The 139899-nt window shown below is 42.3% G+C and overlaps 2 protein-coding genes across 4 annotated transcripts in view; one reads left to right on the forward strand and one right to left on the reverse strand.

Moving 5' to 3' along the window:
• Nucleotides 1-1333: 1333 nt before the first annotated feature.
• Nucleotides 1334-111361, forward strand: LOC137883660 (inactive dipeptidyl peptidase 10-like). Its single transcript, XM_068725230.1, has 26 exons — nucleotides 1334-1488; nucleotides 65213-65324; nucleotides 65628-65723; nucleotides 71856-71950; nucleotides 72359-72433; nucleotides 89160-89212; nucleotides 89544-89625; nucleotides 91062-91182; nucleotides 92418-92572; nucleotides 95236-95333; nucleotides 95419-95542; nucleotides 95631-95669; nucleotides 96409-96516; nucleotides 97722-97813; nucleotides 97919-97966; nucleotides 98892-99013; nucleotides 99725-99772; nucleotides 100218-100316; nucleotides 102308-102377; nucleotides 102556-102750; nucleotides 103556-103610; nucleotides 103711-103810; nucleotides 104310-104368; nucleotides 106775-106847; nucleotides 107404-107477; nucleotides 109188-111361. The coding sequence occupies exons 1-26, from the start codon at nucleotides 1432-1434 to the stop codon at nucleotides 109323-109325; spliced, it is 2388 nt and encodes a 795-aa protein (XP_068581331.1). The 5' UTR covers nucleotides 1334-1431; the 3' UTR covers nucleotides 109326-111361.
• Nucleotides 111362-114196: 2835 nt separating this feature from the next.
• LOC137883609 (inactive dipeptidyl peptidase 10-like) overlaps nucleotides 114197-139899 on the reverse strand; it is a 183253-nt gene continuing 157550 nt past the window's right edge. For all 3 annotated transcript variants that reach the window (XM_068725155.1, XM_068725157.1, XM_068725156.1), the window contains 19 exons: nucleotides 136788-136908; nucleotides 135308-135462; nucleotides 134529-134626; nucleotides 133354-133477; nucleotides 130665-130703; nucleotides 128944-129051; nucleotides 126785-126876; nucleotides 126470-126517; nucleotides 124839-124960; nucleotides 123146-123190; nucleotides 120575-120673; nucleotides 120421-120490; nucleotides 119998-120192; nucleotides 118670-118724; nucleotides 118369-118468; nucleotides 117708-117766; nucleotides 116902-116974; nucleotides 116489-116562; nucleotides 114197-114979 (listed from right to left, as the gene is read on the reverse strand). In XM_068725155.1, the coding sequence (XP_068581256.1) occupies nucleotides 114842-114979; nucleotides 116489-116562; nucleotides 116902-116974; nucleotides 117708-117766; nucleotides 118369-118468; nucleotides 118670-118724; nucleotides 119998-120192; nucleotides 120421-120490; nucleotides 120575-120673; nucleotides 123146-123190; nucleotides 124839-124960; nucleotides 126470-126517; nucleotides 126785-126876; nucleotides 128944-129051; nucleotides 130665-130703; nucleotides 133354-133477; nucleotides 134529-134626; nucleotides 135308-135462; nucleotides 136788-136908 (1815 nt within the window). In that variant the 3' untranslated portion in view covers nucleotides 114197-114841. The remainder of the gene's footprint in view (nucleotides 114980-116488; nucleotides 116563-116901; nucleotides 116975-117707; nucleotides 117767-118368; nucleotides 118469-118669; nucleotides 118725-119997; nucleotides 120193-120420; nucleotides 120491-120574; nucleotides 120674-123145; nucleotides 123191-124838; nucleotides 124961-126469; nucleotides 126518-126784; nucleotides 126877-128943; nucleotides 129052-130664; nucleotides 130704-133353; nucleotides 133478-134528; nucleotides 134627-135307; nucleotides 135463-136787; nucleotides 136909-139899) is intronic.

Here is a 139899-nt window from a genome sequence, read left to right on the forward strand (position 1 = left end):
GGACTCATTGTTGTAAACTTCATTTGATTTCCTTATTGGCTGTAATGAACCAACGTACGAGAAGAACGCCAAGGTTATCGCATAGTTGAATCTACTTTGGACTGACGAAGTCACTGTGAAAGTGTTCTGTGATTTTGAGTCATAACGCTGCAGTGACCATGTGATCAGTACATAGGAAACTCGTTAACATCCATGACGTCTTACTGTGGGCTAATGTTCTGATTCACAGTTCAACTGAAAAAAAAGTTCCAGCTCTCTAGCTGGATTTAAAGGACTCGTGTATCTGCAGGACTTAGAGAAAATGTGTTCATGTCTTTTGTTTTTAGTAGACTTGATTATTGTAACGGTGTCTTTAAAAGGTCTTCATAAAAACAACAATCAGACAACTGCAGTTTCTTCAGAACGCTGCCGCCCTGCTCCTCAAACCAAATAAGTGGACCACATCTCCCCGGTTGTCAGAGATTTCTCCTGGCCTCCTATGCGTCAAATTATTGATTTCAAAAATATTATCATTGACCCATAAAGCTAAGACAGCCTTGCTCACTGTCCCCAGGGTCAGAACCAAACATACAGAAGAAGCTTCCAGTTGTATGCCACTGCTTTTCCTGAGGTCATTTAAATATGCTACATTCTTCATGTATTTAATGTATACACACTATATATATATACACACACACACACACACACACACACACACACACACACACACACACACACACACACACACACACATATATATACATATACACCTTACCTTGTTGTACAGTAAAAGTGCTTTCTGTCGAATAAAATCACATAATATAGCACATTCCTCGCTATTTGCAATCACAGAAAAGTAACTTAATTGAGAAACAAGGGTGATGTTGATGTTAACAGCAGATAACAGTGTAAGAAACGTAGCTCTGTAAACATGCAGCAAGCTGCTGTCATCAGTTGTATCATGTTATGCAACCCGGTCTACTGGGAATAATAGCTTTTACTTCAGTAAGAAAAAAAGCTTAATTCCTGTGCCAGCAACCGTCCCCACGAGTCGAGCGATGATGTTAGGATTCATGGGAGGGGGGGGGCACATATATTTTTGGATGGATTATAAACCTTCACAGTTGTTGTTTTTTTGTCATTGCCGCATTGTTCACAGCCTGTCTCTGGGTGAGAGAGAGGTCTAACTTGGCTGGAGCGTTACTGTCAGATGAATGAACCGCAAAGCTCGCGCTCACAGCTGGCGCAGCACCAGTCTTTACGCGCGCGGCATCATTGGCTGAGAACGCGTGCGTGTCACCGAGAAGACACAGACGAACCAGTAAACCGCTTATAACGAACCCCAGTATTTCGGCCGGTTTGGCTCCCTGTGATCGCTCTCGGCAGCAGCTTTTTTGTTGTTGTTGTTGTTCTTCCCTTTCTCCCGACCGGAGCTGTCCGCGGTGCTGAAACATGAACCAAAGCGCGGGAGCGGCGCAGCACAGCCGGCGGTACTCAAGTGAAGAAAAGGTAAGAAGAGTGGCGCTTTTGTCGCGGAATGTCCACCCTGCATGCATCATCACGTAACCCGTCGGCTGGATTGTGTCTCATTTCAACCGAGTGGAGCTGTTTTGCTGTTTAACTTCCAGAAAAGTCTCGTCTTGTGTGTGACACGGAACTCTCAGTGGGGCATAAAGTTGGCGGCAGCTCGGATAAGTTGCGGTGGATGCAAAACTACACCACGCGGAGGAAGTTGTGAAATGTCATAAGATACTTGTGGATGGAGTGTGAACATCTGATCTGTTGGTTTTTTCTTTTAGAAGGCACGATGATGGATTAAAGATTTAACAGGCAGGAAGGACAAACGGTGTTCCCGTTGGATCTCTCTCTCTCTCTCTCTCTCTCTCTCTCTCTCTCTCTCTCTCTCTCTCTCTCTCTCTCTCTCTCTCTCTCTCTCTCTCTCTCTCTCTCTCTCTCTCTCTCTCTCTCTCTCTCTCTCTCTCTCTCTCTCCTACTTGATTTAATGATTTATGGGCTTTTGAATACTACTGAGGACGAATATGGAAGGGCAAATACAACAATATCAATATGAAATGTATTTCATTCAGTGAAACGGGTGGCAGTGACTTTGTTGCCTGGCTAAACGTGTGTAAATGTTGAACATATTTTGAGAGTAAAAGTAAAGATGCTCCGGGGAGGTTTTATTTCCCATTACACTACCAGGAAACTCAGTTGTTGGATGAGTGAGAAGGACAGCGGGGTTTTATGAACAGGAAAGTTTGGCCTGTGGGTGGCGCTACATTGTTCACAAGGGTTCAGTGGTCATCAGTATTTCTTTGACAGACTTATCGTTCATGTGCTCAGTGATAGAGCAGTCGTCCTTCTTTCAGAGGGTCAGCATGAACTCTACTCAGTCTTAGCTCTTCTTTGTGGCATCATTCTTACCAACAAGCCAATGTTAATAAATATTCTTTTCTGCAAATAAAATGCATTGAGCATCAGCATTTACAGTTGGTCAAATCAAGCTACCCTTACAAACACTCTACAGGTGTGCATCTATAACGTGGGATGCTGTTTTCTTTTACTTAGCCAAGGCTACATCTAGGCTCTTAATCATCATGTTCTTTTTCCATTTTCAGTGTAAATGAGAATCAATAAAACCTCCATCATCCATAAATCATCATTACAAGACAAAAACATTATTTAAGTCATCATTAACGAAAATGGCAACCGGAAAGGACTAATTTACTTTAACATACAGTAATATGTCTGGCACTCAGAACTGAATCAAATCAATACCCTCAGAAAAGCATGCTGTCATAAACAGTCATTTTAAAGGTTGCAATCCTCAACAATGTAACTATGAACTGATTACACTTTTTAAAAATGTTTGGATTTATTACAGTCATTTATTTTTTGTAATCTGATTACATAATCCTGATTACAAAAATAAGATATAGGATAGAAGTGAAATAAAGTGGATGAAAATGATTAAAAATAATCTTTCTGTATCAATATAAATCGCACTAGGTTACTATGTAACGTAATAGAAGGAAAAAAATGAAACAGAAACGAGCATTAGTGCGAGACAAGTTTATTTGTACGGCACCTTTCAACAACAAAGCAACTCAAAGCTCTTTACATAAAGCATAACAAGAGCTATAAAAGAAGATATCAAATAAACCCGAGGCAATAGACGGGGGAACATAGAGACAAAAAGAATGATAGAAAGTACAAGGAAAATGAGCTAAAATGGAATAAAACGGAATAAACAAAAGAGTGAAAAATCACGGTGCAGCTCTCAAATGTGATTTAATATAAAGCAGTGGCAAACATAAACCTTGATTTGAAAAGGAACTAAAGGCTGGAGGTTTCCTTCCAGATACATGGTGCATTGGAAAATAAAACGGTATGATCTGTGCAGTGAAACGGAGGTCAGAGCGTCTCTAGCTTCTGCACTGCGACGCATTTCACAGTGAAACGGAATAAAGAAGCGGTGTACAGTTACAGAAGGGGTTTAAATCAAATCCTTCGCTTTTGATTGGACCACTAAAAAGTGGGCAGGCTTACAGTTTAGCACGGTACGGAGCTACAAAGGACTGTTGACGCCACGTTAACACCTCCATCCCCTGTTTATGGAGGAGGACGAGAGCAACTTTCCCGAACTTTGCTTGTTCCACCCGTGCTGCAGTAACACAGTAACTCTGCAAAGTTTCCCTTAAATGAATTAAACCACAGCCTACCAAACCTTTTTGCTCACTGATATCCAAACACATATTCTCCATATTGATCCGTTACCTTCTACAATCCACAGACAGTGAAGTGCGTTGTGGCTGGCTCCATGGTGCACAACGTTCAAGTCAAAGTACAGCTGAGGCTTCTTGGAGTTTGCTTAGCCATATGATGCTGAACAAGAGGTGAAGTAGGCAGTCGGTGGAAAGTCAGTGGATCAATGTCACCAGTCCCCTAGGTCCACGTCTAGGACTGAGACGTGACTAGATGTGTTGGATTGACAGACTAATGGACCAACGGACAGCATTAGCAACTGACATTGCTATTTCTAGAGACACGCTAATAGTGTGAAATGATAGGTTCTCTCTGAGGAATATAATTCATTTCAATAATCTTGGCTATATGCTAGACTCCATGCGTTTTTGTCTCATTACATCCAGCATTGTGTATCCATTAAAACCAGCTGCAGAAAATGGAAAATGGGGACAATTATGACATTTCCCCCGTGGGCTTTGAGAGAGAAATAAATGTGCATGCTTTGCTGGGGGCTACCCAGTCGTTCGTTGTCATGCCTCCTCCAGTTAATTCATTAAACTGAGGTTGTGAGCGGTAACATTTTTTTCTTTTTAGACAGAACGACACATTCTGAACAATCTAAATACTATAAACAGTTTATGAGTTTCTTACTTCCTCACTGCCATCTGTCTGAGGCACTCATTTTGTTTCAGGATTACCCTGCAAGACGGTTTTTTTTTCTTCCTAAAACTGGATTATTTGTTTCAGTGTTGCAAGATAACTAGAGTTAAGACCTTGACACATTGGTGGTCTTTTTTCTTGCGATTAATTCACACGTCAATACATTTATTGTAATATAGACTGTTGTGTTTGTCATAAGTAAAAGCAATATGCTTTTTTGGAAGGAGGCCAATTTTCCTGTGCTTTTGCAATACAAGTAAAGGCAGCAACCAATGAGACTGTGCAGAACTCCGTATTCTGAACCAAGACGGCAAACTTTATTACTCCTTTTAACCTTGACAAAGGCAGCGGGGCCCAGATCCACTCCTTTCATTCTTACCTTTCAAATTTGTAATGCATGCAAAGTCCATAGGCCTTTGGGTTATTTTAGAAAAAAGTAGAATAATCTTATTATTTCAACATAACTTCTTTGAAAGAACTGATATGATATACTGCTGTACACACACACACACACACACACACACACACACACACACACACACACACACACACATATATCACCATAGGTCACCATCTCTCTGATCTCTGGAGGAGGCCAGAGATCCGCTGCACTGCCGCTGCTTTCTGAGACGCTGGATTAATGACATCGGCCTATTTGCGTCGTTGCGGTCAGCTAGCTTCGTGTAGCCCGTGACGTCCGGCCGTCTGTTGTCAGAGCAACAGCGGGAGCTTCGGACATTTGATTCTCTGTTTGGGCTTTTGTTTTCTTTTACAAAGCGGGAATTATGGTCTGGAGAAATGGGCTCGTGAAGGAGTAGTGTCACGGGGCTCAATAGTATTAAGCATGTTAGCATAGCCTGGTTTTCTACTCCAGAGTAGGGTCTCATATCCGCGGCTATAGATATAACAATCACCGTGTCGATTGCTTGAGCCCTGTTTGAATCAGTGGGGAGCAGCTAAACGCTGCGGGGACAGTTTGTAGCTTGTGTGCTGCTGTTCCTGCTAAGCTAGTTTAGCGTAGCTTAGCTCCTAGAACACATGTGCCTCACCAGTGTAGAATGCTTTTCTTCCGTTGTGTCTGTTACGTCAGGTGGTTTGCCATGTTGAGTGCATCATATTTCCCACAATTTAAGCTTCTATACTTTCTAAATGCAATAGTATTATTCAAAGGTATTGTTTGATTCGTAATGCGTACGAACTGTGAGCCTCGTACCGAACGGTTCAATACGAATATGTGTATTGTTACACCCCTAATATATATATATACACAGGTTTGTGCAAGTACAGTGTCATTGTCACTAATTAGGAAGAATGTGTTCAATTGGTACACTTTCATTCAGTTCCAATTATTGTTGTACTTGACTAGATTCTATTGAAAGGTGTTTCTAATATTCTGCATTTGCGTGGAGTTCAATTTACCAAACTATGATTTCCTTTAAGGACATCTGAAAGATAAATGGTAACCATCTGTTTTTGCAGTGCTCAAGGAAAAGTGACTTTTCAATTTGCGTATCAAACTAAATTGGTTAGTTTTGTTTACCAGTCACAATATTGTTTATCTCTACATAGAAGCTACAACTTAAAGGATTTAGTTCCTCAAGAGACATGAACCAAGAACAGACTGGTGTAAGAAGAGACAAAGAAAACCAGTGGGTCATTGCTTTAGTGAGTGCTACCCTCATAGTGGGCTAAGAATGTGTCCCTGTGCACTGCTAACCACAGTTATGGTCACACAGCTTTTACTGATTTGCCACTATCCCACTTTGCTCGGTTTCCGCAGCAGGAATGTTGTTGTCAAAAGCAATATGTCACCAGGATGTAACGGTGCTTTGGGGCTGGAATGCATCTGCTTGTGCGGAACAGTACAGATAAAAAGCCACACGTGGTTTTTTACCACAGTGGGTTAACCTTGTGCTCACAGCAGGGTTGGTAAAGGTTTGGCTTGGCGCTTTTGGTAAGTTTTGTCACCTGCTCTTTGCCTGTCCTATTGCTCTGCACTGTCCAGGTTAGACAGTGAAGGAACATCCTCTTAAATCCTGTTACACTTAGTCACTTCAGGTGTCAAAAAAAGACAAAAAGGCATTCGAGAAATCACTTCCCGATGGTGGTTACATGCAACATCTTAACACCTCCCAACGGTAACTACGTCTGTGAGAGAAGCCTCTACAGGGCATGTTCCCGTGCATCCGTGTCCAAAGCAGTGCAGTACGGCTTTCGTGGACTGTTTTGGCCACCAAAACCCAGACCGGTTCTACCCAAACCTAGAATCCTTAAAGTTAGCAACTTCAGGAGTAGCAGGTTGACACACCTTGGTACTGGGCTCTGCCTGTGCTTATGGTGGGATAACAGCAGACAAACAGGTGCTCTAAGCATCTCAATGTAGGTGTTTGTTCAGAGATACCTGACCCGCCAGATGCTTTGTTACATAGACACAGAAAAGTTTGGTAAAAGGGCAGGCAATTTAAAAAAAAAAATACTTGGCAGCTGGTTAGATGAAACATCTGTTAATAGTCGGGAGAAGAGCGAAAACATCTTTCAACGAAAAAAATACTCCCTAGTTCTGATAGAACTGATGCCACACCCGTCTCTGCCAGTAGCTCCTTATTAAAGGACGCCGACTGGTCCGTACATTGTCTTGCCTGACAGAAACACATTACTGACAAGATGGATTCTCGCGTGCTCTTGTACCATTGCGAGAATCACAGTTGCTATGCAAGGTAATGCCATAACATGCACATGGCACTCCCTTTCTCCGGCGTGGGACAGATGATCGTATCCCGGACTTCAAGGAACATCTCATGTTTTGCTGTGCAAATGGAACATCAGACAGGACAAAGCACACAGAGGAGGGACAGCTCAGAGTGTAATTTAAGGGAAATTCACTTGGCACATAAGGGCTCACCAGAGAGAGAGACCCAGGCACCAGAGGGAGCTCCCACTGCGGGACAGATGGGAGAACAGTCGGGCCTCTTGTCGCCTAACTCCCTGCAGAGTCTTTTAAGGCGAATGGGACTAAACAAGAACCAAAAGCAACATACGGAAAGAAATCTGTGACGCCGTTCCAAGTTCTCCAGAGGGCGCTCAGACACTCAATCGAGTGTGAAAACTCTCTCGCGCTTGATTAACGCTTGCTAACAAGCATTAATCAAGCAAGAGAGATCATTCGTGCAGGTATTCTGGAGAATGTAGGACATCGCACATGACAGTCTTGTTAACTAGCTCCTGGAACATGTTGAGCATCAGTTACTTTATGGCTGTAGAAATAAAGCCGAAGCCAACGAGGAACTTTCTGGCTTTCTGCATGTAATTAACGAGAGAGCAAGACGGTCTGAAACTGAAGCGCTATCCACTGGATAAGCCATCGTCCCCGATGGACAACACCTCCCACCCCATGCGGGACGCCCCGGCAGCTCTGTGCAGCTCCTTCAGCCGCTGTGCAATATAAATACACTGTGCAACACAACAATTACTCTGCCTGTATATATCATATTTTAGTTATTGATGATTTTTTACTTTTTTACTTATTTAATACTGTTTTATTACTTATTTTAAATACTTGTTTTTTTACTATGCCTCTTGTTTGCACTATCCACTTTGCTGCTGTAATCTTGTAAATGTCCCCACTGCGGGACTAATAAAGGATTATCTTATCTTAGCTTTCACATTTAGAGATACCGAAGGTCTATAATTTTGCTAGTGCTTTGTAGTTTTTGACGAGTGGCGGTGCTTCTTCATTTTAAATATATGTTTTGCCAGAAAGTCCACAACGGAATGCAATTGCTATTGTAAGACGACTGCTTACAGACAGCAGGTGGAATCCAGCTGTCAGCGTTTCTTCATGATGTTCGCTGTCCTCCACATGATGAAGTCATGAGAAAAACCCTTGAAATTGGTTCAACTCTGACTTAACCCCTGCCAGCTGTACCATTGGTTTGTTGCATATAAGCTTCTTAGGTTTCATGGAGCCATTGTAATTGGACAACAACCAACAAAGACAGTATACGAGTGCAGCTCTTGTCATCAGATGAATCTGAACAGTGACTTTACATCATTTTTTATCCTTTGCCATTACCAGAGAAACGGAGGACTACTTCTAAAAAAAACACCTTTTCATAATTTCTACTCTGATGACGATCATGGGGCGCTTTTGAATGAAGCGTCAAAGCAAATTATATCAGCGTTCGTTTTGATATTGCTCGGGTCTTTTGGTGTCGGTGCCCGATGAAAGAGGGCGAAACAGCTGGAGAGCCAATCTGGGTCTGAAAGGAGATGATTGCAGTTTCCCAGCAGCTCCACCTGCTTGGCTCTGAGGCGTATGGGGTGCATAGTTAAGAAAGACAGGTGAAAGGCAGATATGCAATGCTGATAGATCGCATCATTGCCAAGAGTGCAGGTGTGGCGTGTTCACCTCATTGCATGTTGATTACATGTTGTCCACAGGATTTGAATGCATACTGTTGGCTTGACTGTGGTAGTATATGTTTTGATAATTACATGTTTTAGCGGAGCTGTGTAATATAGGGTGTTGACTGAAACTAAATGAGTCTTTAACCAACGTTCTAAGAACGTTATGGTTCTTAGAATTACAGGCCTGATTATGTGGTCCCAAAACTGTACAGCCTGCCATAAACAGGGTTAAAATGGGGTTAAAAATTATGGAATTCCCTGAATATCAATTTGGCTCTTAGCCTAAAATACATTTTTTTTTGGTCAATTGGAGGCCGTGGAAACCAGTTGAGGGCACAACATTGACATAATCATCACCATTTAAGGTGATATGGTAACGTTGTTAGCAACAGTTAGCAACGTTCTCCAGTCACCAGTATTCCACAAGCTGATAGATCGATGGTTGTGAGTACTAACGATATCCATGTTTGTTGTTTATGTTCGTAATGATTATTTTTGGGGGAGTGGCTTTTGGAGGGAGGTCTGGCGAGACGGGCTGCCAGTGTTGCTGACTTGCCGTCTTTCTTGCTAGATTAATTGACTTTTAGAGCTATAGTGCTGCTAGCTACTTCCTTTGGAAAAGAGATGGCAGCTCTGGGGTGGGTTTGAACGATAGATACGGTAGATTTTTACCGACCCTGAGGGAAATATCTTCTTTCAATGAAATTGCTGCTCCAACGATAAACTTTGGACTTTATTAAAAAGACAAAAAAAAAGAAAAGTAAAATCCACAAGTCCTTGCTTCTTAAAATCTCCATTATGATTAAACCATCGTGTTCTGACTGCATTCTAAGCGGCTTTCCAAGAAAGGACATCAACGGATCAGCGAAAGCTGAGTTATTTGCCTACACTGATCCATTCCAATATCTCTTGCTAGCTTGGCACCGTATTTCCTGACCAAACAATTCTGTTTTACAGAATGTTATGTCTAAGTTAGCTGCTACACACAGCACTTTGACATCCACGCTGTGGCGGTCACACAGAAGCGATATGTTACCGTTACATTTTCCCAAAACCAGATCATAACTAATTCGAGACTTAGATTCACACAGACCTCCTTCCTGTGTCGGTGGATCTCTACCTCCAGCATCAGTGTAAATGTGTTCAGTTCTACTCAGCTCCTTCAGTGATGCAACACATAATCAGCCACCGGATTTGACCATAAAGCTTTTATTTACGCTGGTTGTCGTTAAAGTCTGTTGGATCCTTTTTCCTTCTCAAAATTCTTTGCTTTTTTTTTTTTTTTACCTCAAAAGGTGATTGAATTAAATAAAGAAAAGCTTAAAGCTGCCAATCCCCCATATCCATCAGTATTTTCTGCTCTTTTAAAGCAGTCAGTGAGGCGTGCAAACATAATTGAGCGCTTTGCAGTTGCCCCTCTCTGGAAATCCTGTGAGCCAAACTCAGCAATCATGCAAGCGTTCAACAAAAGGACAGCACCTCTTCCTGTCAATCACAAGGTGTGCTTCTTTTCATGCAACGGAGACGCAGTTTAGGAAGATTCTCTGATGAATGGCGATGGAGGAGATTATGTTGAAATGGAGTAGGAACTCTGGGGGACAAGAGTAGACATAACTTAGATATGCATTGCATATAGGCAAATATTCAACGGCAGATGATTTTTTCCCACAGATAGGCTCTCTGTAACTTCTTACTTTACAAACGGAGATCAAGACTCACCCTGTTTTTGTTTGTAACCATATTTCTGCCTTTAACGCGACATATCCACTGACATGGGACATTTTGAACTTGTCACTGACCTTTGTCTCCCAGGCCCTCTGCGGGTGTGAGATGGTGTTAAAATGTGGTAAACCCACACTGACGTGGAACACTTTCATGTCAATCGGGATTGCTGGCAGGCCCTGACATACAAGCGTCACGGGAAAGAAAGCAGGGGTGCAATGAGCCTTCTGGTCTTGGGATATTGAATTTAAATTGAATTGTTCAACCTCTCACATCTGGCTATGGCAGCTTGGAATATATGGTTTCAATTATAGTTCCAGGTTTCCTCTCGGCAGCAAAAAAAAACAACAACCAGTTGTGTGATATGGAGAGTAAATGCATCTCAAATGTAGTTTATCCATATTGAGGCGATATGGCATATTGGTCAGTGGCCCTAAGCTTCAAACTATGACGCTCTCGTTTCCCCTCTAGCGTCAGGTTTGGACGTGTCAGGGATGGTGTGTCAGTTTACACTGGGCTCATCCAGCATTCCTAGCGATACCTACAAAACAATAACGCACTGTAACTCGTAGATATATGCCACAAAATCATTTTATATGTTATCCACGTAATCATCCCCATGTTAAACGAGAGGTCAACTTTGATAACTTGCGTACTTACGACGCTTCCGTAGTTATTTTAACGACAATCTTTTCCTTAACTTAACCAAGAAATGTTGTTACCCAAACATGACTAATTTGTTCCCTGTGAAGACGGAGGTTTATTTTTGAATACTATATGTATTCGTTTCACATATACAAACTGTTGTATGCGGATATGTTGACTGGATACATGCATCGTGTCTTTTCAAAATTCACTTGCCTAAACAAGGTACTTTTAGGCAACAAAACCAATTAAGTTTTGGAGAAGAGCGTGGTTGACGATAACTTGTCCGACAAACGAATCGCTGTCCTTCCGAGTGACTAACCACACATTTGACGAGCGAATGAAAAACGAGTCACAAGACTAGTGACTGACGTGAAAAAGTGTCTTTACTTTTTGTCAGCAGAAGATCAACTTCAAACCTTTCGTTTACCTGTGTCCATCTCAACAAATGACCGAGCAGGCTTGCCATAAACCCCAGCGTTTTGGTTCATCTCCTGCAATTGGGTCAGATTATGTTCTTACTGCGATCGAACCACACTGGGGTTCGCTCCGATGAGGACCTAAAACAAGGTTTGATCCACACCAGATAGATTTAAACTGACTAAATATTTGGCATGTGAAAGTGCCCTGAAAAGCGTGTTGAGTGACCAGTTTAGGATAACGTGATCTTCCACAGAACAATCCAGAAGGTCTTTTGTGACCGCACCAACGGGAGATTCTGGAGCAACGTAGTCTCCACCACCATTGAAACACCAATCGAGGGAATATCTTTTGGAAGAATGATGTTCATCCCTCGAGTACGGTTCAGAATCTATGCCAAAGGAGTGTCCTGGTAGCCTAGTTACCACACAATACACCGCACAATTGCCACAAGACCTTTATTGTGTGTCATCTCTCTCTCTCTCTCTCTCTCTACTTGCTTCTCATTATGTAAATCCAATTTTTTTTGTCAATCTTAGACTTAAAATGATCAGACAAATGACAGAGGCTTATTTGCTGTTCCAGTTTCCATTTTACCTTATGACCCCCCCCCCCAGATCAGAAAGTAGTGTCGGTAGTAAGAATGTATACCAGCTCAGGCAGTTCTCATTCACTGTTCGTAGCTGTACCTAGACACAATCAATTTGTATGTAATCCATGTAATCGTGAGCCAGGATGTATAAAGAGCAGCAAACTCCATGTAGGGAGGAAGTTGGGGTCCCAAAACACTAGACAGTCCCCCAAGAGACTGCTGTTCTAGTCCCGTGTGAATCCAGAAGGCAACTTTGATTTATTTGTCACCTAACCTCCATACTAAGGTAACCCCACTTCCATCATTTTTTTTTAACCCAAACCACGATCTTTTCCGAAACCTATAAGTACTTTTGTTGTTACAAGTAACAAGTTGTTTCCTGTTATGCATGGAAATTGAGGGATTCATTTTTGGGAAAACACTATTGCATGAAGATACATCTAGGTGTGGTGCAGGGGTAGAGCAAAGACTCAAGCTCAGACACGGAACACGAAGCACACTCGGGGAAGGACAAATGCTGGAACATGGACCTCACACGGGGAAGCAACAAAAGCGATCCGGCAACCAGAACAGGGAAGCAGGGGAGTTTATATGAGAGGGGTTGGCAGAGGGAGAACCAAGGGGCAGGTGATTGGGCACAGGTGTAGTGAATGAGGGCAATCAGGAAACACACTCAGACACAGGAGGGAGCCGGGAGGAGACCAGGGGCGGAGCTACACAGACACGGGAACAACAGGGGCCAAAACCCAATCCTGACACATCTGCTGAGCTACATGACTGAAAATGCATGATAATGAAATATTCTTACAGAGCACTGCTAAAGCGTTTTTATTCATGTATTTATTTATACTCACAGTATTCAAACAAAATTAACATTTTCAAGCAGTCACTTTTTCATCAATTGATTTTGATTTGCTGGAAATGAGGACGCTCTCAAGGGCCTCATGTCAAACCTCAGAATATGATTACCCTGCTCATTTTATTTTAATTGCACTTTGTCTCTCATTTATTTGAAAATGGTCACGGCCAACATCCTTCTCTTGAGATTAGGTAAAAGCATCACAATAACGAGTACAATAATGATGTTGGGTTTTTTTTTAAACGTATCGAGCACTTTTTTTAAGCCATAAGCCCAAAGTGCTTTCCAAGGTGAGGAAATTCAAAACACAAGCAGCATTAGGGACCACAATACAAGCGTGCGTCCTTGCTAATCCAGACTCTTACATTTGTCGGAGTGAAAAGGATGAGATCTCTTGGGTCTTTATTTATGAGCAAGTAATTGACCTTTCTCACTCCTCGTTCAAATTGGTGAAAACTGATGCACTCTGTGAAGCACGGGCGTTAGTTGAAAGTCCCTTGGAATGAATTTTTCAGAAGTGGCGCATCGTTCGCACAGACAACATCCTTGAGAAACCAGACAACTTTCAAAACTGGGTCACTAACAGTTTCCCCAAAACAAATTAATTATTCTCAGCTGTCATTAAATTTCGTGCTCTGCAGATTCAAAATGCAATTATGATAATGTCAGGTATTTATACAAGTTGTGGGCTCAATACAACATACATTTGCATTTCTAAAGAAATGCTGTATAATTCCTGATTGAGTGTATGTGAGTGAGACTAATCCTGAATAACATACTTGCAGCTCTGATGTTTATGGCAATCCTTAGTACTTTATTTATACCTTCTGTGTACTGGAAAACAGTGTATCAATGGTATGTAATACACTGTACATAGAAAACAAAGTATTTGTGAAGTGTGAGGAATGCCATGGGTAAATTTATATTTGTTTTACTTGTCTACTACCATTCCATAAATAGTTGCTGCTAATGAGCTAATAAAGCAGGAGGACAAAGTTCATATTTAAAACGTGTCAGTGAGCTTTTAGATGGTGGTGAGAAGAGGAAAAACAACGACACTAGAGACACATTAAAAGGGAACTTTTCAAATGTAGAAATGGAGAGCATCAAAATAGAACAAAGCTGTGTTTGCAAGCAGTCAATTTCAGATCTCCGGAGGGAACGGAGCTCCAGAGGCTCTCGGAGGCAGAGAGTGGGCCGAATCCAAATTTTACCCGGGGGATGGGATCAGAATCGGGGGAGCTGAGCTCCAGAGCTCCAGAGCCATATATCTCAATCCTAATGTAGAGGCGCTCGCTCTGAAAGCACAAACTGCATTACTAGTTTTACAGTTCTTAGCTGGCAGAAATATCACCTATTAATGGGTGTGAATCTGGGTCAGGAAGAGTGGTGACAGCAGCAGAATGATTTGTTAGGGAAGGAGTGTGGACTGTGTAATGAGCTGACAAACCCGCCTCGCACCTCTATTAAATCTTGATCAAGGAATCATATTCAGGTTAGGAAATACCAATATGATCTCGCTCCAACTTATTAACGCTTTGTCAGATTCCTGAAAAACACTTGCTTAGGTTTAGGCGCCAAAACCAGTTAGGTTAGGTTTAGGAAAAACATCATCAGAATCAGAATCAGAACCGTTTAATTGCCAAAATATGTTGCACATACAAGGAATTTGACATGGTGGAAGGTGTGTAACATTAAACAACCAACACAGTGCAAAATACAAGACATGACTTAAAAATAGAAACATATTGAAATTTACAATAAATATAAAAATATGGTAAGTAAATAGACAAATAAGAGTATATTAAAACAGGTATATTATTAAAGTGCCACGTGTATATTAATAGGAGAAGGAGTGAAAGGAGTGCAAGGAAGACATTGTCCTGGGGATGTGAATGTGTGAGTCAGTGGGGGGGGGCTTTGTTTATGAGTCCAACTGAAGACGGGAAGAAACTGTTCTTCTGGCGTGAGGTCTTGGTCCTGATGGACCTCAGCCTCCTGCCAGATGGAAGGGGCTCGGACAGTTTATGTCCAGAGTGAGAGAGGTCGGCTACAATCTTTCTTGCTCGCGTCAGGGTCCTTGAAGCGAACAAGTCCTGGAGGGACGGCAGATTGCAGCCAATCACCCTCTCAGCAGAGCGAATGATGCGCTGCAGTCTGCCCTTGTCCTCGGCTATGGCTGCAGCGTACCAGACCGTGATGGAGGAGCAGAGGATGGACTCAATGATGGCAGTGTAGAAGTGCACCATCATCGTCTTTGGCAGGTTGAATTTCTTCAGCTGCCTCAGGAAGTACATCCTCTGCTGAGCCTTCTTGGTGATGGAGCTGATGTTAAGCTCCCACTTGAGGTCCTGGGTTATGGTGGAGCCAAGGAAGCAGAAGGACTCCACAGTGTCGACGGGGGAGTCGCACAGGGTGATGGGGGCAGGTATGGCTGCATCCATAACCATCCATAACCATCTCCACTGTCTTTAGAGTGTTGAGCTCTAAGTGGTTCAGACCGCACCAGGTTACCAGATGGTCAGTCTCCCACCTGTAGGCGGACTCATCTCCTCCAGAGATGAGTCCAATGAGGGTGGTGTCATCTGCAAACTCCAGGAGCTTGACGGACTGGTGACTGGAGGTGCAGCTGTTGGTGTACAGGGAGAAGAGCAGAGGGGAAAGAACGCAGCCTTGGGGGGAACCGGTGCTGATGGTCCGGGAGGCTGAGACGTGTTTTCCCAGCTTCACGTGCTGCTTCCTGTCAGACAGGAAGTCTGTGATCCACGTCCAGGTGGAGTCGGGCATGTGCAGCTGGGAGAGCTTGTCATGCAGCAGAGACGGGATGATGGTTTTGAAAGCAGAGCTGAAGTCCACAAACAGGATCCTGGCGTAGGTCCCTGAGGAGACCAGATGCTGGAGGATGAAGTGCATGGGGTCCAGGAGTGGGTCAGATGGTTGGGCTTAATGTAAGAACTTAAACTATGTAAAACCTAACATAAATACTGACTATTGCTAATGTAACTTCAAAATAAATCAACAACACTTTGGGACATAAATAAGTTTGACCCATCCTCCAATAAACTAGAGCCTCTAACCAAGACCCTTTAGATTCCACCTAGTCGTCCCAGTTGTAGCTGTAAGTTAAAATATAGCTAAAATGTTCCCCAATTCAAAATAACTCCCTATTCTAATTCAAATAAATCCAAAACAAGTCCCAATCCAGTATTTATACAACTTAGATGTTGTTGCAGAATGTTTTGGTCAGCATTTAGATGAGGTGCAGCTTATTTTGAACTGTGAAAGTGGGGCTGTGCCACATAAAAGCCATTTTAGTCAATGTTCCAAATGAATTCACTGCAAACAGCAAGCAAGGTATCAAAAGCACACAGATGAAGTTCAAAGAACTATTTACAATCTTTTATTTTGAAAGGATCCATTCTTCCATGGTAGGATAATGCCCTCTGTTGACCAGCTGATTTAGTTCAGCCAGGCTTCATCCCCAACATGTACAAAACACATTAAGTTCAATCGTAATTCTGTAATGTATTGTTATATCGATATATACACGATGTCATGTCATGTTATGCTGTATCATGTCATGTTAACACACAACGTTACATTACGTTCAACCCTGTCTCCTAGAAATGATATGCTATGCATTTGGAACAGTAAATAAACGTTTTGAAATAAATGTTTGTAGTCAGAAAGTAGTGAGGTCAGAATTTCACATTACAAAGTAAACGTTAGACCTCGAAAATAATATAAGAGAATTATAAATACCTTTGTGTTCGCTGTATTCCATTATATAATGTACTAGATGTCTTTGTGTCATTCACAACTTTATACTGTGATGACAGTTACGCAATATAGTCAGTGTTTTTATGAAAACAGTAGCAGTACTTTAATTGTCAATATCAGTTTTGGAATATCCAGGAGCTGCAGACTTTTTGCAAACTGTAAATATTGTTACATGAGCTCTGTCTTCTCAAAACCATTCAAGAGAATAAATACAGCAGGTAATGAGTCATCATACACTCATTAGAAGCACCAGATGGTGACTAAATTGCTGGATTGGAAGGAAATGAAAATTACTTTTCAACTGTGTAATTTTAGCTTCAAACCAGAAGAACTGACGCGTCAAGATCCTTATTTGCACCAAGTGATTTAACACATTAAATAAAGTTACAAAGCAGGCCAAGATGATGTTACCTCAGCCCTATTTTTCCTCTGCCCTATGTTCCCTCGGCCCAATGTTTCCTTTGTATATGTTCCCTCGGCCCAGTGTTCCCTCGGCCCTATGTTACCTTGGCCCTATTTTTCCTCTGCCCTATGTTCCCTCGGCCCTATGGTCCCTCGGCCCAAGGTTTCCTCTGTATATGTTCCTAGGCCCAGTGTTCCCTCTGCCCTATGTTCCCTCGACCCCTGTTCCCTCGACCCAATGTTACCTTGGCCCTATTTTTCCTCTGCCCTATGTTCCCTCGGCCCAATGTTTCCTGTGTATATTTTCCCTCGGCCCAGTGTACCCTCGGCCCTATGTTTCCTTTGCCCAATGTTCCCTCGGCCCAATGTTTCCTCAGCCCATGTTCCCTCTGCCCAATGTTCTCTTATCCCAATGTTCTTTTGGCCCAATGTTTCCTCTGCCCTATGGTCCCCCGGCCAAAAGTTCCTACTGCCCAATGTTCTCTCGGCCCTAAGATTCCTCTGCCCTATGTTTCCTCAATCAATGTTCCGTCTGCTTAATGTTCCCTCTGCCCTATTATTTCTTGGCCCTATGTTTCCTCTGCCCTATGTTTCCTCGGCCCAGGTTCCATCAGCCCTATTGTCCCTCAGCCCTATGTTTCCTCAGCCCTATTTTCCCTCAGATCAGTACCTCTGCCGCCAATGAAGCAATGTTTTCACCTCTCTCTATCTGTTTGTTTGTTCTTTTGTCTGTCGGTCTGTTTTGGAGTATTTTGAGTACAGTATCTCAAAATATTTTAGACAGATTTTAACGGGGGCTAAGAATGATGTTCAGGGAACATGGGGCTGGGCCCCTCTTCTGTCTTGGGATCCACTCTTGGGAGAAATAGTACTAAAAATAGTTCACAATATAATCTCAATGCTAACAACTTCACAGGCAGTTGTGAGGCCACATTGTTCCATTACTCCGTGTCATGATTCCAATCACAGGGTAATGTATAGAGTGTTGAGATTAGAGGACAAGATGTTCAAATCAATTTTTACAGTCTGTTTTTTGGGCTTAGACTGCTAAGCAGTAAATAACTAACGCAATGTGGGCTTGCTGAAAAATGGAGAAAAACGTTTTGAAGGCTTCATGGCTATGATGTGCTCCAGTCAGTAGCACACCAAGGAAGCTGACAGCGCATCCAGTTAACAACACTCAAATGTCACTCAATCAATGTCACATGTCTGCGGGATGCTTGAATCCTAGACTTTCCACAAATATGTCCCCGGACTGTTTCATCCTCTTTTGAAAAATGGAAATATATGCACACTAGCTGCACTGTCATTATATATCATTCGTTTTTTTACATTAAAGTGGAGGAGAATTTCCATTTCTGTTCAACTTTAAAGGGTTTTGATTGTAATTTTCTGTCGTGTTGTCGTGAGAAATGGCATATTTCCTTATTTTTTTTTTTTTTTTTGTCTCTTCTGGTTCACAAATAGTCAGGCACACAAGCCCCATGCAGCTGCACTGCACCGCTGTCTTCAGATTATATTTACTCCTTACACTTCCTTTCCAGCTGGCTGAGCCCAACAAACCAGAAGAGACACTGATATCTGTGAATGTTGCGCACATAAACCCACGTGCACAAAATCCGATTTTGGATACCTGTCAATTATAATCACACATAATAAGATACGGCTGCTTTGTTATCATTGTAGTTGTTCCAAGAGGGAGTGATTTGAATAAGTCAGCCGCTGGAACGGAGGTGCCTCCCCCCCCCCCCCCCCCCCCGCTTGTTAATAGCAATTGTCAGCCTATGAAAGATTTTCCAGAATGCGGCTGTTGTGTTGGAGCCGACGGGGGAAATGTGTGGATGGCTTCCATAGCAACTTGGAAATGGAAGGGGCTAATGCATGTGAAATGTGCTGAAGAAACAAACAATGCCTGTAAACATATGAAAAAAAAGCAAGGGGGGGGGGGCATGACATGAAAAGAAAATATGAAAAAGATCAGCCTTAGCCTTCTCTCCTGTTTGCAATTTAAATTTTTATTTTTGATGCAGCTCTTGGGAGAGAACACGGAAAATGATGTTACAACTGAAGGATTGTTTAACCGAAAAATATAATATGACAACTGGAAAAAAAACTAAAAAAATAATTTTTTTGAATGTAGTGCAAATTTGGAAGGCACAACTTGAACTTGTAGAATTAAAAACAAACAGCATACATCCTTTTGAGAGGTTGTTTGTATATTTTGATGCAAATTGATACAAAAGAACCTGTAAACTATAACATGTAGGTGTGTGCTCTTTCTACACTAGAATACAGATTGTGCCTTAAAGCCTACTCTAACCAGAGTGAGATTTCTGAACATATCTGTATGGAGAGGCATGATTTAAAACTTAATTTTGCCATGTTCTTCACCTCCAGGTACACTGCAGATAATCAGTGACCTATGTTGTGCTTATGTTCTGCACACTTTCCTTATCTTCCTTACACACACACACACACACACACACACACACACACACCCTCTCATAAACAATATTGATTGCGCTAAGCCTTCGTTTGCGGCTCTGCACCGCTCCACATACCATCCGTGTTCTCCTTTTTACTATCTACCATTTTGTCCTTCATTGCACCTCCATTTAGACACCCTTAATCCTTGCAGCTTCTCTGTCTCTACGTCCGATTACACTGTGGTTTACAAGCCCTCCGTCAGAACCAAACCCCGCTACCTTTTTTTTTGCCGTGTTATCTTCTGTTGGATGTCCCGCAGAGTGTGACGACGGAGGGCGGTCATCCGGCCTGCGAGTGAAAGAGAAGATCTGAGGTGCATGTGAAGAAAGGGCCGGAGAAGCAGCTGTTTAATGTGCCGCAGTGCTGCCTCATTATGCTAATCCTACTAAAGAGAGCCTCCATAGGATGCAGATATGCATGAGTCTGAATTGGCTTTGAAGAAGAGAACTTGCTCAAGGAATGAAACCACAGGGGGGTGGGGGGCTGTGTTTCCCCTTCTGTCTAAATGGGTGTGCATGGAATGAAGTGTACTGTATATGCATGCAGTGTGCCCCTCTTTCACTATCTCGCTCTCTTTTGAAGTGGAAGAGTGCGCAACCATAGGGCAAAACTAAGGAAAGTTGGACATGGCAGCATATGTTTTAGAACATTGCACTGTGTGTGGCACATCCTCCACGCTATATGTCACAAGAGAAATACGTGTGAGTGTTGTAGACATTGTTTTTGTCCTGTCAATCATTTGTAAAGGACTTTGGATTGCATTTGATTTGTTTGAAAGGTGCGACATGAATGCAACTTGATTGCTATTTTGTAGCAGCGTAGCACCGGTTATTATAGAGATCCCTTGCGACTGAAATTAACTGACCATACCTGCTGTTAACATGCAACACACAGCCGCGTTAGTAACGTTCTTCAAAGAAGAGCAAACTGCTCTATACGGAGATCTTTATCTTTTTTTTGGGGGAACAATAAAGTAAAGTGTGAAGTTGCTGTTAGCGAAGTGAGTCCGGCACAAAAGACTTATGCTTTTCTGGGTCGCAGCGGGCTGGCTGTACCTCACATTGGGCAAGTCGTTTGGAGAGTGAATGATGGATGGAAGAATTGATGGAGTAAGCCGGACTGTGACGGAGGCAGGGGTGGCACAGGTATACTCATGAAAGTGCGAGTAGAGCTGTCATCTTCATCTATATAAATCTTAGCAGCTAGTGCGTCTCACTTGTATTGGCTGATTGTAGCCTGATCCCCTTAAGAATGACGTTCCCATTCAACAACACTGCATTGTCAATTACATTTCCAGGGAAAAGTATTTTCTTCCAGATTAAGTTGGTCTTTGACGTGTCACAAATTCAAAGTCCTGGGAAGTCTGCAGAAGGAGAAGGTCGGGATGGCTGGCTGGGTCAAACAAGCACAGGACTTTCACCTGGGAGACAGGAGTGTGTGTCTCAGGTGAAAGCAAAAGTCAAAATGTATTTAAACACAACAAACATACTTATTTTAAGCCATGATGTTTTATAAACCTAACCAAGTAGTTATGTTGCCTAAACATTTTTTTTTGTTTTATAATTTACAATGCCAACCACATGTTTAAACCTGAAACCGAAATGTAATTGAGAAGGCAGTTTAGTTGTATGAGAAGGCATTTTTGCAGGAGACAGGGTTTCTGATTGGCATCAGTCGTATCGCTCATGCTTCAAAATCAGTGGCTTACTAGCTGCTTGGTTACCAGCTGACTAATAACATCCAATCATCCCTTGTAACGTGGCTCATTGCGACGCCATTTGCTGCAACCATGCAATGTATCCTCATACATACGTTTTGTATGATGTCTCGTGAAAAGTGACTTTTTCGTGCCTCCGCTTGTGTTTAGGGCAAAACTTGGTTAAGAAAAGATCGACAGAAGTGACGTTACTTGCCGTACGCAAGAAAAAAATAGTAAACGTTGACTCCTGTTTCACACAGACATGAACAGCGGTCACCTGGGTGAAAGTCCATTCATTTTGTAGACCACCCAAGACTTCATCGATTACATGGATTATATACATTGATTATGTGGGTGATATTCAAATTATTGTGCATTACTTTTTGTTGGTATAGTTGCAAACAGTGTTTGGGAACAGCCTGAACCTGATCTTTCCGTAGTCAAACACACACCCCCACATCCACACACACACACACACACACACACACACACACACACACACACACACACACATATATGCTTGCAATTTAATGCGTCTACATACATATACACTGTGAAACCTATACTTTTGGACGGAAGTAGTGCTTAAAGTTTTAACTTAAAATTAAAGTTTAATTTAATAAGCAAGAAAAAAACACATTTTAATGAGCACAAGCAGATCTAAACACCTTGGCTTGGAGCTAGAAGAAGGAAACGGGTGTCCTTTGCTGTACATGCCTGTTTGTCAGGCATCCAGCAACACTTCCATGAGTCATAAACAAAGGAGCGCTATGAAAACCTTCGGGTGGTTTCATTTTTGAACATTCCTTGTATCACTTGCCCTGGGGTGCCTCTGGAAAGCAGCTGAACCGCTGCACTCATCTCTACATCAGTGTGCTCTCCCTGGTGAATGAGCCCCAGAGGAAGAGGTTTTTTTTTTCCCCTGCTGGCATCTCAATTAGCTGACTTTCACCTGAAACTCTTTCCCATGAATTGTCCCTCATGTGCCCTTCTGCTCTACGGCAGTGTCTGTCAAGATTTAGACAGCGCACAGTCAATTTGTATGCATCGTCCGTGGCTACGTGTGCTAACAGCGGCGGAAGTGCCGACAGACCTAACAGTGTTTACCTGAGGGGGGGGGGGGACCGGTCACTGGGAGGCTACGGTTCCGCGGCAACGCTGTCGGTCGGGACGGCGTTATCAGCTGTGACCGCCGTATGAGAGGAGTGCAAATTAGTGGTGGTGGTGGGGGGGGGGGGGCTCTGATAACACACAGAGAGAGAGGGAGACTTCATTCTCTGCTCGGGTGGACATTACTCCACTACATCTTTACATAGCTGACAGTAGTTTGCTGTGACATCGGGGGGTCAAGAATGTTAAATACAGCTCCTTCAACAAACCATATAGGGGAAGTGTGCGGTTGCTTTAAACAAGTGCACCAGGACAAAGCCAGAGTGAGCGCTTTCTTGAATATTTATAAATCACACATGGCTTAATGAGGGGTCATTTCACACCTGAAGGATCTGTGATGTCATTTGTGGACTGTCACATAAAAGCAGTGCCTTGGGGGCGTATTCACTCAAGGCTGCTTAATTGATCCTGACCTTTGTGCGACGGGAGCTCTGCGGCAGGACAGACGGACAGTGGGGAACGCCTGTTTGAACCATTAACAATCATTAACAGTGACGGGGCGGGGGGGGGGGGGGGGGGGGGGGGGGGGGGGGGGGACCGCAATCCAATACTTTCACATAGGCTTGAATTGAGTTGTAGGTTCAATGGCACACGCTGGTCTATTTCACACATATATTAAATGCAAAGGCATGTTTTATTCATACGCAATGAAGTACTGTCCCTGTCTGTGTTCAAATTGGCTCGCGGGGTGGCCATGTTCAGTTGTTTATAGGGTTCTAGAAGAGAACCCTTTTTGATTACTGCCAAGAACCGTCTCTGGAGGTTCTATCCAGAACCTTTCCACATTCTAAGGGTGTTAACAAGAACCCACCGAAGTGGTTTACAAAGAAACCTTTTATGTTATGGGTTTCCGGTGGAGCTTTCCTCATGCGGTTAAAAAGGTGTGAGCTGGAAGGATTTTTTAACACCCATGCTTTCAATAATCCTTAAAGAATTCTTCCAGAAAATGAGGGTATATGACTTTCATGTTGGTAAGAAACTTCTTCTTGTGTCTTTTTATCAGTTGCAGTGCAGTGCTGTCTCTACCATGCTTGTCTGTGTCCACCAGTCTCAATGGTGCGGTCGCGGTCACTCAGTCTGTATTTATTCTACTTTATCTGACGCAACATGTTCATTCTTGACCTTTATGAAGCAGCAGTAGACAGAACATTCTCAGCCAGGTTCTGTTCTGGAGCTTTCGATCACATCACATGATCGCCATCATTAGACCTTGCCCAATTGGAATGGAATCGCAGATATTCAAATTCATATTTTTTCTTCTCATCTATGGTGGCTTAACATGTTGAGGGTCCTATTCTACGATCTGATTTACTGCGAGTTATTGTTAGAATAATTCATCATCCAATGACCTCAGTCCTGCACTCACGCAATCTTCCACTGATTACTTTAAATGATGCAAGACTGCATTCATTATAGCATATCTATCCTATGCCACCACTGCAGTAGCGTGTGGGGGTATTTATAAACCGAAGACTTGGTGACGGTTGAACTGAAGCACTTGTGTCGCTCTCTTCCCTTTATACCCATAGATGATTCACTTCATGCATGAGGTTATTACATTGTTGATTGTTTTATGTTATGCACCACTCGTATGTGCAACATACATTGGCAATAAACGGTTTGTTTGTGGAGGCTATTTTTTAAATGCTGTAAGATTGCAAGACTATTCATACCATAAAATATAGAGAAAATATTCGTATTATTAATACATTTTTGTTCTATTTTCCTTGGGATAGTCAGTCAGATCAGTGAGGTCATGTTCAGGTCAAACCCAGTCCGAAGCCTCGTCCACATGATGCATTGTGATTCAGCGTCCCGCCCTTTGTGACACTGCCGTAACAGTTGAACTTCACTCACACGTGCGCAGCTGTACTCAACCCTCAGACGAGCCTTTTTGAATCACAGCGTCCGGCTCACTGCAGCAACAGAGGCGGACATTGCTCATTGCGATTCAGAGCTGCAGGGGAAATTGTTGTAATGTCTCGTTACAACCAGTGGGGAGCAGTCTCGCACTGAGCAAACGCTTGCTCGCTACAATGGAGAAGTGAATACCCGCGCAACAAACAAGGAGATAAAGGGGGAAAAAAAGACAATGTGAACTGTGTGGCTCCAGTGGTGCATGTGGGATTTGTAGCAGGAGTGAAGATCTGCAAAATGGGCACATATCATTATAATAAATCAGTTGTGAACAAATAATCACGGATAAAGCTCCTCTCCATATGCCATCTAGTCTGTGTCCTTGAGTACACGGAGCTATTTTCATTCTCACAATGTGCCCAACATGCAGTTTCAGCCGTGAGAAGTCCCACCGCATTGTTGCTTTATCGCCGTACTGGCTGACACGTCTGTTGTGGTGTCTCTCTTTGTCAAAGAAGTTGACTGTCGCTCCTTTCAAGCATCAGCCGTTTGGAGACGGAGACGTGATAACGCGCCGCGGAGAAGGGACTGAGTTGGACACTTCCGCACTCAAACGGCGACGAGCTCCCACATGAAGCACGTCATGCTGGGAAAAGGATATCAGCGTCTTGTCACTGGGAGAATGAGTTGTTGAGCTTGGGTCTAGATTACCCTTCGCTCCAACCGCTCTCTCTCTCTCTCTCTCTCTCTCTCTCTCTCTCTCTCTCTCTCTCTCTCTCTCTCTCTCTCTCTCTCTCTCTCTCTCTCTCTCTCTCTCTCTCTCTCTCTCTCTCTCACATCTCTTCCTGGAGAGCTTCAATTAATTGCCAGAGATATCAAAGGCTGCATTCAGGAGATATATAGCTGATGCCCGCCCCCCCCCCCGACCCCCCGAGAGGAGCTCGATCACACTGGCTTCATGCATATCACATTAATGAAAATCCTGATACTGAATAGGAAACTAAAGGGAAGACGGCGTTAACAGGCAGGGAGAGGTTGACCCGGCTGTGCTTTTGTTTTTCTTCTTCATCTGTGGCAGGATTAGGGACTATGCGTATAAGAATAGACATGTGTCCACCGATGGTGTTCATGGCTGTGAAAATACATCCAGGGATTGTAGGAACATCCCCTCCATTTTTGTCTCTCCCTCCCCTTTTATGTAAAATCAAATCCTTAATGGGAACAGGACCCCGATGGAGAACATTAGGTATGGTGCTCGCTAATTTATGTTAATAGCCTCAGCCCCGGCAATTAGGAAATCCTGATTAATAGTCATAATGGGGGATTGTCGATTTGCCATAAGCAAGCTTAATTACATATTAGGTTATTAGTCTTTAAAGTGTAGTGAAAACATATAGGGTCCATTATGAATGCCTCTTTACTGTATATACTAGAGCAATGGAACTCCTGGTGCAACAAAATAACACGTCACAAACGGCACAGGTTGACTGAAACGACTGTGACAGGATCAATAGCATCAATCACCTCAGCTCTTTGCAGCTTTCAGTGCACTTTCTGCTCCATTGTCTTGGTTCACTGGTCTGTGTGGTTGTTGAGTCCCAAGCAGCTGTCACTGACTCCTCAGCTCTCAAGCTCGCACACACCGATTATACACCGCTGCAAATAAAGAAAGAAATAGAAAATCGCCAGGCGGCGGCTGGTGAAGAAATATGAACTCATAACAAGCCAAAGGGGGGGGGGGGGGTTCAATATTTTGTCTCAGGAGTTCGTGGACAAAACCCGGGGAACGAAAACAAGCGCATGTTGGACTTTCACCTGTCAGGAGGTGAGAAAAGAGACTCTGACGGGATGCTCATGCTACTCTGGTTGTTTTAAATCTGTACAGTGAGTAAGCAACGGTGAAGAAGATGAAGTACACAAAGAGCTGGTGTTCGATCTTGCGTTGATTTATCTTTTTGGCTGCTTGGGGTCAGCAGAAACAAGCTGTAAACATAACATTGATATATCATAACCTAAAGACACTAACATGCTCTGTAGAACCATGGGCTGTATATAACAAGTGGACATAGGAACCGTGACGTCACCAATTCATTTGTGGTTTGAAGCCTTGAGTTTGGCATTTTGGTCGTCGCCATCTTTGTTTTTAGAAGTATTCATCTCGTTTCTTTTGGCAAATAGAAGTGACCCAAGAGGGTGGAGCTAAGTACAACCGAACACTGGATCAGTTCATTTAGGCGATCAAATTCAGCAAACTTGAAACACATACTTCTCTTTATGGTTGACTCTAAATGGACCATCATTTACTAAACGAACATCTTGCTGTATTGAAGAAGACTTAAAACTGGCAATTGAAACTTTACAATGTTTACTGAGGTAATAAATCAAGACACGGTCAACTAATGAGACAAACAGAGAAGTGCAGAGCATTGGAAAAATACTTCTTTTTTATTAACTGGAAGAAAACATTGTCTCTCTGCAGCATCCATGAACTAACCCAGACATTGCCCTACCCTCTAAGGGTCTTAATGCTATCCTGACGGAGAGGTATTGATTTATAAAACCCCTCTCAGACATCCTTTATGAAAAGTTCACTAATAGAAAAAAGTAGACTGCTGTTTTCCAGAGGAATACCACGGAATGTCTTTGCATCCCGTCTAGCCTTTCACGGACCGGCGTGTTTCTGAGCACATCTCTGACACTTGGAGGCTCGTCCATGCTCCATTTATTTATCTATTTACTGTGCTCCTCAGACAGGTTTGGCCATCCATGTCTATAGCGTGTCGGGGGGGGGGCGCTATCACCAAGCCAGGCTGATGACTGTGTGTGTTACGCTCCTCCAGCGCTGAGCCATGGTATTTCAAATTTTCAAAAGCGGTGCAAAAAAATGAACGGGGGTGCTGCTACCGTCCACATCCGCTTTACCTCGCCATCAGACAGTGAAGTGAAGACATCGCTCGCTTCAATGCCACCAGATTCACAAAAAACAGTTATTTTACCTCACAGAACATGGAAGTAGAGCAGACAACACCGCTTCAAAATACTAACTTTTTCAGTTGTTTCCAAACTCAGCATAGCTAACGTTGACTCAGCGAGTGCTAGCTTTCACATTATTCATCCTCATTGACTATGTTGACCACCACGTTGCTTTTTGCTAACGGCTGAGTGGGCTTTTCCATTGGACTTTTCATATGTTTGGTACATTAGCCACTCTTACCATTGCAAACTGCTGTGTATCATGTAGCAATAGGGAGCTAAGCAGCGAGGGGGATGCTGCTCAGCACATGTTCAGTTGCTACAATTTAATTCATTCACATAATGTATTGCATTCTAGTTTATAGTAGACATGGAACACACCTGGAACACACCTGGGCATGCAACCTTATATTTAGAGAGTCCATCAGATGAGAATCACTTGTATCACATGCAGTTTTACCTCTTGGGTGAATGCTTTTTGAGGATATTTTTGAAGCAGGTGGATTTGCTTTTGGAAAAAAACGAAAAAAAAACAGCGAGGGTCATAATGTGTTGTAGAGCGAGGTTAAGTAGTTATTTGATTAAAAAAAAAAGTCTAAATAAAATGCCACAGGTTTGCCAACTGATCCTGCGTCGTGACATTGGGCAGCACTTCTTCTTCGGACCTACTTTAACTAAGAGCAAAAGGACTCAACTTAACAAACTGTAATGGAGAGCTTCTTCAGGTGGACCGCTGAGGCAGTCGCTCCTCTTTGATCTTGAGCTGGTGATGGAAAGCAATACAGCTCACGCAGCACCTCAAAGGAGCGCCACAGAGGCCAGTTGTTTCCATGTGTCTCTCTGATGATTATTTGCCCTTTTTTTTTACTTCACCAGTCTATTATGGCGACCTCATCTGGATGATCCCCCGCATATCTATTCTCAGCCACGAGGTCAGTCATATGCTGCCTATAATTGAATCCTCGGCTGGAAAAAGCATATTTACTGGGGCTGCTACTCCTTCGGGTACACCGTCTCTAACCTTATAAAAATCAAATGGGCAGAGAAATATTCTGTCAAATATCATAGGCACCACCGGGGCTTTGTCTCATATCTATGGAAATGTGTGTTTTCTGCAGTCAAGGTTTCTGCCTGGCAGTCACTTCCTCCTCTGTCTTCTTCGCCTGGACAGCCACAGTGTCAGTGAGACAGGAACCTTTCGCTTCCATTCAAACCACATAGGATCAAGACATTTAATGTAAGACAAACATTCAGTCGGTCTGAGCTTGTTTTCGGTCTCCACAGAAGTAGTGTTACTCACGTGCACCGCGGTCGCAGCGGCGATGCTGTATGTGTTACACAGCTACGACCGTCTCCTGCCTGTTTACTTATTCTAACAGCAGGGTTGTGCTGCAAAAGCGCTGCATGTCTGATTTTAAATTCATGTTAGCTCACAGAGCCGTTTTACTGCTGTGGAGCAGCTCAGAATAACGTGTATTATTTAAGAAAAATACAGGGGACACATGGCAACAGAGCAGGTCTCCTTCAGCACGTCCTTCAGATGGCAAGCTGCTGTCAATGCAGACCTGGATGTCAACAATGTGGGGTATCAAATGAATCAGAAAATATCCTTGGCAAATGTTTTATGAGGACGGAAACGCGTTAAACCATGCTGAGTGTAAAAATGGCGGTCGGGTCGGATGGTTGGACCAGACAAACTGAGTGAAACCAAAAGTCAAGGCTCGCAATAACAAACTTCATTATAATACACAACCAAGTAGTTTTCATGCATTAGTCACATGTTTAAGACTGCAACTGTACTCCGGGAGAAAATGTGTTTCCCCCGAAACATAGTTGACGATGCAGTTTAGTTGCATGGGAACGCAATTTCGTAGGAGATAGTGTTGACGTGCCAACACCAACATGTCTATGAAGACGAGAAGAGCAAGGAACCCGGTAGGAAACTACCATGTAGCGATGGCATTTCAATAATATTGATACCACATCATATGTTTTGGCTATCACTTGAGGGAAAGAAAGTTGCGCAGGTGTGCCGTCGACGAATGGCTGTGATCCAAGATATGATGGTACCCATGCATACACGTTTCATGCAGTGTATGAGAATCATGGTGAGGATGTTGTCATATGCAACACTTGTCGACAGGAGTTCAATATTGTAGACTGTAAGAAAGAAGATTATCCTGCCATAGCAATATGTCTATGGGTCATTATAGTTCATTGATCACTGAAACCATCAGACCGGAGCCTTTATGGATCGCACACCTGTGCTACACTCCATATTCTTCTCCTCAAAGGACTTTGGGGAATGCTTTGCTGTAGGTCCGCATTCATGTTTCTAGAGTTGAGTTGCAGTTATAGAAGTTTTTTTTTTTCTCTCTATATCCTACATTTTTCATCTTGTTTAAGTTTTTAGGGTTCAGGCTATAGCCAACCAGTAGAGAGTGGATCCTGTCTAAAATACCCTCTGGGTTGTGGCTGCAGCGCCGTGTTCTTTCTTTTGAGAAACACACTGCACAGCAAAAATAACAGCCACACCTGTCTGTCAGCGATGAGTTCTATCATCGCAGAAAGCAGCCACCATGCTTTTGTTGTTCTTCCTCTCTTGGTTCCACCGTTCTCCTCGCCAATCTGAAGTGGTTTTCACCGTCTTTCGCTCCGCGTATCTGTCATCTTCCTGGTCTAATTAGACGTTCTCACAGGCCTTAGCGGTGGTCATGGCTCCCTGTGGGTTCAACTACCTTCTATCACCTTAGCTGTTACTGTTAAATCCTCATTAAGCAACATGATATTATTGAATCAAATAATGCCCTGCAAAGCGAAAGTACTGCCGGCCCCACTGGGAATCAACACTGCACTCTGCAGCTCTCTTCAGCTTTAAGCCGCTCTCTGCTCATTGTTTTGGTTTGCTGCTCGCTATGATTAAGTCCCAAAGGCTCTCGCTGACTCCGTCTGCCCACTCACACACTCCTCGAAAACGGGCGGACAGCAGCACACACGCTCGCGTGAGCCAATTGTTCTGGTTTTTCTAACCATGCCCTGTATGAAATAGCAGAGAGCCAAAGTAAACAAGCGAGTGATGAAGAGTCAAACATGTAGCAACTCGGATATTTTGCTCTGGAGTTGGTCGACAGACCAACACTAAAACAAGTACTGCATTTAACAGGTGGATTCCAGGAAATTACCAAAATGCTCAGTTTGTCCCAGATAGAACTTGAGGCAAATGTCGGCTAACGTGGTTGTTATGGGTTTAGTCTTCATGTGTGTGGCATTGTAAATAGAGCCACAGTGCTTGATGGCACGGAGAGAAAAACTGAGAGGGGAAACTGCATACATACTAAAAATGACAATTTGTTGGTCTGCTTTATACTGCAAGGCAATTTTGAAACCTCCTTTGAGTTTTCTGAGTTTGCAAACAAATGACCTGGAGTTTCTAATGCAGCATTTTCTGGGAACCAGTTTCATAACTTACAACAGTAACAGTATATGCTCATACTTAGCCTCTATCAACAGACTGGATTAATCAGGAGTAGGCAACTTTAATGACAGACTTCATTCTACATCTATATATATATATATATATATATATATATATATATATAGATGTATATATACACACACAGTATATATATTCTATGAAAATCAAGGCAAATGATCATCATTAATATGATTGCATTAACCAAGCAAAGCTAAGGGGGAGATGATGATCAGGAGCTCAATGTCTTTTCTCCAAAATATTAGTCTTTCTAAAGAAGTACCTTGATTTTTGTTGGGTCATGTGGGGGTGTAAGCCGCAAACACACCATTGACTTATCATCACCCAATACAAAAATGGCCTGTTTACACATCCAGCAGACTTGTCTGAGGTTGTGTTTATGGTCACTTGATGAGTGCGAGTTCAATAATCACTCTTTTTTTAGCTCTTCTTTGGCCTCCACCAACTCCTGAAGCAAACATCCGGCACTTTGTAAGTGCAATTTGGTGCTGGGCAGTTAGCAATCAGTGGGTTTTATCAGAGCCTTTTTTCAATGAAAAAAGCGTCATCTGGTAATGTGGTTGATGAGCCAAACCAGTGAAGTTACTGTCCATGAAACCAAAACAATGAGCTGAAAAATGTTTAAACCACATTCACACCAAATCAGGGGGTGCGCCAATTGCCGCAAGGGTTGTACGATGGTGTGGCAGTGTCACTTATTACCAAGCGATTTACACCAAGCGAATGCACGACCATTGACGTCTTTTGTTCCCTCACGGCTGCGTTCAACCACACACACACACACACACACACACACACACACACACACCCACACACACACACACACACACATCTTTGCTTTTGGTCGAGGGTGGGACTTTGCCGGTCAAAGTTCACCAAAGTTAATTTGAGTGCAATGCAAATTTACAAATTTGTTTTTTTCGCCTTTTCACTGAAATTAAATGGAAGTGAAAGGCTCAGGTGGGGTTGTCGCTACAAGCGACCTCTTTCACGTTATACATAGTCATTTCAATCATTGACAATATGATTGATGTTGATTATAAGAGCAGCTTTAAAAATGGTTTATCCTCTTCAAATAGTAGTGCTTTCCTATCACTGGGGAAATCTGGTCACAGGCATGCACTTTTTGGCAACCAGAAACCTGTGACTCATTTCCAGTCACTCTGAAGTGTGTCCCTGTGAGTGATGTGACATAATGTGGATTCAGTCCGGGACTCAGACATTTGGAATTGGCAGTTTTGCACTTCAGATACTGGCCAATGTGAGCTGGAGGAAAGAGAAAACAGACACGGCTCATTTTCACTACCCTTTGAGGAGTTTCTGTTGAGGGCAATAATACATAATTACTAAATCTTAAACTTGTGCAGAAAGAGTGTAGAGTGTATTGTGCAAAATGGTATATGCTCCTGCAAATGGACCCATGTCGGCGTAGACAGGCTAGTAAATACAACACATAGATGTGAATGTGCCAGCCAGAAGTCAAATCTTCATCTACATGCATCATATGTCTGTGCCTTATAAAACATTCATGCAGACACACACACACACACACACACACACACACACACTCACAGCGTCTCTTGGGATGGACAGTGCTGACAGCAAATAGACCAGAAGGGGTTGAGAGCCTTGGATGGTCAAAGCTGAGATGGGGAAAATGTGCAGGACTGGTGTACTCAAGCCCTGGGCATTGAGAAGCTGCAGAGAGACTCCCCTCTTTGATGTGGGGATCTATTAGTGGGCCCACAGAAGTATGTATGAGGGAGAGCGAGAGGCACTAGTGCTGGCAGTGCATTGTTCCGCCTCTTCCCTTCATTTTTCCTAATGAGCAAGGAGTAGCAAGGCCTGGCGACTCACTTCTTCCTCCTCAAGGTCTCTGCCTCTACATGAACGCAGTCTGGATACTAATTTAATAAGGCTTGAGGCTATACGGCTCACTACAGAAAAGAAACATCCCAAGCCAAGTATATTCTCACCCCCAACTCGACAGCCGCCAGGGTACTTACTTTATGTAAAAAAAAAAACCAATGATGATGGCCAGGTTGTTGTTTTTAAACTCACCAATTTGTCTGTACTGAGGACACAGAAGACTAAGCATGACGACACAAAAACATTTATGTTCTGTGATTGTGAAAAGGTTAAAATCCAACTTCAGCATCAATTTCATAGCAAAGGAAATTGAAAATAGTAAATACCGTATGCAGTATCCTTGGAGTGCTTGAAATTCCAACCTGGCTTATTGGACCATTGGGCAACAACAGTTTGTTGGCCCGAGTTTGTTAAAATGTCAGCATGTTACTGCGCTTTTAGTTTGGAGCTTTGCTACATGAGGAGGAACAGGAAGTAAAACACAATTAGAAAGTTTGAGGGAATAAAATGGATCTGTGCAAGCCATGAAATTGTGAGAATACATCAAAGCCAGTCGGTCAGCACAGGAGCAGAATTCCAATGCATGCTCAAGCCCAGAGCCCCAGTAACTTTCAACTAAAAATCTAATGAATACTGAGACTGGGATGCAGCCACTGTGGGCAACTGGCATCAAGCTGTTCGAGTTTGTGGAGGAAATTGTAGGTAGACGCATCCAGGTAGAATTATACAGAAGGCTGTTGGACATATTCAGCTGTATAGACGATTAATTTTAGTGTTAATGCATCATCAAATATATTATTATTATGTGATCATTTGTCCATGAACATGTATGATGCATTCTAAGCTGCCTGAGGTGACTAAATCGCGAATCTAGGTGTCTAACGCTCTATATAGTCAATCTAAAGGGAACGCCTTTTAAGATACACCTTTATTTTGAAATTTCCAAAGCACCTCTGTTTTAATCATATTCTACCATGGCATCTCCTTCCTTGGGTCCCTGGTGATCCTAAGCACCAGGGAATTGTTTGAATAGTGTATGTTTAGTAAAGTAAAAGGTGTTATCAACTCCTTTGAAAAGTCCCAGTGAAACAGAAATCAGAGGGTCTAAAGCTTCTGTTCTGGGACGCATTCCCCAGTAAAACGCAATGATTTAAATCAAAGCCTTCTCATTTGATTGGACCACTATAAAGAGAGTTGGAATGCAGCCTGATACGGAGCTCCACACACACCTCTCATTTCGCTGAATATAACTCCTCAAGACCAAACCCATGTTCCTGTGTCTTGCTTGGCACCTCTGATTTAAGTGAAGGGGGGGTCCCAAAGTTAACAACAACAACTGTGGCCCATGCAGGCTCCCGTAAGGTGGACTGACCTTTATGGTGGAACAGCTATTCTCATTTTGGTGGCATCTGCTTTGAGCAGCAAACAGACCTCCTACAACAGGACGTCTATTTCTTTATTCTTGTTATTTAAAGCAATGATTGTTTTTTTTTTCTTTAAATGTCTGGCAGAGCCCAGCAATGACATTGTCAAGTCATTAGGAAGTTGCTTTTTGTGAGCTGATAATGGGCATAGGATATTGTCTCATAACGATCGCAGGCCAGTGAATCAAATCAAAATCGAATCGGACTTTGTGATATCAGCACATGTTGTGTTGTTGTCCAAAGAATTTATATAATTTGACATTTGTGATTTTCATCCCCACTATTTAGTGTTTAGACAGTTTAATCTTGAACAACATATCATATCTAACACAAAACAAGGAATCGCTGTATGTTCTTCACATATCTCAAAAAACCGTCCATCCGATCTTTGTTGACCCTTTCACCACCTGACCTCCTCCCTGAAAGGTCTTGCAATGCTGAACAGCGTCACACTACATCCACCTTTGTTTCTGACAAACAACAGTCACAATGTCCCCTTCCACCAGAGGCCATTGTCAGATAAACACAGTGTCTGCTCCAACGTTCGTCAAAGTGTCAATTTAGCTGCAGTTAAATGTACATGTTTGTGTCAGCTTCCATGCAGGTGACAAGTTCCCATTGCTGATTCAGCTGCGTGGAGGTTTTGATTATGCACCATTTCACCTTGCACAAGAGAGCTGCCCCTGGCCTTAGTATTCAGCACATACATGTTTGCACATCCCTTCGGAAAGGTTCCCGTGGTAAAGGTCTCTCAGCCACATCTGGTGCATTTCACAGCATCTTGGTGAGGACACTGATGGCGTCTTCAACTCGCTAAAGACAGGAACTGATGCCTGGTTTTTCTTCCCTTTCATTCGCTCATTTGGTTCGAATCAAGAGAAGAATGATTCATTGTTGGAATTTAGTTCTGGTCCTGAGAGGAGTAAACATGAAGTTATACAGACGGGTAACTCGCTGATTGGACAGTTTTGGTGATTGCCATCCTGCATCCTTCGCGTCATCCACATGGGGGAATCACTTTAATGATTCTGATGAGTATACTTGTTATTTGATGTCACAAAACTCACAAAGAGATAACTGATGATGAGCATAATTAGTATTATTAGACTGCAAATCCACCTAATGTCATGAATGATGACCAACAGGTAGCGACAGGACTGCTCAGAAGCCCCTTCACAAGCTCCCAGATGACTGGTGTGAGCGACAGGGAGCCAACGTGAGGCGTCTGTACAGCAATGAGTCGGGACTGATTGCTGTGGGATCGCTGTCGCACACTTTTTAACGGACTTAATGAACTGACAAAGCACACAGGATTGGATACAAGCAGTTTTAGCAGGTTTTAATCAGGGTAAATACCAGCACTGACGCGCACACGTGCATATTTGCATACATGGCCTTATACGGATTAATCAGCAGATGGATTTATTTTAGTTCAGCTTTTGAAATCAAGCTGAAATCACACGTCTGCTGTGGTTGGTTTGTTTGCTTCCACAGTCTCAGTTCGGGTGTCGGCCCGTAACCAGGCGTTCGCCACGTTTAGTTCAGGCTCGTTGCCCTTCGTCCAACAGCTACATCACCAATGTCGAGTGAAACATGAAGGTAACTGTGGCAAAGGTTTTACTCCGAAAAGATTAGAATAACAATAATAAAACTCCCAACGCTGCTACTTTGCATTCAATCTATGTAGAAATTCACAAAGTGGTTTTACAGTCTGTAGAAAACCATGAAAAAGCTGTTTGTTTCCCCCCATGTTCACCGCCTATTGTGCTTGTGTATCAGCTTCCACCGGTTTCCATCAGTCGGAGTGACACATCGGCTCAGTCTAAACCTCATACTATAATGCTGCCAACAAACGTAGTTTACACCCCTCTCTGTGACGCTTTGACATTTTAAAGGGAATCGCTTTGTTGCTTGTCAAGGGATATTTTCATATAGACAAGTGTTACGTAAGCTCTGATCGTACCAAAGACATTCTTCTTCTGGGAAGCCAAAACATTTATTTAAATCGTCCATGTCAGTGGTTATCGCACTTTGATGCTTTTCGGGTTCTCTGCTTGTTGGTCGGACCAGCTCAGGGGTCGGCTACCTTTACTATCCAAAGAGCCACTCTGCCCTATTTTCCACCAAATAACATTTTTCTGGAGCCGCAAAAGCTATTTTATCTCACAGCTTATAAAGTTTTATATATAGTTATATTATATATACACAAATATAGTTTGTTGTATTTATGAAATTATAGAACGAGAATAAAGACAATTCCAAGACAATTTTATTGCTATTTTACCTGTTATAACAATATCAAACTCTTATGAAGAGGAGAACAAAAAATGCACTGGCATGTGTAGGCCCTAGGTCAATTAAAGACAGAACTATGCAGGCCTTCAGTCCCCCCCCCCCCCCCCCCCCCCTCATAGTTGTGAAGAATAAATAAATATAAATATAACATATAGTTGCAGAAGTGACTTAAACACAGAACAATGCAGGTCTATTTGGGTATAATATATTTAATAAAAAGTAGCCTACTTTGAGATAAATATAACATATAGCTGCAGCCTAATATCTTAAAAATAGTAAACATAAAAATAAACCAGTTTGTATTTAAGTGAGACTAAAGTCCATTTCAGTGCGCTGTCATCCTCTTCTTTTTTTTCCTCAGCCACTTACAGACATCAACCTTCTCGCCTGACCATAAAAACACAACTGCATCAATTCAGGATCTAAAATAAATATTCTTTTCCAAAATATCAGCCTATTAAATGATAGTGTTCTCACCTGTGTCTGCACAGCGCTGCAGAGTTTCTCTATGTCAGGGCTGTAAGATGTGACTCACAGGACTGCAGGCTGTCGTCTGTGAGGCGGGAGCGATATTTAGATTTAGTTCATGCTTGAGAAAACCTGCTCGCTTAAGTACGTTGATCCACAGATGGACAGGACTACAAATGCATACTTCTGCATGTTCATGTAAGTGTCAGGAATGGCATTCCATGTGCCTGGGGAGGTTTTTAAATATCACTCCATTTGTGTTCTCTAGCGAGGATGACCTTCTGACAGGCGACATCTTCAAGATCAGCATCGTTGGCAGTGAAAGCAAATCAACGCGTCCACGCTGAATTAAACTCTCTATTTTTTGGGATTTTTGGGTTTACCGAGGGCGGTGGTCTGCAAATCATGATTAGCCACCTGCAGGGAAAGGCGATAGATAGCGACATAATAGGATGCGACGCACATTTTAGTTGAAAAAATATTAAAACATTTTTTTATTTTCAGTAACACAGCATCACCTCAAACTCCAAGATAAGAGGTGTTCCCTTTGAAAGATTGTCCACTATGCAAAAAATAAAATAATTTATTTCCATGTTATTTTTTGTCAAAGCTTCAGCCTGAAGAGTCGCATGTGGCTCCCTGGACTAGATGAATGCTGCAAGAGCTATACAATATATATGTTTAACACCATCACCGGTCAATGTTTGTTATGTAAAACAGGGAGAGAAACTAAATAGAAGAAGTGCCACTAAATAATTAACAATTGCATTTACAGACCAACTTGTGACCTAGACCTTTTCGCAAGACACGTATTAAATGAAAGGGAAATAGAAAGAGGTTAACTCACAAAGTACATTTTAAATAATGAATTAAAGAGCAGACGCATGTCTTTGATTGGGAGAGCGGTCCTTTCTGAGCACCGAGGCTTACACCGCTCTTCGTTTGTGAGTGCATTAGCATAATCTGTCCGGTTGATTATGTTTGGGCAGCGGTGACATACAACTCTGGCCCCTGTGATTAGGCTCTGTAGGGCTGTCAGCCAACGCGGGCGAAAAAAAGCAATCAGCAGAGCAGATTAAAATGTGCGACAGCAAACAAAATAAGGAAAGGCGAAGACACCTGGAGCAGCTGAAGCGCCACGTTCCACCTCTGTTTGCCAGGACAGGTGGACAGACGCTGAGTGACAAGTTAATAGAGGAGTCCATCACCCCCTTGTCCCATTCTCAAGTTCCAAGTTAGCTGGTGGACACAGTCCCACCGGCTGAGATAACAGAAAGTGAAAGACATCTAAGAGTGAGAAATCGTGTGGGAGTAAAAGTCATTGTCACGCAAAACATTAACATCTGCGTGACATTGCAAATGGCCATGCGTCACACCCTCGTGGTCATGTCCCCCGAAAACATCCAGTGATGAATGAGGACGAGGGGGATAATTTGATCCACATCCAACCACATATGCTCAACAGAACTTTGGCCCTCCGCTTTCATCGCATTGTCTGGGAGAAAAGACAAATCATGAATATTCACGACGATCCGAGCCGAATCCGAAACCGATGAGGCCACGGACGCCCCTGCGGATTGGATGCTAACGATGTAGCGGAGCCCATCTGTTCACGCGCGTCTGCGATAGATCAGATCTGATACCACGGCTGCTCCTCCGACAGCAATGGAAACCTTTGAGGTCAGTTGCTATTGAGCAGTTTTGTAATTTTTTTGTGCAATTGTGGTGCCAAAAGTGTTCCTTTGTATAAAGAAAATAGCAGCCAGCTATTCACCCTTTCCTTCTATGAAAGGTCACTCCTGCACCGCTCGTAATGTGCACCGTTTGTGGCAGAGACCGCACGGCCTGGCTGTGCTGCTGTTTCTGCGAGGGTGTTTTGTGAATTTGAATTTTTTGTTCCTATGGTAACAGCCACATTGCCAAAAAAAAACACAACCCAAAACGGTGCTAGTTGACCCCTTGTCTCTTCCCCTACCAGATTATGAAGATGGCAGATGACCCCTAATTATGAGACAGCTGCTGCGGCTAGTTGCCGTTAGCTTCACAGACTGACGGGACAACCTGCTCCACAGCTCTGAATGCTAAAGGTCCGCGCTGAAAGCTTTTAATGGTGATAATAACGGAACATTTACCGCCTGTTACCAAGCTAGCCGCCAGCTGCTATCATTCACATGAAGCAATGTCAAACATCACCTAAATGATGCATTTAAGACTTCCCAGTTGGTCTTTAATGAAACGCAGATTCGTAATTCGTTTCTATATATCTATATATCTATACAGAGGGTATATGGAAGGTTTTAAACATCTAAATGAAAGAAATGACTTTCATTTAGATGAAAATTACACCTTTTCAAATAGCAATTTCGATATCAAAACTATGAATTGTTCAGCCCAAGTTGGTGAAGGCTAAAACAGAGCCAAAAGGAGAATAAATATCGGACTGTCACATCACATCAGGGCCAAACAATTCTCAGATTGTTTTGGTGTTCTCGCAAGATGGTTAATTAAGTTTAGGAGAGGTCATCGAGCAGCGAGTCTTGCTTCCGCTGTTTGAGGGTTACCATCTAGACACACAGTTCACCAGCCCAATAGCATACAACAAGTTTCTAGCTTCAAGCATTATAAACACGCTTTTCTTTGTTTTGCATCATGCATTCGACCCGATTCACAGAATGATTACCAGCTATTACCCCCTGCCTTGCCTCCTTTTAAGTTTTCCTCGAGACTCTCCTGATAATTCTGGGGTATAATAATGTCTCGAAAGAATAACAAGGAGGTCTCGGCACTAATCCGTGCTCCAAACACTACCTCCCACACACTTAATTGTATCACCCAGCCTGAGATAGACCCGAGCGCTATCCCCAGAGATAAATCAAGGCATGAAATGTAATGCAGTCCTAAGCACCTCGTAAATTGCCCCCCCCATGCTATTTTACCAGAATTACACAGCGAAGTATAAGGCTCAGGAACATAACTAGATTGTTCATGCTATTAAGGCATCAAAAATAGCTTGTTGATACAACCATGTCCAATATTCATTGGATTTTATAGCCTCGTCACTAAACCTCCAAAGGGTTTGAACAGCTTCCTGCTCCAAACTAATTTAAATCTGTCTAAAACTCGGAGGCAAAACAAAGCAAAGGAGACTGTTTTCATGGAGCGCTGTAGTGTTGCTCAGCAGCACTTCTAATTGAATCTTTCCTGGAGAGTTTAAACAAAAAAAACAGTGATGAAGATGAATTCTGTGGCCAAATTGATAAAGTAATACAGGGTGAAGCAGACGTTTCCACGTCACGTCATTATTCACAGAGATACATGTTTTCTGGAATGAGTGAAAGGCACAAGGATAATATGCCGATTTCTGTAATTACTGTAAATTGACTCCCTGACTACAAATATGTGATACAGTGAGGCTGTAGCTCGGCAGTACCAGGGCCGGCACTAAGATTTTGGAGGCCCTAAATATGATTTTGCTTGTGGCCACCCTCCCTCTTTTTTTTCACCATAATGACATTTATTATGAGATGGGTGGATAATGCCAGGGCCCACAGTCCTTGAGTTATCCTTGATGAGTTATCAGCCTGCTGAATAGAAATATATATATATATATATATATATATATATATATACATATACATATATACATATACATATATATACATATACATATACATATATATACATATACATATACACACATATATATATATATATATATATATATATATATATATATATATATATATATATATATATACATATACATATACATATATATGTGTGTGTGTGTGTGTGTATATATATATATACACACATACACATACATGCATACATACATACATGCTTGTTGGTGTAAATGCTTTGATACACTTGACCGACGTGAAAATGATCCTAGACATGAACACAACACTGGGCAGTACTTTAAGCTATATGCTAATGCCAGTATGCTAACACGCTCACAATAACAATGCACCATTTTCACCCTCATAGCTTAGCATGCTAACATTTGCCGAATGGCACTAAACGCAAAAAAATATATAACTGAGGATTAAGGCTCTCGTTCATCGAGGTATGAAAGTAGGATTCATCCTCTGGGGGCCGTGAATATCTGGGTGCTTTTAAATGGTAAATAGCCACATTGGCATCCGAAGAGCGACACCACTAGCGTGGATGTTAATGATGGGAAAAGTTTCAAAGAGTCATTGCCGTACGCAGAATAATTTTTCAAATAAATTTGTGAACTTTTCTTGAAATACAGTTTCCAATCATCTTTCGCCACCATAAAAGTGGTTCTTTTGAGTAAAGAGAGGTCTATAAATCATGTATTTTACCGCTCACAGAGTCAGACATGCTGCATATCACAAGCGCTTCGGTTGAGGCAAATCAAAGGGGATTTTTAATGCGTCTTTTTCACTCAAAGATTAACATTTTTTGCAATCTGTCTACACATAAATAACCAAGCATGTAACAGGACACCAGCGGATATTCACAGGTCAGGTCAACCTCTTTATGATTTAGTATTTTGAAATACAGTCAGCTGCACTGTGGAGGTATAAAAGGCCTCACAACCAAGGGAGAATTTCTCCTCACCTCCGCCACTTTGAGGATGCAACTCTTTAAAATGACACGTACAGCTGATGGAATATTGAGTTGCAGAACTGTTTCATTCAGCTCCAAGCTTTCAACAGCTGGCACAAATTCCATAGCCGTAAAATTTGGATTAGAGGCTGTTGACTAGCTTGAATACACCGGAAAACCAAGAGTTACATGTCACACACAACGGTGAATGATTGTACTTAATCATCAACTGGCTAATTAAAACACGAGTTCATAGTAATATAAGTATTTTTCCATTTTCCCTGTGATTCTTTGCTGTTTTATACCACTCTGCAGCCCCATTTGGATGTGATTTATTTCTCTCAGGGACATCAAATTAATTAAATATTACATGGTCAGTGAATTTTTGCTAGCCCCTCCATAATTTAAGTCCTGTCCAGAGCGAAGCTTTGCATTTTAAAGGCTCATTTCTGTGATTTTGAGCATACAGAGCTGAGTTTCTCTTTATTGAATTTCATCAGACAACTGAAGACATAGAGAAGGATTCCGCTAACCTGATGGATGCATATTGATGAATATTCAGGGGGCGAGACATTCCAAGTTATGGAGTGGGCTGTTAAATTGTCACTAGAATGTTGCTGTAAAACCTCTAGACATGGGGTGCAACATAAAAAAAAAAAACAGTCTAAAGATTCACCTCAGTCACCTGTGGGTGGGGGTTGCTGTAGCACCCTCGGAGTTTGTGTTTGGATGATCTCCTCAGGACCACACATAGCAGTGGACACACATATTTCGAGCCTGAAAACCGAATGCTTTCACTTGCCTAAACAGAACCATAAAAATGTTAATTATGTTTTTGTTGCTTCGAGGGCATGAGGGGGGGGGGGCAAATGTGAGCAAATTAAATATGAGAGACAATAAATGTTCGCAGATAGACTATAAAGGCAGACTAACAATTGTAATTAAGAATGTTTACTTACATTTCACTTTCAAAACACATCTGTCAGTGGAATATAAATCTCATTTCTAGACATAGGGTCGGCAGCAGACACGGAGCAACATAAGTATTCATTTAGACTTGCTATGAATGTAAATCCAATAATCGTCCTTCAGACTATTTCTGTCCTGTTCTCCCAAGAACTCTTGATAAACATATCTGGCTCTTTAATTTCTACATGCACTTGTCACTTCCTAATTAGTCGCTAGCGACACTAGCTTTGTCTTTCTACTATTTGGTGTTGGACAAGCAGCTTACAGTGGGTTTATCAGAGCTTTTTAGCTTCATACAGCTGCCTATTGCTACTGGAAACGGGGGTGATCGCACCTAACCTGTTGTGAAAGCTATCAATTTAACTCGGGAACAGATCAAACAACAAAACCAAGACCGCCTTATGGGTCTTGGTCTACTTCCAATGACTGTTGTGGTTTGTTGGTCGTGTGAAACGAACCAACCACAGGATTTTATGATAGCAGATATGTGATTTCAGCATGATTGTACAAGCTAAACTACCCATCTGCTGATGGGGAAGTCTGTTCAGGAAGTGATGTTATAATTGGTTTAGCAGTTTAAAAGCTCATAGTTGGATCTTGGGATCAAGCTGACGGTCTGCTGCAAGGTTTGTCCCAGCCCCGGCCTCTTGGCTCCCCCCGATGTACTTAGCTGTGGGTCCTGTGGGGTCTGTAACGTTGAGCCCTGTTTAAGTCATTGTAGTCCGTTTCCATCCTGTTTGGCGGCCGATCCAAACCACACAGTGATGGAAGAACAGACTGGATGATGGTGGAGTAAAACAGAATCAGCAGCTCCTGAGGCAGGTTGTACTTCCTGAGCTGGCGCAGGAAGTACAACCTCTGCTGGGTCTTTTTCCCGATGGTGTTGATGTTGGGGGCCCACTAAAGGTCCTGGGGGATTGTGGACCCCAGAAACCTGAAGGTCTCCACCGCAGACACTGTGCTGTTGAGTATGGTGAGGGGGGGGGGGCAGAGTTGGGGGGCTCCTCCTGAAGTCCACTGACATCTCCACAGTTTTGAGCTTGTTTAGCTCCAGGTTGTTCTGACCACACCAGAGGACCAGCTGTTCAACCTCCCGTCTGTACGCAGACTCATCACCGTCGCCACGGTCTCCTGTAGTTGGTGAGTACTTGCACGCCTCTCTAAACTGACGCAGGGTCGTTGGCTGAAAACCTGTTTTCCAACTTTTCAGTGTAGCTCCTCTTTGCTACCTTGATCTCCCTCGTCAGTGTGTTTCTGGCCTGGTTGTACCGGGTCCTGCCCCCACCTCTGTAGGCCTCCTCTTTAGCCCGACGAGTTTTTCAGTAAACCAGGGTTTATTGTTGTTATATGCGCAGAAGGTTTTAGTCGGCACACACATGTCCTCACCAAATCTGATGTATGATGATATCATGAAAATCATGCGATTAATCGCAATAATAAATTGTAATCGTTGCCCAGCACCAATATATGTATACTGTGTGTATATATATATATGAATATAGATTATCTTTTCAGGCTCATGTCACATTGAAGGAATGAAATGGTATATGATGAGGAAGTTATCAATCACAGTGAATCACAGCAGAAACGATGGATATGGTCAAGAAAAAAAAAAGCATTTGTATAACTAGCCCTAGAGCCAATGGCCACAAAATGAATTGCAGCACATGCGTGGAAATGGTTCATATAAAAAAGGTGAAAACATTCATGTCCTTGAACGAAATAGAGCTGGTCCCAGTGGCTCCATGAGCAATTGTGTTCATGGAGATTCTTGGAATAGTAATTGGGGAGCACTGTATATGAGGCCAGCACTGCTGTAAGGGAATAGACTGCGAAAGGAGCCACAGGAAAGGCACCAGTTGTGACTGACGGATAGTAGAGGTGACGATTCTTATTAGGAAGAGTGAAGTTAGAGAGCAGAACGCTAGAGCACAGAGTCTCTTTGTGTAGATGAGGTTTGTAACTGTCCACACCAGAAAACAACACCACTGGTTCCTTTGTTCAGACGTTAAGGTGTTCCTGACGCGCAATCATGCAACAATGACTGTCCTGTTTCGGGAACCGCAGTGGTTGTTATGGTGGTTATGGTGGTTGTGGTTTGTCTTAAACTCATCTGAATGCTTGAAACAAACACATTCATAGAAAGTGGTGTCCAACAATGTTTATATCTGTTACCGATGGCCACCCTACACAGTGGGCGGAAAGCCTGAGAAGGACAAGACGTAATTATTTTCTACACTGTGGTACTTTTTACTTGTAAAATTGAAATTCTCTGAGTACTTCTCCGGCCAAGGTGCAAGACCATGCAATGTCCTTGGTTCAAGTCCAGCCAGACAACCTTTGTTTATTGTCATTCCACATCTCTTTCTCGCATCATTTCCCGTCATCTCTCTACTTTCAGCTAAATAATAAAGACATAAAATATATAAAAGGCTATTCAGGTTCCTTGAACTGTTAGGTTAATTGTTCTGGAATCCACTGACAGGCAACCTATTGTGTGTGTGAGGACATGTTGTAACATTACTTTATGACTCACACTAATAAGATGAATCAAATTAAATGCACTTTTAAGTGATCAACCTAACCTTTGATTATGTCAGTCGTCACTACAGTGATTAACTCAAGCTTTGCTTTCAAAGGAATGCAATGACATGTTCCTGATGGAAAGCATTGGTAGAGGATCACTTCAGCTGACAGCACAGCCATTTTGTTGGAGTGATAGATTGACAGGTTGAGTCGTTTCAGGAGAGAAATGTTTGTGTCTGAGCTTCGTGACGGCTCACTGCATTCACGGAGAAGTGACGGATAAATTAACAAAGACAGTGTGCTTAATTCGACTTCAATACATAGCTCGCCCTGTGAGACTGATTGCAGATACGCAGGTGTTCACAGTATGAACGCAAACCTTCTGAATTTAATGACTATTCTGGGTATTATCGCTGAATTCTCTTGGAAAGCTCTTTGCGGTATTGAAATGACTTACAACCGTTTGTCCACATGCATGCTGAACACAGAAGAGATCAGGCTGGAATATCTGTGTGTATTCTGCATGTTAAGGACCCTGAACAAGATGGCCTTTGTTACTGGTTGTCTAAGCAAAACCTTGAGCGATGGACAGTTTATGAATGCAGTGTGCTCTTCTTTTTAAAAGGATTCTCATACAGCCTTTTAAGCGTCCTCATTACTCATTTAGATGCATGGCACAGTGACCAGCAGAATACTTATTGTGTCCACTCCATTGGCTGCTGTTTGAAGAATCAGGCATTTTTTTTTTACTTTTCAAGTTGAGTCAAACCAAATTACCAGATTGCAAAGCTACATCTTGTCAAAGGCTTCTAAACAACAGCAGTTCAAGTGTTACTAAGATGAAGGGAAATGTAATCATCATGCATAAAATGCAACCTAATGAGCGAGACCGAGTCAGTCTGTGAATTGTCTTCTGTTACACAGACAAGGTTACCATGAGCTCCTCAAGGAGCAAACAAACCAACAGGATCTCACTGAAATACGTGAAACAACCACGACCTCTTAGCGGCACAGCGGCACGCAAATTTGACAATTTACATGCCGCCATTTAGGGTTACGCAACAGAACTACTTTGTTGCGTAACCCTTTGTTGCAGACACTGGCCACCTGGGGGAAAGTCTTATGTTTGATCCATCAGTCCACCCCGGCCTGGTCACATACCCTCTTATGTGCATCTACGTAAGTTCAACAACAACAACAACAACAACAACAACAACAACAACAACAACAATGAAAGAACTAAGTAGGTAGATCCGTGTGTGTCAAAAACTTGTTTAATTATGTGTTTTGAAGAATTATACATTTGAGCCTATTTGTTCTCATGGTCATGAGACGCATACAATAATTTTACCCCAAAATACTGTTCTTTTATGCCTCTGGTACTATAGCTTAACATTTCACATCTGACTCGTTGGCTGACAGCTGTCAGGCAAGAGGCTGATTGGTGCGCTACAATGTTATAACTGAACTATGACCAGGACGCACACTTTTTTTGTGACCATTTTCACATCATAGATGATGAACAAAGGCATTGGGTGGAGGAGTGATATTTCTCATAATTGTAAGTAAGGGGAATTGAAGAAAAGGAGTATTTATAAAAACGGACTTTTTTTAAAACAGCAGGAACCACAGGCACATGATAAATCAAAATACGGAAGAAGCAGTGGAAAAATTATTAACCAGATTCAACCGAGAGTCCAAAATTCAGATTCGGTTTTAACCTAGATATAATGTTAAAAAATAGGTTTGTGCAAAAAAATAATTCATATCATCCACCCATTGGCCCACAGAAGGTTTCTATCTTCCTCATCACTGATAGATGACCCCTGTTCTTGATCTCCTGTTTTAGTAGTGGTTCCAGTTCAAATTGAGATGCATTTGAATAACAAAAAGTGAACTTTGGATCCTAAATCCAAAGATATTAAAGTTAACATATAACAATTTTGACTTTCTGGGCCCATGACAATTACATTAAAATCAGGTTGAATAGCATTCAGTGGCATCCATTTATGGCCGAAAGTGGGAGTGATAGGCTGTGGTGAACAATGACACGAAATGGAGCAATGTGTGTCACATACACAGTGTTTACATTGGAGGTTAAGACTCAGTACTTCTGTTTGTTGACTTCACAGTCTAGACAGACTTTCATGCATCTGGCACATTAAAGGACATTTCTAGTTCATACATTTCATCCAGCAGCTCTTTTTGATTGTCCGTCAAACAGCCTGAAAGCATCAGCGGATACGAGTTGTGCAGAAATCACATTATATGTATGCATGCATGCCATTACTGGTGGAAAACAAATGTTGTTTTCTCCCGGCTGTTTTGCAATGCAATAAACTGATGAGCTCAAAAGGGAGTTACAATTGATTCAGCGAATTGATCGCCCTCTGGCTACTGCCAGGGCGGAGACAAATCCCTGAATCTTTTTTTGTCTTGGGAGACCGATCCCCGTGTTATTCAAATCAAATGAGTGGGTTGCTATGTCTACACTTTTCCTCTTCCGATTGAACCTCAACAGCGGCCGGTCACTGGAGGTGGATTCAAACATGAATTGAAATGCTCTACCATGATGTTGATGTACTGCATGTCATTGCAGCATGGTTAGTCCTTTCATACTTCTGTGATGCCCTCAGGACCCAAATCACTAAGCCCCCTTGTTGTTGCTCTGCTCGTTATCTCCTTAAGGTGTCAAAAGTCACCAGTTCCTCAACCAGCTATTAAACTCCATTGGATCCCGCTTTAACGCCACGTTGGAGGACATTGTTATCCACCCTCTCTGCCGCCCCAATCATTTAGCCTGTCAGCCAGACAGCCCAGTGGCTCAATGAAGATTAATTATGATCCCGTGGCTGACAGGGTGGAGGCGGTAATGAGATGTGCCGCATGGCGAGTCTGCGGTGCATCGCTTTCCTCCCTGTCAGATACAGTGTCCTATCTTATCTCCATGCCGCTCTGCAAAAGGTCCGCCCTGACATAATGCCTCTCATGACAGCAGATGGTGAGGAGAGACAGGATGTATGCCGGCAAGCACACACACACACACACACACACACACACACACACACACACACACACCATGGGACAACATTGTAACAACCTCATCATAATGTATGCGGAGCGCTGGTTTGGTTGTGACAGGGTTTCAGTGCCATCACGCAGTTGAAAGGCGTTATCGAGGCTGTAAAAAGAAGGTGTTTGCTAGTTAGTTCAGTGTTATTTTGGTGAGGAGATGAAAGAGAACCCTATTAGTCTCTCCTGGAAAAAAATTATAATTTCCAGACATTTCTTTTCCAAACACAGCAGTTATATATTAAGTTATAATAGGCTGACTCATAAAATATAGCGAAATCTTTTTAATACTAAATCGGCTTTAATGAAGCCTGAAAAATGAGTCGGCTGCCACCACTACTGTAATAGTGGTATTATTTTTTTTATTTGCTATATTCAGTTTTACGGCTCATTTCCTCCCTATGTATTTTTTATATAAATGCTCTTAAAACCTCTTTTACAGCACAGAATATGTTTTTTGTGGTCAGTGATGTATATAGGCATGAAAATGTGGAAATTGCAAGTTTCTTCTTCTTCTTCGTTTGATTTAGTTTTGTATTGTGGGATACCACTGGATAATTGGTTTAGTCCAATATTTCACTCAGTAGATGGGATGAGACTGGCTGTCAGGTATCATAAAATAAACAAAATTGTCTCCCTTTAATGTAGCAGTCAATCTTTCCATTGGAAAAACCCTACATATCTAACTTCCATTCCTTTTATATATTCGTCTTGTAACTTTTAATAAACAGACTCAACGTCCACCAAAGAAGAGGTGACCCACCTCCTTCTTGCATTGGATAACAGAGGAGAGACATTGGAGTAGTTGAGAAAATGTGGTGTTCATTGGAGTCTATGGCTTAAGTGATATTGACTCATTGTATTACAGTAGAAAGGTTTCTTGACTTCAGCGTTATATTTGCCCATTTCCCCTGTTGTGGTTCCACTCTACCACCCATGAGCCAATTTACTTCATCAATGTTATGTTGGTTCAGCAACGCCAGAGAAAATGGCAGTGTAGGAGCCAGAAAGTTAGATTCCTTATTATGATGAAGTATCCTGTCAGACTGGTTGGTATTTGTGCCTCATGTCCACCCATTCATTGTTGATAAATGAACAACTGTTGAAGGTGAAATAGGTCATAAAATAGCAAAGTGAAAGTTTAAGTTATCTTCTGTCTTTGGGTTTCCGCAGCATATCCTATTTTGCACAAACACACGTTACCCTTCAATTTATTAATTTACTGGACTAACACTGGACACCAAACCACGAGTAAACTCCTGAATGGATGTAACTTTAACACAAACCTTGCTCTGCACGTTTCTTGACAATAGCAATACGGCTTAATGGACTTCAAGAAGGAAGCCATTAAAGGCACTTTAGTCTTCGCCTTAAAACAAACAGCAGTTAACAACACAATCTTAACTCGTGGTCCACATTGCCATTTTTTAAAAATAAATGTCTTTAGAAATACATTGTACAACAAAATATGCAGTTTGTCATTGCCTTCCAACTTGACCCATAATGACTTTTTGATTCAGTGTTCTTGGAACGATTGATGGGTCATCCGAAATGAGCTGAGCCACCGTTCCGTAATCCTTTGGCTGAGAGAAGGTATATGTTTGACACTGTTAAGGCTTTCATCCGATTGGGAAAACCCCAAAATATTATTGCAACGTGATCTCAAGGACCACAATGGCGCATGCCGGTTTATCTGATCGTTGCTCAAGGTTATGATGTCGATGGTAAGCTTGACAAATTGTCTGTCTCTGTGATATTTTCAAAGTTAAGACCTACATGTCTCTGCTGTAATAATGATCCTCTCGAACATCTGGAGCAAGGACATTAACCTGACACTTTATTCCACAGCTATAGAGTATGTCCTCATAGTGAGCAAGCGACCACAGGAAGGTTGTCTGAACAGTTGGGGTTAATGAGAGTAGCTTAGTAGAGAGTTTAAAATGTTCTCTGATCAGTTATTATTACGCACTTGTAAAGTTGTGACCACACATTTACAACTGATATGATTCAGCTCTGTTTGTATTTAATTACCGTATACACTTTTGTTCGTTATGTTTCAGTAAAAATGACATGGATCAACATGTTGTACATGAACACATCCTCACTCTTAACTTGTCAAATACAGCTTGGTTCAAACTAAGACGCTTTAGGTTCCCGTCTAGCGGCAGTTTGGGGGCGTGTCAGTTTCCACTCGTTACATGCAACGTGTCTTTTCAAAATAAACTTCCAATGTAGGTTTACTTAGTAGGTTTACAAAAGTACTGAAGATCGTGGTTTGGTTTAAAATAAGTACACTTGTTACAGAACATGCATAGAAGAAGCGTTACATACTTACGTTCCATAACACAATTAAGGTGAAATAAGTCAACATTGGTTTGGTTTCACACAACATACTAAAGCAGTCTCCTGGGTGAATGTCCTGTATCTGTTCGACCCATCCATTCTAAAATCCCACCCTCCCTAAGCGTCCTTTATTGCTCTTTATATTACATCAGTACATCCAGTTAAAAGCGCTGCATCTCATACATATGCTAAAGGTCGCCTCATGCATTGGCATTAAATATTGTATTAATTCTGTATTAAAGTGAGCATCTGATTGTTCTAAACCATGACATACCGGCACCACTTGCAGTAGTACCATAATCTCATTACACACCCGTTTGTGTGTTAAAGGATATGTAAAAGATATTTAAGGCCTTAAGGTTTTGTGCGATTGAATGACTGTAGCGGTGACACCAAGAAACTAAGCAATCTGCCAGATAAAAAGGCTAAGAAGAAGAAGAGTGCGAGCTAGAGAACATTCATGTAAACAACACAAATATTAAAAGTGGCTTATGTAGAAGAAAATGTGTTAAAAATATTTTGTCAGGCCAAAGGAATTCATAAAATCTGAATGTTTTGAATGAAACAACCCAAATATTTTGGATTTATTTTAGACATATGTATACTGCAGGCTGAATACTTCCTACACTATCCTATCACACTGTAACAAGGCTATACAGATGCAGGAAAACTAAATAGCAAGCAATATATATTAATCAAACAGCCTGTGTGATAAAATATCTGGCTGACCTTATTTTCATAAAGGCAAATTGTACTAATTGTAATTCTGCAGATAAATCAATTGATTGCTTTTCACTGAAATGACGGTTTCAGCAAGTATCCAGGATGGGAAGACTGCCTTTAACTGACTTTCCTTTCTTTTAATTAAAAAGCTCATTGGAAGGAGATGAATTGGCTGATAACATCACTACCTTTTCTCTGACCTCAATTTGGCTCTGCTCGCCTCTGCAAATGAGTCTGGAGAACCTGTCTGCGCATGAAAACTCACTTTGTTATAACCCGTCAGATTAATTCATTAAATCTGGCCGTGAGTTTTCTTTCCTTAATGTTCTGGATTGTTCACGGTGGAGCCGCGAGTCCACCGTCAGTGTGGACTATCGGACACGGCCCATGACAGTTCTAATTAGTATGAGCAGATTACTGCATGGCAAAGGTGGGACAAAATCTGACAGCCCTTTCCGACGGGAAGGTGAAGCCGTTATATCAAAGTAACAGTACATTGTATTCTCACTATTTGTATGAAAAATGAAAGTAACAAGTACAGTTGTTAAATGAATGAGTGCAGACGAGAAGTAATAGTTCTCTGTGAATCATAATGGAGTAGAAGTATAAAGTAGCCTGGAATAGAAATTCTCCATGTAAAGGACAAGTACCTCAACTTTGTACTCAAAAACAGTCCTTAAGTAAATGTACTTCAAATTTGCAGAAAGCAGATTAAGGAGACAAAAGACTTTTGCTGCTGGAGAAGTTTTGTCATTAAAACCAGCAAAACATTTAAATATAAAAATCAGCTAATTTCAATATTTTCATGTCCAAATATAAAATGTGCTGGAGGGCATCGTCAAAACGAACCGTCTGCTTGTGCAACGGGATTGGCCGCTGCCTGTTGTCGGATTGATTTCAAGTATTAAAAACAACATGTTAAATCTTTGGGCTTGAGGAGGATATCAAGTCATTCCAAGTCAAAAGCCTTAAGTCAAGGACAGGACCCAAGTCACTGATGTTGAAGTATTTTTGGATTATGTCATATTGAGTCTTTAGTCATCACATTTAAAAGGGACAATTCTCCACCTCTTAAGTGGATGTCCAAACAGTCTTGATGGTAAATGTGAAGCAATAGATTCCTCAGTGCTTCTATATTGACCCAGAAAGTTCACAGCTGGTGTTCTTCCTGCATCCAGCGCCTTCATTTGAAGTGACTCAGTTGTTGCAGAGGATGCAATGGACAAGTACATCTTTTACAGTGTTTTTAATGCCTCTGATATTGATATACTGAATACATACTGATATATAACTATTTGAGCCAGAGTATATATGGCCTAATAAATGCAACGGAGGGGCCCGGCAGGGACCCTCCACAACCTGAGCTGCAGAGAGCATACACTAACTAGTGGTGCCTTTGCTCAAATAACCTCCAATGCCACCAATCATTCTGCTGCTATGAATGTCAGTGTGGACAGTTTTTTTTGTTGGATGCTGTCGCCCGTGCCAACCCCCAGACGCACATGAACTGTGTGTTACGGTGCATGAAAATGTTACTCCTCATATTAGGAGATCTCAGGTTTCTGGCATGTACTGAGGAATTTATTGCTTCAATCGACTATACAGTTACCATCAACACTGACTGGACAATCATATGTCAAAAGGCGGCAAATTTCCCCTTTAATGACTGGAGTCCATGTCATATCTCTGCAGCATTTTCATTTTAAGCTTGTATCAATTTAGATTTACTGAAATTTAAGAACATTCCTCACCATCGCAGGAAAGAAGCAGTGCAATAAAGAGTGGAAAAATACCATTTAATGTTGTTGTATTACAGTCATGCACTTCAACTCGTTGCCCTACTTCCCATATGGTCCTCCACACACACACACACACACACACTCACACAGCCCACCACAACTACCCACTTTACCAAACAGGCAAGCTGCGCCTGCTCGATAACGCACTCAGAAACACTGAGAGCCAGCAGCACTTCAACCACGCTCACAGCCTCCAGTGCTACTGTGATGCGTTCCTGCTTCTGTGGCTCCACTGTGTGCTGAAATGTCTCAGATAGATAGATAGATAGATAGATAGATAGATAGATAGATAGATAGATAGATAGATAGATAGATGAGATGAGATATATGAACTGAAAAACACCCCTGGGACTTTGAACTTGTTATCTAAACAAAGAAAAAAAAAGAAGAAAAGGGGATCACTCCATTACTTTAATATGTATTTACACTAGAACGATCATTATAGAGAGGGGGAAACATGTTAAAGGTTTTCTTTTATTAATAAATTGTATCATAGTGTTTTTTTTTCATACATCTCCTGTAGATAACTACATACATTACAAGTCTTGTGTTATTCACGACTGCTTATCATCCATCTGCCACTCAACCTCGTCCTGAGCCAGACTCTTTTAGGTTGTAGGCTGCTATGGACATCTGGCTCTGAAATGATGTCATACCATGTGAATAACACAGATAGCATGAATCAAACTTAAGGAGGTCAGGGGATGTTGTATGAAGACCTACAGAGTCCACATAGGAAGGAGGTCCAGGTGGATGTACAGGTCAAACAAACACAGGACCTTCACCCAGGAGGCCGCTGTTTGTGTCCCGTGTGAATCCAGAAGTCTAGTTGGCTTAGTTTTACCTACTTTTGATACGTAACTTAGGTACTTATCGCCACGTACACAAGTTTCGTAACAACACTACTTATTCGAACCCAAACCACACTCTTTTCTGAAACCTAACCAAGTACTTTTGTGAGTTTGTTGGCTGAACAACAGGTTCTGCACTATGGGGGCCTTGCGCAGATGCAGTAATTGCTACTCTTGATGGACGAATGCTCTGAGTATGTTTGAGTTATCTCTGGTAAACTAGTTAAACGGTGTATATTTCCAGGGCTTTTATTGTGAAAGTTAAGAATGGAAGGAGTGGATCTGGTCTGCGCTGCCTTTGTCAAGGTTGAAAGTAGTTGTCTTGGTTTGGACTTTGGAGTCTCCACGTTGCTGCACAATATAAGTGTACATTTTGAATATGTCCATTCTGATCAACATGATGCCTGATGCTATACCTCTATTCACAGTGCCAAATCTCAGCAAAAACAACCCTGTTCCATAAAAACAAATGGTGTTGCTTTTTCTCTACATGACATTATTGCTCTGTTTGAAAGTACTCATGACAGAAACACACGCAAAAAAACGCTCAAAAACAAATCCCCCGGCATGAAAAGGCCTGAAGACCTGTCAAAGTCGGAGTACGCAGGCAGTACTTGCTGCTTATGACGAGTTAGGAGGTAGCAATCATTGGCTAACATCGGCCTACAGTATGTCCCCTGGAGAATTGTGATTAAAAATGTGGCAAGCTAGAGTGTGCAAGAAGGTTGAACTCAGCAGGGAGGAACAGGCAAACCACGAGCCTCCCAAAAGACCCACCACACACAGCACATCATACAGTGTATTTACATCTGTGGAATTAAGAATACAGCAGCTTCCCATTTGGAACTTTATCTCGGTCCCCTATACCTGTATGCATATGATGACCCCGTTTCTGTCTAAGATGAGTAATGAATCCGTTGTTGCTCCGTCAGCACCAGACTACTTTATCTCCCTCGGTTTGTTTGCAAAGATTACAGCGTTCACCTCGCAAGCCTTTTTATGCAACCAAAGGACATCGCCCACGCCTGCTTTCTCTTAATATTCAGTGTCCCGAATAACCGCTGAAGCACAGCATTCCTCCCTGCTTTTAATGCGACAAAAAATGTCAAGTGCTCCCAGCTCCACACTCCAAGCAAGGTGATATATTATCTCTCATATTCAGCCTTTGGGATATTTATTTGAATATTTCGCTCTGCTAATTCGTAATGTAAATATTGTCCCCGTCCGCCAAAGAGCTCGGTAAAATGTTGAATGGAGGCGCAGCGTGCGCTCCATTTATTTAGCTTGTCGACAGGATAAGCATGCTAACGTGTCATATCCATGAGGCCAAACACTCTACAAGGAGCATTCAAGACCACATGAGGCCGGAAATCAAGCCGACTTGGTACCAGATCAGATTTTGGCAGGATACATCAGATTCGCCCAATATTTACAACATCATTGAATGAGTAGTAAATCAGGGGAAATACATTGTATTGTGCTCTTCACAGAGCGATAAGCTCATCTACTGATGGTGTGACACTTCTCACTCTGTATTCTGTATTCACCACTCCACTACTACAACTACTGACAATGCGGTTTGCGTCGCCAGGAGCAGGATTCATGAATGAGTAGTCTTTTCGCAAGATAGTTTTGAGCGTGTTCCGCCTCAGGTTGGCGGTGGTCAGAACAACCGGGGGCCGAACTCGCTCAAAACTGTGGAGGTGACAATGGGCCATCACCATTCTGAGTGACCCTGTTTTTTTGGAAGCCTTAAGCTTTTTGGGATCCACGATCTCCCGAGACCTCAAGTCGATTTTGAACATAGACGCCTTCAGAAAAAAGGCCCAGCAAAAGGATGCAATTCCTGCGCCGAAGTTCAACCTGCCTCCAGAGCCGCTGATCCACTTCTATTTACACTGCAATGAGCCCGTCTGTTCTCTGGATCAGCTACCAAACAGGACAGGAACAGACTACAACAGATAATCATGACTGAAGAGACAATCATTGAAGCCAGCCTACTCTCCATCCAGGACTCAAGTCACCTCCAGAGTCAGAAAACGGGCAGGAAGCATTCACTGGGGAGCAAAGATGCTGCGAGAGATGAAAGACACAGTTTCACTTCACCTTCTTAATCCAGTATGAACGCAAAGAATTGAAGACATTTTTTTGATATTCAGTGTGACTCACGCTTTCATTACACAACTCCTGAACCTGCCTGACATTCATTCCATTTTTAAGTTTTTTTTTCAGTATCAAAGTAATAAAGTGATTACTTGTCTACATTTCAAACTGGAACTGCTAATAGCTAATTCGGCATACTTTTACCGGTGCTAATTTAGGCTTAAAAATGGGGCTCAATTTCTAGCCCGCAGCTACTAACTCCATGACAACACTAGACTTCTTTCACATCCCTCAAAGCCACAACAATTTGGGAACTGTGGTTCCAAAAACACAGAGCTCAGCACAGGATCAAGGGTGACCGAGGATGATGTGGGGACGCAGTGGTCTCCGTTTAGTCTGAGGGAGGGTCCCACAGTGTCAGACTTTGAAAACTCCTCATTGAAATAAGACTGAAAATTAAAAAAAGTTCCTTTGAAGAATAGCCTTGTTCTCACAGACTGTACAGCTCTGGTCAGAAGCCTGAGTACTCTGGTTGGCTTGGGGCATGCAGGCAAGAGTGAAAAATGTTGCATCGAGACCAAAATACAACTTATTTTGAATTTAAGAGAAAAGAAGACACGGGGAAGATTTACTTCATGTCACGGCTTTTAATCCAACAATCTTTCGAGACCCTTTCCAGCTTTTGCGCTTCTGTAGCACTTTGTCTGCTTCGTTACTGATGCTGATTATTATGAGATTTAGTAATATGAGTTTTTATGTATTAGGGATGATCCCAAATATTAAAGTGATTTTTGTTAAACCAAACACAATATGTTTTGTTCCTTCACAATTTGGCACAGTTTGCATAGAAAGCAAAACAGCTTGCACAGCTCACCGAAGGTCAATTTTCTCTTGCTGTTCTTAAAAGTAAGTAAGTTATTGTTGCATAGAAATGCATTTTGAAGTGCAGTTATTTGAAATAGTCTCCTGCTCACTTACTATTTGCTCCTTTGCTTGTGATGAAAATGCCAAAAATCGTTAATGCATATACATGTATCATGTCTAACCGGCTTTGTCATCACCTATCTGACTCCTGCTGCTGCTGCTTTCATGTTTGTTAATCCTGTCAGAGCGATGTTTGCGATCCTGAAAGCCTGTTCTTTAAAAGCTACCTTCCAGTCCGAATAGCTATTCGGCAACCTCTGGTGCAGAGAAATGAAACCAACGCGGAAGTGCCCTAATCTGCTGTTCCTCAAATGGCCACTTAAGGCAATCCCCATAGACCTCCTGTGTTAAAATGACTTTACAGCAGAAATCAATATGTTTACACACTGGTACAAAAACGGTCCTGTTCCTAATATCCCTGTTCATGACAAATGAACCCCTAGCGTAAGTTCAGGTACGAAGACTCTGCTCTCGTTATAAATAATGAGTGAGCATGTGAAAGGAGTGGATGGCAGATGTATGAAAAAATAATCTACAAGCCTAGTGTTGGGTTAGGGTTAGGGTTACACAAGGCGTGTAGATTATTGTTAGATTAGCTGGTCTCTTCTATCCACACAACGAAACAATGTCATCGTTAGCCTATCATTCTGCTGCTGTCTCTCTTAAATATGATTGTCTCTCTGCCTTCAGTACATTCATGCCACCTCCCCATCTCCGCCCAATCTTCGCAGATTCATCATCTTCATCAACTCATCATTCTATCAGCCTCATCATCACCGCCAGTGTCTGGACTCCACGAGGGGGGGGGGGGATTTACAATTAAGGGCATTGTCTTTAAATGACAGGTGGGTGCCAACCCACATTGCTTGCAGTTCGCCTTTTTTCCCCCCAGAAGAACCACTCAATGTTGAATCGCATTATTTTTTTACCAGCTGTTTTTGGTTAACAGTAACATCCCTTGTTGGACACGGCGATCACATTTACTATCTGCTGTAGAGAGAAATACAGACTTACTGCCAAATGCAAGCAAATGGCGACAACAATACTTGGCCAATAGCCAATGCACTTGCAGAGTAGCAAGAGCCAATCAGCCCCACACGGCATCAAAGTTGTGCCATCCGCTTTCATCGCCAAAGGCTTGGCTCAAGGCACTTGGCGTTGTGGACGTGGGGGCTATCCCACCAAACGGCTACATGCTGAGCCGAGCACATCTGAAACACCATTCTAAACTGCAGCAACCAATGCCATGTATTAATCCACAATTACATTCATCTCTAAGTTACCCACCAGCACTAAAAATGCATGTTATCTCTGCTGCCAATAGGTGGAGCTTTTTTTCTGAATGCCCTTTTCATCATCAACTCAGAACATCAAATTTAGCAATTTAGCAATTTCTCCACCTGAGATGTGGTGAGTGAAGAGCTGGAGCAGAGAGGGTCCTTACTGGTGTTCTAGGTGATGGAGTACGACGGGGGTAAATACTCGTAACACTAACATGGCGGAGCGCTATCCAGAGTGCAGGCTTTGACACTATAGCAAAGAGATCTGAGGATTACCATGGCTGACAACACGAGGTGTGCAGGAGGAATACACCACAAGCGCAGTATGAATTAGGATGCATCATGCAGTTACTTGCTATTGTTAAAGCTGAAAGTTGCAAGTACCACTGATTGAATTTAGAGAAAGCAAAGCGACAACTGGACGCACAATAGGATGTGTGAAATTTACCAACTGACATATTACGATGGTCAACTGCCAAGCCAATAAGAAAGAGTTTAAGCTTGTCGTAAGGGTTGAATGCTGGGATTTAGGATCCTGGTATGTCAAAGGGATTCCAAAATCTGCGCCGCTTTCCAGGAATAGAATACCTGCAGGAACCTGGGGTTTATATATTGTGTGTATGTGTGTGTGCGCCTGTGTGTTTTGTCAGGAATCTGTATCATGTTGCACAATACATGTCGTGTTTTTATCATGTAAAGTGCCTTTTAAAGCGCTATACAAATGTATTATAATCTTTAGTATTATTATTATTATTAATATAAACAAAACAGGGATCCATTCTGGTACCTCTAATACTACTATGTATATTGCCTTCTCCAAGCTTCATTGACAATACCAAAGGATTGGAATGCCAGTATTACTGTAAAAAAAAAACTGGATCACCTTTTCAGCTACACTTGCAGAGTCTTACCTTTGTGCAAATTTGGTCAGCTAAACAAATGTACGTCATGAAAGGGACAATTTGCACTTAAACTGAAAAAACAACAACCGTACACCTTTTGAATTCCTGTTTCTCTTTTACATTGAACCAATGTTAACTCCTTATAACGCACACGTCATTCAAACTGGACAGAAACAATAATAAAACTCACTAAAATTACAGTCACACGACACACACACACACACACACACACACACACACACACGACTCACTCTTTTTCGGTTGTCATCAGAATGGTTCTGTTTCTGTTGGCGTTGGAGGGAAATTCCTCCGGCCATTTGCTCCCCTCTGCAGCTGCAGCCTCGAGCGTCTGGCTGCATAGGGCCGGCCAAAACACGGTCAGATCTCCACTGAAAAAGAACCTCCATAACTTCATCTGCACTAATATTTTGGAATCCCATTTTCACTGTTGGGAACATAACAACAAGGACCTGTGTCCAGAGCAGCACTCTGTAGTTCTTCCTTACCTCCAACTACGTCACTTTCACGTCACTGGATGCAGGAAGAACAACAGATTTTGCAGCTGCTCCCTGGAGACACAGAGAACATCTGCAAGAACATCTGCAGATGTGTTTTGTTTTTTTTTACACAAGATTCCTAACCAAATCTGACGCGGTTAAAAATCCACAGACTTTCACTTGAAGACTAACGAGTTGTTTCAGCAAATGTATGTCTTTTGAACTTCCCCACTTTCATTAAAGAGCAGTGCACAGCTGTCTCCACATAGCGGATCAGAAAGTTCAGAACGGGGTTTTAACACTGGTTTATGATCTGACAATGTTGTACGGTTGTCATTGTGTTTTTTTACATCTCAAATATATGGCAGATAACTTTTAATATTGTTGTTCCACTCAGAATACCGTCATAAAATCTAATGACTGTGAAAAACATTAAAAAAAAATCATTAATCCATCTTAATGTGATGCATTTTTTTGTTTATGGAGATAAATCCTACTTTGCGAATCGCATATGCTCTGTATTGTGCCGGCGGTCCTGCTTCAGATTCCGAAGCTATCTCTGGTAGAAGAAGAAAAAAAAAAAAAAGCTGGAGGCTTCGTTTCAGACAGAGATTACGACTGAGATTAGCTGCTCTATAACACAGTGCACTTCATGGCCCGTTTACTGTGCAGTTCATTTTCTGCAGCTGTGTTGTATCTTCCAAACAGCACCTGGCGCAGTGCTTCAGATAGCTGAGAACATTTCACTAGAAGTCAAATCACATTTCGCCGTCACAAAGACGGAGTGAGGAATCGCGTGTGCACTTCAGCTTCTTGGAAGGTGTGGAGGGAAATGCTTTGCCTCTCTTGACAGGTGAGCCGGCGAGATACAGCATCATTGTAGTTGCTATCCGTTGGATCGTGTTGCTGTGTAAGAAAGAAGCTTTCTAGCATGCTGCTGACAAACAGTCAGACCTTGACTTTGGTATTGTTTAAAAAAAAAAAAGCAAAACTTTTTGGACTGTTTAAAGGTGAGAGAATACTGGCTTACCAGGTGTGGACAAGCTTGATAAAGTTTAGTCTCAAATTCAAGTGACATCATCACCACAGATTTTGTGCCCCCACTTTCCACTGTAATCAAAACGGCAAAAAAAACTATTTAAATTAATGTTAAATCTAACCTTAACCAGACCTAATCTGAGACACTACCCTCCACAAGCTTACTGTATTCTTTAATAATAATACCTAATAATAAAACATGCTTCTCTGGAGGTAAAATGAATAAATGATTGGATTGATTAATAAGTGTTGCATCGCCTGAAGTCAGTGCTTCATTTGAAAGCTTTGTGTTTTAGAAGGTATTTTATTATGTTAGGCAGGGGCTGGAAAAAGGTAGCCTGGTGGTTTCAGACCTCTCAATTACCACACGCACTTAAAATTTCATCAGCTGTTCAAAATGGTCTGGTGTTGCGGTAGAAAAAAAAAAAAAAGAGACGCTCAGAGCAACTAATGTAGTATAAATGGCGAAGAAAAAAAAGCAGGGGAGAGGAGAGGTAGGATTGGTCAAACGAACACAGGACTGTCACATAGGAGAACGCTGTTCATGTCCTCTGTCAAACAAACATATTTTGACTTATTTTGACTAACGCCAGTTACATACCAAGAATACTAATCTTAACCCAATCCATAATCTTTCCCGAAGTCTAACCAACTGGTTTGGTTGCATAAGTAAACCTAAAAACTAAATAAGCATACGTTGGAGCTTTATTTTGAAAACACCATGTAACAAGCATCTTGTGAACACTACAGTTAAATGTTTGAGAGACATATTTCTTCAAGCAAGATTGTTCATTTTAAAGCTCAATGTTTCCGCTCGACTGTGCGAAACCTACGCCCTGCACCGTCTTTGAGCTCTTTGTTTTTTCGGTCTTGCAGTCCACAGCTTCACCGTTCGGCTCGGTCTCACTGCCGACAGCTGAAGCCTGCACTTAGACGAAAGCTAGTGGAGCATTTAGCAGCTAAAGAGCAGGAGAAATATGAATTGGTGGAAAGCAAAACAAACCAAAGCACGCTCAACTCATTGACTTTATTAGATTGATTTATGTGTCAATTTTGTTTACGGCTTGTTCCAAGTTATCAAAAATGAATTTATTGAGTTTTTAAATGCTCCTTGCAGTAGCTTTTGTCGAACGTGGGTAGGACAGCTTTGTTTTATTCACTAACGATTGGTCAAGTCAGTAGAAGTTATGTCATTACAAATGAATGAATGTCATGATATTTTGTGGTTTTAAACGGATATATAGCAGCAGCGTTTTTACTTTTCCCAGGAATGGCTGAGAATACTCACTGGATTACAGCACGCGAATATGTACGCTATCAGGAACATAACGGCCCGTCAGCTCAGTGTATCATTGGAGGCCTATGAATAATGATCTGATGAAGAAATCACAATGGCAAATAACGTTTCCTGAGGGTTGCCAGAGTTAATGAGGCTAAACGAGACAGAGAAAACAAAGACAACACAAACAACGTGATGTTGAATCTGGACTGGAAGAAAAGTCTTCAGTGTGAAAAATGACTTTTCTCTCCGAGCGATCCCGAATGTTAGTATGGAGAAGCTGCAAGGACTAGATGTAAGGCTGAATAGAGTTGTAGAGTAGAACTAGGGGGGGATATCCTGGAGCTGGCAAGGCTCCAGGATATTTATCTTCAAATCACACCCCCCAATGAAAAGACTTGGAAAGCAAATAGATCCATAAACACACAGACAGGTTTTCGGTAGCTTGGGGCTATGTAAGCGAGATGGATATATTTATAACACTGCTCTGTCACTGCAAATGAAATAAGGCTGCATAATTGATGTCAGGAAGATAAAGAGCTTGAGATGCGTCCAGAAATGGGCCTGGTCTTCAGAGAATTGTTCTGTCCCGTTCACACTGTGAAAGCTTTCATCAAGTTCTGCAGAGTGAGAACAGCAAGGATTCTACAAGCCTCTGGGTTCGTTCCAAGTAGCAGGTTTACTGAGTTTCATGGAAAAAGAAGAAAAACAGTTCCTGTACCGTCTGTTAATAATGCTGTATGGTATTTTCCATATAGTACCATCTTCATCAAATGTGCTAACCTACCACCCAGCTCTGCATCTCCACCAAATCCATCACCCCCACCACCCACTCCACCATCACCAACTGTCTCACAGATATAAAAACCTGGACGCAAGCCAACTTTCTCAAACTCAACAGCGACAAATCTGAAATCCTCATCATCATCGGCCCCAAATCAGTAAACAAATCCCGCCACAACTTCTCCCTCTGCATCGATGGCACCACTGTTCCTGCTTCCACACGTGTCCGTAATCTTGGAATCATTTTTGATCCTTTTGAACGCCACATCAATCACATCACAAAAAACGTCTTCTTTCATCTAAAAAATATCGCCCGTCTCCGCCCCTCCCTCTCCTCCTCAGCCGCTGAAACACTCATCCTCGCCTTCATCACCTCTCCACTGGACTGCTGCAACAGCATCCTGTACGGCTCACCCACCAAAATCATCAACAACCTACAATACACCCAGAACTCAGCTGCTCTCCCACTCCACCAGAGATCACATCACCCCAGTCCTTCAGAACCTCCACTGGCTCCCCATACAGCAAAGAATCCAGTTCCAGAATCTCCTCATCACATACAAAGCCCTTCACAACCTCGCTCCTTCATACCTTTCAGACCTCCTGCATCGACAAGCTCCCAACCGCAACCTCAGATCCGGTCAACCGATGCTAACCTCCTTGCCCCCCCCCCCACTCTATCCAAACATCTAACCTGTGGGGACAGGGTCTTCTCCATCGCTGCCCCCCTCCCTCTGGAACTCCCTCCCCCAGCACCTCAGACATTCTCCGTCACTCTGCACTTAAAACTCATCTATTTAAATCTGCTTTTGTTTATCTTGTGCTGTTCCTTACTGTTATGTCATCTATTTTGTTTATATTAGAATTACTTCTATTGTTTCTGTTTTTACCATGTAAATTCTCTTTGAGTACCTTTTAAAGCGCTATACAAATAAAATGTATTATTATTATTATTAACCTATTTGGGATAATACTCTAGAAATTAGAAATACTTTATTTAAATTTAAAAAATTGTAAATTTTGCAATTACTGCCATTGATTTTACACATTGGGCATCAGGGTCTGCGGGACATCAAACGATGTGGAAGTAAAGCCAATGTCAACAAAACCCATCTGTCTAATGTCAGCCTACCTCGTGTGGAGCTTAAGGGATTTTCTATTGCTTACTCTAGAGGAGCTCTGGGTCTGTTGCCAACAGTGGCAGACCCCAGTGTGAAGACACTGCAGAAGTGCATTAAACGTGCATTCTTTATAATGACCATCAGGGGGCGACTCCTCTGGTTGTATGAGAAAATGACTCTACTTCTCTCTTGATTTATTCCCTCAGTAAACATTGTAAACATGAGTTTATGGTCTCAGTCTCTAGTTTCAAGTCTTCTTCACCACAGCATGATGATTTAACAAATTATGGTCCATTTAGAGTCAAACAGACCATAAAGCAGGGGATGCTTTAAGGCGGAGCTACCTTGTGATTGACAAGTCGCTGCCAGAGCATTGTCTGGTCTGGGAGTTGTCTTGTTTTTGTCTTAGAACTTTAACCCTTTTACTGTGTCTTTTCAGTTCATGACAGTGAATTGTAAAATTGTTGTCGCCTTGTTCAGCGTTTGGTTTTACTTAGCCCTTGTGACACTTCTGGTTAAAAGGAAAACCATGATGGCGACAGCCAAATTGCCAATCTCGAGGCTTCAAAACCCGTAGTCCAGAGACCAATGGGTGACGTCACCGTGACTATGTCCACTCCCTATATACAGTCTATGGATGCCACTGATTGGGACCTGCTGTTCCATAAATCCTTCAAAATCAATGGCTCTTTCACAGCTATACGACTCTGCAGCCATGCATCATCCAATTCCTAAAACATTATCATGATTCTGTAGCCAAGCCTGTTTTCTGGTTTGGAACATTTCATCGGAGACCAATGAGCAGTAAATATGTGTATTAAACCCTGAAGCTATCTTTGCAGCTGTCAATTTGTGACGACCAACTCAACAACCGAGTTCACAGGGTGTCGAGCAGGACAGAGAACCTTGGTGGTCCTTTTCATTTTCCCTGCAGCACTTTTACTTCCTCGTCATGTTCAACAACACCAGGCTGAATGGTTTGATAATAGGAGCGAGAAGAGAAAGAACGTGTGTTTAAACAACTGGCATTGAATACTGTTTTTAGAGAGCAGTGGATTACATGGTTGAAGTAAGAACTATTCAGAAGATTGACGTAACGTTTCTTCAGTTGCTGCTTTTGATATAGCTATGGGTTGACTTTGATACTTATAATTCACATACTTGTATGTATATGCCCTTTTTTTTCCATAGTATCTCCTTTAGTTCGGAGTATCAGAACTGTGAGTTTAGGGACGCAAGCGGCAAACTCCGTTTTGCTTTAGCAGTGGGTGCTTTTTAATCTTACGTACTTTATCGATGCCCAAAGGATTTATGCACAGGCTCAGTCAACCAATGCACCGATTGGCGTAATGTGTCTTGACCAAGGACACTTCAGCAGGTTGCAGCAGGTTACTGGGGGAATCTATTTCCTTTGTGTTGCTATTTTGGCACTATTTCCATGATTGATTGACACTATTTGTCTCTCTTGCCGTGTAGGACATAGGACCTATTGGACCAGAAAGAAACTGGAAGGGCATCGGCATCTCCCTGCTGGTTATTGTGGCAGTGCTGTCTCTCATTGGTCTGTCCATCGTTCTGCTGTCAAAAGGTGAGGCTCCCTACGGATCCGATAGACTGTCAGGGTCACAGAGTTTGTGAGAAATGGAGGATTGTATTTAAGCAGTGCTTCAACTTGATATTCCAGTCATTTATGAAACATGAAGCTTTGTCTACCTTACCTTGTACCTGTTCCTTCATAACATTACAGTTTCCTTTTGTGTCTCAAACCTCTGTAGCTTTATTTTAAGACTTCAAATGAAAACAAAACACATTTTAGTATATTTTGTTGTTGTATGATTGTTGAATAATTCTTAACAGTAAAAGAAATATGATTTTTTTTCCCCTTCTGTAGATGACGGTGGTAAACCCTTCGGTTCACAGTTGACACTGGATGACCTCTTTCAAAGAAACTTCCAAATACATGATCCTGATGCAAAGTGGATCAGTGGTAAGTCTGTCACAAAGCTGAATTCGAACACTGCAAATCATTTTGACGTTATAGAGGAACATTTGCACGCTGCATTCAAAAAGCCTGCCCTCAGCTTTGCATGTAAAAATACGATATATGTCTCCATCTGGTGGATGAATTGTGTTACTACACTAATTATACAGGCATTATGCATGAATACAGTCTGGAGTTGTCAACATAGAGCATCGGTGTGTGGTTTTCTTTGAATGGGACCAGGTGTAGAGGTCTGATTGATTGATTTTGCCAAAAGATGGATTTAAGAGCTATAATATGTAAATACACATGATATTCTCCTGACATCAAGATATTCACGATTCATTTCCGGTAGTCATTCTTAAGCAGGGGCCTGAGCCAGAGGCCCAGGGAGTAAAACACACTATTGCACATGAGTAACCTTCAAAGAGTCCAAACATACAAACACAGCCCATCTGTTGCACTTACAAATAATTTCATGAACATTTCAAATTTAATGTCTCAGGATTTGGGTCATGTTGAACTTGTGGTTGAGAGACAGGTGCCTTTTTCTTCAGCGAATCAAGCGCTACATTTAGGTACAGCAACAGAGTCCCGGGAATATGTTTGGAGTGTTGTACAAACCCTGACAAACCCTAATCCCAGAGACCAGGTTTCACATCCTGAGGTCTGTCTGTCTGTCTTAGGCAACAAAAACACTTTAGCTACGGTTAGGGAAAGATCAAGGTTTGGATCAAATGTTATCACATCTTGTGTAATGCTCGAAGTCCCTGCAGACTTGTTCTGTGTTAAATAGAGACCACAATGTTTCTCTGATCTTAACCAAGTGCTGCAGTACCTAAACACAACCAGGTGAATAATTCTATAGTCACTAAAACTGGACACTCGATTGCGAGATCCAATATTTTAGAAAAACGAATGCTGCTTAACTCTGTCTCTTCAGACGTCGCTTTAGTCTTTTATTGTGCTTTTCTTTTAAACTGCTGAGTCGACTCTGTCAAACAACAAAACAGGCTTTTGTGTGGATTCTTTATTGTATTACTGAATGGTCGTCTTGTCTTTCTTCCGACGCCGAAGCTCAGTTTCTACATGTGATCACTCAAACATCACATGAGGTACTGTACGCAACAATAGCCTATGTGATATGAAGTGAATCACAAATGTTACAGATTTAATTTAGAGAAAAGATATCAAAGTGAACTCTGCAGTATGTAAGCAATAAAACAATATGTATTTGCCTCTATAACACAATGGGCCATCCTAACACTGAGCGCAGAGAGCCGTACCATCAGCGCGTTTCCATGCCGGGGTCACAGTCAACGACTGGAATTTAAATCCAGTGTGAGCCACTATCTGTTGTCTCTGATTCTCATAAGAAGGCTCATCCACAAGACTCTTTTCCTTCAGACACCACGAACTAAAGGCACCAGATGGAACGGTCCTCTTCTCCTTTGTCTCTCTGCTGAATGGTCGAAGTTCAGCTCTTAATATTGCTGCCGTCAGGACTGACAGGAGCGCCGAGGCCGGCTCCGCTCAGTCACTCTCAGTATTCCACTTCTGAATGCCCGACCTTGCAAATGTACTCGCCTCGAACGCTCTCACACGTCTTGCATGTCTCTCCAGGACCGGAACGCAAGTCCTCGAGAAACCTTAGAAAAGCTTTCTGCATGTTTTTGCATGAGTCTCCCAAAAAAAGGTTGGCAACAACAAAACATGCCTCTCCTTTGTTGTGCAGCTCTTGAAAGGAATGAGTGGCAATGAAATCTCTCACAGATTCATTCAGCCCAACAGAGACTACAGTCCCTACCGGGTGGGACGTTTGCTGTGATTCTGTCATCTATAGTAATGGGTGGGCAGTGAACGTGTATTCAGTTTGACACCTGATGAATTTAAGTTCTATGTTTAGCCGTCTCTAGCGGCTAAAGAAAAGCTTCCTGCTGTGACTGGAATCATTGTTTGATGAGAGTTCCAGAGCAAGGAGACCGAAACAATGAGCTAAAAGAAGCTAAAATGCTCAATAGAGCTGCAGAATTGAGTAGTCTATAACACCTATTCATTTTTTCCAATGTTAATATAGAAATATTGATTCATGCAACTTTAAGATCAGAAGCCGTAATGTACTGACTCTTGTAAATTGTTTAAACCTATGTAATCACCAGGATAAAGTATCAGATTTCTCATTATTTTGCACAATTCTTTCATTCACCGCTACTCTTAAACATTGCATGTCAATAGAGTTGGGAGACTCGCAAGAGAAATAGTCCATGTTGGACCAACTCCAAAAACACTGGATCTTACAAGTCCCACAATGCAACTTGGTAGCGTCTTTTTGTTAGCTTCTCCTTGTCTGGTAAATGCCCATGTCTTTTAAACTTGATGGCCCCAGTTTGTAACAAAGGCTTTCCCTTTTAAGATGTGATGTCATCAAACCCAAACTAAGATATGACAGCATGAGAGGTTATGGGCCTGCAGAGCCACAGGAGACATTTTACATTATGCTTTTTTCAAATGCTGAGTAATGTTCTCTTTGGTAAATAATATGATCCTCATGGGTAAAAAATGCCCAACATGAGGGTGAAATGCCCATTTCTTCAATGCTTTAACCTTAGAATTCCTGATACCTCCTGAATCAACAATGTCAATTCAACAATGAAAACCAAGTCTGGTGCTTTCACTGATACTATACAGACAATATTGAAGTGTCTTAAAGCTGCATTCTCTCTAGTGTCCACCAGGGGGCGACTCCTCTGGTTGTATAGAAGTCTAGTCTAAAATGACTCTACTTCTCTCTTGATTTATTCCCTCAGTAAACATTGTAAACATGAGTTTATGGTCTCAATCTCTAGTTTCAAGTCTTCTTCAATACAGCATGATGTTCATTCAGTACATTATGCTCCATTTAGAGTCAAACAGACCATAAAGCAGGGGATGCTTTAGGGCGGAGCTACCTTGTGATTGATAGGTTGCTGCCATGGCGTTGTCCGGTCTGGGAATTGCCCGTGTTTTCATCTTAGAACTTTAACCCTTTCACAGTGTGTTTTCAGTTCATGATAGTTCATTGTCACATTTTTGTTCTTGTTTATTTATTGGTTTATTTGATAAGGAACAGTGCACATTCATAAAAAACATTGCTGTAAATGTGAATCCAGAGTTAGCCAAGAGGCTATTTGTCAGCTGTAGTCCCAAGACAGATGTTACAGATGTTGTGCTCCAACCTCTATGGTTGCCAAAAAAGAAATGACGATGGCCAAAAAAGCGAGATGGCAAAGGCAAAATGCTGACTTCAGGCTTCAAAGCAGTAGTCTAAAACTATTGTCCTCACACCACCCACCATCAGTGGCACAACAGGCGATTTTCTTTCATTCTTGGCGTTACAAAACAGGGGCGAGTCATCCGATAGCTGGGACACTTTTAATCACAGCTGAGATTGCGTGTCACCTTTATCCTCGGAGGCTTTATAGATGGAACTGTTGTCAACTCAGGAGGACAGTAGCCCCATTTTCCAATTACATTTGCTGCAACATGTTTTATACAACCATCGATTTGATACATGAACTGCATGTACAATATGCAGAGAGGACTGGGGTTTGTTTCACTGCAGGTACAGTTTCTAAATGACGAGAAGCCTTTTGAAGATTCACTTCCCTTTTGAAAACAAGCAATCCATCTGTCCATCGTATTCATTTTCCCGTCATTATACTCTCAAGTGTTTTGAGTGTTGACTAGTCTGTAGCCCTCTTGTCTGAGATTGATGCCTCAGAGCTTATTCATTGACATTTACATGAGATAGGGACCCTGAAATGATTTAGACCTGTCAAATGCATTAATGGGATTCTGGCCTCTGTAGTGTTGGTTAGGGATTACACTGGAGTTATTGCACAGGCAGTTCTGTCAATGTTTCCACTGTTGGAAGTTGACGTGTAATCTCAGTGAGCCCAGCTGTCTGAGACAGATCCTCTTAAATGAGTGTGTATTATTGTTGTCTTCTTCTCTCTCGTCTAACACTCTTCTCTCAGGGGCATCACTGGCATCTATCACTCTAATAATGTTCTTGCGTGTTGTTTTCAGAGTCATTTTGGACCTTTTGAACCCCTCCCAAGTATACTAGATGTAGGGTGTCGATATGGTCAACAGAAGAATTCCATTTTGTTCACTTGAGGCGCCGTTTTCCTACGGAGGGACCGATGAATCCCGAAGTCTGGTGCACATTTTGGTATTACAGCGCAAGATTTTTGTGCAACGAGTCGGCGTCAGTGCAGAAAACTCCCCTTTGTGTCACGACTCTGAAAGCAACCTAATAGAAGTTGGTGGAGAAGCAGATTTTGCAGAATATATTATGAGAAGATTTACACAACTAGGCTAGTCTACAGCCACGCTGGTGGTTCCATGAGGCCGATTCGAGGTAAAAACAGTGCTTTGAGCTAAATGCTAGTCTCAGCATGCTAACATGCGCTCACAATACCAACGTTAACGTATTGGTGTTCAGCAGTGTGTTAGTGTGTTAACATTTGACCCGATGAGGGCGCTCAATGAAAAGTCAAGGGATCGAGAAAGGGATTACCCTCCATCCTGAGGGAGGCCTGAATGTGTGCACCAGATGTCAATCCATCCAATATCTGTTGAGTCACTTCAAAATACAAATGTCAACGTGCTGGAGGTGAAGTCAGGATCAAACAGGATCATCATCTCGCAACCATGAATGTACAATATGTTGTGAGACATCGTTAACCCTCTGAACAACAAAACCTGCCGGCGGAATGGAAGCTGTAGCCTACACATTAATAACGTCAGATTTTCATCTTTCCTACGGTCCTTAAACACACCATGTGTGACGATCAGTTCCGCCAAAACTGAGCTTTAAATTGTGATATTTCATCAAAAACATTTTATTCTACATGTCTCATTTAAAATCGCACCAAATAAATATTTTGCTTTAACCAGATGCTTTAAAAAAAACATTAATTCTGAGCTCATAGTTCATAAGCTTCTGAGAATAGTTCAATATGCACAGAACATAACGTTTTTCCAACAACTTGTGGACACAATGTCGTATGCATACGTTTCCAGTGTTTTCCAATTTTTGTAAAATAAATTATCAAAGAAATTCTACTTGAGTTATATTTCTTATGATTCTTTCTTTCTTATAGTTTTTATGATTGATGGCATGGTAACTGTGCTATACTGCACTAAAGACATTTTGGAGTTCTCTCTCACTTCTAGGACTTTTATATTATTATTATATTATTATATAAAATCAAGGCAACAGAGAGGACAATGTGACAAAAGAGGAAACAACGACCCGATACTGCTTTATGGTTCAGAGGGTTGATAACCGTTGAATTATGATGTCATTGAACACAATCCACAGTTTTGGAGAAACATCTTAAAGCGTTGTGTCTGGTGATGGGGCGGCATGAAGCCAGGGCTAAAACTGGCAACTGTGCAGTGTTTGGATGTTAGACTTCTCATTTGAAATTGAGCACTGCTCACTGCTGAACTTTCAAACCCCAATCAGCCTAAAGCGTGCTCTAAAAATCTATACTTAAAGTAAACATGTGATGCATGGAACTGACTCAAAACATGAGCTGTTAAAACACAGCAGTATTCGGTCTCACACCGGTCCGGACGCTGGCAATGGATGAGGCTTGTCGATTTTATGCAAATCACGTCAAGTGGCCTCGTAAATAATGCAAACTTTTGAGCGCCGCATGACAGCAAATCCATGTGGCTAAGGTTGCCATGGCAACACATGTAATGTTGCGCATCGCGTAAAGTTAATGGAGGTGAATGCGGCAAGACGGCCTCACCGTGACCTCTCGTCAAGAAATCTCCGCTTTCTGAATTATTTAAAAAGAGAAGGAGCTTTAATTAATCTCCACATGCTTCGTCATCCAACAAAACATGACATTCCCCTCATGTATTCTGGGATTTGAAAATCAGCTTTAACTTTTCTCTGAGTTTTCCCAGCAAAAACAATCATCACGTAATAAATGGAATCTCACATTTAGGATTGGTTCAGGGCCATTCTGTCTCAAACAGAGCTGGTATAAATACTCAAACCCTTTAGGAACATTTAAAAGAAGAGAATAAAATGACACGCAGTACTTTGAGCATGCCTGTTGTTTTTCCCCCTCTCAGATGAGGAGGTCATCTTTCGGAGCTGGGACGGAGACATTATGAAAGTCAGCACGATCAGCAACGAGACAGAGCTCCTGCTGAAAAACACAACATTTGTAAGTGTTGTTAACTCCTGTCTTTGTTTCTTGAAAAGGTGAGGAATGTTTCCAGTGCATTTAGAATGTTCCACTCATTCCCACTGGGGTTCATAAAGCTCACAGTATAAACCAACATCGACAATAGGACACCAGGTTTTAAAAGAAACATTTGAAAGAATATTACTTGACAATTATCTGACATTTTTTACAGTGTGAAAAGTTGTATTTTCTGCTTTCTACTCTCTGAGCGTCACGTCTCACAGTTACTATGGCAACCCGCCGTTCCCTCGGCAGGTATTGACCCTGCTGAGGTCAACTCAACTTTCACTGGAGCAACGTTTGCATTGAGACAATGATGGTTTTGTGTGTGTCTTGTTGTAAGCTTTAACATAGCTCGTTATCAGACATCTCTCATTCTTCCCACAGGCAACTTTTAAGGCGTCAAAGTTTGCGGTTTCTCCAGATCTGAACTATGTTCTTCTGGGATACGATGTCAAGCAGGTGAGAACCTATTCATATTCTGCTTGCATGTATTCTTTGCTGGCGCTGGTGTTTGGCTCGGGGCTATGCTGGAGGTTTACGGTTCCTGAAGTGAAATGGACATGTGGCAACGTACACATGACTCGTTGTATTAGAGAGCACAAAAAGTAGAAAACACTTGTCATGAGATATCATTCGAACCGGTTGGCTCATTACATTTTCTCAAGCAGCGTTCGTAGCGGCCTACGAAAAATGTGCGCGCTGTAATATTACAGATATCGGAGGAAAACAATGAGAATGTAACAAGAAGTCAATGTTGATTCAGCTTCTGTACTTAAATAAAGTCACTTCTGTTGTTACTTTGACCCACAACTCAAGTTGTTCCTGAACCTAACTAAGTAGTTTTGTTGTCTAAACCTAACTAAGTTGTTTCCTGTGAGTTGTTGTTGTTTTTTTTTTTAAATACTATGCATCGAGGGGAAGTTGATATCCTGACGCTGGACTTTCGTAGGAAAACGTACAAAAAATGAATAACTTAGATATCGTACGAACGATTGTATGAAGATATGTTGCCCAGTTCATCAGTGTGGCTCATTAACGTCATTTTAATATTTAACAATTGATTAATTAAAGGAGTTTCCTAAAATGTGCAGATCAGAGCTACATTGAATGGTCCTGACTATATGGCCCGTGGTGATTGTATTGATATGTTACATATATGCGTCCTTGTTACCTGTATTAAATTAGATTTCTCCTTGTTGATGTTGCAAATGGAGCTGCCCGAAATGCACCAATTTCAGACTCAATCTGAAAATAAAGTATTATCATAACTGTTAGTAGGATTAAGTAGTTTGTCTATTCATGGGATTTTAAAACAATAAGGAAAATATCACAGTATATAGAAGTAGTACTGTTTCCACCACCATGCCCCTGTATATGCTGATAGTCGTACTACTCAGTGGTGTTACATTGAATGTAACATCAGGTGTGATATATTCTCATGAATAAATGTGTCGGTTGGGATGATGCCGTGGTTGTGTAAGTCGTATTGATCCTTATATTGTGTTTATACATTTCTGTTGTCTACTGGAGATGCCTTTATGAAAGTCCACTAACACCATTTACTGCGTTAAACACTGTGTCAGAAATAAACAGACAGAAGTGGAAAAAGCAAACTCATTATTTTATTCAGACCACATTTGGCTGTTTTCATCAGGAAATGTCCTAAAAGAAAGTAGTTGTGTCTCTCTCTTTCCCCATTTGTCCAATTTCCTTCATAACAACCTCAAATGACAGTAATATTTTCAAACTGGATCCTATGTTCCCGTGTTCTTATGTCTAAGTGACTAATGGGGACAACCCTTTTTTTGAACGTCTTCCAGTATTGAAGGAGAACGCTGAAGACGGCACGCGCTCACAGGCTGCAGCGTCCTCATATCCGGCCGACGTACCTAAGAGTGTTTGTTTCTGCCGCTGACGGGCTCTGATTGTCATTCCAAGGGTCACTCAAGAAAGAGTCAACGAGTTTGTCGTGTTGGAAAACTGAAAGCATAGCTTAGTGTTGTGCCGTCATGGCTGAATATTCATGGCGATTGTGAATTAGATGGCCGTGTTGATTTGAGTTTACGGATCAAGTGCTACTACAAGTTGAAGAGCGGACGAGGAGAGGGAGAACAAGACCAGCTGCTGCAAGGCCACAAAGCTTTGAGAGACTGGTGTGTGTGTGTGTGTGTGTGTGTGTGTGTGTGTGTGTGTGTGTGTGTGTGTGTGTGTGTGTGTGTGTGTGTGTGTGTGTGTGTGTGTGTGTGTGTACACGCTGTAGAGGGTGGGACTTGTTGCTGCCTCATATTCAGATTTCACAAACAGATCAAGCAAAAGGTAAAGTAAAAACCTTTTGTTTCTCTGTGAGGTTCTTTCCATAATGTTGTCAGCCACTTAATAATATAATACATTTTATGAATAATAATCTGAGCCTGAACTTTTAGACCTTGCAAGTCAATCAGCGGCTCCCGGTTACAGCGTTCTTCCTCAATACGGGACCAATTTCAGACATTGTTGTCCTCATTAGTCATTTAGATACAAAACCATGGGGAACATGATTATTATAATATGCAACAATTTCCTAAAAAACAATGTATAGACTGATACAAAGTAATCCCTCTCAAGCATCACTTATTACTCACTAACAGTGTGTGATGGTGTCCGTATCAGTGTAGAAGAAGTGGACGTAGTCATGGTGACGTCACCCATCGGTGTGTGGACTGATGTTTTGAAGCTTTGAGTTTGGCGATTACGTCGCCGCCAGCTTGGCTTTTTTTTTTTCCAACCAATGAATGCGGAGGAATGCGTAGTGACACCGTTTATGACTCTGGTAGCGGCAGCGACCTGTCAATCACAGTAAGCCCCGCCCTAAAGCATCCCCTGCTCTATGGTCTGTTTGACTCTAAATGGACCATAATGTACTAAATGAACATCATGCTGTATTGAAGAAGACTGTAAACTAGAGATTGAGACCATAAACTCATGTTTACAATGTTTACTGAGGGAATAAATCAAGAGAGAAGTAGAGTCATCTTCTCATTTCCTCACTGTGACGTCAGTGAAGAGGGAACAGGGAAGCTCACTGCTCGTGACTTCATGCGTCTGTGTTTTCAGGAAAAACAGAAACGATCATTTCACTGTAACAACCGTAGAAATTACAGGTCTCCACAGGTCCACTTGGGTTTGAGGAACTGAGACTCTGTCGATGACCGGCGTCGGACCGGTCCGATTGATCCTCAGTCTAATCCTGTCAGTTAGGGTCTCGTTTCACTCGTTTGGAGTATCAACTCTGTTTGCTGTGGGAGAAAATGTTGAAGGAAATCGGTGGGAATCCGATTCACATATTAAACTGGTTAGAAAATAAATAATTGGCTACATTTTTTTATTGTAGGAGGTCAAAAAATGACTTATTTTACCAATTAGTCCTTGAATCATATGAAGATTTTTGTTAATTTGTTTGTCGAGGACATTTTAATATGGCTGCTTTTCATTCATTTTTTAGCTTTTGCGCCTTTGTAGAAATGTCTCCTTAACTATTTTTCCCCAGCTCTGTATTCCCATTTCAATTTCACATTAAAATACATCCTCCATTTTACTAAACATAAAAACAGAGCACGGCACGAAACCGCAACACTGCCGTAAACCTTTGTGCATGTCACGCCCTTCTCTGTGCTCGTTTCCTGCCTCTCTGCTGTTTGACTATCCAGTAGAGGCAAACAAAAGACACAACGTAATGATCCTATCGGGTTCAATCAGTCCAATTATTTCCACTTTGTTTACGGGAAATCATGTTTTGTCTGTTTTTGTCTGGCTCTAAATAATACAATACTCATGACTCTCGATCGTCTCTGCTAAAAAATTAGTCCGGAATCGAAAAATGAAATTGAATTCAAACTGCAGATTGTCTTTGTAGTCTCTCAACAGTGTAATCATGAGCCTCGGTATTGTTGTTAAGTTCTGTCTCTCGTCGACTTTTTATCAAAGCACCAGATATTTACTGGAACCCAGCTACACTTTGTGTTATTGACTCCATCAGGATAATTTGGCCTGATTTCCCCCATTGCCTGCCATCTTTTGGGCGTGTAATTGCAGTCAGTGTATTTTCAAACAAATATTAAAAAAGGAGGATCTATCAAACACACCGTGTTGTTGCTGCTGCACGCTGTCGGTTTTCTGCAGCTTCTTAAATGAGACCGCACATCTGTTCCACTTGATGCTTCGGTGAGGCAGAGGCAGAAGCAAAGCTGCAGCGCTCGTACCTTTCATTTCAGAAGGAGAGTTGCTTTCCAAGGGTGTTCACAAATCATGCTCCGGCGGCCAAAACCACGAGTGAAAAAGAGACAATAATCATCATCAGCGTTGCTCACGGCTCATGAAAGTGAATCAAGTCCTTGGAGGCCATTGGATGATCCACAATGAGAGCACTGTGACAGATGGCACAGGGGATGAACACAAAGAAACCTGTTCAAGGTAATCCAATTTAACAGCTAACGTTATGCCAATTTTCTCATTACTTTCTCTTCTTTATACATTTTCAATAAGCCAAAAAAAAACAAACAACCTACAAAGTATTCTCTATTCTAAGATGTGTTGACGTCTGCGCCTTGAATACGGAGTCGTTACTGTGAATGTTTTAATAAATCAACTTGCTTTATTTGTTCACAAAATGCTGCAGTCGGATCGGACAATCATCATTATTACAATTATTACTATCATCAATAATACTAATCATAATAATACAATATTTATGAAATGTATATATACATTTTTTATTCATTATTTTACCCTTTTCAATGGGACTGATTACACTTTAATCCACCCTCAGCCTAACATTGAGAGCATCACACGTCCCCTCCAGATTAGCACAGTTATAGGCTAACACCAGATTAAAAATCAGGTGAGCAATCTGCTAATGCATTAGCAATTACACTCAACTGCACAGCATGCTTCACACACACAGGGACCAAACTAATAAACCCCAGTGGGCATAAAAGAGGAACTGGCTCAAACGGCTTTTTTTGCGGCGAAACAAATAGTTATAATTTGGCACAAATAATGATAATATGACACATGCAATGTGTGATTTAGAAACCAATTACAAGAGGTTTTATGAAGTACAATTGCTCTGGTGTTTTACTATGAGCTATATGAAGTCAAACCTGCAGTCAAACCAAACAATCTTTTTTTCTCTCTCCATACACTTGCACAGGTAGAAACTGTGGAAAAAGTCAACGGTCCAAATTAGTCAAAGCAATCAGTGTTTGCTCTGCTTCAACTTCTCCCGGCAGTGTCTGTTTCCTCCAGCTTCTCCTCCTCAGAAACTTTTCCTCCCCCCTGCTGTCACACACAGCTGCACTCCCAGGCTGCTCGACTCTTAAACTAGCCCCCTCAAGCCCAGCCAAGTCTCATGGGTGAGGTTCAGCTGGCTTATGAGACAAGCTGGCAACCGAAAGAAGAAAAAAAAAAAAAAAATCGCTGCATCGCTGCATCCGAGTGTCTTGGATGGGGGTTGGCGGCCGCTCTTGGCTCCTAGCAGGTAAGGTCAAGTGCCCGCTAGACAACAGACATGAAATTTAACCATCCCAGATTTACCTTCACAATCCGTGCGTCGGCGGGGGTCATCATTAGGGCTGGTTATCCGTAGACTATAGCGATAATAACCCAGTACCACGTTATATCGAGACTTCTCCAGTCAAGGGACACCTGCAATAGATCATTTTAGATCGAAAAATAACTTGCTAATTAAAAGTGTTTTCGCAGCCAATTACCACAAGCGTTCTTCCATTTAATGCAACGTGCGATTGGTCCAGTACAGCCGGGATGGCCCGTCTGCACACGGCTCTGAACCATAGACTGTATATAAGAAGACGGAGTCACTGTGACGTCACCCATCGGTTTGTGGACTGCCTTGATGAAGCCTGGAGTTCGGCCTTTTGGCCGTCGCCATTGTCGATTATGGCCGTGACCGTCTTGACTTTTTGTAGCCAACGAACAGAAGTTTTTATATTTGGAGTGACGTAGACAGTGACCTGTCAATCACAGTAAGCCCGCCCTAAAGCATACTCTTCGATATGGTCTATTTTACTCTAAATGGACCATAATTTACTTAAGTTTTAAGACACTTCTGCATTGGCTTCACTCGGCAAAACCAGAGGTTGCCGCCTGCTCTGAACACGGAGACGTTTAGAAGCTAACGGTGCAAACAGCACTAAAAGCGCTTGCAGTTAGAATAACGGACAGAAATAACCGTTTTGACACCGTTATGCTGCGTTACACAAAACGCGAAGCACATTTTCGAGTTGCGTTACTTGCGAGAGTTTACTCGCGGGGATCAGTTGTGGTTATTAGCCATGTTCTGTTTGTTCTCTTCTGCGAGACTGTCACGGGGTGTGGTGGAGGACTCAAACGCAGACATAAGGGGACGCAAGAGACGAGGGGGGGGGGAATCCAGCAGGACAGGCACACGGGGAAACCGGGAACAAGATGAGCCAAACGGGCAGGTAGATGTGAAAATGAGCTGGCAGAGAGCGCCTGAGAGGCCGGGGTTTATATAGTGAGTGCAGCGGAGTGAGCAGGTGAGAGTGATAGAGCTGATGAGGTGGGTGACTAACAGGTGCACTGAATGAGCTGATTAGGAGGCAGGTGAGAGGAGTTGTGCTGATGACTAGAGTGAGGAGAGTGTGGAGCGATGGGAGGGAATGGGCAGAGCTGTGACAAAGACATAGGCCAAATCCCAGTGTCCCCCCTAAACCCTAAACCCTGAGCCCTGAACCCTGAACCCTCAAGGACGTAACTGACGTCACCTGGTGAGTGGTTGAGTAAGGGCAAGGGCTCCAAATGGTGTAAATATGAATGGGACAGCACTTTGCTGCAACATATCACGTTCCCATGAAAACGACAAAAAAATAAGATGTATAATTGTGTGTATTTATTTTATACTTTGTACTCTCTGATTTGAACGTCTTCAGGCTCTTTCCTCACAAGATGAGGTCATTTCATAGCATCTATTTAGATGTTTTTGTCAAAACATCTTTGATGACAAAATCAAATATTTGATGAATAAATAAATAAATATCCTCTGATTTTAAGTTTATTTTTTGTTCCATTTTTAACCCTTAATGTTTCTGAGTAAATATAATAAGACAGGCTGAACACGCGTGAGCCGTCCTCTTTGTTTACCTTTTTTTTTTTAACGTCTCCATGCGTCCACTGGTTACCCCGTGTTCAACGTCACGCTGCTATGACTTGTGGGTAATTCCCATGCTGACTTACGGAAAGGGTTCATAAAAGGGCTCAAAATGTCTGCCAGAGAGCCTCAAACACTCGATGATCTGACAGTGGGACAGAACTAAACCCTCACGGACTTCGCGGGAGCGCGCCTCAAAGTCCGTGAGTCCCTAAAGGGGGGACATTGGGATCTGTCCAGAGACTTTCGCGATACAGCGGCAGGCAAATTTCTCGCCCGAATTGAAAACTTTTGCTTAGAATACCGCCGCCCGGCACGATTTTGCGTTTACTTGCGTCTGTTTGCGCACCAAAAAATTTGCATCATGCTTCGTGTGAACACAACACTGCTGTTTGCTCTTCTGTTTTTGGTTTGCAAAGGGGATAAAAATGACACCAACACTTCAAAACCCCTGAGAAGCGGAGTAGCCTCATCCATCCCACTGATGTATGGATAAACCAAACTTAAGAGGACCGCTGTCCCGAGTTATGGTTGCTAAACCGTGATTGAACGAACGCAGTTCAGAGGAGGGAATAAGGGAACTGATTTCCTGCTACATTTCTTTTACTGACTTTTAGAATACAGTACAAACCATTGTTGATTCAGAAGAACCATTCTTATCAGCCATAACGTTTGATATGTCCCCCAGTGATAAAAAAGTAAATAAATTAAAGTTAATGTATATCCTTTATTGGGATTCATTGGTAGGCAAAAACTATATAAACCCCACCATTGAGGATCAGCACTCTCATCAGTCCCAGCATGTTTACTCCACCATTTAACATGGTGTTTACAGGGTGTAGAAGACGGGGTGGAGGATTGTTTGTGCGTGTTGAGGGAATGCGCTCAGACGCGATAATCAGGCCGATCGGCTCTGTATAGGCTGGTGCTCAACTGCTGATCCACAGCACTTTTCATTTCACTATTTCAGCATTTTCCTATTGTTAGCAGATTCTGGTACAGAGGTGGAATAGTTTTTTTTTTTGTATCTGTTACTCAGGCAGATATAATTCAAATGACTGCAATGAATAATATGAGGCAGCATTTTGAAGAGAAGGAGCCAATTTCAAAACTTTCAATGTTACAATACAAACTAGTAAATTACTTCTCCTATCTAACTTTAATGGAAGGCGTCTCGTTCCATCTGTCTGTCCTTTTGATTTTGTCAACATCCGTTTATTCGATCAACTTCACATTTGGCAGATTAATTGCTGAGGACCCAAGGAAGTGCATAATAGATTGCGAGGATATAATGTGTGGATGTCCCAGGCAATCATTTTATTTGTTATCCACGTAGTCCAGGCTTTGGCTGTACTGGGTTGGATGGCGGGTGTGCTCAGGACCCAAGGGAGCGCAGTGCGAAGACGTTTAGCAGCAACACCGGAGGCCAAGCAATCTGCCTGTTCCCAACTGGCCCTGCACAGGTAGCAAATGATTACATTACATTACATTACAGTCATTTAGCAGAGGCTTTTATCCAAAGCGACTTACAATAAGTGCATTCAAGATAGGCATTCAAGAGAACTACTAGTCACCAGAAGTACATTTCCTTTTCCAAACAAGCATCTAAGAGCATGAAGCAGAGCATAACTCAGAGCCAAAGTACAGAAACAAGAGAAACAGTTAGTGCTATAAGTAATACGAATACAATAAGTGCAACAAGCTAGTATGAAAACAATAAGTGCTGAGTGGAAGGCTCAGGGTAGCACTTCCTGAAGAGGTGGGTTTTCAGCCTGATGAAAGATGGGCAGCGACTCCGCTGTCCTGATGTCAGTGGGGAGTTCATTCCACCACTGTGGGGCCAGGACAGAAAACAGCTGTGACCGGGTCGATCGGCCGCCGGGACCTCTGAGCGACGGGGCGGCCGATCGCCCCGAGGCAGCAGAGCGAAGTGGTCGGGCGGGGGTGTAGGGCTTGACCGTGGCCTGGAGATAGGAAGGAGCTGTTCCTTTCACTGCCCTGTAGGCTAGCACCAGAGTCTTAAACTGGATGAGCTCTTACAGGGAGCCAGTGTAGAGAACGGAGAAAGGAAGTTGTGTGGGAGAACTTGGGGCGATTGAACACCAGGCGAGCTGCGGCTTTCTGGACAAAGCTCCAGAGGTCTGATGGCCGACGCCGGGGCAGTAGTCCAGGCGGGAGATGACGAGAGCCTGGATGAGAACCTGCGCCGTCTCGTCAGTCAGGAAGGGACGAATCCTCCTGATGTTGTAGCGTTACCATGAAGCTTTAAAACAGCACCTACCTATAATTTCCAACACACAGGACGGCCCCTTATACATTTATTCAGAGTAGCGCTTCTTTCCCTCCGTCTAGATGTCAAGTTAAAGGTAGTTTCTGCCCTACCTCCAATGGCGTGTCACGTTGAGAGGATGGCCCTTACAATCACACCATGAAGTTGTTGTGAGCTCTTCGAATTAAGAAAAGCACAAAGACAGCTTTCTTGCAATAAGTGTAAAAGTTATGACTCATCAGTTATCAAACTACATTTCATCACAATCTGTCTAAAAGTTGTTGAGACATTTCACTCAAAACCACAAATGTTAACCCGTTGGTGGCACTAAAGGACCATGAATACCTGCATAACATGTTGGGATATTTCAGTTTGGACCACAGTGGCGGACGCACAGATCGACTTCGCTAACCAATAAATGCTATGATAAATCAGCTTTTGTTGGAGTGGGGACGACTGGAGTGGAGAAAGACATTTTACATCTTGGACATCTTCCTCAAATACAATTAGTACATTTTTCAATTTTGAATCTGTTGAAATGTAAACAACCATCTCCAAGAGGCCATAGAATGCCATTTCGCTGTATTTATAGAGACGGTATTTGGATAGATAGTACTTAGCTGGTGTTATATATCACAAATCTGACATTGAATTAGCTTACTGCTTCCTGGCTGGAAAACAAATTGCTTATGAAGCAATTATTCATGCGCTCAGTACGGCACATTTTGTAATTTACTAATGGGAACAAACTGCTTTGCCTTATTTATTATGTTGAAAAGTTAACATTTACATTAGCTAATCTGAAATCATTCAAGTACACGTGCTCTTGTTGCTGTGAAGGTAACAATGTTTGTCTACAAAGGACAATGGTGGATACTCTACTTCAAGGTACAGTGTAAAGCATTTCAGGGGATCTATTTCAAGAAGCCACGCCTCCCACTCTAGGCAAGGTAAGGCAAGGCAAGTTTATTTGTACAGCGCATTTCAACAACAAGGCAATTCAAAGTGCTTCACATAAAACCATTGAAAGCATCAAAGTGCACTTTGTACTCCATCAGTAGCTCCGATCATCTTAGACTGACCCGAGTGGGTTTAGATTGCAGCAAGTTAAAAGCCTGGTGCATCTCATACAGGTGCATTAGGTATGAAGACGCAGAGGGGAGCTGAACAAGCAGCCGCAGTCGATGAGTTGGGAGTGGTAACGGGTTGTAACTGCGCAGTTACTGTGGTGCAGCTGTTCTCTTTGTACATCCATGCTGTCCGGTCGCGGTACAGACCCCCCGCGGTTACACAGGGGGTCGGTCTACAGTGGGATGTTAGGGGGACACTACAGAGTGAAGGTGTATTCTGGCGCCTGTTGTTCTCCTCCATGTTGTCCTCCAAAGCAGCATGGCTACTGCCCAGCACCAATCGGTCGGGCGGAGATTTTTCCATGTCATGTGTTTTTTTTTTTGCTGTTCAAATCAGTCTGGATTTGCCACGAGACAAATCTGGACCGGTAGTCTGAACAAGACCTTAGAAAATAAGAGAAATTCTGCTGGCTGTCTTGTGACTTTCAAGGCTCATGGCTACTTCAGAAGAGTGGCAACAAAAGAAAGCAAAGCATTTTTGTTGTGGAATTTTGCAATATTTCCCTTTGAGCCGTTTCCCTTTTTCTAGGATATTTACATTGCTTACTGCAGCACTGAGGTTGTATTCCAACATATTATACAAAATAATCACCATCCATCAGCAACTCTTTGCGTCCTTTCTGTTCATCTCGTAGAGCTGAGATATGTGATCCAATCCTGCAGGGGGAGATAAGGGATTGTTGGCCTCTAAGGTGTGGTGTCTAAAGATAGAAACACACTGTGTACACAATCCTGGGAAACTCATTAACATTGCAGTGTGGAGAGGGCACTTGTAAGCCTGGGTACCACCTGCGAAGGAGGGAGGATTTATATAAAAAGATCACAAAAGGGATTTGTTGTGATTACAGAGAAACACACTCATGATGCTGTTGGTTTCAGCGTTTGAAATCAGATAAAAATGGACCCTCAAGCTGAGTGGGAATGCATCATCAGATGTGATAAGGTGCTGATCCCGGGCAGCTCTGCGTGATTATCATAGATACCATTGCACCTACACTTTGACTTATTTATAAATGGTAAATTGATAGTTAATTCAACTTCAGCTCATGTTTTTACTGGTAACAAACACTGGAATTATGATTAATAATGTTTTTAAGTTATCTAAACCACATTGTGTTCGTGGTCGTGTCGTCCCCGGCAGCAAGGCTGTTTCTCACAAAAACATATATTCAAAAACAAACTGCTAGTATATGAAGACAACATCTAGGAGACAGGCTTGCAGAAATGTGCCAAACCACAGTACATAAAGATTTAAGGCGTACAGTACGGACACGACCAGCCAGAGAATGACTGCCAGCTGTTGCATCAGGCTACGAAAAACCCACATCTAATTATTGAACAATGAGGTTAACGACAGTCTGGTAAACTCAGCCGGCGGCACCTTGATAATTGAAGAACTTCTTGCATCAGTAGAGTTCTGAATCAGCTCTGAATTCTGTATCCGGCGCCGTCCCGCGGTGCATCCGTGGTGACGACATGTACTGTAAACCTAATTAATCATTGATTTATTTGAATGTAATTACGGCTCTCCGGCTCCCTTCTGAGAACGCACCGATGTCTGTAGAGGATGCAGAAAAATGAGTTTACACACAGCACTTATTATGTATACATTAGAGCAGTGTGGCGATCATATTGCTGTCATTTATGGTAATAATGATAAACAGAAGTACAATTTTGCGATAATCCTCTTCATTGATCCTCAAACTAATGCAGATGAATGCATTCATGTGCTGACGAAGGAGATTATCAGAGTTTGAAATTCTCTTTTTAACTAATTTAATTTGCTTCCCTCTATTATCTCGATACAACTCGTATCAATCCATGAATTCACTGTGCTGAAGTTCCCTCACTTCCATCCACCCCCTTTGTAGGCCTAGGGTTCCATGCCGACTGCAGACTGGTAGAAGCAAGCGCCATTAATGCAGCAAATGAGGGGGACATTGTGTGATTAAGATAAGAGTTCAGTGTTGGTCACAGGGTTTAACTGCACCTTACAAGTCCTTTTCTTCATACCTCCCCTTGGTTTTCTGTTAGAAAAGACACCAGCAGCTGTGACTTTGTTGTGCTGCAGAAACCGCACGTGTCATTTATCGCACCACAAACACACTGTTGTCCCCGTGTCTAATACCGGTGAAATTGCTTGTTCTCCCTCCGCTCTTTCCCGTACGTGTAATTCGATTGGCAGCGGGAAACAATCTCGGTGTCGGCGAACTAAGCAGGCTCGATAATGAGCTCTGTGTGCGACGGCACAAGCTTTTTGAGGCGCCGTCTCCTCCCGAGATGGACGTAGCAGGTGTGTTCATCATCATAGTGACAGCCTGAATCTATGGAGAGTAATGGCCTGCTGCTGCACCGCTGTCTCCAGTTGTCTTATGAATTCATCATAATCAAGCAAAGCTCTCCGCTGCACTGTACTGCTGCGTCAAAGCTTCCCATGCAACTTATTCTGCTTCTCTTTTTATTTCGCTCAGCAGCCTTCCGTGCAGAATATAAAGAGCGGACAAGTGTCCTTTTTTTTTTATTCATTTGGAAGAGCATGCTAATGCAGTTGTGGTTTGTAAATAAAGCAAAGACCACTATTAATCATCAGCTGCAAAAGCATTCAGGAGAGTCGAGAGTGGACAGAAACCGGTGAATGTGCTTGAACCAATTAACGATGTCACAACACGTCTCAGGACCAACTACAGACCGATCTCAGTTTAAAAGCTGCATTGTGTTGGATCTGTGTACTTTGCTGGTCTGTAAAGCACTCTGCGGTAAACCTAGTGTTGATAAGTGACTTCTCCAGCAAGGACCATGCCAACAACAGTTTAGTAAAACGAGGAGTGCGCTGCAGAATGTTGAGGATGGATGTCAGGAAGCAGATGATCGTGGAGGGCGAGGAAGTCGTTCATTCAGGCCAGTCCTGATGTATGAAGGGACTCCGTTCAGACCTGGCATCAACGTCGGTAATCGGATCACAAGTGGACAGATCTAAGGAAAGGTGTATGGAATAGAGTAGAATAGAAAGAAAATAATATTTGCAGTTTGCATATGTGTATCAAATTCATCTAAATGTCATGCAAGAGAGCCAATAAAAACAATCAAAGTTGTGAGAGTGACATTTAAGGGGTCACAGCTTGTATATTGAGTGACGGGCAAGAAGACATTCCACCTTAAAAGTTGCCGTAGCTGCCGGTAGCCTTTGACTCAAAAACATAAAACGGTTAAAAAAAAACAAGGTCTCGGGTCTTTGCAAACTGATATGACGTATGCGTCTATTTGCATATCGAGATATGCAACGTGGGATCCGATCACAGGTGGTGAGATGCACTCTAATGCCAGGTGTGAACTGGGCCTCGGTGTGGGGGATCTGTCTCTGGAGAGGAGGCACCTGAGACAGATACAGGCCTGGAGAAGGAGAGATGGGAGAGGTATGCATGGGACTGAATAAGAGGGGATGAAAGGAGGGAAGAGAGGGACCATGAATACCAATAGGCATGAACAGAGGGGGGGGGGGGGGATGAGGGGGAGGGGAAGTGAGCAACCAGGGGCAGGATAGGTTGACCAGGTACATTTAACTTCAATGACGTGAAAACACACAGTGAAATTATTAAAGTTGTAATCATTTCACTACCAACTACCATGGCGTTTTCCAGCCATGGTGGTTTGCGCCGACCACACGAAGAGGTAACTCCGGAGTTTTCAAACTCCTCCGTATGCGTTTTTAAATGGAAACATAGTAGTGTGGACATGGCCTAAATACGACCATAATTCAGTTTAGGTTAGAAAGCTTTATTATTATTATTAATCTCCAGTTCGGAAACTCATTTGCCACCAAATCAACTCATACAGACAACAGACATAGTTTTCACAGCACACAACGGAGGAGGATCATGTTCTCATAGACTTCTATACAGTCTGACTTCTTCTTTAGCAACCAGAGGAGTCGCCCCCTTCAGGCCATTAGAGAGAATGCTGGTTCAAGGCACTTCAGCATCGGCTTCACTTTTCAGACCTGGAGGTTGCCGTCGGTTTTATTACTGCTGTTCAAACGGTAGTGTGGAACTTATTTTAAAATATGGTTTAGAGGTGCAGCTTTTATTTCTTCAACTTGAAAAAATATAAAATCATTTTTAATGCTCTTGCCTCCCTGATACCACAGCAGGGAGTTGCTGTGTGATTTTTATCTTCTACGTAAAAAGGGCTGCCGCTTTTGTCAAACATAACACACTGCTCTTCTGTCCGCATTTATTGAGCTTGTTCCAAATGTCACTGCACCACCTAAAAACAAATGTCCATGCACCCACTCGTATATTTGAACGTTTCACTCCTGTCCACCGTCTCAACTTTCCAACACCGCTGAGCTTTGTGTTTCCATCGCAGATTCTCAGCATTTGTTTCAACAGTCAGACAACGTCGCCAGCGTGAGGATGACTCAGATGTAAGGAAAGCACAACATACGGGGTCAGCCTGTGGCATCTTCATTGAATTAATTGAAATGTGACAATCACCACCCATGTTGTAATACTAGGAAATATTTAAAAGCGCCGCTGCCCGTTACGCACTCCGACGTCTCCAAACATCCGGCCCTCTTAGCTCGTCACCCGTCGCTGACAGCCTTATCGAGAAGTCATCACAGAGCTGTCGCCTACGAGGGCTGTCTGCTGAGTGATGTTGACGTTCTTTGACGGGGGAGAAGAAGAGCAGTCAAGCAACAATATAAGATCTAATTTCTCCTTCCGGGAGGATTATTTCTGTTTTGTGCGCAGTGCAGAGGAAGACGTCCAAATTAGGAGTGAAGGCCGGGTGGCTGGTAGATCGTCCAAGGCAGATTCCATTCTCCGTCAGGGACAATGAATGAATGAATTCTGAAACAAAAGCTTTGAGGGTGAATATTCCTCTCTGGTCATTTCATCGCACACTCGGGGAGGAACGTATAGTGGAAGAGAGAAGAAGGTTGTGTATGTACGTGGCCCTGCAGGATGGAATTTAACAAATTTACAGGCCGTTGCAATAGAATCATTTAGGATTTACCGTAATGTGAAATGATTTACTTTAAACGAATCAAAATGAAGTTCCTATCCGGTTCATTCCAGCTCCACTTTTAGCAAGTTTTAATAAATGAATAGTGGAACATACAGGGAGAGGTCATTTTAGGGCTTTGGTGCTTCAACTATGAACTATTCAATGAACTTGCTTCAGGCAAAATTTGGACGCTTCATAATTTACTGTATGTATTCTTGGTAGTAGATGTCTTTTCTGAGAAAAAAACAAATAAATGTAGTTATAGTTACAGCAGTCATACCTTACATGCTTTTCACGCTTGTTCGCTGTCTCACAGTATCAGTGAATCAAAATGTATCTACTATTCATACTAAGTGTGATATTCAGCATGTAGTGCATTCACACTGCATTGTGGAGTCCAGCTGGCTACTTCATGATATTTTTCATTCTAATGAAATTGTTTTGATTAACAGGTTGCGGTTTGCTATGCTTGTAGATTTTACAACCACACTTAGCTTCAAAACAATGTTAGCATGATGATAGAGACATGTGTAAAGATTGCACGTCTGATGAGGGGACTTCCTCATCAGACGGTCTACTTATGAAAAGACAGCAAACATTGTAAAAGTCCACAGAAAGCGCTGCATTTCTGTATAGACCACACAGACGTTTATGGGCTCGTTGTGAACATACCGACACATCCTCAGTGATGCTCCTGGAATCGTCGGGTGTTTCAGGTCTTTCAACATCATACACCAAAAAAAAAAAATTCTCTTTCTTTACATTGTGCTCCTTACAGCAGAGCCATCTCTCAGACACGTTGCAAACACACGCTAAAACTGGCAATGTTGTCAGAGTAACAAGAGGAAGATGTAGCTATGCCTCAGCCCCATTGTCGTATGTATATTTTGACACTGAGAAATTATGCAAGCTAATGTCAGTTGTTTTAAAATATACAATATATTGAAATGGAACATATATATATGAATACATTCTGGGTTTTTTTTTTGGTTTTTCTGTCAGGGTGAATTCTTTCATCATTACTGCCCATAGGTGTGAAGTATATAAGAAAAAAGGAGTCAAGCGTCAACATCATCAAATATTCTTTCATGAGCAATATGTGACATACAGCCATGATAGACAATTATTGTACGGCAAACCGTTTTAGTGGCAGATTCAAGGGTCAGAGGTCAACCATGGTGAGATCCAATCACTGTGTGAAGAGCAGCACTCTCACTCTTAGCTTTCATGTCATTTCCACAGCAGAGCGCAGCAGAGCATTGTCCCCCCTTCACTCTTACTTCCTCTAAAACGAAAATCCGTGCTGTGTTATTGTTATAACTGTCCAATTAAATACAGAGAGCATTCTGCACAAGTGCAGAGCGGCGATGTGGGAAAAAGAAGTGAAAAGAACACAAAGCTGGTTGAGGAAGAGCTGGTGTGCCAAAAAAAAAAAAAAAAAAAAATCACAAAATGCTCTCAGAATGTTTTTTTTTTATTATTTTGAGAGAATATCTATTCTGGTGACTAATCTGCTCTATTAGTCATTATTATCCAAAGTATTTGCTCTCATTAATGGTGCAAAGGTCAGATCACAGGAATATTGAAGATGTTCTTCTTGTGATTGGGTTTTAGATCTTCCAGCACTCCTTCTTGGCCTCGTACCTGATCTACAACCTGTATACAAGGTGAGCAAACAGCTTAGCGACACACAGCTTGCATGGTAATATTACCTCCTTTTCATTTCTCAGTGACACACAAGCTACAGTTAACGTGTCTTTGTATTATCTTTTATTTGAAGTCACGTAACGACAACGTGTTCTTACGAGATCAATAACAGTCGAAAAAAAACAATCCCTTTAGACGAGTCTGTGTAAAATTGGAATCTGTAAATTTGTAAATTTGCAGTGTTTGTATGTAAATTTGCAGTGTTTGTATCTGAACTTTAAGAAGGTATGTGGATCTGTGCTGCTCTGCCGTGTAATGCTCCTCGTGTCATTTGATCCGTTCTTTCATCAGAGAGGTGCGGGAGCTGAATCCTCCGGAGGTGTCCGATTCAGTCCTCCAGTTTGCCTCGTGGGGCGTTCACGGCCAGCAGCTGGTGAGTTTACAACGGCGACTCACCAGCTGAACTGAAAGCAATGACGCTTCCATCATTCACGTAATCATACTGCAGCGGGTCATTTAATACTGGAGCAAAGACAGTTCATAGGAATTAGGTATTTGTAATAAAACGTAATAACCTCAATGCATCTTCTAATTTATTTCCAACAAGGAAATCCAAAGTGCAGATATGCGTCTCTTCCCAAACAGATGCAAGCACAGTTCCTACTGACCCACAGTCCTCCTCGTCTGTGTAAAATATTCATACGAGAAGTCACTCAGTGATAATTATCAGTAAGCATGCATTATACAGCTGCAGTCTAAATGGAAATGCATACATTATCCATGAAAATGCTTGACTAATATGAAATGCGAACTAATAGCTGAAGCGTTTTAACGATCTTTAGGGATATTTAGCCCCAGTATTATTTGAAAACTGTGGGTGTTTAGTCTCAGCACAATAGTGGAACTGAAACAATTAGCTGATTCATCGATTAGAGGATGGGCAGAAATGTAATCTGCAACTAGTTTGATTCATGTCATTTGTCATTTTTCAAGCAAAAATGTCAACATTCTTATATTCTTATATCTTTGTGTTTTGGACTGTTTGTTGGACAAACAAGCAAATATCTAAATAGGTAAATGCTGTTGTGCTGTTTTATAGACCAGCCAGTGAATCCAATTATTGAGAAAATAATAAGCTGATTGAAAAGACCTTGCTGCATGCAGAAAGGTGTCTTATTTAATACCGTGTGACATATAATTCATTGCACTCATAGAACCCTGCTCTGAGGTAAAAACTCATCAAATTCTATTTCTGACTCGAGAGGAAAGACAAACGCCCTCAAAACCCAACCAGTAACAGTTAGGCTAATCGAGCTGTTGCTGGAAGACATCATGTTTTGCAACCAAAGCTCCAAACGCCTCCACCGTGCAGGGCATTATGCACAGAATAATCACTCCATTATTCTCTCCAGAGCAGACAGGGAAAGTAATTAACCATTTGATAGGGTATTTATCTGCTTTCCTCAGTGTTTCTACCGGGCCTCGGTTTGGAACCTGAAGCCCCGCAGTGGTGCGTCACACCGCTAACGACAAAGTTTCATTACTCAGCAGCTCTCCCTGCATATTTGTCTGTGTTATCGCTGGAGATGAGACGCTCAGCGAATGTGGGATCGGTCCACCGGGCTGTCTCTTTGTTCTGTAGCGATGTTCTGTCTCCTCTGTCCTTGTGTGCTGTGCTGTTAACTTCCAAGAATAAAATGCATTAAAAAGCGGCAGTTTCCTCTGAGTAGCAATTATGTACGATAAGACGCAGGTGTTTCGTACAATGTGCTGTGCGGATAAACATGGATACGTTTCATATGCTATGATGCAGTACTTATCACAGTTTTCAAATTCAAAACATATATGAATTGTCTCCTCGTCCTACAGATATATGTATTTGAAAACAACATTTACTACCAAACGGATGTTCAGAGCAGCTCGTGGAGGCTCACGTCTTCCGGACAGGAGGGGGTCATCTTCAACGGCATCACGGACTGGCTGTATGAGGGTAAGAGAGAGAGCACCGAGTCATAAAAGCCTGGCACAATGGACTTCACTTGAAGGACCGATAGAAGAATTCAGATGCTACCTCCAGAATCTGGCACTCTGGACTCAGAATGATGACGTATGTAAGTGCGTCCACGAAGTTTGGCAACGGAAGTACAACTAAGCGAGGGCATTAACTAGCAAAGAATGCAAATGCAACCTAATTTTATACTAATTTGTGTTTATCGTCTATGCCAGCTATTTATGTAAGTTTCTACGAGCAACCCCGGACGACACTCGGCTGAAAGTCACCAGTTGACACGGTCACTCGCTGAACTGAAACACCTGTTGATCTGAAACGGTCGTGATCCTGTCTGGACTCTGTAGAACTTAAGTTGGCTGTGGGAATATTGATTCTGACAACCAAACATGCACCAACCAGACATGTTGATGCCGGTAGCAATTTTTTTCTAATGTCAAGACGTTCGTTTTATTGGTGACGCTGACTGTAAGAAAGGTCTGATCCTTTTTATATGACAAACGTGTAGCACAACCGTAATTTATATTTACTTAACAGGGATCTCTGGAGGCTGTGTCCTGACTTTTGTTTGTGGGGTTAAGGCAGACGTTACGTGATATTGTTATTACTGCTTCAAAACCTCATAGGGGATGGATGGATGAATGGATGAGGGTGACTTGGATACAGGAGACCACTGTTCACACCCTGTTTTATACAAACAATCTAGTCATCATGATAAATCTTAACTCTGTATTTTTATTGCACTGACCTCTTAACCTTGGTGGCGGCAGTAAAGAAAAAGTGAAAAGATTAATTTTGCAGCGGTCATGTTTGTCTAGTCACACACTGGTCTTCTAAAAATGACTTCCTGTACAACAAAACTGCATTGTCAGTTACCTTTCGAGGGAAACATTCTTACGGATTACATTTGTTTTTGACGTATCACAAGTACGTTTAATTAAAGTCGAGGTGGACGGAGGAATCGGACACAGGACTTTCACCCAGGAGAATGGTGTTTGTGTCCCATGTGAAACCAAAAGTAACTTATTTCAACCCAAGACATGATCTTTTACCAAACCTAAGAAAATATACATCGCTTTTACTAAACCTAACCAAGCACAAGCCGATTAAATACTACAACTCTGATATCCACTAATGCAGACATGTGGCTATAGAAGGTTTTTGGGTCAGAAGCAGATGTATGTAGAAGACCGATTAGTCTTCTCTTGGCGTTCCAGAGGAGGTGCTGCACACGCAGGTGGCCCACTGGTGGTCACCGGACAGCTCCAGACTGGCCTATCTCACCATCAACGATTCCCTGGTTCCCAACATGCTCCTGCCCCGGCTGACAGGCTCCCTGTACCCCAAGGGGAAGGAGTACCCTTATCCAAAGGTACAACTTAGAGCACTAGAAGTCTCATTTATTTCCAGAGTTTAAATTAACTTTCAATTTAAGTGGGTTGTAACATTGCTGCATTGATTTCGGGTATTGACTTGTTGTCAGTTCAGAATTGATGCAGATTATTCCAGGTTCACCGTATCAGCACGAGAACATCCTCTAGCTCACTTAATACCTTTGGTGCACATTGTTCAATGGCCCGCGATGAATGTTTAAAAGTAAATTAGAATATGGCATGAGCATATTTCTAATAAATTCCACATCGCATGTCCTAGTTTGAAAACTAGATTTTCACTTTGTTAAGTAAAATCATCTTAACTTCTTGGCACAGAAACCAATATTTTACCATTTCTGCTTTTTCCGTTTGTTAACCTCAACACTAGATCTATAGATTTACATTTGCATCGTGATCCTCAAGTGGACGCTGAGGCCATTTTCTGCCTGTTTTAACTCTACATTTGCACATATTTACCCATAACATCATATTTTGAGTGAGCCATACACTGTATTAGAGTAAATATACTATAACCTGCAACTCAATTGTATCAAAGCAGCTCTATGAATAATACAGCTGCAGGATCGCCGCTTTAGCTTACCCATAAAGGGTTAGTGAATCCTTTTCTTGTTTAATTCATGTTACAGTGGCTTTGCTTCCTTTGAAGAGAGATGTCTGCAGGGATCTGTGGCACTGGGAGGGATAGGAATGTGATACGCTTCAGCGAGGCACGCTAACACACCTTCCTTTGATGCGCACGTTCAGCGTACCAAATGCCTCTCAGACGGTAGAAGGGTTGTGGAAAACTGGTGGAATGAGGGTCATAAAGGGAAAGGACAGCCTCATTTGTTGGTTAAGATGCATTGATGGGAGGAGGGGCTAAGGATAGGAAGTCATCCGATTAATGAAGCACTGCACTTAATGTTCACCTCCCCAACGCAGTGTGAACATTGTACACACACACACACACACACACACACACACACACACACACACACACACACAGTGAGTCTTTTGCTTGAATCCTTGAGTGGGGGTCAACGTTATGACATCATGGGATTAAATGAAGCAGAGATTTAATTGCCTTCTGCTTCCTTTTATCTCTAAGAACGCTGATGGTGTGTAGCAGTCTGACAGTCATACTTCTGCTTCAGACACTGGGGGATGCATTTGTGTGGGTATCTCTCAGTGAGTCAATACAAAGTAAAAGTACCCGGGGGAGTATTCTTCATGGGTATAATGTGTCTGAACTTAAAGAAATACCTCATTACTGTTCGAATGACTGCAGTATCCACATTCACAGTAGAGCCCTGCAAAAACTCCATAAACTGGTTTATGACCAAATACCTGCAAAACTAATGACATTTCCAACAGCCTCAGCTGTACTTTGGGTTTAGCACTGTTGAGCTAATCTAAGCATGCTATCACTTAAACCAAGATGGTAAACATGGTAGACATGGCTTCTTCAACACCAGCATGTTAGCATGTTGCCGTTAGCATTTAGCTTAGAGTAGCTAATGAGCTACTCTAAGCATGCTATACCAAGATGGTAAACATGGTAGACATGGCTTCTTCAACAGCAGCATGTAAGCATGTTGCCGTTAGCATTTAGCTCAAAGCTCTGCTTCTAAGTCTAAGTCTAAGTCTAAACCCATGCCAGCAGTGCAGTGAGGTCATAGTTAGACAAAGCTTTTTTGCTAAATGCAAAAGACAACACGGTAACATGCTGATGACAATGCAAACAGAGGTCATGTCTACCATGTTTACCATCTTGGTTTAGGTGTTAGCATGCTGAGATTGGTTAATAAGCGCTCAACCCAAATTACAGCTGAGGCTGATGGAAATGTCATTAGTTTTGCAGGTATAAACCAGAATATTGACAGTGAAATTTTGACCTGATGATGATGCCAGATAAGAGGTTCAGAGAACAAAAGTTATTGCAATCTATTTTCACAAGGCCACAAGACACATTGTCTGTAGCAGACTTCATAGCAATCCATCAAACCTTTGATGTCAGCTAACCACCAACCAAACAACTGACTAACTGATATACAAGCCCTTTTTACAGCAGCCGTTTTTACATGCCATTGAAGGGTAAACACAGGTGTAACTAATAACAATAATTACGGCCCCGTTCCATTTAGGTGGGTCCTGGTATTTTGCCTGTAGTATGTGTTTGATCCCTCAGATTGCTTACCTGCCGTGTAATATGTGGCTAATGGCACCAGTAGAACAGAATGGATCCATTCCAAGAAGCTATTGTGCCTCCAAAAGAGCAGAAAATGAAGGGTTGGAGAAGACCGGAATAACAAACAGTACAGATAAGCGGGCATGAATGTGGAATACATACTGTCATCCTAGATTTCCCTTGTCATGTAGACTAATGAGCATCATTTGTGAGTGAGGTTTAAGCTGAGGAAATCGACTGACTCGCCCCAGGGCCTGTGCAGCACACAGCAACACAGTTTGTTTCCCCACTTCTTTCATATTCTCATCACATTCTCTGTTAAAGTCCTACTAGCAATGTCTGGCAGTATGTAAAAATAGAACGCAAGTGCAGCGTGTTGCTCAGTGCGTATTGCTATCGCACGCAGTGTGCATCACGGATATTACGTCCAATTAGACTAAGCCTGTGAATGTAATTGTACTGTTTTCACTCCAGATGGGACAAATCAATCCCACCGTCAGACTCTATGTCGTCACTCTGGACGGCAGCTCCCTCACAACTGAGCTGAGACCTCCTGACAGTTTTGAAAAGAGGTATAATTTTAACACATTTGAAATAAAAAAGTAATACATGTCTTTTTTTTTGCTAACTCCTTCCCATTTGTACGTTTGTACTTAGTGAGTACTACATCACCATGGTGAAATGGGAGACACAGGATAGGCTGAGTGTGCGTTGGGTGACTCGAGCTCAAAACATGTCAATACTTTCGCTGTGCGATGTCACAGCAAGTGACTGCACCAAGGTAGGGACATTATCGGTGAGAGAGTTCTTTAGTCTTCTACAATTCATTTTTAGAAGTGTTATGTACTGACTTCATCTTTCCAACTCAGAAGCATGTGGAGACATCAGAAAAGTGGCTTGATCGTCAGGTGAGTGTGTCAGTCCATCACCATTTATAAGCCCGTCAATACCACAGACTGTATGTTAGACGTGGACGTAATCAACGTGGTTTTTGGTCGTCGCCCTCATGTTTTTTTTGGAACCAGAACATGACATGAGAAGGTGAAGCTAAGTATCACCCAAAGCTGAATAAGACATTTTTAGTGGATGGAAATGTTACAACTAATTTTCATGAACTGAAAACACACTGTGAAAGAGGTTAAGTTGTGAAACATAAGACAACAACTCCCAGACCGGACAATGTTGTGGTAGAGACCTGTCAATCACAAGGTAGCTCCGCCCTAAAGCATCCCCTGCTTTATGGTCTATTATAATCTAAATGGGACCATAATGTACTAAATGAACATCATGCTGTATTGAAGAAGACTTGAAACTAGAGATTGAGACCATAAACTCATGTTTACAATGTTTACTGAGGGAATAAATCAAGAGAGAAGTAGAGTCATTTTAGACTAGACTTCTATACAACCAGAGGAGTCGCCCCCTGGTGGACACTAGAGAGAATGCAAGTTTAAGGCACTTCCACATCAGCTTCACTTTTCGGACGAGGATGTTGCCGCCCCGATATATTTAAGCTACCAATGCAGTTAATGCACATAACTTTATCAGCTTTTGTCCTGTTCCATGCACCTGCTTTTCTACGTGGCCACTAACCACTACGACCTAATAATGGCAGGGTGTTTGTCTGCTGTTCTTCTGTTTTCCCAGAATGAAGAGCCAGTGTTTTCCAAGGACTGCACAACGTTCTTCATCACTATGCCCTTAAGACACGGTGGTCGCGGGACATTCAACCACATCACCATGATCTCTAACCAAGTAAAACTATTACATTTTAATAAAATAAACAACATTGAGTTAGGTGAATTTGCTGTGTATCTGAAACTTCTTGGGTCTATTTATTTTAGCAATCCTATTATCTGTCCTAAGGCTATTCCAATTATTCACACTGCTCATGTGGTTTTCATTTTGAAGTCTCATCATTTTAAACTATAAAACTAAATTTCCTTAAACACTAGAGAATTAAGAATACATTCAGTTGAATAAATTAAGGAGAGTACAGTAGCTGCACCGGGGGCACTGGGTTCTGTGCCAGATGAAGTCAGTTTCTGGAGACAATAAGTGGAACAAAAGTTTTAGACTGAATGGCAAGGCAAATTTATTTATATGGCACGGTTCTGCAACAGGGCGATTCAAAGCGCTGTCCATAAAACATCAAAAGACAAAGTGCAAAAGAAACACATTATAAAATACAAAATCGAAAAAGAATAGGAAATAAAAACAAGGTAAAATAGAACAGACAGGTAAATAATTCAAGAAGTAAAGTCACTCTGCTACGTAAGAAAAGATTTAATAAAAGGCAGCAGCAAACCGAACAGTCTACAGCATCGATCCATCTTCTCCGTTTTTAGTTTTGACTCAGGATACAGACCCGTCCCAGACCACCTGAGACATCTGGATGGTTCATAACGTAGCTCAGAACTAAACCATTCAAATCCTTGATAGGAATTTGGTGTAAAGACCTCTGAGCTGGACTTATGTGATCCACTTTCTTACGTACTCAGTGAGGACTTGAGCAGCAGCGTTCTGAATTAGCTGCAGCTCTTGAATACATTTTTTAGGGAGACCTTTGAAGACGCCGTTAGTGGAGTCTACTGAAGACAAATGCATGGACAACTTGAGACAAGATCTAGGTGATATAAGGCCAACTGTGTAATTGTCTTAATGTGGCTGTTGAAAGTCTGAGTCCATGACTACACTGAGATTACTGGCTTGGTCTGTAGTTATTAAGCAGGGCGTTGACTTTCATCCAGCTTTTTAAACAGCTACCTCAGCTTTGTCTTTGTCTCATTGAAGAAAATTCTCATACATCCAATTGTTGATCTGTTCAGAGCAATACTCACCACAAGGTAAAAAACAAACAACTCAAAAGTGCATCCCTTTAACACCATGTGGGTTATGTGAGGTCATGCTGACATGCTTCGTCTGCTCTGTTGTGCGTTGTTCTTTCTCCTGCTTCTCAGTCTGAGGGTGAAGAGGTCAACCTCCGCCACCTGACCTCAGGAAGCTGGGAGGTCTCTAGAATCCTGGCCTATGACGAGAGCACAAACTCACTGTAAGCATGAGTTACTGACGCCATGCAATATTAACACCCTACAATATGTGACATGTGATACGATACAATATGAACTCTCCAGTAACAGGTAATGTGTTTTTTCAGTTATTTCCTAAGTACGGAGGAAGGCTCAACACAACGGCAGTTCTACAGGTACCTTGATTTGTCTTTATTGTAGAAGTGGAGAGAGGACCTTCGTTCATTAAAGTTACTGTGAGTGAGGAACTTTCAACTGGTTATGAAACAGTTTCAATTTAATACTGATGCCTCTATATGACCTAGAAAAGTGAACGAGACAATCAGTGAGAAGATTTGCTTTTTCTATACCGTTAATGCTTTTCATCGGTGCCACTGAGTCACATTCGGCGCAAGATTCAGCTGAATCTCAGCTGAAGGGAGACAGAACCAGACCTGAGCGGGGGAGACTCCCAAACCCTGCTGCAGTAAAGTGAGAGGTTCTCCAAAGGGACTCACACTACCGCTTTTGTCCACAAGGGGTATCAAAATCAACATGAACTGAAAGTTCCTCATAGTAGCTTTTAAGGAACAGTTTGACATTTTGGGAAATATGCATTTTTGCTTTCTTGCAAAGAGAGTTAGACACCACTCTCGTATTTGTCTGCTCCTCATTGCAATTTTATTGAGAACAAAAGGATTTGAATGATGTATTATTGGCTATCACAACATTTAATGGCCATGTCCATTCAAGTGAGTCATGTAGCTTAATAGTCAAGTTACCATCCGAACATAGCGCACATTTTTCTTTACCAAATTTCCAACAAAGAAGAAGCAAAAATCTCAAATGTCAGAAAAATATGTGGAAAACCTGAGGAAATATGACATTTCTCTATTAGTGTGAGGAATATTAGTCTGCTCAACGTGCCACACACACATCTAAATTACCAACATTCTTCATCTCTCCAGTCCATTTTATTTGTTAAACTACAGTGTAATACGTATCATGGCACATTTTTCATTGATCTGTCTTCTGCCTGAAGGATAGAAACATGCTGCTTGTATCTCAGAAGTTGTAAATCTTCTGAAATCAACTTCTTTTGTCCTCTCGCACCTCTGACAGAGTCTCCACACTGGATCCATTTCATAAAGAATGCCTCACCTGCTCCCTCTTCAAATCAAAGTGCACCTACTACGACGCCATCGTCAGCCCAGACTATCAACATGTTCTCCTCAACTGCAGAGGTGACGCCTCACTGGGACCAAAAACAGACACATCATAACTGAGTGTGAAATTAATTCACAGCACTTTATAGCACCTGGTTCACTGTCAGATCACATATTCACTTGGCTCTAAACTATTGTAATCATTGAATAAACGTATCTTAATTATGTTAATTAATCTTAATCTTCCATTTCAGCTAAATTGAGTCAGTGTATCACATTTATTTATTAATGCCAGCTAAAAAAATGAAAAACAAAACCGACTACACACTATTTATCGTGAAAATAAATGTACTTTTTTCAGTATGAGAGGGAGACTACTGTATGTAACTCAATGGAACCTTACATTTCCATGTCACGACGTGACCGTGGGTCAGTGGTGGAGGAGGGTCATCCTTCAATCAGAGGATCGGTGGTTCCATCCCCGGCTCCTCTAGACACTGAACCTGCTTAAATTGCTTGTGAAGGCTGCTCCTTCGGTGTGTGAATGTGTGAATGGGTATGAATGTTAGTTGGCAACCTGCAAGGTGTGAATGGTGACATGTATGGATGTGTTAATGGAGCTTAATGGAACTCAAAGCAAATTGATCTAGTTTGATACATAGCACTACAGGTTAGAGGAAAGATGTGTATTGATGGTTAAATGTGTTACAGTTCTGATACAATGTGTGATGAAGTTGCATTCCCTGATCTAAAATATAAAGTCCCCCCCCCCCCCCCGCCCCCCCACAGGTCCTGGAATACCCCAAACTACTCTTCACAGACTGAGTGATATGAACAGTAAGTACTCTGGCGCTAACAGACTGAACCAGGACTCTTTCAGTCAATTGCATCATGTATATTTATTCATTATGTTAGGGTGAAAGCTGATTTTCTGACTGCGCCTGAAAAGTGCATTAATCAATGGAATTTACTCCAAACTCACTTATGTAAATGAAGTCACTGGGATCAATACATCGATCGTCTTCGTCCTCTCCTGCAGGCTCACAGGTTGAGGGGTGTTGATGATTCCAGTCCTGCTGTATCACGCTTTATGTTCCCGTGCTGTTTGACCTGGATTCGGCAACATTCCTTGTTCAGCTTTTTTGACTCGTGTGACTTTACAAGTGACAGTTGTTTGTTTGATATTGAACAGAGGGTTCGGAGTTATGGAGGGTTTTGTTTCATTGCTGCAGGTATGAGTGTTCTTCAAACTAAAGTCGTTCTTCTTCTTGCCCTGTCTCAGAGCACAAGGCTGTGGAAAGGAACACAGCATTAAGACGTGCGCTGATAAACAGGGGGATACCCAAGTGGGAAAGAAGAACCGTACAAATCAACAACTTTGGTAGGACATAATAATCACCTTCAACTATGTGCCATGTTTACAACATCCAACTTTATTTCATTTTCACCAACGACCACCACTCATTCTCCCCTTGTTCAGTTAATGAGCAATAATCTGGAGGTTGAGGAATGGCTTTAAATACAACAGTGCAGTCTTTCTCATACTGCACAGTGTGTTTCCATGCACACAATAAACTGGGTTACTCAGACAATTCAGATTACATGCAACCTGCTGCCTGTATATTCATGTTTAGATATGTTCCTTCACACTTTATTTTGGTAGAATAACACACTTATTTCGGTCAGTCGACCGCTTTTTTTCCAGGCTTAAATATTTAAACTTTTGAACTATTGGATGGATGCCCGTGACAAATGTATTTCTCCAATTCTTTAGTTTACAACCAAAAGCCTGCCAAATTAATGAATTAGCTAATGTTAGCATGCTAACATTAGCTAATTCAAGCTAGTGAAAAGGACATACTTCAGCATGTTAGCATGGCCCTTGCTAGCTTAATAGCATGCTGACTTTGAGCATTTTGCTCAAAATGACCAAAAGCTCCAAACAGTTAGCGCGTAAACGCACTGCTGGGGACAGTACAGTGATGGCTTCCAGCCCAACACGCACCCATCAGCTGGACAGACAGGCTCTCTCTCATCTGCATGTCAGACGTGCGCATTCAGGATCAACGCAACTTGAGCAAACAGGTGCACAGCTTTCTGAGCCGATTATGAAGCAGCCCCGGAATCAGAACGGCAGCCCTGTATCGTTTCAATTAGAGGCGACGGCTCACCATATGGCTGCCTTTTTTCGAGTCTGTGTTTACCATTAGAGACAATGTGAAACATATTAAAAGGCCTTTTGAGACAAAACCAAGTCAGATGGGAGCCCTGAATGCACAAAGACTTGTTTTTCACAGGAACCACCGTGTTGGTTTCAGCTTTATTTAGGGAGTTTTATTCATTGAGGCAAGTTCAGGCAGTTTAGCCCCAAAGACAAAACATTGATTTAATAGGCTCCATCTTCAGTTCTCCAGTCCTTTAACGGGTCTGATGAGTGATATTCTCACTTTTCCTCCAGTGACAGTGCCGTCCACCCATCTTTGCCCGGCTGGTTCACACCAGTTAACACCTCAGACAACGATGCCTCTTCATTGCAATAACTCACAAAAGGTTCTAAGGTTTCTGGTCAGACTATGAAGCAAGGAATCTCCATCCGTCTGTCTCCGTGTGTCCTTCGCATATCTCGAGAAACATCCGATTTTCTTCACACTTGGCGGCCGTATTGCTGGGGGCCCAAGGGAGGGCTTTGTCGACGTTGGTGCAATTTGAATACGTCATGTTCAATATTAATGAACTTAGGCAGCCACCGACAACACTGCAAGCAGTGTTTCCGGAAGCCAAGCATTTGGCCCCGATCCAAGTGGACACGCACTCCAAGACTATGTCAAACCTTAAGTCACGCTAAATCGTTCAAAATACCACAACATTCTCCACCACAACAACTCGCCAAACACCAATGCTTGGTCGGTGCCCCTTGGCATCGGGGATCGACGCACTAGGTCCCGAAATATACGCTTGTTACATGCATAGTGTTCTTTCAAAATAAACTTCACAGGAAGTTTGGTTTACGCAACAAAAGCACTAAGTTAGGTATGGTTGAATATAACTTACTAGCGTCTCACATGACTACCTGGAGTGGTGAGAATGGGTTGAAACAACTAACTCAGGAAAAAAAGAATTCTTGCAAAATTTCTCCCGTTGATTTTTTTTGGACTGTGACTAGTGTGGACTTCTATCGCGCTGACTATGCTTGATGTTGTCAGAAGGATACATGACATGTACATTGCAGTGCATAACAAAAGTCCCACCCTGAATTTTTACCTTCAAAATCTCTACATGTTATGTAGCAGAAAATGCATATTGTTTGAATATGACAATAAATAACACAATATTAAAATATTGAAATTGTGTTTTTTTTTGTTTTTTTTGCAGCACTTCGTCTGGAGTTGATTGTCCCGATAGGTTTGGATGAAACAAAGGAGCACCCGCTGTTACTGATTCTGTATGTCATTTCATTTTCCAATATATTGAAAAACAATGCAGAATAATTTAATTCTATAAAGTATTAAATACAGAAGCTGAGAATCAAATGCTTGGTAAACAAGCTGGAGATGTGTGCCCTAAATCAGAATCAGTGTTGAAGAACTGTTGTGGACTAAACTCATACCGTCCTCTCACAGTGACAGCGCCCCCGGTGGTCAGGCCGTGACGGACCGCTTCTCTCTCAGCTGGGACTCGGTGCTGGTCAGCTCCGACGGCGTCCTCGTGGCTCGTCTGGACGGCCGGGGCAGCGGCTTCCAGGGTCAGAGGGTCCTGCACGAGGTCCACCAGAGACTGGGGACCGTGGATGTTCAGGACCAGATCACAGCTCTGGAGTAAGCTTCTTTTCTGTTTCTGAAAATGAGTCAGTTGATTCAAAATGAACTGTATACAGTAGGTTCTCCAAATATGGCTGACATTGATGTTTTCTGTTGCTGTATTGAAGGTGCTTTATGCGTTGATAGTATGTATATTAATATACTTCTTCCTGCCGTTTCCCCGGAGCTGTACTCATTTAAAATAAGCCTTTATTAATCACAGGAGGGAAAATTTGGTCGTTAAAAATGACGAGGTAAATTGATAGTGGAATGATGAATATTCATAATCATATAAACAGTTGGGATTACATATTTTAAAAGATGGCTAATACTGTATACATACTGCGTATACTGTTAAAGCAGACTGACAGATGGGTCACATCCAAATTGTTCCAACTGTTCCTCGGACTTGGTTTTACACGGGACACGAACGGTGGTCTCCTGGGTGAAAGTCCTGTTTTTTTTGTCTCTTTTTTTAACCACCAACCCCCCCCTACTGCTCTAGACTTCCTCTCTCTCTCTCTCAATACTACGTCAGTTGCTCTGGCCATACAACATCGATGCTGATGGGTTTACATTGGAGTTAGTTGAAAGCCCAGTGTGTCTCATACAGACGCCAAAGGATGCCTCGGTATAAGACCAAGCTGTGCTATTTGATGCTTTGGGATTAAGAACGGGTTTCATCCGGCTAACTCGGACTGCTGACGCTAAATTAGTAAACATTCAGCTGAAATTGTAAGCCAAGGATAATCTTTTACTATGTCGCCTCATTAGGAAGGGATCACTTCATTTTTGCGATGTAGTTAACTCTTTGCATTTCCAGGCACCTGGTCAGACTACCCTACATCGATGGCAACAGAGTTGGAGTTTATGGAAAGGTAACTTAGCATCGCTATCTAATAAATCAATAACCACTGACGATGACGTCTGCTTCTCGCCCGACCTTCTCTTAAAGCAGCCGTGTTCTGTGTGTTCCAGGCGTATGGAGGATTTCTTTCCACTCTCCTGCTCCTGTCCCACAGCTCCATGTTCCGGTGTGGCATCGCCGTCGCCCCCATAACAAACTGGAGACTCCATGGTATCACAGAGCGATGGAATATCATACACACTTACAATAGCGCAGCGATCTGAACGTGTGGCCTGTATATATATATATATATATATATATATATATATATATATATATATATATATATATATATATATATATATATATATATATATCCATAAAGATAAAGACATTCAAACAGTCAGTAAAACCAATTACTCCATAGTTGGCCATCAACGCTGACATGTCTTCTGTATCAGAGTTAAGCTTTACTCCGTGGTGATGGGAGCAACACTAAACAACCGGACCACCGGTTCTGAATGTCACACAAACCTAATAAGGCTAATAAATGGAGCGCAGCAACATTAATCATCAGCGGCGTGTTCTAGTTGTCACAGTGTCCGATGTTGAGTGAAGAAGTAGTACTGAAAGGCATCGGAAGTGTCGTTGTGAATGAAGAGTGAGTGAATTTAAAAACGCCGTCGGCACTCACAATGTCTCCGTGTCCCCTTTGTCTTCCTTTTTAAAGGGTCGGCCTACACCGAGAAATACTTTGGCTCGCCGGCGAAAGAGGATCACAAATACCAAGTAGGAACGTGTTGTTACTTTCACAACGGCAGTAGCTGTTCATGTAGACAGTGTGCGGCTAGAGTGGGCGCTCATTCTGCTCTTCTGACAGGGAGGTGTTCAGATCTCACCGACAGTATCAAAGACAATGCTGTCCCACACCTGAATGCAAAACTACACTCTGTTATTCTGGCATTCGACGTGAAAAAAAAAAAACGGGAGTCGAAAGAGGGAGCTTTCCGAGCACACCTGTCATTTTCATTCACATGAGGGGTATTGTGGTGGAGGCTGGGTGAGGAGGAATCCCAAACACATCGGAGAGAGCGGTGGTGGTCTTTGTCCTCTCAGCGGCGTCCCATTTGTCGTCTCATACCTCTGAAACAGGTTAAAACGCGTCTCAACCGGAGAGACGGTTCCTCCGGACGTTCGATTGTCACGCAAATTTTAAGCGAACTTGTCACAAAACGAGAAACTCAGGAAAGTTTCCATCGACTGGCTGGTAGTGACTGAACTAGTTTGATCAGAGGAACAGGTTGTGAACTGGATACAAAACAAGTCGGCCTGGGTATCAAGCCCGTCTACGAGAAACAAAACGGAGCGAGGTCTTCAGGAATTACATTCAATTTGTCAAGTTTTAACGCTTCTTTTATGTCAGCTATTATTGGCCATGTTTTACATACAAACATTTGCGCGTTACGTGAATATCACGTGAGTGAAATGTTCACTTTCTTCGCAATTGGGGAAGTGATACCGAATTGTGCCTTTCTCCATACAGCTTTTATTATGCACAAACTCAAAATGCACATGAAAATATGTGAAATGAAAGGTTATCATAACAGGTTATGGACGTCTGGACCGTGCGGAGTGACAGGATCTGAACACACCACACCTCGTATCTGCAGCCACAGAAAGACGGCGTCTTTTATCGTCGAGTTTGTGTTTTTGGAGTCCAAAAACACAAATATCACAAGATTGAAACAAGTAACGGAACCAGCAATAGTTTGTTAAGTCGTATTATATAACTTCATCGGTTATAGCATATTTTGATTGATGTACAGTTGAATAGAGATCAGCAAACTCTGTTCACTTTCAGCGTCTGACTCAACAGATGAATTTGGAAACTTGTATTGCGTTTGGTTTTGGTCCCCAACAGACCCTTTTCCACGTCGCAGCAGGAGAAGCAGGTGTAACTGATGGCGTTAATCACGGCGGCGCGGCGGCCTCAGGCCCGGGTCGAGAAACACGCCGACTCACTGGCTCGGCTTCATGACCCTGAGACACTGTCGACGTGATTCATTACGCCTGTGCTTCTCCTGCTTTCACGAGTCAATACGTCTGCCGTGAGACGGGTCGACCACAATGACTATTGAATTCAAAAGATTACACAGAGTGCACCTTTTGACTAGGTTCATCTCCATGGCAACAGCGGCTGAGGCTCATGGGTATTGTAGTAGTCAGAGCCGCCTGCCGTCCCAAACCGGAAGAAAATTAGATTTTCGTGTTGAAAAATGAAAGGCCATAACATATATGGATGGTTTCATTAAATAAACAGGAAAACGGATTTTATACAATTATTTTTGGTAACATTTTATAAAAACTACACACTATGAAGCATTAGTTAAGCATGAGTAAACACTCTATTCATCTTTTGTAAAGCATTGTTCCCAATAGAGTGCTGCAGGAATGAGTCCTAAAACCAGGACATGAGTCAGCGTTTTTGCACTCGTGGTTCCCTGGAAGTCAATGGCTCAATCCCAATGTCCCCCGTAAAGCCTAAAGCCCTGAACCCTCAGGGACTCACTGACGTCACCTGTTAAGAGGTTGAGTGTAAATATATATGAATATGAATATAATATATAATACGAATGGGACAGCACTTTGCTACAACATATCATGCACCATTGTGGGTATTCATTTTAAACTTTTCAGTCCCTGATCTGAACGTCTTCCAGGAGATCTATTTACTCGTTCAATAACAAAATGAATTGTTTGATGAATAAATCTGTTTGATATCATCTCTGCTTTCGTTCCTCTGATTTCATGTGTTTTTATGATCTTTAATCCTTAGTGTTTCTGAGTAAATGTAATTCTCCAGGCTGAACACACGTGAGCCGTCCTCTTTGTTCACCGCGTTTACGTCTCCATGCTTCCACTGGTAACCCCGTCTTTAACGTCACACTGCTATGAATTGTGGGTATTTCCCTTCGGCAAAGTCTGCAGAAACACGGACTTACAGAAAGTGTTCATAATGTCTGAGAGAGAGAGAGCCCTCAAACACTCGTTGGTTTGTCAGTGGGACAGTCTAAAGAGGGTGAGATTGGGATTGGGCCGTTGCTGATTCACTTTGAATATGTCGTTTGATTGATGTTACAACTCTTGCCATTTCTTTCTGTGGAGGCTCACTGTACTGTTCACTGTCTCTGGCAGATTTCCAGTCTGCTCAGAAACATCACAGCACCGAGTCCTCTGAACTTCCGCATTATCCATGGCACAGCAGATGGTGAGTATCGGCTCGGGTACGGAGAATAAAGCAGATGTGTGGACGTGTTCGAGGGCTTATTGGCAGACTGGCACAGTTTCAAAATGAGATGATTCTTGACCTTAGCCACTGTATTGGAAATTGACTTTTTGCAACAAATTTAAAAAGTTTACCATACATGCTATGCGCTATTGTGTTGTGAAAGTTGTTCTTGTTGCTGCTCTTCCGTTTGTATCACTGCTAAGAATGTGTGCTCAGGGATTTTACATGCAGGAACTAGTTTATGTGCGGTAATACTCTTTGTGTGCATTGATTGGTTCAATGCGGCGATCTCGTTCTTGACTTGATGCTGCCCGCTATCAGCCGCGTGCTTCAACAACATCACCGCTCTGTACAAAATGCAACAACAGACGCGATGAATTGACTTGCTGCAAAATGTGATTAACTGAGCGCGAGTTCTGGCTCTGCAACTGAGTTTTCATTAAAACGTCCAACTGTGGAAGTGTAACGGAGTGAGCGCCGCGGCTGGGATGAATTTTCATTTGAGTTATCTGCTCTTTTTTGTTTTTTTCCCCAGCCACTGTTCATTTCCAGCATTCTGCTGAGCTGGTCAAACTGCTGTCTGCGTCAAACGTTAACTACACTCTCCAGGTGAGACTGCTGCCCTTTATTCTCCGACAAGACGAGACCTTGATGTTGTGTTCATCTGTCAAAACGAGCCTAAAAAGGTCTAAAGCCACAGCTGATAACTTCAATAAAAAAAAAAATTACTTTTTGTCATATTTGCTCATATCCTGAAAAAACGTTTTCACTCCCAACTCACCAAATACAGCAGTGTGGTCAGTGCCCCTCAACATCTGACACACACACACACACACACACACACACACACACACACACACACACACACACACACACACACACACACACACACACACACACTCTTTAGCACCGGGGTTTCAAACCAACTCCACAGTAAACCCACCCCTGTGTGAAAGTAAGAGTAATTGTTGACATATTTTGTCGATATTCACATAATGCAAGTTAACCATAATCTGAAGTTTATTTTGAAAAGACATTATTGCGTCTAACAAGTGTATTCCTCTGCTAATGTCAGTAACACGATTCCGCCTCACCGAAGGAAAGCAACCAAAGCTGGTGAACTCTGATCAATCTGTAGCTGAACAGTAACATTACTGTTAGATTATTTGGTTTCTGATTTAAATCACCACTTATCATATGAGAAATGTGGCTCCTTAAATAACATGCGTGGAAAAGTTCATATTTGTTGTTAAAAGATGTGAAGATGAAACTGCACTCTCATGTTTGTACAGTGAATATGTAGCTGGGTCCAGCAGCCAGTTAGCTTAGCATAGCATAAAAAACTGGCTCCGCACAAAGACTGTAAGGATTACAGGTACTAGAACCCAAAAGCACAAGTCGGAGACAAAATACAAGTAAAGTAAAGGCAGGCAAAACTCCAAGGTCGAATGACAGGCAGACTGATCAGGAACAGACAGATCAGGAACAATATCTAAAGTACGCTGGAGAGCTCGGCAACAGCGCACAAGACAATCTGGAAGGGAACAAGTGCAAGTGAGGGGGACCTAAATAGTGAAGGGCTAACGAGGGAACGGGCTGCAGGTGAGATGGGGTGTGGAGGACCAGCTGAGGGGAATGAGAGGTGATCGGGTGTGAATGGCAGGATCTGAAATGACAGGAGAGTTAATTAAACAAGCAGACAGGATGAAGACAAACTAATAAGAAGGGGAATTGGTGACAAAGACAGTCTGTCAGCTGTTTACGGAAGCGCTCTGTGAATTTTACCAAGCTGTATTCACTGCATCTGTTGACTGGTTGACTATATAAAACATATTTTTGCTGTGATTTGATTGCAATAAACGGATTAAAAAAAGGATGCCGAAATAATTTATTTGATAAAAGTGCTTTATCGGCTCTGTGTGCGAGACACCAAGCAAACGACTTTTAAAAATGCTTGTTTTGTGAATGAGGTTTTGGATCCATCAATGCGAGGCTATGCTAACATTATAGCTGCTCCACCAACCCTCATAATAACATTATCTCGGTATGAATACAGACAGTGAAGTTATTGTTCATACTATAGACAGTGTATGGTTCGTACACACATTCATTCACAGTTCTGTACTCTCTGTACGAACATCAGCTGCTATCGTAGAGCGCTCGCTGCGTTACGCGTATTAGCTTCGCTTTGCATTCGGTAACTCGAATAAAGCGAATAAGCATATTCCCCACAATGAACTCTTTATTTAGTGATTTGGTAAACGTAATTTAAGTAATAGAAAACTTCACTTTTAATCTTTTCTTTTTCCCGCTGCCTAGATTTTCCCAGATGAAGGACACGATATGGCCTCCACCAAGAGCCAACACTACATGCTCAACTCAGTGCTCACCTTCTTCAAGCTCTGCTTCGAGGAGGAGCCGCCGGTCGTCGTGGAGGAATCTAAAGACCACGACTAACCCGCAGAAAAGCTCCGACAGTGAAGAGTGAAGCAATTGTTGTCAAGAGAGGCTGAGGGGCGCCTCTCCTCCGAAAGCGTTACATGCGCTACGACCAGCCTGGGGATCCCGGGGTTGTGATTGTTAATTGTTGAATTGAAAAGATGGTTGTGTTATCGCTGTATTCCAATGCTTCAGATTAGACTTCTTGTTTGTATCATGTACTGAGTACAAATGTCAGGGAATCAAAGAATCTTGTATTTTTCCATTTGACAGTATAGTTTTTGCCGACTGCTGTAATCTACTGTGAATATTTATATTTACTGCAAAGGAGAAACTACGTAACTGAACCTTGGGAGATCACATCACAAAGCAACTTCTGCAGGTGCCTTTACCTCATTACAGCCCTCACTGTTTCCCAACCTTATAGCCGACAGTACCCGAGCTTTATAGTCGCATGAACCTGCAGTGTTTCAGGGAACCGAATGGTCCTTCTGTACTTCAAATCCACCGTCTCATTTATCTCCCACGGGACTCAAATTCTGCTTCACGTATTGTTTGATCGACTCAGACGTTTGTGTGAAAATGAAGTAAAAAAAAATGTTTTAGCTCATCTGATAGATGGACGTATGCTGACACTAATTTGGGAACTAAAATGATGACAGAAAGATTGGAAGCCTCTGTAAAGGTCATCTACAGGCAGCCTACTGCTATTCTCCTTTGATCCTGCTATTTTACACCATGAGTAGTTTACATGTATGGCTATTTAGCACCATTAGAAGGATGTGTAACACTTAATAATAACCACTGATGGTTTCATTACATGGTATTTTTTTATCTCCGGCAGAAGGATCATGCAACGGCCTTTGCGTGTGTTGGTGCATGTGAGTCTGTTGGTGCATGTGTGTGTGTGTGTGTGTGTGTGTGTGTGTGTGTGTGTTCACGGCTAACCTCCCATTCTGCTGCAGCAGACTCAGTCATAGAGCTGTCATGGTTGCAGTATAGGGGAAATGTCTGGGGCGGCGTGTTTGGCTAGCAGCGGGATTCCTGTAGTAGGAGCAATGCTGAGGACATCGGCAACACTCAGTCAGGCTTGGTGAGCTCAATATTGTTTATGGCAAGATTGTATAATGTGTCTTATATGGTGACTTTGAGCCGATTGCCTGTATACAGCACCGCTTGTTTTTGACGCCAATTGTGGGTTTTATTCAAAAAGGTTTGTGCAAAATGAAAGAATAAGTTAATAAATAGTATATTGTTTCATAGCTGGTCAATGACGATAACGATTCTTCAAAGTATTAACTAGCTAAAGTATGCATTGACCATTTAACATCATTTCATAATTGTAACAGCCATCCAGATCATTTTTAAAGATTGTTTATAAACCAATTATTGATAGTATATATATAAATATATAAAGAGTTAAGTCACATTAGTTATTCCTAATGCAATGTACCCGTGGATGTACAGTCAGCTATCACTGGGTTACTTTGATAATTACCTTTTTTTCTCGGATTTCTGAGCAGATTTGTGGACGTTTATTCCCAACCGACACCAAGTTATGACTCTTTGATATTTGCATCAAATCAGAAACTACACTGGAGTAATTCTGATTGGTAGCCCTTCAATTGATCAAATCCAATCAAAGCTGGATACTTTTTTTTGTTTTTGTTTTCCCACAATCCCACTTTGTTCTTTTGAATGTTCATGACCGACTGGATCCTTTCACGGTTATATGCAGCTTCTAACATCCCAGAATGTGAAAAGTGTTTCAAAAGGGCAGAGAACCAAGTCACATGATAACACTGGTGTGTTCTGTACGGCGTGCTTTGTGTGTGAGCAGATCAGCGTACCCTTCTTCGAGTAGGTCGTAGCAAACCAGAACCTTTCCTGACCATGATCCTGTGCTGCTTACACTCCTGCACTCGCTTGATTCTGTCAAACTAACTCTGTCATATATATATATACTGATGTTTGTATACTTGGGCAAAATAATGTATATGCTGAAATAAATTGTTAAAGAAGACAGCGTTGCGTCCGTGTCTTCCGTTGTTTGCTCTTGTGCTCAGAGGACGAAGCAATAAAATGAGGATTTAAACACAACGCGCCCAATCTTGATTTTCAAAGTGCTGATGGTGCGCCGGTGACGCGCAATGTTTGGAGGCAGCAGCAGAGGCAGACGCTATCTTCAACAAGAAGCTGAGCGTCTGCTCTGAGCATTGTACGGCTATTAAAAAAGAAAAAGGAAATGACTCCCAGAACTAAGAGGCTTCACGTCCGGGTCAAACAGCAAACCGTGAAAACAAGGCTTAAGAAAGCTTCATAGTAGTTCAATCAGGATAGCCTTAATTGAAGAGATAATGAAAATGAAATTGACATAATAGGAAAGGTGAATAAAAATAAAAGCGTCTTTGGCTATTAGATCCTATCGTGAAGTCATATTGTGTTGAAGTAGTGACGTCACTAGTTGTGCAGGAAAATCAAACCAATGCAGTCTAGACCCTGTTGGTTTGATGGTGGTCTGCAATGGCTGAAGATCCGTATGGAGGAGATGTCGAGCGGCTGGTTCTGAAAAATGAAAATCTGCATTCTCTCTAATGTCCACCAGGGGGCGACTCCTCTGGTTGTGTAGAAGTCTAGTCTAAAATGACTCTACTTCTCTCTTGATTTATTCCCTCAGTAAACATTGTAAACATGAGTTTATGGTCTCAATCTCTAGTTTACAGTCTTCTTCAATACAGCATGATGTTCATTTAGTACATTATGCTCCATTTAGAGTCAGACAGACCATAAAGCAGGGGATGCTTTAGGGGCGGGGCTACACAGTGACGAGCAGATTGCTACCACTGACAGCAGGAGATCAAAGAACAGTTTTGAACTTGGACAGCAGCGAGGTCATCGGCTCACAGTGATTGGTTTAACCGAAAGAGGGAACGCCCTCAGTCAGCTGATTGGAGGCGGGGACAGAATCACAGAGAGACAGACAGAGACGCTTCCTGCATATTTACATTACAAAGGTCCTTTGGGCTACTTGATATTATTAGCACTCACTTGTCTTGGTCTTTATGATAATATTGTAAATACCAAAGCCCATTATGTTACTTAATGTCTTTGTCTGTCCTAGTTTGCTCCTTTACATTTTATTCTACTTCTATCTCTTGCCTATAAGTTATGTGTTACATGTATCTGCATAGTAATAAGTGGAGAACACTGAAGAGCTGTCTACTACAGGTCGTATTCGACAGACAGGCCGGTGAGTGCAGGCACTGGTTATTAACGCAGCCATGGTCTCTCTGAACGAGGAGATCTCTCCTGTAGGAGTCCCACGGCCATGACGGACCGCCTCTACCCTCCCACGGTGAAGAAACGAATCAAAGACGCTGTGAGGAACTTTTAACAGTTTCAATATAACACCGATTCCTCTATATGACCTACATGAGTGAAGGAGACCATCAGCGAAAAGGTGCCACCGGGTGAAACCGGATGAAATCATTCAGGTTCACCTGAGAAACTCCTTCGGCTCAGAGTCCAGCAAGCAACCATCCCACCGTGAACAGACCCAGATCCAGCTGGGCCTGGGCCTGGGCCTGGGCCTGGGGTCAGAGCTCCAGCGGGAGGAGCAGAGCTCCGCGGTCGGCCCGCTAGAGGGAAGGGAGACACGGGAGAACCGGAACCAGAACCAGGACTGCGCGGAGCAGACTGTTAGACCATGCTGCAGTAAAATGAGAGGTTTTCTAAAGAGACTCTGGTGTTAGAAAACACCGACCACTTTTGTCCACAGGGGGCTCCAATACCAACACTAATTGAAAGTTATTCATAGTAACGTTAAATTGACATCTAGAACAATTAATATTGCAAAAAAAAAAAACGGTATCTGATTCAATCCTCTACTCTTTATCGACATAACTCATTGTTTTTCATCGTCTTTTTTTATTTTATTTATAATCATCACTAGAGGACAATCACAATAACCCCCAAAAGCTCAAACCCTGCCCTTTCCCTTTTTAAAACAGCAAAAAGAAGGAGAACAAGCTTTACAAAATCCATCCTAAGAAGAGAAATCAAACAGCCGAAAGGAAAACAGGAAAAACAACAACAAAACCAAACAAAAAAGGTACAAGACATCCGGGTCAAATGAATCCATCCCCATAGACTAAACTATCTATGAGATATGACATCTCAAAAATATATTTATGTACACACTCTGCTGTATTGTACTGTACAAAATGTGACGACACTTGACACGTTCCCTGTGGACATGCAAACACCTTACTGACACTGTCACATTGTCTGTCTTAGTACACCCACTGTCATCAACAACCACTGCAGTTATCTATTATCGTCTTGAAATAAGAGAATACCCAGAAAGTAAGGAAAACGTCTCTCGACTTCAAGAAAGCTCTTGAATCTCAGATAAAATCTATGAGAGATTTAAAAAAAAAAATAATAATAATAAAAAGATTTAATGACGTGTGGCCTGAAAATGACTTTATGGCCAATATCCGTTATCGTCATATAGAATTAATAACTTAGTCATGATACAGCTTATAATGTCTCGTAATGTCCCTAAACTGACTGCAATGCTGTGTCTCGAGGACCTGAGTTGACGTAGGTTAACATGACACTGCTAATGGATGACTACCACTGCCAGCGAGTAAGATTACAGTGTGTTGAACCCCATAAGGCATTGTACACGTCTACACGAGACCCCTGCACAATAAAGTGTGACCTAATGAAGACTGTTGTTCGGTCGAGGGTGGGGGCGATGGCGGAGTGCTTCAGCAGGAAATAGCACTTCTCCAGGAATCCGGCTCTGCTTTTTTTTTTTTTTTTTGCGGTGAACTAGCGTTTCCTTGTGCGACAATACGACAACCAAAATGACAATACGACAACTTTTCTTCTTCTTCTTCCCGAGTGCGACCGCAAAAACGGGACTAACATGGCGAAAAAAAAACAAAAAACGAGTGAAGCCGCAAAAGGGGAAAGGAAATAACCATGCACTTGTGGATGACTGCAGCCCAGAGAGCCTTCGAGAGACGGAGGCGGTCTTCCGTACGCTTTGCCAGGAAACGGAGTGTCCCAAAACTGAAATGACTTCCTGCCAGAGGACAGGTCCCGCCTTGAGTCCCGGGCTATGCGAGTGTCACTGTTTGTGTCCTTCAGTTATCTTTTCAACACATTTATACACAGTCACACACTGGATCGCTCTCTCTCTCTCTCTCTCTCTCTCTCTCTCTCTCTCTCTCTCTCTCTCTCTCTCTCTCTCTCTCTCTCTCTCTCTCTCTCTCTCTCTCACACACACACACACACACACACACACACACACACACACACACACACACACACACACACACACACACACACACACACACACACACACACACACACACACACACACACACACTTTAAGAGCATTAGCAGCTCTAACCCAGTGTCCATGTCCAGCTAAACACTTGGTCCAAACGTGAAAGGCCTTGACGGATTTTTAGTTAAATTCTTCAAGCTCTGCCAAAGGTCTGACCCTCAAAGCCTCCCGCCTACTCCTCCTCCTCCTCTTCCTCGTCCGGCAGCGGTAGCAGCTCCTCCTTCAGACAGTCCCTGTAGAAGCTGGTCAGCGTGGCGTAGAGATGCTGGCGACTCTGCTGAGACAGGAAGTGGCCCTCGTCTGGGTAGATCTGGCGAGTAAAACGGAAGTACATTAGCGGACAGAGGTTTGAGGACACGTGTGAGATATGGGATTGGGTGAGGGATGGACACTGCTGCTGTCTGAAACAATGTTGTTTCTGATACTACCACTGGGGCGCGCTCACACACATACTGTATTTAAAATGGCTCCAGGCAGCAACCTCCGGTTCTGCCGAGTGAAGCCGATGCGGAAGTGTCTTGTAACCTGCATTCTCTCTAGTGTCCACCAGGGGGCGACTGCTCTGGTTGTATAGAAGTCTAGTCTAAAATGACTCTACTTCTCTCTTGATTTATTCCCTCAGTAAACATTGTAAACATGAGTTTATGGTCTCAGTCTCTAGTTTACAGTCTTCTTCAATACAGCATGATGTTCATTTAGTAAATCATACAACAGGATTTCTCTATCATCACACACAGAGGTGAGACCATTGACCTACAAACTAAATACCAATGGGCCAAATATAGAGCCCTGCAGTACTCACATTGTACAGGCTCTTGTTGATGAGTATGTTATAACACTGGATGTTGTCTGATAGATATGATTTTATCCATTTTAATGCGTTGTTAGAGATTTGGTTGAACTGCTTAAAAAGTATTCCTTTGTCTAAATTAGCCTTAATGACTTCAGGGAAAAGCAACAAGCAGTTTCAGTAAGAGCTCAGTGGCTCTGAATACAAATTACACAGGATGGACTGGGTCCTCTTTTCTCAGATGTCCTACTTTTTTGGTACATTTTGAAACAACAGAGAGTATATTAATATGTCCCGTCTGTCATCCGTTGTGTATACCATGCCACCGTGGGTTATACGTATATTAAAAAACCAGTACTACGTTTCGGAAAGACACAATTAATCAAGATGAGAGTTTGTTAACAATTGCTAAAGTTGTCCGGTCCATTGAACAATGCTCCTTGTCCACCAAAGATCCTGGAAGGTTTTACCGTCTGGTCCCAGAGTATTTTGGATTCCCAGTGTGAGTCATTGTAGCTCTCTGCTGTTTTATTGCTTTGGTGTTGGTGCAAGCTGTGCCAACCTCCAAACAGCTTCCACAAATAAACCAAATTTCTATAGAAAACATTTCAAACTGTCACATTTATGGAGATTTTCGACAGGTTGGAATAAATCACAGCGATCCTTTAATGTTGAAAGTGGCTCTCTCCTCCACCACATTTGTCCAATTTTAAATAATCAAGTCTGAACAGTTAAATGACTGCTGTTGATGATGATAAGCCCCATTCTGCAAACTCTCTCTTTATGATTACTCAACCTGTTATAGAAAAACATTCAGATAAGGACACCTGTCTGACAGCCCAGCAGCAGTGTTAGCACATAGAATGCGGTTGTTTGAGCTGATTCGATACATTTTGACACTTTTCGAAAAAAGTGTTATTTACATTACCTTGTGCGCGTGGCGTTATACAATACAATGCATTGTCTGTCCCTGTTTTTAACAAATGCAGTGTAAAGATTGTGCCTCGGTGGCGTTGTCTCGATACACACCTGCATGGAGTAGTTTGCTCCAACTTTCACGAGGTTCTTGACGAGCTCAGCAGTATGCTGAAAGTGGATATTGGCTGGGAATATATATATATAAAAAAAGAAAAGAAACATGTCAGCAAGATTCAGACTGAATCCTAACTGGGGAAAAAAAAAAAAAAAAAGACAACACAATCAGATTCCAGCAGGATGGAAATACTTCAACAAACATGCGTTCAACATGCGCGGCTCACCCACAGATGTTTTCCTCTGGAAATCCCAGCATCAATTGAGATAACCCACTTCCCCTTTTTTATCTTTTGATTAAAAAACATTTGCCTCATTGCGCACCGGGGGTTGCGCGCTTTCTTTGTGCTCAGCAGCGGATGCGCCGCAGATACAGTGTTTTCATTCAATTGCGATCTGTTGTCTCTCACCGTCTGCCGTGCCGTGCACCAGCATCAGCTTCTGCTCCCGGAGCGCCTGAACGTTCTGCAGCACGCTGGAAAACTGCGAGGAAATCAGAAATAGAGGGGAGACAATGGATCGATGGACATGTTAAGTTACATTGAAGGGCGCAATACGAATAAAGAAGTATGATGACGTGAAACACAGTGTGGTAAATTGAATCATACCCTGATTCCACGGCACAAACACAGACACAGTTATTCAACCCGGTTAGAGATCTTCAAGTGCAAATTGTGAGGAAAAAAAATCAAGTCTGCAGACAGGAAAAGGTACTGATAGCAGTGAATTACTTGTTCGGGACAGATTTGTTGGGTGGTTGTTTACAATGTGCTCTGAAAAACAACAAGCCCTTTTTGTTCTCCCTCACTGCGCTCGTTCCTATCGCTGAGGAGAACACCTCTGATAGCGGAACATCTCGTCAGTGCGGGAGTCCTGAGAGAGCCAGGTAACCCGCAGCAGCTTATAAAGAACATGTGATGAGACACGCCGGTGCACACAGTTACCAAAGAGAGATGAGTGACAAAAATCCTATGGAGCATAAAAAAAAAAAAAAAAAAAACACCACACACACACACACACAAGGAAATGTGAAGCATTGCTGCCTCTGACTTCGATAGCAGCGTTCAGTAAGCGTGGAAGATTAAGTGTGGGTGTGTCAGCGATGTGTCGGCGAGACTCTTTCAAAGATCAACGGCAAACAAGTGTTAGGGTGTGTGTGTGTGTGTGTGTGTGTGTGTGTGTGTGGGGGGGGGGGGGGTGTGGTGCACACACACACCTGATATCTGCTGTCATCCCGTAATGGCAGGCCAAGGTATCTCTCGGAGAACGCCGATGCTGCGTAAATGAGAAGTAAGGCATTCTTAAGGTAGACAGTGCTTCAGCTGCAGCTAAGCACCTCGAACATGTCATCCTGAAAGGCTTCCCGCGAGGAGGAAATGACACCGTGGCGTAGGTGTAAGGGTCCTCCGTGGCATAAAAGAATGCTCTTTACTCTGCTCTATAGATGTGCAGTCGTACTGCTAAAAGCCCAGATTCGCCTCGCCGTTTTATCGGCGGTAAACAGGCTCTTAACGAGCACATCTTCAGTGTTTACCCTCCACACAAACATGCTACTTTTTTTTTTTATACTTGACATGCCAGATGGCGAATAGAAAGAAACAATTTCTGCTTGGTCCCCAGGAAAAAAAAAAAAAAATGTTTTACATTTTTTGCAAACCGCAGATATGTTTGAATATGATGTCGTATTTATGTTTAAATGTGGATGTTTTTTACCTTTGGGAGGAGCGAGTGATATAGTATGGAGCAACCGTTATTGTAGGGTTAGTGGTATTTAAGTTTAATAGCGAGTATAAAGACAGTGGTGGAAACGAACACAGGACTTTCACCCAGGAAACCGCTGTTCGCGTCCCGCCTGGAAGCAAAAGAGCTGAACTCACCGTAGAGTTTCCAGTCGGTCACCGGTGACATGGCACACGCACATTTGAAGAGCCCGTCGGTGGACTTGAGCATCATCAGCGTTATGTACGCTCCATAACCCTGAGCAGACAGACATAAACACAATGGAACTTTGATGGTTAAATCATTAAAGAGAAATGTAACATTACACAACCGAGCATTTTATACTTTTGGAAAAACATTGATTTATACACTGTACATGGATTTGTGCTAAGCGGCAGCAAAACAGACTGGATGTTGAATTCATTTGACATCTAACTGTAGCTGAGAACACAGGCTCACCTTTCCAAACACTGCTATCCGTGTCCGATCAATATATGGAAATTTCATCATGAATCTGGAAGACAAAAATAACAAACAATATGAGCTAAACTCTGTAAATACCTGGTTTACTTTTATTTCATTATATTACTTGTTATATCATATCTTTTTTACAGTTTATTTGCACTTAAATTAGAGAAGTTATGCAAAGTAATGAGCAAATATAGTTTGATGAGATTTGTTTTTTGAAATAAGGCTGCTGTAAAAAGCTCATTGCTAAAAGTGAAAAACAAAACACATTAGCTCACTCCTACTTACACTTAAGTGTTGAATAACCTTTAAGAGCGTCTCTCCAGTGATCATGTGATCGATCACATGGACGGTGTGTGAGGAATAGCCAATCACACGCCAGGTATGATGGTAATATCATTTAAGCACATTTATTTGTGTGAAATGTTGAATTTCTCTCAAAGCAATTAACAAATTTAATTATCAACACGTCTTTGAAACAAAAGGAAATTGAGTGGAAATTAATCGAAAGCTCAGCTGGAGCAGAGAGACATGTTTCCTGTTGGTAGACAAGGGACAATAGAGCAGAGAGAAAAAAAACAACACAAAGTGGAATATAATACCGCGTTGACAAGTGCCGACAATTAAGATGCATGAAAAGAGATTGCAAACAAAAGCAATGCATTATTCCTCTTGTTTGCACCTCCAAGGGATGGAAAAAATAATAATCTGTGTAAATTTCAATTAAAAGTGTGTTTGGAGAAGAAAGCAGCAGCTGCAGCTGGTGAGCCTTAAAAATCAGTGTTTTCAATTATACATATTGTTTCCCATAACATGTTATTCATCCACCAGCGCAATCACGTTCAAAGTTCATCACATGTGACAATTATGAAGCTGTTCTCTGCATGTTGTTTTAAAGAGGATGTCATTTCATTTCAAAGTACAACGTGGTTTGAAAAGGAGGGATGTGGTGAGAACCGATACTTCTGTAACTGACAAATCTCAGAAAACTTGCCAATACTCATTTATATATATATATATATATATATATATATATATATATATATATAGCACGGCAGGTACCAGGGATCAGGGAACATCTCCCTGATAACTCCACATTGTGAACTACAAATCTGTGATGAAATCCTAGCAGCTGGAGGGCAGCATAGTTCTGCTTGGCAAAAACAAACAGTAAAACAGTATGTAAACATTAATAAATGAGTGTATGCTGAAGTACATTGGGTTCATAGGCCGTGGTGTCATTTGGGTATCGACAACTGAATTTCGGACACCCTGACGTCCTCAGTTTAAAGTAGAATTCAGTGAATTTGATAACGTACTCTACTGCTGCGATCTGGTCCTGAACATCCACGGTCCCCAGTCTCTGGTGGACCTCGTGCAGGACCCTCTGACCCTGGAAGCCGCTGCCCCGGCCGTCCAGACGAGCCACGAGGACGCCGTCGGAGCTGACCAGCACCGAGTCCCAGCTGAGAGAGAAGCGGTCCGTCACGGCCTGACCACCGGGGGCGCTGTCACTGAACAGAACACGGGACATGATGAATAGAGACAAACTCCCGAGAATCCCAACCGGTGAAGTCAAACAGCTGGAGCTGAGAGCAATCAATCGATAGGATAATTGCTACATGGTTAACCAAGGATAGTTCAAGATAGAATTTTATGTCAGAACAAAAAGAAAAATTGTTTTTTAGTATGCATTTCTGGCATATTCCGCGGTAGAATGTGTCATTACAAACGGTACGTACATCAGCAACAGTAGTCCATACTGACGGGACTCAGAGAAGTCCGGTGGATACGAGATCTTCAAAGGTAAATCTGTCGGGAGAACGACAGATAAACAATTGTGTCGCCAATCCACCGTGATTCACAGTAACAGTATGGAAACCGATCAGCTCTCACCAAAATGTTCCATCTGAACAGTTCTGAAGTCAGTCAGCTGGATCCTTTTGAGCATCAAAGCCTCCTTCAGCAAAGAGTTGTTCTCGAGGACGTAGTAATCTGAAAAAAAAAAAAAGACGAGGGGAATGGGTTTCAATAATCAAAGTGTCGCTGCATTCAAATGACCCGTAATGACGCGAGGCTTTGTCTTTGGAGCCGGTGATGAGATGAGATGAGATGGAAGGTGGAGGATCTGAGGCTCGTTTATAGTTCCCGACATCGTTTCATTTCGTGGTCAATATAAAAAGGTCCGTGGAGCCGAATACGTTCCTGGATTTAATCTTCTTTTGGTTTAGCTGTTGCAAATAAAGGAGACAGTTCCAAATTGTAATGAGTCATACGATAATCATATGAAATATGCAATCAAAGGCTATGGCAAATCACTTTTCTTTTTTTTCTTTTTTTACAAAACGTGTGCTTCCAGCTTTTTCTTTCACCAAAAAAACAAAAGACCCAAAAAAACAGAATCATTTGCAGGTGACCTCTATGCATTTTGAAAATGGGCGTATTTCCCCCTTTAATTCAAACCCAGACAATAATGGCCATTTGTGCTTCTGTTAAACTTGGATGAGCACAATGAAATACGGTCAAAAGGTTCCCTTTCTAAAAGGCAGCAGCAGCAGCTTGCCCATTCTGGCCTCGACAACAGGGGAGCCGATATTTTCTCCACATGTAAATAAACAATGACTCTATGGTTTCGGCCATTTTTTCCCCCCCCCCCAGTCAAGCCAACTGAGGAGCAGCCTAAATGAAATGGAATTCATCCAGCACTTCTAATGGAAAACCCAAAATCAATAGACGCCTCATTATGAAACCCGCCGGGGGCCTTGAGTTCCCAGCTGTGGATGGAGGGCCTATCCAAATAACCCTGAGCAAATTGCTTGCTTTTCTGCGGCACAGCTGTTAACTTTTGATGGGGGGGGGGGGGGGGAGGAAATCCACTGACAGACATACAGGCACGGATAACAAGTAGAAGCATGTGTGTGTACTGTACGTGTCTGTGTGTGCTGAGCAGTGTGTGTGTGTGTGTGTGTGGATGTGTACGGCATGTATGAATTCATGCCCGTGGGAGAGGAAGGAATCCAGATGTGAGACCGGAATGGACCCAAAAAAGAGACGCTGATGATGGCTCAGAAACAAGGCCGCTGTTTAAAACCAATCAACCGCCATTAAAGTGGTGCCTTGACTACATTTCAATAGACTCAGACTCAACATCATCAACGCAATCACAAAATTCTCTCTGCAAACTCTAAATGAGAGGTTTCACTGACATGTAGTTCACCTTAGTTTCAAAACAGGGAGCCCCAAACCCAAAAGTATCTCTTCTTGTTTCAGCTGCTTGACCTGCAGTGCTAAGAAGCAGTGACCATAACAGGCTGCACCTCATCATCAGCCGCTATTGGTAGATATCCAGCAAAATCAATGCTCCTCATCGTTATCGAGACCCCAGAAGTTGATTTTGAAAAGACTGTATGCATGCAACGAGCAGGAATGGACACTTGTTGCTGTACTTTTTGTAGGACATCGCATTGGGCTTGCAATGGAGGAGGAGGAGTCTGTTAGTCCTCAACTTTTTTATTTATGTCAGACAGACACTATTCACTACACTGAATGTTGCACAGAGTGTCGTGATGTTATCACCGTCGGGTAGGTAATTCACAGCAAAGGAAGCGATGCTAGGCTACCATACGACTGTGGTTGTGGTGATATGCTGTCAAGAGATTATTGTCATAGAAACATTCTGGCTCTTCTGCCACAAAAAGACGCTGTGTGGACACAGGCCTTTACAAGCATTTGAAAAGATTCATATACAATCGCATTGGAATGGAGAAGCTCATGCAGCACTGAATGGTTTAGGGCCAAAATACGTCTCTGATCTGCTGCTACCTCATGAACCATCCCGACCCCTCAGGTGGTCTGGGACCGGTCTACTCTCTGTTCCCAGAGTCAGGACTAAACATGGAGAAGCAGCGTTCAGTTCTTCTGCTCCACATAGTCCCAGAAGTCCCAGAAAGCTGCAGGTCTGCTGAGACCCTCAGCTCCTTTAGATCCAGACTGAAGACTTTTCTGTTTGCTGCTGCCTTCAACTGAACCACATTCAAGGATTTTAATCAATTTCTGCATTTTACTACAGTATTTTATTTCTTAAACTGCACTGCAACTATTACTCTGTTTTTAGCTTTTAATGACTGTTTTTAATGTTTCAATGAATGTTCTTAGTTTTTAAATCTCCTTTTCTTTTGCATCATGTTTTGATGCTTTTAATGGTTTTATGTGAAGCACTTTGAATTGCCTTGTTGTTGAAATGTGCTCTACAAATAAACTTGCCTTGCCTTGCCTTGCCTTCCCTCGCATTAATACGTTGTTTGGCGCCGGACCACAAATGAATTTCCCTGAACACAGCTGAGGTGTTGAGTGCAAAAGTTAGCATGGACCCCACAAAGCCACAGGAGCCACATTCATGGGAGATGTATCCTTTGTAATGGCCGTCATGTTTCCGTCATTTCTCAGCAGACTAAATGGATTCCTTACTTGAATTATTGAGGCTGTGCAGGATGACAGTAGGTTCTCCAGGACCTGAAAGGAGAAGTAAAAAAAAAAAAAAAAAGCCTGTGAGTGTCTTTTTAATCATCATCCTGTTACTCTAACCCGCACTGAAGGATTACGTGTGCTATGCAGATAGTGAACGACAATTTAAAAAGAAAATTCGTCAAACATTGCGGACGGTATTTCTCTTTTCTGCGTCACAAGGTCGGTCCTGAAAAGCAGCCGCACGAAAGTCAAACGCACGGCCAGTCGTTTTGTTTTTCTCCTAGTTTTTTCCCCTGGTATCCCTCCATACTTTACCCGCATCAATTAAGGGTTAAAGGTCACTCGCGCATCGCCTCCATAATAGCCTCAGACTGACAAATTCGGCGAGTTCTCGTCAACGTCTCTTTTGTGAAATACTTAGTCGGAGGTTAATCGGATGGCAGGTTTTTTCGCTGAACGGCAAACTCCCTTCAGCTGCGAAGCACATTCCACCCGCTCCGCTGTCTTTGTGCTGGAACACAAACCCGCATCTCCTCTTTCACGGACTAACCGTCGGAATGCCGCATCAGCCCTGACCTTCGCATTCCTCCCGCCACTCGCAGAGAAATAGTCTCATTATGTGAACGTACCTAAACCAATCAGACGCTTTTATTCCTTTCTTTATTCGGAGTGGAATTAAAAGGCTCGTGTTGCGTTTCCTGGTGCAAACAGGTGTTAGGACAGATTTGTCAGGGTTATGTGAACTTGCCGCCCCCCCCCCCCCCCCAGAAGACAACAAGCTTCCTCCATTATTTTTTAATGCTTTTGGGGAAAGGGAACGGCATTATTATCCAATAAATCACCGCGCCAAAGCCCCAAATGCTTCTGAGCACGAAGCACTTTCATCTGCTCCAAAATAAATTGAAACCACAAACAGTATAAAGAGTTACCCTCTATTAAACCAGCTAGCTGCGGCCCGATTACGCTACCTAAAAGTAATTATACACAATAGAGCGGCTGTTTAATTTTACGCCTCTCATTTGGAACTGATGAGAGATGAATTTAAGAGCGAGTAGTTGGAGGGTGACAGTTTGCGACGAGCAAAGCCTGACATCTGCTAGATGATCTCAGACTTGAAATGGATGATTAAATTAGGAACGTAAAACAACGAAAGAAGTCAGAAATCTCAAAGATTTTTCAGATCTCTTAACCGCGACCATCTGCAGGCGCGTTGTCTTAAATTCCACATATTCTAAGTCAATTTGAAAGTGAGAGCTGAGGTTGTTCAAGTGTAACGCTCTCCAGCACGTAGGACAGAATGAAATTCTTAATATTTGACTGCACGCACACACACACACACACACACACACACACACACACACACACACACACACACACAATGATGCTGCCACTCAATTATCAAAAAAGATAATTGATTCAAAATAAGTTGACAAAAGTAGTTTTGGGAGAGATTTAAAGTCTTGTAAAGAAGAGAATTAGTGTGGAGGTCCTCCACAGTTGCACGGCGGTTGGTAGCCTTCCTCCATTCTGCTGTGCTTTTTATGTCGCGTTCCCCGCCCTTTTGTGCAATCACGTCCCTGAACAGTTTTTTTTACAAAAAAAAAGAATCATTCCGGTAATCATTTACACAACCACAGCTAAAGGTGCTCTGGTGGAGGAGCGGCCACGGTCAGGGCGGTGCGTGACGGCCTACCTTTGCAGCGGAGGATAACGTGCTGGTTTGCCGGGCTGATGGCGGCGTCGAAGTACAGGCAGTGAGCTTTATTCAGCTCGCATGTCAGACACCGTCGTGGGAACAGGCCCACCGTTTTAACACTGGGGAGAGGAGACAGTTAGAAACACATTTTGAGGACCAGACAGAGGGTAACGCTGACATCACTTTATCCGCTCATCGTGGTCAAACAATACCCTGAAGAGACCGAAAACCAGCAACAAAACGCGTCCGGCTAAACCTGTTATCTGTGTCGTCGCGGCCTGATGCAGATTACTGCTCGATGGCAAATAACTTCATTATCAGAGGTGTCCAATAAAATGAGTGAAATGTCATGTTGCACTTTACATCCATGTCATTTCATCATTTTATCCTTTTAGATACTTGTGTTACATTTTCATAATGACCACCTGAATTATTGAGTTAAAAAAAAAACAGTCACAGTGACCTTTGACCTCTAAATTCAAATCAATTCATCCTTCCGTGCCAGATTTGAAGAGATTCCCTCCCGGCGCTGCGGAGACATTGTGTTCATGAGAGTGGGTCGCAGTGACCTTTTGACCTTGTGTTGAATTGACATAACTAGCATATATGAATTATGGAGAGAAACATCTCTTGTGAAGTCACGTTGACCTTTCACCGCCAGATTATAGTCAGTTCATTCTTTGTTCCAGTGATGTACGGTCAGCTGTCACTGTTCATCACAAGCAGGAAATAGAACAGCTCCATCAACCGCTGTTGCTGGAATAGAGGCATAAAAAACACAGTAGTGTTTGATATGCCTGTAATGCATTATAAACTAAATACATAAACAATAATCATTACTATAGTACAAGTAGTTGACAGTAATCATAACACATTATAGAGCATTTTAGGTCAAATATCATAATATTTCATAACTGCTGACTGACTTTTTTTCATAGATTTTTATTTATTATAATTCCCATAGTTGTAAAACATTATAATGACTGTTATAATGCATTATAATGTGATTATAGGTAAAACATTAATTTGACAATGTTTCGTGTTTTCTTGCATCGATCAAATTACTTTTTTTTTTTACTTTATTTAAGTAAACAATGACCACTTAAGAGTAATTCATCATCACATTAAAATTCATAATAGTGAATTGTATAAAATATTCTAATGTATTACAACATAATTGGCAACTAATGTTGATCATCAATGCATTTTTTAAACCAACATTTCTTAGTTCCAGCTTTGCTGTTTGCTGCTGTTTTCACTGTATAGACAAACAATCAATAATCAAGACAATAATCATTAGTTGCAGCCCTAATGCAGTGTAAACAAGGAGGTGGGTAATCTATGATAAGTGCAAAGGTTGTGTTATGTATTATAAATAGTGTTTACGCAGACATGACTGCTACATTGGATACATTCACTGCAGGCGATTCTAAAGATAAAATAACACCGCCCTTATACTTTATTATGCGTTTATTCATTAATGATGAAATGGTTGTTACCAGCAAATAACAGAAAACAGAGAGGAGGCATAAAGTGAGTACTCTCTACGAGAGTCTTGTAAAGATCTTGTTATGACAAACGTCTGTAATAGAAATAAAGTGCTGTGTAATCATTAGGTGCAAACCAACCTGAACAGTTGCCGTCTTCGTGGTGAACCCTCTGTGCTGAGAAAATAACTGCAAGTAGAAAACACAAACAATAAGCATAGAAATATTTGATGGAACATGGAGCTTCATTATCTCTTTCTTTACGTTGAATTTATACATGTGATTAGCAAACCGCTCTTCTGTGTACAATATGAGCCGTGGTGAATTAAAGAGAAAACAGTGCAGTGTAGTGTTCAGTGTCTCAAATGTGACTCATCAGTGGACAGATGGTACATAATAAGAGAACCTCGCTTACTAAATGTGTGTTTTTCTTTTCACAAATGCATGCAGACTTACAGGTTGTCGGTGTTCTCGTCATAGGCTATGATCTTGGTCACCTCCCAGTTCCCTGAGGTCAGATGTCGGACCTCGTTTTGATCTGCTCTGAACTGAGAGAAGCAAAAGAAGATGAGCACAGGTCATTTGTGCGAACATCTAACATTTGTGTGCTGTTTATTTGAAGCTGCGCAGACAAAACAGCAGCATCAGTCATTGGTTCAAAGCCTACTGTAAGGTGTTAAATGATGGCCTGTGTGAATGCCCACCAGTCAACGACCTCTTGTAGTCATGTGGATAACGTCCGGCCCAGGCAGAGGTGCTACTAGCATTACTGTGTTATAACGCTGCACGTGTGTGTGTGTGTGTGTGTGTGTGTGCTCAGAAAGTGAGTTCTGAAAGCGAAGCAAGCGATATACCGCTTCCACACCTTGTGTTAGAATGTGTTTTGGGTAATCGGATTGCAATCGGATAGTCCCCGACCACATGTAAGTACATGTGTAAATGCACCCAAAACGCATCGAGGACAGACGGCGATCGGATCGGACGAACCACAATCGAACGCAACTTTAAATGCAAATGCGTTTTCGATCCTCATACAACGAGGTGGACAGGGTCTGGCGCCGGTACTTGACACTCTGGGAGTGAGCAAGGGTTACAAATACCGACAGAGCGTTGTGATACTGATGCAGCAAGGCACCCTTTAGCGCCTGTATGATAATAGTTTTTAGATGTAATGTAAACCCAATGTAAACGCATCAGAGTCATCACTAGACGCTCAGAGCAACGGACATAGTATCAAGAGTCTCCTAGAATGGGACAAACAAACACCGGACCTTTACTCACGTCCTGTCGCTTAGTGAGCTACCATTGCGTCCCTAGCTTATATCATGCTAGCTCATGATGTTAGTCCTAAACCTAAGTGGTTCAGTTGCCTGACCCTAATCTGCAACGTTACACAAGATTAACTATGTGTCGTAATGTTAACCGCGACCGTTTCAACAAGGATATCCACGCGAGAAACCTTCAGCGTCAGGATGCTACGCAAAAAAAAAAGGCCGCCAATGCAGCAAAACAAGAAGGAGGCGGCCATTAGCGAGTGAGCGCGCTAAGCTACTCGCAAGAAAGCGGCAAGAGTGCTTGTCAAAAATGAATGTTCAAGACACTCGTGAGTCAAGATGAGACCACGTGTTTGCCTTGAATTTGGTCCGACGGAAGTTTACAAGCAAATTTTAGCAATCCATATCGCAGCTGAGCTATTTAGCATTGCCTACGGCGGCTACGGCTACGGCTAACGGGGATCAGGCTTCCTCACCGCATCCGATCTCACTGGAGACGCATATTAACACCAGGTGTAAATGTCCATATCCATGTTTGCTTAATTGTATGCTTATCCAGAGGGTTTGTGACTCAATAGACGCGCAGCAAGAAAAGATTACAAAACACACTCCACACCAAAGACTGGACAAACACGAACCAAAACTGAACACACCTTTAGGAAAGAGGCTGGTGGGTGGTAGGGCATGCAAAACTGTCCTAACGAGACACTTTTTCAAGAACAACGTGTTAAAAATACCTAAAATTGAAATATTGGTTGTGGTCTGTTTTTTGCAGCCTCTATGTTTTGTGTTCTATGTGCTAATGCGGTGTGACTTGGACACTACGTCTTACCGTGACCATGATCTTACCTTAACCTTTAACCTTTAACCTTTAACCGTGACCAAACCACAAGCTCAACCCAAACCTTGACCATAGAGGCGGCAGGTCTGGAAACTCTTTTAAATACCCCCGTCCACCTCTACTAACATTACTAAAATCCAACATGAAACTTTTCTTCGGATACGGATGGGGACGTTTCAGTGTCTGTGTTGATGAGTTGGGCCTCTACTGTTGGAGAGGGTCATCAATCACTTGCAAGAAGTATCTCAATAACGGCAACACTTCAATTAACGGCTCAACAACAGCGTGTCAACCACAGGCTGCTGTGAGTAATTTCCTCAATTTTTGGTTGAACTATTTGAAAGCACACACTCGGCTGCACATGACATTAAAGAGGTCCGTTAAAGCTGCGGAAACACACAACATCCATCCTGTCAGAATAAAGGACTCAGCCAGATCCTGTGGTCGTAAACACTGTGGGCCTCAACTTCAGGGTGAGCGACTGTAAACCGGGCCTTCACCTGTGTGCTGAACATGGCGATGTGATGGAACTCTCCACGTCCTCCTTGTTTGACCGGGACAGTCAGGAAGAATCTGCTGCCATCTTTGGAGAACACCGGTTCTTGGTTCTGCAGTAAAGCAAAGGTAGATGAACTGCACAGCATCGATCACAACACATTCCTGTCAAACATTAGACAGGAACCAGATTTTCACAAACGTGGGATTTCTATTTTTGTCGTAAAAAGGTTTGACTCGAGCTCTACAGTCAAACCACTTTTTCAGCCAGAAAGTAGTAATTTGCAGCATCATTATATTCATAAATGTCTATTTTGCTATTGTCCAGATTGCTCTAACAAAAGGGTGAACAATTTTCCGGGAAGGGAAACAGGTAGTTAGCATGATCAGCAGAGAGAAAAGTGCACCATTTACCACTCTGGTGGCAAACTGATTTTACACATACACACCCATTGAGCCTCTGTGGGGAGCACGGCTCTACCTGAGAAACAACGGGTTAATGACGTCATAGTGATGTCATCAGGGGACTGGGCGTGGGGAGTTGCAGTTTATAACAGAAGGACTGTGTTACAAGCTCTCTTCCCTTTGTTAACGTAGCCGGTTTAGCTGCTTTAAATGAAACTAATTTATCTGAAAGCAAACGAAACACACAATAACAAATCAATAACAAGAATCTACTAATATATAATATGACAGGGGTCAACCTGCAGCGATAATCAATATTTTTGCTTTTTTTCTATATTCTAAGTGCATTCCATTGATAAGACACATACTTCTACTTCAGTAACATTCTGAATGTAGGATTTTACTTTGTGGTATTACTACCTTTTCTCAAGTAAACGTGTGGATACTTAAAACAGCACTGGTCTGGGCCAGACAGAAAATCATAGTTCTGGACATTCTTAGCTAAAGTTATTAAATACTTCAAATAAGTACATATCCATACTGTGCACCGAGGAAATCGAGTTCATCAAGTATAAATGTGATGACACTTGGAGGAAAACACATACATAGAACCACATCTAGAAGGAACTGATGGTACGGTGTCACGTTTTAACCTTGCTGCATTTTATTTGATGCCAGGTTATTGACTGTCCATGGCTCCGTTGATGATTTATTACAGCTACACTGAACTCTTTCCAGAAGTCTATTTTGAGTAGAAAAGGATATTCAAATGTTGTTTTTCTTACAGTGAAGACATTCTAAAAAAAAGCTCACTGTGCGCTGCAGTTTTTTTCACATTTCACGGATGAACTATATACCGACCGAATGGAAACATTGATTTAAACTGCAGCTGCTTTGATTTTCAACTTGTCCTAATCCCCCACAAAGCACTTCATTATCTCCCAAGGAAGGCTCTGTTCTTTGCTCCTAAATCCTACAGGTGACGATGAAGAGCAGCAGGTCCCTGCTTCCAGAGCCTCTACCTGCAGAAGGGAATAATTCGAGCGGGTCGACACTGAGCGCTTCATTGCCGCCACTCATCCTGGGTTTGCGTCATCGGGTGAGGGATTTTTTTTTTTGGAGGACGACTAAGAGCATAGTGTGCATAGAAATACCCAGACATGAAGTGGGTAATTGGTGAAGTTGTCCCTTTTATGTGCCATTATTTGAAAGATACTAGAATGGAAATTAATGACATCAAGAGGAATTATGGCAGTGGAGCGCATGCTTTCAAAAATGATTGAGGACAGACTACGACCCACGGAAAAGGAGAGCACTTTACCTGCTTGGAAAGCCACAGCTCGGAGCTTTCTTCATGTCTCTGGAAAAAAAAAAGATGGCAGAGCAAAATGTCAGTCTGCACTTAATACACCCAGATCATCAAAGTCCCCCCCGTCTTTACAGCCTTCCTCTCTTGAGTACACTGACTCACTGGTTTTCAAACAGCGGACAATAGACGCAGATGCTTGATAATGTGTTCTATTTGTTCATATTATGCGTAAACCTATTTTGGAATAACACTTCAGCGGCATATTTTCTAGACGGACTCATCCGTCACATAATGGACCTCTTGTTTTTCCTGGTATATTTCAACACCGCCACCAGGGACGCCATTCCCAGTCCGAGCCACCCCTTTCACACTAACGCAGGCATGAGCCGCGAGCCGGAGAGGTTTGGCAGAGGAGTCCGGGGCGTTTGGTCCAAGCCTGAGCTAAGCTGCCTCTTGGCTGGGAGGCATGTTTGTTGGTTAAATCGCACCAAATCAGGAAGAAAAAAAAAAAAAAAAACAGAACTGGAGAGCGGGTTCCACGGTTCAACTGCCGGGTTAACGCTGCTCTGCGTCGTCCAAGTGTGGTGGAGAGAACATGGAAGGAGTTTACAGCAGCAGATGTTTTCTTCAAATAATCATCACTTAAGGTTTTTCCACCATTTGGAGTTCATCCGCATGTCCTTGTAACCAAGAGATTTAGAGACTCGGTTAGTAAATGATCGACTGGAGCTTGGGAACATGTCAATAACTCTCAAGCTGTTTCTATTGTCTCTCTAGTGTTCTGTTTACTCCTCCCTGGCATGGTGTTCTAGGACCGGACGCCACAGGCCGCTCTCTAAACCCTGCCCTCAAACGCCATTCATATCATGGCTCAGCAACTAGGTTCAGCAGGCGTGTCAGGGATTAATTCATACAGGCGACAAAAAGAGGTCGCTATAGCTGATCCATCATTGAGAATGATAAAATGTTGTCCCAGCATTTCTGTTTTAACGAGCGCAGGTTTTCTCGCCGGTTGCGTGTAAATCGTGTCACGCGATGCTACTCGGGCGCCAAACCAGATCTGCGTATCCCGATAAGCATCGTGACTCGAGTCAGCGAGAGACATCGACACAAACAACAGGCAAGACGAGAGGCAGCGGACGGAGGAACGAGCGACTCAGAGAAAAGTCATTCCCGACGGAGAAGGAGACAACGGAAACAGCTTTTTATTCAAGAATGGACGTTCGAAAAGCAGTGTGCCTCGTGTGTTTCCGAGACCGTGACGATTATCAAAAGCAGCACGGGCACTGGTCTGTGCATTAACACCGGATATGGTTTTTTTTCCCCAACACGCCAACCGACACATAACGGACAGCTTAGAGCAGTGATTCTCAACTGGTGGGTCGCGACCCAAAAGTGGGTCGTGGACCCGTTTTCAGTGGGTCACGGCCCTTTGCCTGGAAAAAATAAAAAAAATCCTGTGCTTTTATTTTGAAGGGGATTTTTTATTTTTTTTTATGCAGCGGAGTTATTCACACTCCTTAACAGTATTTGGCGTTAATGCCTTGTAGTGCTAATAGACACCCGCTATTTCACAGTATAGAAGAACACACACACAGTTTGTTTTCGTACGACACCGACTACATGAGATATGGATTGAGAAATTCGGGTCTCGGCTTGTCATTAAGGGGTGATGGTGGGTCCCGCAGCCAGACCAGTTGAGAACCACAGGCTTAGAGGACCAAGAGGAGATATTAGCCGAAGTAGTGCATCGGGTTAGAATAACTGTAACGTCAGAGAAACATGCCGTGATTTGAGAGGTGAATGCATTTGTCTTAGGCTACTTCTGAAGACGTTTTAATCACCACCAACTCATTTTCTCATGACATTCCTTATGAATTTCTCTGTTATTTTACTTCATCTGCGTGTTTCAACACGAGACAGTTTCAGTGGTAACCGGTGGTTGCGACTCGTCCAAACCAAAAGAGGCGATCATACCCGCAGAGTTTATGCAAATACTACAGCGCTAACGAGAGTGTTGATGTTCCCAGGATGCGATGGACACTGTTGATGCTAGCACTGATGCTCAAAACCAGACTTTGCATCTCGTACACTTGCACTTTCTGTCCAACGTGAGTAACAGATGCTGCTCCTCTCCTTTAGAAGGCATGGCAACATAGCAGATGGCGACCACTCAGTGAGGAAAATGAGTCAAAGTAAGAAAACTAAAAGATGTGCCGGGGAACGATCAGTGGGGTCTTTGAAGGGAGCGGGATCGTATGGCTCTGGTCCTATCAGAAAGCAGCGCCTCGTTCTTTTTTTTTTTTTTTTAATTTGTTTTCGTTGGAGGCAGAAGCACCACAAAGTACCTCGATATTTACATTTTCGTTTACACCAGCTCAGACTCATTTCTCCGATTAACACACATTTCTGCTTCTCTGCTCACGAGAGTGTTACCTTGGAAATCGTGGATCACGGAGATAATGAGTCAAGAACTGTTACTAGGCTTTAACAAGTGTCAACCCTTCACAGAGCACTATGAAGTAAATGTAGAGCATCAGGTGGCATTCTAATACATTCCCTGATTAGATGATTACTTCACCAACGTGAACACAAAGTCTCCTTTTCCACCCAAGGAAACACACTTCTTTTTCTCTCTCTCTCTCTTACACACACACACACACACATATACACACACACACACACACACACACACACACACCGTGACGCAGGCTCCAGTGGTGGTGTCACACACGGTCAGGATGGAGATGTTCTGGGCCCGGTTCAACCACCTCACCGATGTCTTGGTCTTGCTGATCCACTTCACCATGGTAACATAATGTTCCCTATGAAAAACATGAAAACCACGCTGGTTATCATCATATACGTTTATTTTAAGGTTATTGTTTTGTATTTTATGAACACAATTTCAAACTATGACGCTGTAGTTTCCCCTCTAGTGTCAGTTCTGGACGCGTCAGGGACCGCGGGTCAGTTTCTGCTTGTTACATGCATACAGTCTCTTTTTTAAAATACCCTTCCAAAAAGAGGTTTAGGCAACCAAAGTACTCGATTCGGTTTAGGAAAAAGTTGTTGTTTGGGTTTAAAAAAGTGTGTTTGTTATGTGACTGGCATTAATAAAATCACGTAACCATGTATTCACCGCGTGATAAAGCTACAGTAAAATATGTAAACATTGACTTTGGTTTTCTCACGGGACACAAAGGTCTCCTGAGTGAAAGTCCTGTGTTTGTTTGACCCGCCACCCTCAGACCTTCTAGGAATGACACGGATGGGTTTACATTGGAGTAAGTTGAAAGCCCTCATGCTAAACGGTGCCTCGCTAAGTCGGCATCAGACGCTCAGGGCCACTGACCGAGTGTCGGTATTTGATTTGTGAGATAACGTTACCGTAGATGAAAGTCAGTTGTCAATTGAACAAAGGGTGCAGGTTCATTTCCCAGCACACTGGTCCTTAAAACCCTACGACACAAATACTGGTTCAAGTCTGCAGAGCGGTCCAGGACTCAGTCCACCACAGTGAAATACATTGATGGAGTAAAAAAACGTCCTGTTGACAGGAAGTCATAAGTGGGTTTTGGCATTCAGGGATGCGGTCTGATGGTTAATCTGAGGTTTATAAAATACGTTGAAATGACAAATGCAGCTGCATGCATTGTTGTTTGTCCTTTACTTTGTTTCCCCACTGAAAGTAGAAGTTACAACTACTGTAACTGCAATGCAGGGGCACAGCAAGCTGCAGTGCGCACGGTGTCCCCTTATTAAAAAGGTGCCGAGTGTCCAGTAAGCAAAACTGATCACGTGAAGTTTGAAAGTGTCTAAAGCCTCCTGCGGCCGATGCAGAGGTTTCAACAAACAGAAGGCAGCTCCCCTCACCGTAGCCTGAGCGTCTCTGGAGGCATGAGCTCCAGCGTGTGCGTCGGCCCGTAGAGGTTCACAACGTAGAGCTTCACCGCCGGGTTGGGTTGGCCAGCCTGCAGAACCAAACAAGTCCAGACTTTAGACAAAAGCCCCACATCAGCAAGCGCTCCATGCGTGCGCCATAACAACATGGCAAGAGTGACTTCTAAAGTGATTTGGAATGAATAATTCAATGAGAACACACCTTTAAGAGCCCCTTTAAACTCTTTTAAATGCACATCCAGTTAGACAACCATGCATGTGTAGCTTTGCAGGAACTGTTCAGAGTTTTGTGACGTACTGAACAGCAGACGTAAAACACGGCTGCATTGAAGAAACACTTCGCTGATGCAATGGTAAGCTACAATCGTAAAGAACGGGCATTTGCATTATTCTTTTTCACTCCACCTGCAACAAATCACACTTTTGATTTCCTGTGTTTCCAAGAAGACTTGCACAGAGAGAGAGAGAGCCCGATGGAGAGATTTTCAGAGAATGTTAAGCTATAGCAGCTAGCCAACTACTTTGTGTTTTATCTGTGTGTGCGAGAGGCACAGACTCGAAGAGACACAACCTGTTGTTCTTTTTTTGGCTCGCTGATTTCAAACTGCGTTGAAAATGTAAAGCTGAGATATGAAAGTGTTACAATACAGGGAATAAGAAAGTGAATCCACTTGATTCACAAATATTGCAGTCAGTGCGATAGCCTGTGTTCCATAAATAATATTTCAAAACTGAAATGTCCGGATGTTTACCTTGGGGTATGGGTATTGCTTTCCTTTGGGGTATGTCATGCCAGTGAAGCGAGGCAGAGCCATGTTGGGCACCAGGCTGTCATTGAGGACCAGGAAGGCCAACCTCTCTCCGTCAGGTGACCACCAGTGGGCCACGTGGGTCTGAAGGATCTCCTCTGTTTCAGAAGAAGACGAAAGAAATAAAAACGTTAAAAGAACAAAAGCCTTTCTCTGGAGCCGGTGTTTGGTTTGTCCTTTCTGGGCTCCTGTAGAAACATGGTGGTGCAAGATGGCCGACTCCGTAAAGAGGACATTCGGATGTGAAGCGCTCATTCTGAGCTAATTCTTAGTTTCAGTAGTTATGAATATTTCCATTTCTGCTGGTCCTTTAAAGCTGGCTTAGCTACGTGTAGAATCTTTAAATGATTTTAGCATTTTTTGACCACATCACTGGGGTCAAAGTTGGAACCTCTACTTCTGGCAGCTTTAAATCACAGCATAATCCAGCTGTGTACACTGGACCTAGAAGTTTAGACCAGATACTTTACTCTGTGTGGACATTTCTATCTGTTTATCTGTTACCGACATAACATGTGTAATTAAGTATTAACTAACCTTCATTGAGGATGAAATGTAGATGAGGTCAGGGTAAATCTTATACCAAAAAGTCGACGAATTGCAGTAAAAGCACGACACCCCATTCAACAATTCATCATCTGTGTTAACACTCTGAATGATTACAGTGACTATTTGTATGAATGTCAAACTTTTGATATGACTTTCTTTAAATGTCACTAACATTCAGCAGACGACTGTTCTGTCACTTTAAAGTATACAGTAGATTACCGTTTATATATCCCATTGATTTCAAGTAATCATAAATGTTTAAATGTATTCTAATTGTCATTTGATAGAAAATCCTCACAACATTTTTATAAAGTTCTTCATGGATAGTCACAAACTCACAATGATGTGGAAACAAAAAATAAAATGGAACATTTCGGTGTAAATCATCATTATTATACTTCAAAAATATAACTAAGAATAAAAGGGAAACAAGAAGAAGCAAATAACGGTGCATTGGCTGCGGCCACTAGCCGTTAGATTTGATTTACATAATATTCTTTCCTCCGGAGAGATCGGCCAGAGTGGCTGAGTTCATGCGGCATGTGTTTACTTAAAGCACATAAAGAGACTCCTTTACTCCCGGCGGGACGATATCTGCACCAGAACAAACATTATGAATATTTAATCACTGCCTTTTATAAGGTAATGTTTCTGAACACGGGCATTTACGGTTTAATGAGACAGTCTGCCAACAACTTTGAAAATGAAGTCAGATATTATCATCGGCGCTGCACTGCTTGATTATCTGACATGGCGTTCACGTTTGTCGTTGAGATTCTGTCTCGGGGTTCATCAAGCAGCGACCAGGAAAAAGGTCTGAGCCGCACTCTACGGCTAGTTCTGTCCTCAGACCGTACGACAAGGTGACGCGTACCTTCATAGAGCCAGTCAGCGATCCCGTTGAAGACGATCCCTTCCTTCCCCGAGGACGTTAGCCGGAGGGAGTTGCTCTTGACATCCGATTGGTAGTAGATGTTATTTTCAAATATGTAGATCTGTGGGAAAGGAAGCACACACGGCGAGCCGGTGAGGAACAGGAGCACGGCCGCAAAAGCCTGAAGCACATAGGAGCCAGAGTTCAGGCTTCACAACTTTAACACCGGATTAACATTCGTGGTATCAAACACACACACACACACACACACACACACACACACACAGTGGATCTGCTCAAGCATCCGGACGATTCTTTCAGGATTAAAGGTGTCAGTGAGCTGTATTTGTGGAAGTGAACCTGATACTCCTCCAGAGGCCTCAGACAGCATCCTGCACCCCCCCCAACGCACCCCACCTCTTCTTAAAATGAAGGTATGGCCGCTGGTTTTCATCACAAAATAAATATCTGTTCATGAATGATAAGAGGAAAGTCTTACTTCTTATTCGGACAATAATCAAGCCGAATATTTGAAACTACGGTTCCCACGATGCTTTTCCACGACGTAAAAAGGAAGTATAATGTTGTCATGGGCTTAATTACACTCTAGGGTTACATTAAACCAATTAGCCAATTTTTTGTTTACATTTTGGCAAATTGGCATCATTGCCGACACGTGTCAAAAAAATACAAATCCAACGGGCCGCAGTCCGTCTAAGAAACAGAACATAGTTGTTTGGGGCTTTCCAAAGGAGCCACAGGTCTGTGGCCTCATGTGATCTTACATATTATCTCATCTCTCTGCACTGACACAACCTCACAGTCCAGCAGGGCCGCCGCCCGCTGTCTGGCTAGAGACGCCATTAACCATCACTCCAGACGGCGGTTTATGCATGTGCTAAAAAGGTTCAGAGCGATGATGATCTAACAGTAGAGTTCTATTCTAAAATGGGACGGGCTCATTACTACCGTCATTACTCCAACTGAGGAGCGAGAATAATCAGACATTTGAAAATCATAGAAGTGTTGCCCGGGATAGAAATGCAGTTATCGTTGCTTTTTATATACCGACGAGCAAAGACAGTGACTTTAATGATGGCATTAAGTCAAAACAGTTATATAATCTAGTAGCTTTGGGGAAAAAAAAAAGTTTTGTAAATATACTGTTTCCCAGTATATTTGAAGATTTTTGAATTAGTGTCAACACGAAGGAAGCCCTCATCACTCCGAAAGTTACACCGCTCTGACCATCATGCACCTTTACCTACAGAAATAGAGCTGGCACACTGAGAGTCACGTGGAAATATCAAAGCCAACGATGTCCCCCTGTGTCTCTGTAAACCACAGGAAGACTTTGGTGGGCACTTAAACCACTGCATCTTTGGGAAGCGGTCACTGTAAAGGTGGAGTTACCTCTGGGAAATAACCAGATCATGTTTTCATGACCAAAATGATTGTTTACATCAGAGGGTTTTGAAACAGTGACGCACACTTTCCCCAGGAAAGTCAGTTCAGTCAACCCTTACCTAAAGCCTTCAGCCCGGACATGATCGCCACATTACCCGTAAAACAATGGCACTCCTTCTCAGAGTCATAACTCAACACATATACATGAGAAATATACTTTTAGATTAATTTACACTCTGATATATCTGATACTAGTGACCTCATAACAACTAAACATCCACATATCTGCTTCTAAAATCATAGAAAACATAACTGAGAACTCCAGAACTTGCCTGAGAATCATCTTGTGATAATTAATATGCTAAAGTCAATATGGGCTAAAGAAGGGGGCTCACACAATGCTACTCACTGAATCCATGTCATGTTAAACCTCCTGGCTGGACTGGGCGGTGTGTTTGTCTCCACAGTGTCAGACCCCCTCTTTTCTCATTCACAAATGATCCAAACAACTCTTAATTAGAAAACGTGTGTCCGTTGCATTGCTGAGGACGTGATGAACGGACGTCCCCCGATTCATATTCCGAAAATGTAAACTTTCCGCCGTTCTAATGAGGATGAACAAAATTCCCAAAGAATTGCTCGGAGGCTCACTTGCAGATTTTTCGTTAAAAAGTCACACGTTAATGTCGTCGTTTCCAAAGACAGACTCCTGGCTAATGATGCTGCGCATGCTACTCCAGAGCTGAGCCTTCACAACATCTGTCTAACAGCTCCCCACCTCCTTATCACCATAATGACTTCCTAATGGAGTCGCGTTTGATTTATGCCCAAATATTACACGCTGAAATTTGCAAATATGGACAAAGCTGCTCTACTGTGCTTTCGCTTTTTTTTTTTTTTTTTTTTAGCTGTCAAGGAAAAAAGCTTCCCCATCTGTACGGTGTAGATAAATACAAAAAAAAAAAAAAAGGTATGATGGGAGAAAATTTGCATGTAATTAGGTTCCTACAAAAATTGGAGGTACATCAACGAGGAACTCTGAATTAGAAGCGCATGGCACTAACAACGTTTTTTTGTGTGTCCTCGCAGTTGAACTGCACATGCGGTGAAAGCAGACACTGTTGCGTGGCCCTCAAATTGCTGGGTTTTATTAGTACTTCTCAGTCGAAATTCTAACGTCAGGTAAGGCCAGCAATAAATATGCTGGAGCTGAAGGCTACATTATGAACTAATGACTTTCTGTGCTGGACCATTTAATTACATAATGAAAGGAAAGCAACCGCATGTGTGCTCACTGCTGATTCAATGTGTTGTCATTATATGGTCGGTAATTGCCGGCCCAGTGGCCAGGAATAAATGTTGGCCGTGTACATTTCTGCAAACAACCGATATGTTACACGAGAGTCATCGTGTCTGACCTTAAAGGTCCTCTATGTGACATTCAGAGCATTAATATCGCAGAAAAGAACCATAATATATGTAAAAATATAGTGGAGTAATGTCTACCCGAGCAGAGACTGAAGTAGCCCCCCCCACCCAACTCAGGTAAGCTCTGTCTGCACTGTTGCCGTCACTTGCGCCGTTAGCACAGTTGGCGCCGTTAGCACAGTTGGCGCCGTTAGCTGCGAGCAGCCGACGCCCCGCTGAGAGCCGTGTGCAGGCTTTCCCTCACTCATTCATTTGCCATGATTTTCCTATTGACCAC

This window comes from Cebidichthys violaceus, unplaced genomic scaffold (genome assembly GCF_023349555.1).
Source record: "Cebidichthys violaceus isolate CVI_PGR_0920_01 unplaced genomic scaffold, fCebVio1.0.p SCAF_34, whole genome shotgun sequence".
Classification (NCBI taxonomy): domain Eukaryota; kingdom Metazoa; phylum Chordata; class Actinopteri; order Perciformes; family Stichaeidae; genus Cebidichthys; species Cebidichthys violaceus.

Bases quoted from the DNA above. Each gene is read 5' to 3' on its own strand.
- LOC137883660 (XM_068725230.1), top strand. From the start codon at position 1,432: ATGAACCAAAGCGCGGGAGCGGCGCAGCACAGCCGGCGGTACTCAAGT. The intron at 65,724-71,855 runs GTAAGTCTGTCA...TCCCCCTCTCAG, and splicing joins TGATGCAAAGTGGATCAGTG to ATGAGGAGGTCATCTTTCGG. The intron at 102,751-103,555 runs GTAAGCTTCTTT...TTGCATTTCCAG, and splicing joins GACCAGATCACAGCTCTGGA to GCACCTGGTCAGACTACCCT.